We start from the raw sequence: 144,179 nt of genomic DNA on the forward strand, positions 1-144,179 counted from the left end.
TCCCCGCCGCTGTCCCAGGTGCGACCGCAAACAGCGCCGCCCCCTTTCTCTCGTCCTACCTGCCCAAAGAGCGCCGCTGGTTTATAACTTCATATGTTGGGCTTCCGTGTAGTTTTATTTTCTGGAATTTCTAGTTATCCTTTGTTTTGAAGTAGTTGTATTCCTCTCTAGTTGTAGAGGGAGACCTAGCGCGTCCGTCTAAGCCTCCATCTTGGCCGGAAGTCCTCTTAAGTTTCTATAATAGAGGATTTATGTGATTTAAACCTTTCCTGATATAATTATGCATAATGAAAGCAATGTGTGTTAAGGATAAGAAATCATTTCATATTTAAGTTCCCACACACTGTTTCACTAATGGTCTTCAACATAGAGGCTATACATTAGCCTAAGCCTCAGACTAAGAAAAGTGAGTCTGAACCTTTTTTAGATTCGGTCCCTTCACTGTGATGACAGGGTCATGTATATGCCCCACCAGGAACTAGGAGGTTAAGTTTTACTCATTTATTATTCTCTCAGGGAAACAAGTACAAAGGTTGAGGCATCTGTGTCTGTCATAAAACTCTGCCCTTGTGAACTTCTTATGAGACCAAGTCCTAACAACACCACACTCACCTGTGACCCTCTTTCAATGATAAAAAAAAATAAAAATGTAAAAAAATCATTACCTTGAAGTAGCAGTGAACAATCACAATCTCTTTTCTTCCCAGACTCTGAAATGCAAAGCATGGTTCAGTAATCTTTATGAAATTTACAAAGGAATACACCCAAGACCCCCCAGAAGTGGTATAGGTTAGAATTAGTGACCGACATGGCAGAACTACAAAATGGCCCATTGCTCCACTGGCTGCACTTTCTGGCTGTAGAAGACACGAGAGAAAGGATTGTGAGTGGCGAGGGGGGAGCAGATATATTAGAAGAGAAATAACCATTATCTTCATTTCCATCTTTATGTTACTGCATCCTTTCTGTCTGATCTAAATAAATTCCTTTTGTTTTTGAAGAAAGATTCAGGGCTTCACTTTGATTTTCGGTAACCGTAGGAGAAATCATCCAAACACACCACAGAGAAAGATAAACTAAAACACAGAGCCTGTGTTTAATTATCGGAGTTTAATTCAAATTGCTTAAGCATCCTGCTGACTTTTCGTAGGTGCTCCACAGGCTTTGATGAATGCACACAACTTATTTTTACTAGAGTTGATGCTTCATACATTTCTAGCAATATTTGGTAAATGGGTTACGGAGCTGAATAAATCAAGCTCTGTGGTATAGTGTGGATACAGCCTACTGTAAAGTCAGGAGCATCGCAGGTCTGGGATAAAGATAAACCGTCATTCAAAAACTGGAGTCAAAAGAGGCAATGGAACATTCTACTGAAATTTTGAGTAAAACAGATCACAATGGGTAAAGGCATGTTAGATCTCTACATTTTGGCCTTGCTCCTTCTATTTCTGAAGATGATATCTTTCTTAATCTATGCCACAGCCTAGGTAATTTCTTCTAATCTATCGTCTAGTTTACCAAGTCTCTCTTATTCAGTGTCAGAGGTAGTACATAATCTTCCCCTGACATTTTATCTTCAGAGATTACATTATTCATTTCTATATGTACCACGCAGATCTTTTGCAAGTAGAGCTCCATCATTGCTAACCTCTGTTGTTCATGCTTTATTTTGTCTTTGATTTACCAAGCATTTTTTACATGCCTTCTATTTTTATGTTTTTGATAGTTACAATGTTTGGAATTTTGGGGGATGTCTGTGAACCATCTTGTATTTCATGAAGTTTAATTGTTCATTCATGTTCAGTTGAAAATCTGGGAGCTAGTGGAACAACCAGCCTCAGATGATGGTAGCACCTTTGTGGGCTGTGGGCTCATGCGGGTGTCCTGCTGTCTTCCACAGTCTCAGCACTGGGCTGACAGCTGAGCATAGCACAGCTTCTACGTCCCTGTTTGTTTACATTTGCCTCCGTGGTGTTCTGCTTTTCACCTTTTAAAAACTACTTTGCTCTTTGCAAAATGTAAGGCTTGTTGCGCTTTTCCTTACACTCCCGTGAATCAACGATGGAGTAAGAAGTATAGGCGTCTGCTGACAGGGTGACCCTCAGAATATCTAGCCTGCCATGGTGCTGATATCATCCATTCTTGGGACAATCAACCCTTTCAGAGAAGATAAGCGAGGAACTGGAACATAGTGATGAAATGTCCGACTACTGGCACTATAAATATCTCGGTTTTCTCACTGCCAGATTTAATGTCATTTTCCAGTTAGCAAATTTTAAAAGAATAAAGGAGCCTCACGCTCTTTGTAAGGAAACTAAAGTCTAATTAAGATCAGAGAGTCTGATTTTGAAATGAGTTGCAACTCCTTTCTTATCCCCTCAAACTCGATCACCATTTTTGAGGGTCTATGATAATAGAAGACATAACTGTCAAAATATCTTAAGGTTTTATTTTTTCTTCTTTCATCTCTACCACTTCACACTTCCTTGGATAAGTTACAATTAGTCTGCAAAAATCATAGTATTTATACTTACAAAAAACACAGCATGAAATATTAGTAAGATACTAAATCATAATATTCCTGCTTATAAAAATATAAACCATTAACAAAAATTTCACGAATGCAATAAAAATGTAAAGCATTAACATTTTGAGTGTGAGTATGCTGTATTTGTCAACATTGTCAGTAGTTATCTAGTTATTAATAAATGCTTTTATAATGCTGGTTCACATGACATTCAAATAACCAGATAACTAATAGCTAAAATTGAGTTGAAGTCTTATTAACAGTCATTTCATAACACAGGTGATAACTGACAAAGCAGCAGTATCCTGTGTATATTATTTTTAATCTCTGATGGCTTCTTCACTTATAAAAGGCTAAGCTAAGTGGCTGTAACATATCGGAAGTGCTTTTGGGTCAACAAAACAGGAGTACAGGACGGCTTTCATGTGAAGTCAATAGTACTACATTCTAATTCTTCAGAGCAGATGAATTATTTATCACACATATGCCACCCATGACTGACCAAATTATGCAATTCTCTAAAGCCTCATTTTCTGTATTTCCTCTGGATATCTCAAGGTGGCCTAACTTGCACTCATTGTCCTTCTCTGTTCCAGTGTGTCTGTGATCTGTCATGAGGCTGGGGCTCCTCGAAGGGCCTTCCCCTTCCCTCAGGCATCCTGAGCCGCCAAGAATTGTTCTTTACTTATCATCCCTGTTGTCCTGCTCGTAGCCTTCATTCTTATTAGCCAGGGCTAGACTCCAATCTTTACAGACCTGGTAAGATGACCGTTTTTAGGTAGTGGCTTCAATTGATTATGCAAATTGTCTCTTTGAATTTCCTTCCTAATTGTGTGTATGTGTATATATATATATATATATATATATATATATATATTACACATTTTCCTTAATGCATGTTTCCCCAAACAAATTATCTGTGTTTACCATATAACAATAAATACAGTGGTGGGCAAAATTAGGTTTACAGTTGTAAGTATGCAAAATGCAGTTAATTAAGCTATTTCATAATCATAACCTGCATGTCTTTTTCCATACAAACAACTGTAAATCTCCTTTTGCCCATCCCTGTATAATCAACCTTTTTTTCCCATAATAAAGCCTTACATTTTTACAGTTTACACAACACTGCACTTGATCATCAACAAGTCTCTGAAACAGACAGGATAGTAATTAACTCAATTTTAATCATGAAGGTATAAAGGTTCAGGGAATTAGAATGGCATCCAGGGCACAGCAGAAGTGAGCTGGACCTGGCTTCTGACTGAGATTCAATAACCACAGAATAGGAGGACTTCCTAACACTGTCACTTGGAAGGCCAAAGGCCAGGACACCCCATCAGAGAAAATTCACACTGTATATTGTGTTAACAATGAGATTACACACACACACACACACACACACACACACAGAATAAAATGAAGCAAGTATCCAAGTAGTTCAGCTAAATGTTCTCCCCTTAACACCAAAATCCTTCTAATTTAAGTCAAATTACATTTATTAAGCAAATAAAATATCGCTCCCTTCAGTTACTGTCATGTTTTCTGGTCATACTGCCTGACAGGCACATGCCAAATGACAATAATAGATGGGCATTAGCAAGGTAATATTACACAAATTTTAAGGTCACTTCAGATATACTTCTCAATGATCCACAATCACACACACATACAAATGCACAAATAAGCACATGTCCTTTTCAGTTAAACTCTGAGCTGGTCCAAGTTAGCATAACGAAAAGTGTCAAAATGTCACACACATGCAGGCTGTCTTGATTCTGCTTGAAACATTACCCCTGGAATTAAGTTTTACAATGCCTGCCTAGTCAAATGACGCCCATTTTGCTCGAGGACTTATCCCACTTCTTTGAAACAATTTCAGTTACACTCAAAATGTAAACGCCATTACTCTTTTCTTGCTCTTTTAATTACGTATTAACTCTCCTTGCCGAACTCTCACACACCATCGTATATACACACAATAAACATTATCAAAATTTAAAATAACTTACTATATATTTAAGGTCAAATGAACAGAATGTTCCTTATCTATTGTAATATACATGTCATATAACCAAAAAGAGTTAAGAGTAAGTTGAAGCCTTCTTTTACTCAATTTAAATTAGAGCAACTGTAAATAAACCTTTAAATAGTGATTTAGAAACAATTAAGGTGAAAAAGTTTGTAAGTTAATAAATGTCAGAGTAAAATTGAAAATTTGAAGATCACTTACAACTAGTGCTCAAAAACTAAAATATTTAAACTAGATGGTTTTTGCCTCTTACAATATATTTACATTAGGGAGCACCTTTAGGTTTTATATTTAAATATAATGCAAAGTCTATTTGCATGTAAGTTTCTTGGGACATGTGAGCCATAACACAAACATCACTCATACCTTGTATAACTACACCACTTACATGAGAATAATTGCTGAAGCCTACTCATCATCCAGCGCAGTAAATGTAATTGTGCATGAAGTTAAAATAGTTTAAAACATTCTCAAAGGGCAGAGTAAAAAGGCAGCTGCCATTACATAAACATTATTCTTGGCCTACCTGTCCTGTACTATCTAACCACTACTGCAGTCAGCCTCAAGCCCAGCTTCATATCGAAGAAAAAGCTTTCCGGGGTTCATCTAGGTAGTCCATCTACTCACTATCTCCACGTAGATCACCTTTTCTTGTCTCCTTCCTAGTTTTGGTCTGCCGCTGACCTTGGAGAATTTCCTTAACATACAGAATAACTTGTGAATCTAGAATGATAATTTAGGCTTGATCTTTGTAAAATTTAGTTTTCATGTTTGTTATGCTGGCTGAAAATTATGTGATAACATTTTAGAATTGGGGCTTGGACATATTTTCTTGACATGGACAATAACAGGAGGAAGGGAAATATTTCTGTAAGAAGGTAAATTGTTAAAAACTCACATTACTTTGTGCAGTTTGAGTTTCTACTGGTGGCCCCATATGGACAAATGGAAATGTGTAAATTTATTGACTTTCTGAACTATTGTCTGTAATTGAAAGCAGTAAGCCATCACTTCCTGTGTTGAACTGGATCCTCTTCCTTTCTTCTTGTAGCTCCAAGGATTTGATGCCAGGAAATTGCTACCACATGCATCTACATTTAGTAGAAGGATAGAGGAAAACCTCCTTTCATATCACCATTTGATACTCTACTCATCTGTACTGTATTTACAATCATGGGCGTTCCTTTTATAAAATAATTAAAGCAGTAGAGTGTTGGATCAGAGAAGGAAAACTCTGACTCCAAAAAACCTCCGCTGCCTTGCGGCATACCTCTTCAGGGGAAAGGCTAAGGGAGTAAACCCCGACAGAAAATCCGGAGCCGGAGTCCCTAAGGCGGTTTGACGTTGTAGTCAACACCGGCAACTCCTGCGGCGCACCTGAACCCAAGCTGTATCGACTCCATCTTTCCCTTGGACTCTTCAGCTGCGAAGAGGGGGGGGGTCTGCTGCATGGGCAACAGCAGACCCTCCATATCACCCTGCCCAGGCTCTGTAGCTTCAGCGTCATCGCAAGATGTCGATTCAACACGGGAGGAGACAGATACCGTGTCACTCCCGAGTCGGACTGCACAGCCATTCTCGGCGGTGCAGATAGACTCTTAAGAAGCTACACCATCGTCTCTCGAGACGGACGGCTGCCGACGAGAGTGTTGGAGAAAATTTAACAACTGTTTCTCCCAGAGAAAACAGATGACATTTGCTGATTTCCACATTGGTTTAAATATGCCCACCATGGCTGAAATCAGCCTACAAAATAAGTGTCACTGGAAGAGAGAGAGCTTCACTGATTCTTGGTAGTTGGTTCTAGCTGGCTCTAAGAAACCACTGAGTATTACTGACTGCATAATAGGTATCCATTTTAATATTTTTGGAGAAGATCCTGACTTGTTTTAAAATTGATTATTTTAATCCATCAATTGTTCTAGTCTCTGATTTTAAGACATAGCCCACCTCTGAACTATTATACCAGATAATCATGTATAGTGTCAGATTTCTGAAAAAAGGACATGAAAATAAGTTCACCATTATTACAATTAAGTTTAGCTAGAGTACTTCATACAAATTCCATCTATATTAGGGACATTTTTCCAGTCACCTCAAGCATTTTTTTTTTAAATAGCACTAAATCGAGTTCAATACTGTATTGAAAAAATTTTCCACACATAAAAATGGCAATTGAATATAGGCAAGAATTTCAAATCTTTATTTAAATTTGAGTCTTTTCCCAATATATTACTGGCAAATATGAAAAAAAATTAAAAACCAAGAAAATATATTCTTTAAAAGGAAAGAAAGCCTGGTGAATAATGTGATATTCTTTTTCTAAAATACATTCAAACCTCCATTAAGTGATATGTGCAACAATCAGCAGTTTTGACATCATAAGCCAACTGTACTAAACTATTTTATCTTCTTGCAGACAACAAGGGGATTATTACAAAACTGTTTTCTCAGCACCTTGCTGGTTCAATACCTACATAATTCCTACACCACACTGTGATTTTATTGAAAAGGGCAGAAGTGTACTAGGTCTTATTTTTTATTTGGAAAACTTACATACATGACTAAAAGTAATGAACAGTATCTTTTACTGTTATAAAATTGGTTTTTCATATATATATGTATATGAATACAGCAAGAAGTATATCTAGTCATGAAACAATGTCTACAAAACTTGATTCAGATGAAAGGACTGTTTGCGGAAATTCCAATTTATTGAATTATTTATTTTGATGAAGCTGAAGGCCACTTTCACACACTTCATTTCTAACGAGGGGCTGCAAGTTTACAGAATCCTACATAGTTTCTCCTAGTGCCACCAAAATATTGGTATTCTAGTTCCGGTGTCTGTCTTTCAGGAAGAAGCACCTGTAGAACATAATTGCCTATACAGTATCCACTCTACTACCAACAGGTTTGTTAGGAACTCAGCAATAATTCTTTCCAAACGGAGAAAAGAAATCCTGTTCTTACTTGGATATATGCACATTAAACTAGTACTGTTCTAGAAAAAATGATAGGTAGAAACAGTATATTAGTCATAAAATTCTGTTCTTTCAAGAAGCCCATCACAAACTTAAGCACATAGGATCCCTTGAAATTGCTCTCCTCAGTTTGGCACGTCTACACCAGTACAGACATTACACATTGCAAGGTCTATTCTTGAGGAACGTATTTGCATTGGAATTTAAAGACGGGTTTTGAAATTTATTACATTACAGCGTTTAAGGTATATAAAAACGATCAGTCCTTCACTCCATATGTTTACAGCAAAAGAGGTTGGGGTAAAAACAAATTCTCAGAAGTCTTTGGAGCACGTAGAACTTGTGACCTTGAAAAATAAATCCTGCATCCAAGGAAATCTCAATGATTTTGAACTCTCCTTTCTCAAATACGCATATCTCATTCCCACGTTTGTACATTCCAGTGGCTCAGACCAACACCTCACATGTCTTGTTAGCTTAGCTCCTCTCTGAGATTTTAGCTGCAATAAGGTTCAACTGCTCCAGTTTTCCTCCATTTCTATGCTTAGTTTCCTTCATGTATCTCGGACCGAAGAAGAAGCGTTGTGTTCTGATGAGCTTCATACTATCATAGGATACAGTAAAATGGACCTGAATTTAGTGGAGACTGGAGCTCCAAAATAAATATAACACCGTGTGTCAAGTAAGAAAGAAAAGATTTTCTCCTGTATAAATCAAAAACGATTTAAAAAAAATTATGAATAGACAGCAACTTTTAAAAATACCGACACGAGAATCTCAAAAACGATCGCACGCTTTAAGCATGACGCGCCTTTGCCTTATTTGGAACGCTTCTTATTTATTTGCTGAACAACGGCTTATGTTGCCTTAAACCAGATTTTATTGGCTTGTGTTGGAGGATTGGGGAGAACCTCTCTAAGAATTTAAATTTTGCTAAATAAAATGTATTTGCTAACCCTCAGCAATAAAATCCTGCTGGATTCTGTAATCTAGCGAGCTGAACGCATCACTGCAAATTAAAGGTGTCCCAAGTTTGGATCGGCAAGAAGCGGCAGGGCGTTTCCATGGCAGCACATGTCCTTCTCTTGGCAACACCATGAGGGTCTGGGCACGGCCCCTGCAGGCCCTGACGGCGCCGGGCACCACTTACTCATGGAGGTGGGGTCCCTTTGCAGGTATCTGAGAGTTGCTATCTATTCACAAACCACCGAGCATGTTTTTGGGGTCAAAACGCCTTCCCATGCTCGGAGCCTGGGGTCAGGGCGGTCCCTCGATCCATCTAACGCACATACACGCGTCACCAAGGCGGAAACCTGAACCGTTAGAAACGGAGAGAGGCGCACGGCCATGTCCTCTAGCAGGTGGGGTTCCCGCGTTCTGTCGCTGTTGTCGCCCACGTCGGCGTGGACTGTCCTCGGCGCGTGTCCCAGGGGCGCTGCGGGGCTATGAGTACAGGGGCCCCTGGCCGGCCCCGTACAGGTCTGCCAGGCGCTGGAAGCGCGGGCCCCAGTCGCTCAGGTAGTCGTAGTTCTGGTCCGAGTTCGAGCTGACGGACTCCAAGGAGCTGAGCGACTCGGCCACCGAGCCGTTGCCTTCGAACGCGTACGTCTGCAGGGAGTCGTAGGGGGGCGCGCAGGGGTCCACGTCCGCTTCCTTCAGTCTCTCCCAGATAAACTCCCGGAAGATGACATTGTCCGGGAGGCTTTTAAACGTCGGTCGGCTCAAGAACTGGATTTCTGGCGTCACGTCCCTGCGGGCCTTGGTGTCCCGGACCACGTGCAGGTTTCTCAGCGCGGCCATGTCGAAGGCCTCGGTGTCCTCCTCGCCGCCGCCCTCGTCGTCGTAGCGCACGATGTTCTCCCGGATGTCGCGCTCCTCGTCCAGAATGAGGGGCTCCTTCTTCCGCCTGCGCAAGGTGACGATCAGCAGGACCAGCACTGAAACAACGAGACAGCAAAGGGACAGGCTCAGTAAGCGCAGGCGCGGGCGGCCTGCGGCGTTCGGGCTGGGCCTTGACCCTGACCTTCTGCGCCTTGACCTTGACCTTCTGCCCCTGAAGGGGAAAGCCAGACTGACTTACATGGGAATCCCTACAGTTGCTAAAACGCCTTTAAAGGAGAGCACTTCCGGCCAGCGAAAGGAATCGTTTTCCACACCTGAGCAGAATTGGTGTGTCCCTCTTTACCATCACCTCCAAAGTAATATTTGATAGAACCAAGTGAAAGGCCAATCCAGGATAAAGACAATAATTTCAAAGCGAAGAAACACAAAGGGATTTTTTTTTTTGAGCCCCTTAATTGCTGGAAAGGCACCGTGACATTTACAAATGTTTTGGGTGTAATTTAGCAGCTGCAATTTCAGTACGAAATAGATTACAGCCTTTGGTCTGGTTCTCCGAAGAAATGCCTGGTCCTTGTCTCTAAAACTCAGCTGTTAAGTACAATCCAGCAAGTCAGACTATACGCAGAGATGAAAAGCTTCTCTGGGGGAAACTGAGTCTCATGGGTTGTATGAAATATGGAACTTGGTCTTTCTGCATTATACCGAGAGAGGATATAGGTTGTGAGATTGTCAGCATTAGCTAAAGACAGATTTAAGAAATCAAGCATCCCTTGGACCTCAGGAATTTGGCTTCCTGTATCAAAATGAATAATTAGATAACAAAGCATGTGGCTGCACTGGAAAGGAAGAGCAAGCCGGAGTCCTGGCCATGCACAAAAACGGCGTCTGCTTTGCTCTGGCTCTGGCTGTCTGCGTGCGGTCAGAACAGGGACATTGGATTTCATGGCACCTGGATTAGGTTAAAACGAAGGAGGAAAGGTTTTCTTCAGTTTTGGAATTTAAAAATACATTGACTAATGAATTATCATTAATCATTTGTCTGTAAATAATATGCCTTTTTAAACGATTTGTATCACATCAAGCAAAACTGGGTGGTGGAGAGAGATCTAAAGGGCCCAAAGGGTCTTTGCTCTCAGCATATGTTTTAAAAGAAGTTTGAAATGGTTGTATTTAAAATATCTTGTGAGGTGTTACTTAGGCAATTAAGAATACATTGAAAATAAACATATAAAACCACAAAGGGGATGAATGGAATTCAGAGGAACTAATTTCCGTGATTAGGGGTAAGGCATGGTCCATCCTCTTCCTTAATCTGCATTAAAACACCAAACCTCTAAGTACGTAATATTTTTAAAAACTTGATTTTTATTCTCAGTAAAAAGTATATGCTTTCTTAAGTATTTGTCTGCTATCAGCTTTTCTAAACATCAACAGGGTGTGACTGGTAAAGGCATTTTTATTGGAGCTCTTTGGATATAGTTGTGAAATCAATTGTTTATTGTGACACTATCCTTTCTTTTATTATTATTATTTGCTTTCCCCATTTCACCCTAACCTATTGCTCACACATAAGCTTTATTGACAGTCTACAATTTAGAGACTGAGATACATTCCTGACCTTTTTCTGGCTACCTTCTCATGTTGCTATGGCACAAATATGCCCAGTCTCTTTTTTTTCTCCTACTTACTACATTGGAATGTTCTCAACTGGCTTCATCAAAATGGCAGATACGTAGTTCAAAATCCTGTATCCAGTTCATTTCTGTCTGTCCCCACAAGCAGTCTGGTACTCCCCTCCCTTTCCTGATAAGTTGGTTCCCCTCACGTGCCCTTTCTTATCTTCTGAGTCCTCATTCCCACCACTCCAACACCCTTTGGTTTTCAAGGCTCACGACAGAGTGTTACAGCTCCATTTTAACATTCTGACATGGACCTGAAACTCATATAAAGCTTTGGGGTCAAGTAGGCATTGTGCAAAAGCCCAGCCTTTCCACATGTTAGATGTGTGATCTTGGGCCATGAGCCCAGCGCTACATGACAACGATAGACAACTTCAGTGTCCTCAGGGTGGATTATAGAGCTAAAGGGATTGGGAAGTCAAAGAGTAGAGCTAGCAGAATGCCAAGCTAGCAGAATGCCAAACACTTGGTGGGCAACAGAGAATTTTTCATTGTTATAACATTACTTCAAAATTCCATGAACACAGCAAGCAAAGACATAGTGTTTCTTCTATGATCAAAGAAAAACGAACAAGATTAGTTAACAAGCAAAGTAGAAGCTGTACCAAATATATACCAGCGCGTGTGAACTGAAGATTAAATGGGAGAGAAGAGGCCGCGAGGTGAGAAACGAAGGTCTACACGCTGTGCATACTGTTAGACACCTCCAGCAATTCTGTAGGGTATTTTTGTATCCAATGGTTGTCTTAGGCATTTGAAACAACCTATCTAGGGTCCACGAAATAAAAGGCAATACTTACGGGGTGAGATGTACCCCACCCTGTCTGCTCCAAAGCCTGTGCACCTCTGTAACACTCTTGAGTTCAGTGCCTCCATACAAAGGGATGGGATTACAAGCTGCAAGCTGAAGTGGCAATTGCTTGTTCAGAGAAAGACACATCAGTAAACTTTAGGACACATAAGTAAAACAATAATTTTAGGTTTAGGTATAACTTCCGTCTCTGAAACTTTTTACATAGCTCCCCAAAGATAAAAGTAACTGTAACAGAAAGAAAGAGGCCCCAAATAAGACTTCTTATTGAGAAGTCAGAATAGAGAGGCCATCAGAGAGAATCGTGACGGGTGGACAGGTGGGGGCAGGTGAAAATGAGATCTCTGCTACACTTACTGGATAGCAACACTGAGAGGGAGCCAAGGTCCACTGGAGCGCAAGAGGATGTGAGAAGTGAATGGATTGAAAGTAAATAAAGATAGGAAAAGGGTAAGAATTATGTAATAATTAGATGCTCTTTTAGTTGAATTCGAAGTCAAAGTAGAGAAAACAGTTCAAAGTTCTCAATTCCCTTTTCTTCATATAATTACAATGAATCTTGTCACACAGAAACACACACACACACGCGCGCACACACACACGCACACACACACACATTTAACCCTTGAACAATCCTGGCCCACTTATAAGTAGCTTTATTTTTTTAAATTGTTCGATTACAGGTGACATGCATTATTATATTAGTTTCAGGTGCATAACACTGTGATTAGACATTTTTATGACTTATGAAGTGATCACCCCAGTAAGTCTAGTACCCATCTGACACCATACATCGTTATGACAATATTACTGACCTTATTCCCTGTGCTGGACTTTTTATCCCTCATACTTACTATAATTGGCAATTTGTATTTCTTATTCTCTTCGATTTCTTCACTCATGCCTCCACCCCTCTCCCATCTGGTGACCATCAATTTGTTTTCTGTATCTATAATTTGCATCTGTTTAACTTGTTTATTTTGTATTTTAGATTACACATATAAATGAAATTATATGGTACTTGGGTTTCTCTGTCTCACTTATATCACTTTGCATAATACCCTCTGGTTTACCCATGTTGTTACAAATGGCAAACTTTCATTCTTTTGTATGGCTGAATAATTGTCCATTGTACATATGTACAACCTCTTCTTTATCCATTTGGCTATTGATGGACACTTAGGTTGCTTCCATATCTTGGCTGTTGTAAAAATTGCTGAAATGGATACAGGGATGCCTATGTATTTTCAAACTAGGTTTTGGATTTCTTCAATAAATACCCAGATAGGTGGGATTGCTGGTTCATTAGGTAGTTCTATTCTAAAGTTTCTGAAGAACCTGCACACTATTTTCCATAGTGACTGCACCAAATTACAATCCCACCAACAGAACAAGGGTTCCCCTTTCTCCACATCCTTGCCAGCACTTTTTTAATCTATTTATTGGTGACAGCTTTTTGACAGCTGTGAAGTGATATCTCATTGTGGTTTTAATTTGTACCTCCCTGATTATTAGTGATGTTTAGCATTTTTTCATATGTCTATTGGTCAGCTTGTCCTCTTTGGAAAAATTCTGTCAGGTTCCTCTACCCATTTTTTAATCAGATTTCTCTTATTTGGTGTAAAGTTGTCTGGGTTCTTCATATACTTAGGTTATTAATCCCTTTTCAGATATATCATTGGCCACTGCCTTCTCCCTCTCAGGAGGTTGTCTTTTCATTTTGTCAATGGTTTCCTTCACTGGGTAAAAACGTTTTAGTTGATTTTTTCTTTGTTTCCCTTTCCCAGAGAGCTATAACCAAAACATTATTGCTAAGAGCAAATGTAAACTAGGTTACTGCCTATGGTTTCTTCTAGGAGTTTTATGTTTTCAGTTCTTATATTCAAGTCTTTAGTCCGTTTTGACTTTATACTTACATATTATGTAAATAAGTAACCCAGCTTGATGTTTCCGAATCTATCAGTCCAGTTATTCCAACACTATTTATTGAAGAAACTGTCTTCACCCCATTGTATGTTTTGCCTTCTTTGTCACAGATTAAACAGAGACGGGTGTGGGTTTATGTCTGGGCTCTTGTCCTACTATTGGTCTATTTCCCTGTGTCAAGCTGTTTTGATTAATATAGCCTTGCAGTATAATTTGACATCAGACCTCCAGCTTTGTTGTTTTTTCTTAATACTGCTTTGGCTATTTGGGGTCTTTGATAGTTCCTTCTAAGTTTTAGGGTATTTTGTTTTAGTTCTGTGAAAAATGCCCTTGGTATTTTGATAGGGATCACACTGAATGTGTACATGAATTTGGCAGTATGTGCATTTTAACAATGTTAGTTTTCTGCGTCCACAAGTGCAGTATACCCTTCCACAACTCCTTTCTTTAATCTCTTAAGTCTTCTGAGTACAGGTTTTATACCTCCTTGGTTAAACTTAGTCCTCAATACTTTGTTCTTTTTGATGCAATTGTAAATGGGATTATTTTTTCAATTTCTCTGATGGTTTGTTATTGTTCTATAAAACTGCAACAGATTTCTGAATGCTAATTTTGAATCCTGCTACTTTACCACATTTCTTTATTATCTCTGATAATATTTTGGTGGATACCTTAGGACTTTCTATATACAGTATCATGTCATCTGCAAATATTGAAATTTTTAATTTTTCCTCTGCAACCTGGATGCCTTTTATTGTTGGATTGTTGTGACTACAAGTTCCAGGACTCTGTTGAATAAAAATGGTGACAATGGACATCGTTGTCTTGTTCCTGAGCATAAAGCAAAAGTTTTCAATTTTAATGTGGAGAATGATGTTAGCTGTGAGTCCGTCATGTATGGCCTCTCTAATATCCCCACTTTGCTGAGACTTTTTAATTATAAATGGATGTTGGTATTGACCCCGAAGCTGACTGAGTGTGAGGGCTGCCCATGACTGTAGTAGAAACGCTGTTGTGTGGGGACCCCGTAGAGTGGGAGTCACTTATCAGGGCTCCGGTACCAATGAAATCTGCCCTCAGGGGTGTCATTAGTGCAGCTGGTTAGGTGGTGTGCTGGTGTGGCCTGCAGCCGGCCACCGGGTGTGTTGGTTCTGGAGCCACTTGGGAGAGGCTGTTCTTCAGACTGAGGCCAGCTGTCACTAGTGTCAGGCTTGAACCCTTTGGTGAGCACCAAAATGTGACTTGAGGCCAGCCATCATTTACGCCAGGCTGTGGGCACTTAGTTGACGCTACAATCTAAGCTAACACTGGCCGCAGCCCACACTTGGCTTTCAGTCACTTGACTGGAGTTACAATGAAAACTGAGTCCCCTTGTCATGCGGGTCAGGCTTGGAGCCCCGCAGAGAGAGGCACAGACATTCTGAGGCCCGCCATTGCTTATTTGGGAAACCTCTGAAAATTTTCAGGAAAGTCGAAGCATGAGCTGAGGAAGGTCGCTTGTGTGGAAAATCCACTGGAAACAGCAACTACTGGGCACGCGAGTTGAGTGAGTGGGGTCTCAGGAAATCACTAGGGTGGGGAAAACTGTGTTAGCCAGGTTAATGGAGAGCTCAGGTGGGGCACATGCCTACTGGTTGGGAGGCAGAAGGTCTCAACAAAGAGACAATGGTGACTACTGGCACTTCCATCCCAGGAGAGACCTGCCCTGATCCCCGCCCTCCAGCCTGTGCCCTGAAGGCCATCAGTTCAGATCCTCCTGTCTGTCCCTGGCAGGTTTTATGCTGGAGCCCAGAGTGAGTGACTTTATTGGTAAGAAAGTCTGTGCAGGGCCCCTCAGGAGGAATGCCTGCAACACCAGCAGCCCCCCGCCTCACTTGGACGTGATTCCCTCTGGTTTTCATAGCCAACGCTATGGGGCATCCTCTCCCTAGATATGATGTTGTGGGCTGGGACTCCTTGTTTTTATAGTGGGGACCTGCACAGCTGACATATTCCTCCTGATTCTCAACGGCCCCATGTGGTTGTGGGGCCAGCCCGTTCTACGTATTCATCCCGACTACCAGACTTCCTATGTCCTTATCGACAGAAAATCCCTTCAGCGAGTCTTCAGGTGGTTCTCAATTCCGCGTCTGTAACTTAGTTGTGCTTGCGGGAGGAGGGAGACAAGCAGTGACCTATTCTGCCAGCCTAACTGGAAGTCATCGTGGATTCTTTTTCAATAAAAATGTTAGAAAAAATTTTGGAGATTTATGACAATTTGAAAAAACTCACCAACTATGTAGTGTAAACTATTCAAAAATAAAAAAGGATACATCATAAATGTATAAAATAGATTCTAGTCAATTTTATCATTTCTATCATAAAACATAAAAATTATATAAATTTAAAATTTACCCAAAGTTGCATGCACACACACAATTACATGGTACCATTTGCAGCTGAGGGAAATGTAAACAATCACGAAGATGCGGTATTCAAACATAACTGCATAAAATTCACTGTATGCCCACTGTAATAATTTCAGAGCTGCCTGGTGCTGCGTTTGCTGTGAGCCCCAGTGTCATGAGCATCTGCTGAAAATGTCATGTAATGCGCATCATCCCCGTGTCCGCAGTCTGTCCGTCCAGTAGACTGTGTATCACAATGACAAGTGATCTCTCGCGACTCTCACATCTCTCTCCCTGTATTATCATACTGTACACCCTGCATAACCCCATGGGACGGGCCACTAGTGACAGTGGAAGCAGTCCCAAGAAGCAGAGAAGAGTCATGATATTTCCAGAAAAAGCTCAAGTGCTTGATACGTCTCTTAGATTGTGGTCTGTCGCTCTGGTGGCCCACCATTTCAAGACATATAAATCCCGCATAATGACCTTTATTTTTTTAAAAAAATGAAATTTACGAAGTCATTGCTGCAGCTATTTCAGCAGGTAAGAAAACCTTGCGTGCTTTGAGAAATACTTTTGTATTCAAATCTCGTATTAAAAATGCAGGTGTGTGTGGGTACAGTATTTTTATAAGAAAGGAATACCTATAGACTCCGATATGATTTAAGAGAAGAAAGCAAAGTCATTTCCTGACAACTTAGAGCAAAAGGAGAGTGAAGGACTTTAAGCTCAGGAAGTTAATGCCAGCAAATGACAGTTTGATCATTTGAGAAAGAGGCTTGGCTTCAAAAACCTGTAGATGACAGCAGAGGCAGCTTCTGTCCCCTAAAAGGCAGCAGAATGGCTCTCAGGTGCCGTTGAGAAAGGGTAGCTGCCTGAACAGGTTTTTAAAAGCAGACCAAAGTGCTCCATTTTGGAAACAAATACCACATTTCTTAGGAAGGAAGAGACTCGAGCGGGAGGGGGCAGGCTAACTTGGTTTTGTGTGACTCAGTCAGGTACGATCCGGATTGCCCTTGTCTATAAAAACCCATGAGCCTTGAAGGAAAAAGAGAAACGCCAACAGCCAGTCTCTTGGTTGGAGAAGACAAACTGGGCAATGAGAACCCTCTTTCTGGACTGGCTCCCCCCATGCTTTGCTCCTGAAGTCGGGAAGTACCTGGCCAGTAAGAGGCTGCCTTTTAGGGTCTTTGGACATTGGACAGTAACCCTGCCACCCCGAACCTCATGAATTCAACGTCAAAGGTGTCGTCGTGGTGTGCATGCCCCCAAACATGATGTCTCTACTTAAACCTCTAGATACGAGGTCAAGGGCCTTAACGTCTCAGTGCACACGGTGCCCTGTGGAAAGGACTGTCGGGCTGTGCCTTTTGGAACAGTCACCCACTAGAGCAAACATCTCAGCAGTCGGGAAGGAAACTGCCGGAGAAAATGGTGTCCAGATGTTCCGCATGACCTCACAGCATTTATAACCGAGCGATGGAGGGCACCGGAACGAGACTGTGTCCATAGCAAAAGGAGGTGGGGGTGAAGGACTTCAACTTAGAGATATTGGGGAAACGGAAGAGCCAGGAGACGCCTCCGCAGGGGAGCTAATGGACGATGAGATGGGCCATTCTGAGCCAGTGTCGGACGGTGAAGAAGAAGATGGAGAAGCAGCCGAGCCGGACGAACTGACCGCCGCCCATGAAGAAGGGCCGGGAGATTGAGGCCTGCTCTGGCCGCTCTTATGACATGTACCGCCCCCCCGCCCCCTCCAAGCGGCCACTGAGACCAAACCAAGGAGGGCTGATGGCGCAGGGAAACGTTTTGAGAGAAGTGAAAAGCCAAGAAGTGAGACCGAAATGACTATGGACATGATGTCTGGGATTACACCGAGTGGGCCTGCTTCTCCGGCCCCGCCTCCCCAAGGCGCAAGGCCGGCCCTCCTCCTCCTCCTCCTCCTCCTCGGCTGGCTCAGCCCTGAAGACGACGAGGGTGAAGACCTCTGTGGTCAACCACGTCCACGGAATTCACCGCACACAGTCACCTTGCCGTGCAGGTAATTGACCTGTTGTGTGCGTGTGTCTTCGTGTGCAGATCTAATGGCGGTGGGGCAAGAGCGGCAGGAATCGTTTCTGCGCCGCCGGTACCGTCACCCGGGTGGTCCTCACATAACACGCTTGGTGCCAACCTGGAACTGGACAGGCTACGCTTATGCAGGCATAAGGTGTGTGATGTTTCATAAAAATTAATAGTGGGTTAGTGTTCTTACTGTTTTATAACTTTGCTTTTAGAAAATCACATTACTGTAACAGTATGCCCCTCCATAATTGGAAAAACAGTGTATTAACCTACCATCACAGGTGTTTTTAAAAATTGGAACACTCTTTCCAATACTGTATTATGAATATGACTGTAATAGTGTATGCCATTAAATTTTTATAGTGACTGATTAGGCTGACATGACCTAGGCTACCATAATGTAATCATACTGCTGCTTCTTAGTTATCAATGCAGGAATCATTGCACCTGTAAATAAGTGAATTATATTTCACATTACCTTTTCATTTTTGATGTCTAGGATTAGTAATACCTATAAAATCGAGTGTTTTTTACCCTGTAAGGCAGTATTGATGCAGGTAGGTACTAAAAGATGATTCATTTGCATAACTGCATAAACTTATAGTATCCATAAGTAAAGTACTGTAAGTTGATGTTCTCTTATGGTTTCATTAACTAGTTTTCCGTAGCTCCCTTTATTATAAGAATACAGTATGTAATACATATAATGTATAAAATATATGTTAACTGATGATTTATGTTATTGGTAAGGCTTCCCGTCAACAGGAGAAAATTGACACTTAAATTTTTGGAGAGTGAAAAATTATTTGTGGATTTTCAACTGCACCCAGTGGGGGCGGGACTGGTGCCCCTTACCCTTGTGTTGTTTAAGGGTCGACTGTGTGTATATTGTGTGTATGTGTGTGTATAACACACAATTATATCTTATATTCTGTTGTAAACATTTTCACACTGCTGATAAACTTGCCTTTTGATGCTCAAGGAGAGTGTTCAGTAAAGGTGAAACATAAGAGCACCCCTAAGTGTTTCAGTCCAGAGATAAAATTCACATTAAGGATATTAATATCTTATGAAGTTTATCGTATTTCACAATCTTGCCTGAACATTAAAAAATGTGAAGTGTTTAACATTTCAATAATGTAGGAGAGTCATTTTTCAAATACTTGAGTATGAATAAAAATTAATTTGTCTTTATGTAGAATAAATATTAACTGCTCTTCAGGGCCTATGGAGATAATTCCTGTGTTAAAAAAATATGTTCTGCCTAAGTAAGGAAAAGATTACATAGTTTAAGTGGTTTTTTCTCATGCGTTTTCTATCATATGGACTTTAGTTCTGAGTGGGGACAAAAAGCAGCTCTAGTTGTAGTCTAGACACATGGCATCTGTATACTGTGCTGGCTGTTCATAATTCTGTACATCCATTTTACAAATATGTGTTAGCCGTTTAGTATGGCTCATGTAAGATGATATATGGTTGCATACAGAATCAGGCATAATACATTTTCTCATGGATTTACAATTAAATGGGGGCAGACTTATATTGATTAAATAATAAGACAACTAAATGTATTTTCCAAAAGACGGAAACATAATCTTTAAAGATATGTTTCGAGAAAACGGGGCTAAAGAATATTTAACTAAAGGCTGAGACAGGGATGCAGAAGGGATTAGGAAAATTATTCTTGGCCCAACCAATCAGCCAAGGTCTGAAGCCACCACGGCTGGAGAACAGAGCAAGAAGGAGAAGATAAAGCGGGAGACGTAGGCACCCGAGAGACCCTGCAGGTGCAAGAACTAACAGGTTTCAAGGGGTACACGATTCGATCAGATTTGGTTTTTGGGAAAAAAAGAAAAGAAAAGCCCACCTGTTTGGACTGAGGATAGGAGGAAGGGAAGGGAATGCTATCACAGCAGTAAATGCATACTGTCCTCAATTTTTGGTTTTAGAATTCAGTTTCATAACATTCAAGTCAACATTTTATGAGAATCCAAATATATAGGAAAGAGTGCTGGGTGCTGGCAAAATCGTAATGAGAGGACTCCTGCAGCCCAGACTTTGTAGATGACATGTACACATGTACACATCCAAATGCACTGCATGTATGAAGGGGTGAAGAAACATGCAGGCCAGAACAGCCCTGTTCTCCCATAGCTGACAGAAGAAAAAGAAAGAAAAGATGGAGAAAAATATAAAGCACATAATGTATTATAAGTTGGTGAGCCCCTTTATTCTCAACTTCCGTCTGGCCTGCACCAGATATATATTCAGATACATAACGTGGACCATGAATTTTTGCTTGGCCGTCTTCAGAGTACTTCAGCCCTGCTTTCCAACCAGCTTCCCATAGGCTCGCCACAAGCATCATTGGCCCTACAGGTAGGAAGCCCTTCTCTCCGCTAAACATCTATAGCCCAGTGTCTTAATGATGGCAGATACTTGAGTAAAAGTCATCCAGATTCGCTCTAATATAACTTATAGCATAGTCCTCAGCTCAACACCTCATTGTCACCCTGAATTTTCTGTGCTTGCAAATGTCAGAAGTCTCAACATCCAATTTTGGCGCCCCAAATTAGACAGAATTGGGTGGACGTGGTACAAAATGGCACCGCTGCTAGATAAAGCTACTTAAAAGGAGAAACAATTTCCCTTCATGTATTCAATTATAGTTTTACATATTTCAAATGTTGAGTCTGGGGTTCATTTAAAACAGCTCAGTCATGCGCACTTTTATTAAAGCCACTTCTGTTCTTTCCTAACCTCTGTGAAAGTTTTTTGTTTTAAATCATATTGCAAGACATATATAGTTTAATTAAATACATATATCTGTATCTGTTAAATATCACTTCCTTAAGTTTAACTCATTGTTTAGAGACTGCCATCAACTTTTGTTTAAGTTAATATCTTCTACTGAACACTGATTTTCTGAAAGTATAAGCCCTATAAGGGCAGTGATTTTGCTCTGCACAGGTGTGTCTTAAGCACAAAGAACAATCCTTGATAGTAAGTGCATTAAATAAATATTGTAATTAAGAAGTTCAATATTTTGTATAAGGAAAAAATCAATTAACTGTTATATAAAGCAGTAATTCATACAGGAATATAACATATGCCAGGAAAATATGTGTGGGAAGCATGCTCTGTCCAGGACGCTCAGAGAAATTCTCACAGAAGAGATGGCACTGAGGTCAAACGTGAGAGATGAGCCAGCTTCACCAAGAAACACTATGTTCTTAAGGTCTACAAGAACTCTTGGAATGTTTTATTAGTCATAAAGATTTGTCTACGTTTTCCTTATCCAGCGTGGTAGCCACATGTGAGGACCGAGAGATTGTTCTGAACTGAGACTGTGCTCTAAGTGTGGGCACAGAGGTGATGGTGAAGACTTAATTTTTATAAAGTAAAAACACATAACTATTCTTTATTGAGTACATATTGAAATGATAATAGTTTGCTTATATTTCCTTAAACAAAATATACCACTAGCGTTTATTTCACTTGTTTCTTTTTATCTTTGCTAATGAGGAGCCTTGAAACTTTAAAAATTACATCTGTAGTTCACACTTGTGAATCACCATATATTTCTTTTGGACAGCTGATCTAAACAAAAGGTTCAGAAACACTGGGAAAAATTTAACTGCATATGGTCTTAAGGAATGCTACCATAAAACCCTACTGCCAAATGACATCTTGAAGAGTGAAACAGCAATTATACTACAATTACTGCTTCTCTAAGGTGTAACAGAATATGACCTTTTCTAAATGAAAAATCTGCTGGCACAATCTGTATACAATTTCAGCAATTTATTATAAATAATTACCCACATCAATGTGCAAGTAGAACTTAGCCTTTTGATAACTTTCTATTTTTATACTCTTGGCTGTTCTTTGATCCTGTTGATTTGCATAACTACTACTAAAACCCTGTTACTTAGGTGAGGCCTTTTCTCTGCACCTGCCTGAGTTCCCTCCTCTCCAAAAGAGATAAGAAATAAAACTTACCTCAAAGGAGCTATACCATAGTAACTTAGTGAAGGTTAAGTGGCTTCAGAGGTTTGCAATGTGCTTAAATGCTGCTGTACCTAGTAAGCAGTATCTAATTTTGTTAAATAATGTCATATATTGTGAACTTCTATAATAAACTCAGAAAATTCAGTTCCGATTCCTGAGTCTTTCTAAAATTAGCCACGTAGCTGGCGCAGAGAAACAAACTTTACTATGCACTTCATGTGATTTGGATAACTGCCTGCTGATTTATTTAATACCTATCCTGTTTCTTGGGTGATAAAGTAATGAAAAATAGAGATACTGGGCCTATTCTTGAGGTGCTTAAAATATATATGACCAATGTAGCAGAATAAACAGTAGAGTGTGATAAATACTTTTTCCAGATTCATCCCAAAATATTTTTCCCTCTAGGTGTTCTATACTAGGCTCTCAGAATATATTGTGGTTTGTTTTTGTTTGTTTGTTTGATTTTTGTAAATTAGGATCACTATTCTCAAGGTGCTTTTCTATTTGTGTAAAGCAAACAGACATATTTACAAATTGTGGTACATGCCCAAAGGAAATACAAAGGCTTCATGATAACGAATCATGGCATGAGGGGTCTGGAATGTAATCAGTGGGTGAGGATGTTCTGGACCTTCCCTCTGAGAGGGCACCATGGAGGCAGAGACATGAGCGATAGTATAAACTCAACAGGTGAAGGGGTACAAGGAGAACGTTTCAGGAACAGGGTGGCATGTTTGAAACTCATGGAAAGAAAGACACTTTGGTTCCTCCAACTGGATGAGTAAGTAAAGGCTCAGACAGCCTGATACCTCTGAGAGGTGAGCAGGTGGCAGAACACGCCAAGTCTGTGGGCTCTGAGAACCATGTGGATTTTATGTAAGTTCATTTAACGCATATGAAATGTTTCAAGCAAATAATAAAATAAATCAGTTTTGAAAAATGAAATGGTAGGAAAAATAGAGGGGTACTTTAGTCTCACTGCGATCGCTCTGGAAGTGGCATCTAAGCTTAGCTCTAAAGGGAGAAAGAAGCCCAATTGTCATTGCATCTGGATCTGTGCGCTACACAGTGAGAGAGATATGCAGGTCCCCAGTAACCAGGGGCCAAAATTTGAATTTGTACTCATGAACCCACTGTATTTCTATAGTCACAAATGTAAGTCAATATTTGTAATCGATAAAATGCAAGTATGTGATGAAGATAAATTAGATATCGCTATAGCATTTTAAACTAAAATTTTAACTGCACTGTACACAAAGTGTCCTTGAAATCTCTACTGCAGTATTTTTTCTATATTTAGATAGTCTAAAATTGTACATTCTCATTTTTTTCTGGAGCTTTTACATGGCTACAGAGCTATGAATTTAAAAAAATTAACCTGTGCTATATATATTTTATAGTGAAATTAAACAGGCTAGATCACAGAAAAATTTCCTAACATTGTATAATCTTAGCAAAAGGAAAAAAAAAATCAGTTCAATAGAGATCCAGCTTATGGATACAGACCATTCAATAGCAATCCAACTTATGGATAGACACACAAAACCAAATGTTCTTTCCCACTAGTGACTACATTCGAATTGCTCATGGGCCCCTTCAGCATGCAGGTACAGCACGCATGCCTTCTACGCATCAGGTCCACATTTCAGGAAGCGCTGTGCATATAATGCTCAGAGGACTGGGTCAAGAAGGCGGAGTATGTAGATACTGAGCTCACCTCCTCACCACAATTACAACCAAATACAGAGCAACAGTCTCTGAGAACCACCTGCAGACTAGCTGAACAGGAATGTCCTGTAACCGCAAAGAAGAAGCCATGTCCAATACGAGGGTCCAGCCAGGGGACAGGCTCCCCTGTCTGAGGGACGGATGTGGGTAGAAGAGTCCCCGTAACACCTGACTTTGAAAACCAGTAGGCATTGTGTCAGAGAGTCAGGCTCTTAAAGGGCCTGCACACAAGCTCACTTGCTCAGAGCTCCTGCATGGAGGCAGCAGTTTGAGAATCTCTGGAGTCATACGAAGAGAGATTAAATGGACTAACCTTAAGGTGAAGGCTGCTAGGGCAGGGATTGGTGTTAATTTTGTCTGGAGACAGAAGCACTGTCGGACGTGAGTTTCCTTCTTCTGTGCTCTCCTTCCACCTGGCTAGCCCGGCGCAGGGCGGTGCCCAATCTGTCCCACTCCACTAAACTGGCTAACACTGTTTTCTCCGCCGCACATTCTCCTGAAATCCCCTCTCACAACCCACGCCCTAACCAGAGACGCCCCCAAGAGGTGCCAGAGCTGCTGCACATGGTGACTGGCCTGAGCTTGCACAGTAACCATCCCCAAGCAGCCCCAAGCCCAGTACAAGTGGTGACCAGCCTCGACTTGCATCGCAGCTATTACCAAGTGGGATAGAGGGAACTTATCTCAGCATAATGAGGGCCACGTATGCATGACAAACTCCTGGCTGAGTTACACAGCGGTGAAAAGCTAAAAGCCTTACCCCTACGATCGGGAATAAGACAAGGTTGCCAACTCTCAGCACTTTCATTCAACCTGGTAATGGAAGTTCTAGCAACAAGGACAGAAGAAATAAAAGGCATCCTAATTGAAAGGAGATAAAATTGTCATGATTCACAGATGATACATTATATACAGAAAACCCTAAAGACTCCACCAAAAAGGCTGTTATGACAAATTCAGTAAAGTTGCAGGATACAAAATTAACATAAAGAAATCAGTAGCATTTCTATACACTATGAAATATCAGAAAGAGAAATTAAGAAACCATCCCATTTAAAATCACATAAAAAAGTAAAATACCTAGAAACAAATTTCAGGTGGCCACAGATCTATATTCTGAAAACTGTAAAACAGTGATGAAACATACTGAAGTTAACACAAATAAATGGAAAGATATACTATCCTCATGAAGTAGAATAATTAATATTGCTAAAATGTTTATACTAACCAAAGCAAGCTCCAGATTCAATGCAATTTCTATCAAAGTACCAAGGGCATCTTTTATGCAACTACAACAAATAATCCTAAAACTTATATGGAACCATGAAACACTTGGAATAGCCAAAATGGTCTTGAGAAAGAAGTACAAAACCGGAAGTATCATTGTCCCTGATTTCGAACTCCACTATAAAACTACAGTAATCAAAACAGTATAGTACTGGCACATAGATCAATGGAACAGAGGAAAAAGCCCAGAAATTAGCCAACAATTGTATGGTACTAAATTAATCTATAGCCAAGAAGAGGTTAATATCCAAAATACATAAAGAACTCATAGTACTCAATATTTAAAAATCCAATTAAAAAAAGGGGCAGAGGACCTGAGCAAACATTCTCCAAAGAAGACTTATAAACGGCCAGCAGACAGGTGAAATGATGCTCAACATCACTCACAAACAGGAAACGGCAAATCAAAACCACAACTATGTATCACATCACAACTGCTGGACTGGCTATTATCAGTAAGTCAGCAAATAACTGGGAGTGAGGTTGTGGAGAAAAGGGAACCCTCACGCACCGTGGGAAAGAATGTAAACTGGTGTAGTCATTACAGAACCACCGTATGATCCAACATTTCCATCTCTGCGTATTTATCTAAAGAATACAAAAACACTGATTGGAAAAGTTATATGCACCACTATGTTCATTCCAGCATTACTTATAATACTTAGGTATTAAAGCAACCTAGGCATTCACCGATAGATGAGCAGACAAAGAAAATGTTGTCGGTATACACACACAATGGAATATTATTCACCCATAAAACTTGCCAATTGCGACAACATGGATGGAACTAGGGAGTTTTATGCTAAGTGAAATGAGACAGAGAGAGGCACATGTAATACAATTTCACTTATATGTGGAATCTAACAACAAAAAATCAAATAAAATAGAAACAGACTCAGATACAGAGAACAAACTGATAGTTGCTGGACAGGAGGTAACAGTAAGATGGATAAAAATTGTGCAGGGGAATACGAGGTACAACTTTCAGTAATAAAAAAATAAGTCACGGGGATATAATGTACAGCAGAGGAAAATAGTCGATACTGTAGTCGTGACTTGTATGGTGACAGACGGTGGTTAGGGTTACTGTGATCATCTTATAAAGAATACAAAATTAATTTCTATTGGCACACCTGAAACCAAGATAATATTGCATGTAAATTATGTTTTGCAGCGCTATTTACAATAGCTAAGATCTGGACATCAGTGGATGAGCAGGTAAAAAGGCTGTGGTACATCTACACAATGGAATACTACTCAGCCATAAAAAAGAAGGAAATCTTACCTTTTATGACAGCATGGATGGACCTGGAGAACATTATGCTGAATGAAATAAGCCAGTCAGAGAGAGAAAAATATATGATTTCGCTTATATGTGAAATCAAATGAGCAGAATAAACTAATAAGCAAAATAGAAACAGACTGACAGTTGTCAGAAAGGACTGGGGTAGCGGGCTGTGTGAAGGGGTTAAGCAAACAAACAAACAAGAGAAATAAACCTCATAGACACACAACAGTATGGTGAGGACCGGAGGGAAACGGGGAGAGGGAAGCAGTAGAGGGTCAAGGGGGATGAATGGTGATGGAAGGAGACCTGACGTGGGTGGTGGACACACAATACAATACACAAATGATGTCTAATAGGATTGCACACCTGAAACCTATATGATTATATTAACCAATGTAATCCCAATAAATTCAATAACATATGGTTAAGATGATGTTAAAAAGCAAGTAAAGTTGAGTATCTTTTTAAAAATAATAATAATGCCCACGCCCTGCCTCTGAGCGCAGGACTCCACTGTGGGAGACAGGAAAAGAGACTAATGCCACAGACAAAAAGCCCTGACACCCTGTAACTGGCTCTGACACCCTGTACCTCTGTCCACACTCCCTCTCATTTACTGTTTTCTCACATAAAAAGCGCGCATGATAAGAATACTAATATTTGTCTAGGAAATATGTTATTCGAATTAGATGATATTTATAAAGCATTGAGTACAGCTCATTAAGTGTAATTCATTTTTCACTATGCTCAAAACATGGATACATCTGCTACCATCAAGTAGCCACGGTGGCCTGTCCTTTGTGATCGCTAGGACAGAAATGACAGAGGTACTATCGCTGGGCATTAAGATGGGGTGCACCTTTTACGGCATTATTGTTTTTTCTCAGCAATCTAATCTATATTTTATTAAGTTATTATGCACTATCACTGACGTAGCCAGGATTTTCTTCTCCTGAACAACATCGTGAGGGTCACAGTGACGGGAAAGAAAATGTGGGTCAGCACTGGTAGACCGGGGAACGAAAGTGAACAGGCACATGGTGACTGCATGTCAAGCGGGCTATCCTGAAAGCAGCGGAATCCGTCAGTGAACAGTGGGTCCCAAGAATGCTCTATTCAGCCTGGAGCTGGGCCAGTCTGACTGACCCCAACTGTGTCTGGAGAGCCCGGAGCTGGGGAGGGTGTTGTCGGGCTTCAGTTACTTAGACAGAAAGGTCCAAGTGAAACAAAAACAAATTCAGTGAGTTGCAGTGAGCAGCCCAAAGCTCTTTGTGGAAACTAACAAAGGATCTAGCTGTAATAGTCTCTGAATAAATGTGCAATATTTAATATGGAATTCATATTTTCAAACTGAAATTCTTTTTCTCTGATTATTTCTTAAAACTCACTGGAGTAATAATTTAATGTATCAGTTGGTATTCATATGATTTTTTTTAAGTCCTTTTAGTCTGGTTGAAAAATAAGTGTATATATCAACAATATTATACAATAACAAAAATGCATTATGAAATTGGTGTTGGAGTTAGGGAAAAATACATATTCAAGTATCAGAATGCATATTAGAATATCTTGCCAAATACTGGAAAATTATAATACATGAACAAATAACTTAGGCATCTGATTGATGACTTTATATGAACTTGAATATGATAATAATTCCTCCCATTCATGTTGTACTTTGTACAAACAAAGGGAGCCTTGTCTTCTAATTTTTGATCATCTCTTTCATTTAATAATTCATGTGCAATAAATTAGAGAAACATGAGGGAGAAATCAGAAAAGAGTTCATCCACAAAGACAGAAGTATACAGATGTAGGTGAAGACTCAAATCCAGCTTCAGACACTATGAATTCCAAATCATGAGAAAGAAAGGACCGCGTCTGAACCACCACTCTTGTATTTTCAGGGTGTATTCCCTTTGTACTTAAATCCAACAGCAGTGACTGAGCAAAAGGAGACTTAGGATTGTGCCTTAAAGTCAATAACTTGTTACATGAACTCCTGCAAATTCTTGAACTAACTGTACCTCATCCTCCCCCAATGCAGAGACCTGGGTTAGAACTGATTTCTGTGCTGCCTTCCAGCATTAACATTCTGGAAATGCCAGTGCATCCTTCTTTCATGTCATAAGCAGCTTTAGTCGGTCAGGTCCCTGGAACACAAACTGGGCATAAGCCAGACGCTTCTCTACTTTCACCCTTAAATTAACCTGATTCTCAAGTTCTTCTCCCGGAGTCCCACCTCTTTTCTTTGCTTCTCTCTAGCAATATTTGTTCAAAAGCCTGCAAACGTGTGAGTTACAAATCCTGATACCTAGTGTCTAGAAGTAAACTCCCCGCCGCTTGTTGACATGGTTATAAAAAATGAGTCCTGTGTGCCCTAGCAGTCACGTTCTGTATCAGGCTGTGCACCCACCCACGCCCCCTTTGAGCACTGCCTCATTCACTTCGACACCTATCGTGACAACCCGGAGTCTACAATAGAGAGGACAGACCCAAAGAGGACAAAAAGTCCTGGCTATCTGCTTCTAAGGGCTTAGGAAATAAGGCACAAAGAGTCCCAGTTCTGCACTGAAATGCTAACACTTAAACAGACTCATCAGCGGGCAGAGCCCTTAAGGAAAATAGAAGCTGTAGGCAGAAGCCCCTCATTTCACACAGTAGTCGGTACAACACTGTTTTGATTTATGTTTTTGTAAACTTGCAGAAACTTAAAAAAATGAATAAAATATAGGACATAATCTCCTGATCCTTAGAAGTGGAAGCAGCATTCCTGTTCTGGTGTTTATTTAAGCAAAATGTTAATGCTTAACAGAAATAGTCATAATGAACTAAATTTTGACCAAAACCCCCAAATCTATAATCTTACACTAATATATGTATACACATGTCACATGCAAGATTGAAATCTAACAAAACTCACTCTCTTTCAGGAACCTCTAGGTAATGGTTCTTAACTAATGAGAATCATCAAGCACCTACATTGCAAAGACTCCCTAAGTCACAGGTGAAAACATTTTCTAAAAAAATGAAGCAAGCTTCATTAGACAGACAGCCTTAAAAATCAAAAGTTAATTAACTGTTGGATATGATTAAATTCTGGGGATTACAATGTTATCTTATTCCTTTTCTGTGATGAATTGGTCAAGTTCAAAGAGAGCCATTAACACACCATCTACCCCTCCTCTTCTGACACTTTCTGAGCTCAAGACATAACCGTTTTAAATAGTAAGGCACATCTTTACTTTCTTATCTGGGTTATTCAACTACAAGAGAATAAAAATGTACCTTACATCTTACCATTACTTGTTGGAACCTGGTAGAACAATCAAAAGTGATTTTCAATTGCTCCATGTTTTATAAAATATATTCTAATTCCTCACATTCTAATCAGGCTTTAACTGGGAATTGCTTGCCACTTCTAATGAATTTCTGCTACCCGTACGAAGCTACATGAAGAAGTATTTTATTCCCCTTTAGATTTATTTGGTTAGCTGAAGTTATTGAAGATAATGACTTCCTTTTTATGAGAGTACTTACAGTGTATTAGTAAGTAAGGCTTAGGTTGCTTAATCGGTTGAGAACTTGCTTCATTGATAATACTTAAAATTTATGAAATGTTCACTCTCTGGCAGGCACATGAATTATCTCACTTAATTTTCACAACAACCTTACAAGTCTAGGTCTATTATTTGTCCCTTTTAGATTAAGAAGCCAGCCTTAGAAGACTCAGCATTCCCGTGGTGAAGAAATAGGGTCTGGTGGAGGCAGGAACAAAAGCTAGGTATACCTACCTCCATAAATCTTGTTTTTAAGCATTCCACAATGATGACCCCCATTGCTAAATGCTGCTTCTACAAAACTGCATTGTAAACGAATTCACAAATGATATTAACCCTCAAGAAAACACGGTACATTCTCAGATGCAAAATGAAAGGCTGGTTATCCTTGCTGTACGAAGTCACGCTGTGAGGGAGAACGGCGCCTCGGAATAAGACCAGTGCGCACGTGGGATGCCTCCCAATTTTTAAAAGGATGTCGCATAATCTTTTATAAAAAACAGCAATTCTAATATGAATTATAAATCTAATCTCACCACATAGTAATCACGGAAGAGCACCATTAGATATGTTAGTCCTTCTTGAGGAGTTATAACTTTTTCACTGCTGGAATTGCCACCTTTTTAAATCTGCACATAATTATAAAAAATAAAAAAAAAAACACCTTAAATCTCTTTTGAGAAGAGCTAGGATATAAAGCCTAACTCCTAAAATAAGCATGTTATCCAAACCATATAGCAAGGATTCTAATAGATCGCCTCTGCAGAAGAACATTCTGGAACAAACAGCCAAGATATAGTAAATTACAAAAAATAAAATAAAAATAAATAAATAAATAAAAACCAAAAACAAAAGCCAAACCTTGAAAGAAATTTAACTTTAAATATAAGCCACTCACCTTTCCTGTTGTTTTAAAGAGCCATATATATATATATGTATATGTATTTTTTTTTTTTTTTCCCCTGACATAGTTTTTCAAATACCCCACCGGACAGTGTAGCTGGGGAGCCCGGGCAGCCCGGGGAGCAGGACACCGACCGTCCCGCAGGACAGGGGCGCGCGCTCGGGAAGGCGCGGGCCGGCACCTACCCAGCAGCGTCAGGATGCAGGCGAGGATGGCCACCAGGGCGCCCGTGCTGAGCCCGGCCGGCAGCACGTAGGCCTCGGCGTTGCAGGTCTGCGCCACCCCGGCCGCGTCGCAGTCGCACACGCGGATGGTGAGCGTGTTGGTGCTGCTGAGCGCCGGCGCGCCGCTGTCCACGATGAAGACGGGCAGGTAGAAGACCGCCTGCTCCTGCCTCCGGAAGCCGGTCCTGCGGGTGAGGACCGAGGCCGTGTTGTCTGCGGGAAGCAAGCAGAGCCGTTGAGCCGCGGTGGCCGGGGGTCGGCCCCGCCGGAGCATCTTACCGGGGCGCCCTGCGCCGATCCTTCGGGCAGAGCTCCGTGGCTACCATCGGCTCACGTCCACCCACTGCAGTGGGTCTGTCCCGCCACCCAGCTGAGGCCGAAGGCAGTTGGAAAGTCGCACATATAATACACTATTTTAATTACCTTAAGTTTCAGACCGCACACTTATAGAGAGGTTGAAAAGAATGAACAGGTTAACTATTTTAGGATCAATCATCAGAGAGCATCAGTGAAATTTCAGATGCATTCTTTGACAAATTCCAAACCCAATCCAGAACAAGTGGAATAAGCCGCTGTACTTTCGTTTAAATGGAGCTATTCAAGAAAGGAATAATTTTACAGTTTTTTAAATCCGTATTGATATATATAGTTACCAAAGCCCCATGTATATAAACACTTTTGTCTGTGATAAAACGGGCCATTTGTATTTAACTGATACTCAAAATTTCATTTCATCTAAACAATTAAGAGTAATTATAAAACTTTTGCCAGTGACCAATAACTCTATCACAAAACTGTGGTAGAGTTTGAAGCAGACTTTTATCTGCTAGCAATTTATCCAGCTAACTTGTCTTAAGTAATGAGGAATGGAATTCATGTGATTCTTTAAACGTACAGAATTAATAAAGGAAAACAATGAAGACCAGGGCCATAGGTTCGTCCAGTGTGCTTTCCAAGCTGTGAACATGATGCTCCTCCAATGTTACCACTAAAAAATGAACAATCGTCTCGTGAGTACCAGTCAGCAAGCCCACACGAGACTGCAGAAATGTATAACCTGGAATTATAGAGGTGGCAAAAATAAAACTTTAATTTTCAGCTTGCATCTGGTAGCGTTGATGTGCACAGATCTTTTAAAATGTATGAGTTTGGAGGCATTCATTAAAAACTTACATGTGGAGATGTAGAAGAATGTTGTCTTCAGTTTGTTTCTATATATGAAGGGGGACCCAAAACATCATAATTATTTCCTGGAGGGCGGGCCCTTGTAGTACAGGCTTCCCCCACTAGGTGAGTGCTCTAGGAACCCATCTGTATCAGTGTGCCAGCTGGTGTTGTTGTGAGAGGCTGCATTTGGCATTAGTGAATTTTTCTGAAGACTCTTGCAAGGAGTTTGCCCATTTCAGGATGGATGATTCATGAGTGCACCTGCCCACCATGCTGAGTGTTCAGCAGTTTTTGATCAAAAAAGGGCATGACCCTCGTGTCCCACCCTCCCTATTCACCCGATCTCGCCCCAAGTGACTTTTTTGTGTTTCCCTGAATGAAAAAAGTCCTCAAATGAAATGTTTCCCCAATGTGTTAGAGGTGAAAAAGAAAAAAAGCAAAAGCACTGAAAGGCATCAAACAGTTCAAAAACTGTTATGAGCTGTGAGAAAGTCTCAAGTGGAGAGCACTTTGAAGGTGACTGGATTTCAAACATGTAAGAATAAACACAGTTTTTAATAAGTAAATTCCATATATGGGTCCCTCCCTCATACTTAACAATAACACATACCTGTGCACACAGACATCTATGTCTGTGCTTCCCAGTCAGATGCTATATGCATGTATGATATGATACACAGGTTGTTAATTGGTAGGCTATCATGTCTGACATTAAATAACATAGTCAAACACACAGTGAATGAGTCACACATACTGAAATGACCTATATGTAAGAAAAGAATTCTATGTTCTGGAAAGAGATCACAAAACTCAACAGGTTTTGCATGTGTTACCTAAGATGGAAGCCAACATAAGAACTGTCATTCTATTTATCCTTACGTGTTTCCCTTCCAGGTGTAGGGTAGGGAGCTCTGGACTTGACTTAAGGGAAATTTTTAATTGTGTCTTGAAAGTCCAGATGTATCAGTGCCCATGTTGCCCAGGAATCCTGGTGGTATTGGACGAAACTGCATGGGGAAAATATTCACACTCTTCTTGGGAAGATCGCCAGTTCTGTGCCTTGTGCTGGAGGAATACAAGTGCTGAGCACTGTCCCCGCCAACCACGATTAAGTCAGAGAGTCTGGGATTACTCACATGAAGAATGTTCTGCCTTTTCTCTTCCTCAGGGGATATGATAGTGTTCTCATAGAGCAGAGAAGGGACTCATAAAAAAATAATATTATTTTAGATTGAATGGTTGAGGCCAAAGTTGGGTTCTGTGCACTGAGGAAGGTGGCGGCTTCAGCTAAAAGCACTTAAAATGTCCATCTTCTGATGGACTTTTTAGATGCACCAGTATTTGATGAGCAAATCTATTTCTGCATTTCTTTTCCTGTAACCTGGTTCATCCATTCAATCTGAAAGAATTGCATTTTTTATATTGTTGGGGAATACCTTTCTTTACATAGATATTGCAAATGCTCTTCTGCTGCTGAAATAAATACCTTGAATAAAAACCACGTGAATATATTAATTTGAATTTACACAATTGATAGCAGGTTCTCATGTTTACCTTAAAGTTCTTATAATTATCCACATATGGTCTACATGTCTAAAATTACATGTGCATAATTATATACATATAATGAAGCAAAACCCAAATTTACTTACAGGAGTTTGTAAAACTGTTTCTATCATCACACTTAGGACATTGATTAGAGTTATTACATTTGAAACACAAGATTGAGATTTGGGATGACAGGGAATTCTCTTGTTCGTATTAATTTTATATTTATTTTCCCCAAGAATATATTTTTATTATTTGCATGGGTCGCTTTTATTTTTAGGTTAAAATAAAAGAATAACTAATGTTAATATTGAAAATACCATGTCAAAGTTGATTTCTGTTGAACTAGGTCGAGTAATTAGTATTTTCCTGATGCCACAGTTACACCTGTAGGTTAATCCTGATTGAGGCATTTAGGCAACCCTCAACTGATAAGAAAATTTAAAGAGCTTGGTAAACAAATAAGGAAGCAAATGTCTAGAAGAAATGACAGAAAGAGATGGATCTGGCTTCCGCCCTATTTGGGTAGAGGGCTAAAATTATTTAAGTAGCAGCTTCTTCATGACAGCAAATCCATAGATAAAAATTACCTTAGAGGCTTATTGCTCTTTAATTAATGTCCTTGCTGATGTGTTATTTAAAAGGCCCGTAATCAGCACTGCTGCGTGGGCAGAAGCACTGGCGTGGAGTGTGTCCCTGCCTGCCGCGACCACCCCGACAGTAGCAGCGCTTACCTTTGTTATCTTGCAGCGAGAAGTTGTGGTTGTTCGCCGCATCGCTGGTGAGGCTGAAATAAAACTGGTGCCCGTTGGACGGCTCGTCTTTGTCCACGGCGCTGATTTTCTGGATTACCTAGGGGGTGGGGGACGGAAGGCATGAGGGCACAGCGGTAGACAGAGATTTGCACCCTAGAGCAAGTGCCAATTTCCTGAAGGCACCGGGGGTGAGGAGCAGAGGTGCCAAGGGGAACCCCATCTAAAAAGGGCCCTGAAAAAAAAATCACACCCTTTTCAAAATGCATGTTAGAATTGACCTTCGTGAACCTCAGCAATAAGCCGTCCCAATTGATGATAGCATCGTGGTATAAAGCTCACAAGGCTCTGAGCAAGATGGGCGCTCAGAACAATCCACACCGAGATTAAACTACACGGAATTCTCAGAACTTCAAGGCACGGCGCCCTGCTGTGTAACGTGGGAGACAGGCCAATCCAGCTTAAGGCGCGTTATCTCTCCTTCAGGGGCAGGAAGCCCTTCACCACCCCGCTGTGGCTTCTACAATGTTTACCTTTCTTCCTGCGGGATTTTCATCATCCCAATTAAGCCACGATTTGAGAGTGCCTTTAATATTAGTTTATGCTGCACATCAAAGTGTTGGTTTTGCCGAAACATGCTGATTATGTGTTATCTGGAAGCTGGCAGCCTTTCAAAGGCAGCCATCATGGGGGCTTTTGAAAGAAGTGAGGAGCCAGGAGCATGGTGCGGGGAAGCGTCTCACCTGGCCCGGCTGGGCGTCCTCACAGACGGTCGTTTCGTAGTCCATGGCGAACTCCGGAGCGTTGTCATTGATGTCCAGGATGGTGATGGCCACAAAGCCTCTCCCTACTTGGGACGGGTTCTCTAATCAGGAGGAAGAGGGTTTGTCGTGTACTGTCAGAGTACAGCTGTTATCCCACTGCCGCTCACTCAGTGAAAGTACTTGTACTCTGGGTTTACTTTTATTCAGGAAACTCATATTCAAAACAGTAAAAGTCAACCCAAACCATTTGCCTATCCAAAGTACAATTCTAGCAACAAAATGATCAGGCCTCAAATGAAATCTAGAGTCATAACATTCTAGACTTTAAACAGAGCTACAGAAAGTCTGATCCAAATCTCATATAACAAACTGTATCTATACACACACACAGATAGTACACCTATGTATTGTTTAGTCCCTGATAAGTAAATTGTTGAAAGAATGATCTATAAACCATGCATTTCAATAGTTTTTGATGCTAGAGCTAATATTTGTATGAAGATCCATGGATATTCTATATGTACATAAAACAATGCGTCAAACTATGTGTTGTTTTATATTTTTCTTATCAGGGGCTAAAAAATGCGTTCAGTATCAGAAAGTGCAAATCTGCGCAGCTGAAGTAGAAAGACTGACTTACTGATATTTGTGAATTATCTGACCAACTCTACATCAGCATAAAGGCAACGTATGAAATATGACCACAAGGTAACAAGAAACTCTCTGAAGGTGGTTCAGGCCCACTATTTTATAGTCATCTCTTTCATTAACTTTGTAAGTATCAGCATATAAAACTAATGAATATACATATCCTTCACAGCTTAAAATTTGGGATTTTCAAGCTTTTGTTCAATTGAAATAAGCACCCAATATAACTGGAGTTTAGGTTATAGCATCATGACATCCCTTTCTCTACACTCCAAGCCCTTCATCCTAGTTTAATTTTAAACCTTTCGACTTACGGCTCTCCATTGCGAGGACTGTAATATTATGGACAGCATTTGTCTCCCGATCCAAAGATTTGGCCGTTGTAATTACTCCACTGTTGGCATCGATGTTGAAGTACCTCTCCAAGTCTGTGTTTCTGTCAATTGAATACCTAATTGAACAATTAAAAAAAACTCAACATTTATATTTGATTATAATTTGCTAAATTTATTTCATTAAGTCAATAGCCAATCACCAAGTCCTGCTGACTCCACGATCTGTCACATTAATAACAATAAAAGCGTGCTTAGTTCAAAACTTCATCGACGTTATACTTGGTTCTTCACCTGCTTGTCAATAATCTCTTTGCTTATCTGCCAGACAGTGCAAAATAAATACCATTGCACAGTTATCTTCACAGAGGCTGTGAATATGCCATTATAAACTTCAAATAATTCTCTATTATTCTTATTATTATTCTAAAAACCATTTAGAATAGATTTAGCAGCCCTGGTCATGGTCATAGGTCCCTCTAAAATGCAACATACATAGACATCTTGCCCATTTCCATATACTTTGTAACATTATTGTGTTGATTACACCAGCCTGATCTTAACCCATTTTTGAATGTGAATCTCTCATGCAGGGGTCTTGACCAGGGTTCCATAGGCATATTTCAAAGTAGAACCCCTAAAATTACATGAATATGTTGTTGTATAACAAGTTTTCAAAAAAAAAAATCTACTATCCAAGCATTAGTGAAAAATCATTCTTTTTTTTTAAATTAACTAATTTGTTTATTTATTTATTTATTTATTTATTTATTTATTTATTTTTAGAAAGAGGGAAAAGGAGGAAGAGAGGCAGAGAAACATCACTGTGTGGTTGCCTCTCAGTTGCGCCCCCAACTGGGGACCTGACGTGCAACCTAGTCATGTGCCCTGACTGGGAATCGAACCAGTGACACTTGGCTCGCAGGCCGATGCTCAATCCACTGAGCCACAGCAGCCAGGGCTGAAAAATCATTCTTATTGAATCTAATTTTTTGTTCCATATACAAAATTCAGTCTGTGCACATAATGACTACACTCAGATTCCACTCAGTCTTCCTAGTTGTGCAAATTATGGGGTCTCATGTAAAAACAAATAGTTAAATGAACAAAAAATTATATAAACAAACATATACACAATTCATGCCAAGCAAGAATGTTACACTTTATATAGTACAGTGATCCCTCACTCATCGCAAGTATTACATTCTAGACCCCCCACAATAGGTGAAAATCCACGAAGTAGGAACCTTACATTTATTTTAGTATTTACTGTTCAGTACCTCAAAATCCCGCGATATAGCAAAAAATCTGCGATAAATAATTAAATAGAATATTTTTTAAAATCCCACGATACAGTGAGGCCGTGATAAGTGAACCACGATATAGTAAGGGACTACTGTAGTTCTCAAGTATCATTAAGTAGAATCATCTACTTCAAGTCTGCTGTATTACAAAATGCAAGAGACATAAAAACGAAAGAGGAGGCATCAGAAAACATTAGGAAAAAATTAACCATAAACCAACAAATATTATCGTCTTTGCACTGTAATAGGTATCTTGGTATTGAGAATTGGAGGAAGTTATTTTTTGATGCCTTCTGTGTTTCTCGACGGCATACAAGGAAAGGTTACCAGCTGGGTGAGCTGGGAGGAGAAGGTGGTTTAAGGGTGAGGGAGAAGCAAGAATGGATACACACACATACACAAAAGTCTATTGAAATAGCTAAGCATTGCAGATTGAACCTTGGGGGTCTGTTGCCATGGATGTGAAACATTTCATCCTGTGTATCTGTCTTGCTCCACCTCATGCATGGATTTGAAAGCGCATTAAAAGCAGAGGGTTGGATTTACTGAGTCGTGGGCAACGGAAAAAGAAAGGCATTAAGGAGGGTAGGGGGCATATGCACAGGAGTGACAATAATGAAGGCCCATGCTGTATAACTTGGTAAGAGAGAACAGAAGAAATAAAAGGCAGATGTTGAGAAGATGTTAGTGGCATCAATAAATTATAGGTCTTTATCAGAATGCAGAATTGCTGGGGAGGGAGGCGGTGGGCAGAGAGAGAGATACGTGAGGTAGCTTTGCAACAGCAGTATATGTATGCGTGAGAGTTGACCAGCCACAAGCATGTGCACTAAAACCTATGACTGCACTGGGGCAGAGGAATAGGTGACGGAGTCAAGAAGACTGAGAACACGTGAGAACCACAAGTTTGATGGGTAGCTGAATCAGTTACGAATCAGCATGCCAGGACCGATGGTAGGAAGGAACAAAATGATGTTGGTACTGAAATCCTCAAAGAATTGGCATGCTTATATTTAGGGATTGATAGCAACATGGAAGATTTTGAGTAAAATCTGATAAAGTATTCTGCCAAATAGTTAAGACTTTTGAAGGAAAATTACATAGTTGAAAATGTCAATGGACTCACTCTCACCTATAAAATCTGTGCTTCAGGGAATATGAGAGAAAAAATAACTCTTCCTTGAGATTTCCCATTATTTTGCCTTACTGTCTTTCATCATAGCTAAGTGACTTGATCAAATCAAAATCAAACTCTCCATGTAAGCTGCCAAGCCCACCTGTTCTGGCCTCTTGAGAATGTTTTCCTTGGAATTAAGATATGTTTCCTCTTAGGCAGCTTTATTTGAATCTAAAGGAAATTGTTCTCTATTTAAAAAAACAAATTTCCTCCAATTGTGTCCAGTTCACCTTCGGCCTTGTCTTGTCAATCCATTGTTCACGTGCCTGTTCTGTTCTCCCCCTCTCTCTCTCATCGGAGGTACTACAGTTGACTACTTGCTCCTCCTCAAAACATGTTCTCCTTCTGCCTCAGCAAATAAAACCATATCATTCCTGTTTTGCTCCCACTTTACTGTCTGGCCCTTTTCAGTCACCCTGGCTGGCTGAACCTCCTCTTTGTGATCTCTAATTGCTTAAACTCTTCCAAACATGTTCCATAGCACCTCTTCTCTTGTTTAAATAAATGCATTTCCTCAGCAACTTACACATCCCCAGGGCTGAAACACCTTCTACATTTTCTGTCGCTCCCAAATTTATATAAAATACCCTTGGCCCTTGATGTATTGAATTACCTACTTAATATCATCACATGGACAGACAACATGAAATGAATGAAACTTGCCCAAATTGGTGGTGTAATTCCTCCAGTCTCCCAAACCACTTCCTCCCTCATTGTTTCTCATCTCAGTACATGACACCACCAGTCACTTGATTGATCAAATGAAAAATCTAGAATGGGTAATCGGTTTGGTTTTCTCTTACTCCTGCATATGATGTCTCAACAACTGCGCTCACCACCATCGGTCCAGGTTACCTCCCCTGTAGCCCAGTTTTGCATGATTTTACCCCTTATTGACATATTTCCAATTTTACTGTCCACAATCCACTTTCCACACAACGGTCATACCAACAAGAGAGAATTTATTTAATGTTATAAATAGACTTTAATTTTAGATTAAATAGTATAGTTAGATGTTCTCCTTTGAAACATTGCTTTAGACCATTATATGCCAATATTTCATATTGTTAACATACCGCTTATAACTATATATGCATGCATTTGTGTGCATGTGTGTATATATAACACATATATACACATATGATAACCAATATATGTATGTATACATTTATATATATTTTATCCATAGATTAATAGAATAATTGATATTGTTTGACAAGAGGATTATAACTTAGTACCCATGGACACATGCATCCATTAAGCCAAACGAAAAGCCTCATTTTTTCCTATGCTAATGTTTACATACTCAGGAACAAATGGACTTCAATATTCCAGCAAAGCAAAATGGCCTTGAACTTGACAACATCTGCACAAAGTTGTTCACTTAATTCCCCACAGAGCTAAAGTCAATGACTAAAATATTTGCCACTATTATCAACGATCTCAAAGTTTCTAAGATTAGAATAAAGAACATTTAAACTTGAACATTCATTAAATATGTTAAATGTCTTCAATTTCTATTCACCTCATAGAAAAACCCCTAATCTTTTAGAGAACCAGTTCTCACCTAGGCCTCTATATGTTTTGAAGAAGATAAACACCAAATCTTCTATCATTCAAATCATAATCATTTCTATGGGTAGGCCAAAGGGCTCATATGTTTTTTTCCATAAAATAGAACACACATTTTTCATTTTTACCAATAACTTTATTGAGTTGGATATTTTGAGTATGTCAGCTGTCTCCCATGTGATAGAACATTGATTGTTCTCAATTCATGTCTTGATTAGATTGCTATCAATTTCGACTTGTCTACCCGACCATGGAGCATCATCCAGCAAGAAATCACCAGCATGGAACTTCAGAAACCACTTCTGACATGTTCCGTCAGTCATAGCCCCTTTTCTGTACTCTGCACACATCTTTTTTTGGGTTTCAGTTGTGGTTTTACCTTTCTTAAAATAATAAGAGCAAATAATAAAATGCTCACTGATATGACAACTGTCACAATACAGTCTAACAAAATTGTTTTGAATAAGATAAAGACAACTAAGCGCTACTAGAGCCATCCCACAGAAACAAAACAAAACAAAACAAAACAAATGAACATTTTGGCCAACCCAATGTATCATAAACTATGTCGCATCCACTGATAAGTGTCTATATTTTTAATAGCTCTAACTCTCACACGGGCCTCTCTAAATCACACAGCCTCATATATACATATTTGGTAATTTGTGAATTATTCTGACATTCCTATCTCACGTCACCCTTTCGTTATTCATGCAATTTTCAGTTAGTCTTAAGCACCTGCATGTCACCCTCTATTTCAGGAAATACAGTATATAAGTAAAATATTTAAAAAAATAGCAACCTATAATAAATATTTAGGAGGAAACCAACACATTTCCATCCTAGGGTCTGATGAAAGAAGTCAGGGCAAGGGTGGGGAGAGAATGAAGTGCTGGCTTGAGAAGAAATGGAAGGAAGACCTCCGCAGGAACAAGGAGTAGACAAGCTGCCCAGAACAGCTGTGGTGGTTATTACGGCTTTTAATCCCAAGGGCTTGTGACCCCTCAGTATCAAAGGGGCTCCTCTTTTCTAAAAACCTCTCTGAACATGCAAATGTTAGCATTTATGAAGCATTGGCTGATACATAAAGTTACTTAAAAAAGGCAATCCCTTAACCAAGAAAATATGGGAACTTTGAGAAAGGTGAGAAATGCCTGTGAATTCGAATCAAGAAGAGGGGGTGACTGAACCAAGAGAGGAAAGGCCCAGTAGGAGTTTGGGGGTGGACCCTCTGTGCACTTCTGGCTCCACTGGCCCAGGGACAGATACATGCACTCGCCTGAGTCAATCAGAGGCTGAACAGGAAAGGAAATCGTTGGAGTCTCTCTAATCGTGAGCCAAATTTACCTTCACTAGTTTCTGCAGATTACAGCCTAAAACACGTGGCCCCTCTCACCCCATGTTAGAGCGACAGCCACTTCCACTGTTTTTGCAGCAGCAACACTTAAAGCCTTGGCGCTGCCTGTTTCTTATGCAGAAAGAGTGAGATCTCAGTGTCCGGCCTCAGTCCTTTTCCTGAGATTTGGTAAATTACTCCAGAGACCTGCAATGTCTTCTGCTCCAGTTCAACCAATATGTACAAGCAGATTCAGCAACCCTTCCCCAGACTATCCCTTCTTCTAAACTTCTCATTTTTCAGAATGTGTTGAGTATTTAACTTGGCTTTTTGTTCTGAAAAATTTTTAATTTTTTTCAATGTCTTGTTCTATTCCAGTTGTCACAGTTTTCTCCCGTTGCTCTCTCTTGCCCGACCCCACCTGCTGCCACAGTCAGTCCCCACCCTGTTGTGCATGTCCACGGGTCATTTATACTAGTGCCTTGACTGGACCCTTCCCCTTCTTTCCCCTCGTATCCCCTCCCCCCTGGTCACTGTCAGTCTGTTCCCTGTTTCCATGCCTCTGGTTCTATTTTGCTCATTTGTTTGGTTTGTTAATTAGGTTCCTGTTATAGGTGAGATTGCTCTGATTTTTCAAGCAACCGTGTTAGGTCTTGTATGACAGAGACATACATCTAAGCCTAACATCCATTCTCCCTTAATTCTTATTATTATAATAGAACCTTGCTTGTGTGGAGGCAGCCATGTGTCTGTCTGAAAAACAACATTTGCTAGTCTCCCCTGTAGAAGTGACATCCTTGTATCTCTGTTTTAACAAATGAGACACACAAGGAACTTGTTGGGTTGAGCGCCATTGAAAACTTCCTTCAGAGAGGAGCCAGTGGCTACTTCGGCTGGCATGTGATGTTTGCCCCTTCTCTGCTCTGTCACCTGGAACACAAGTACAAAGGGAACACATCCAAAAGCCATCTGGTAAATAGGAGGTGATGAGTGCGGAGTGTAGGAAGCCAAGGCCCTTGATGACATTATACGGCCAAACGATCAGTCCTTGGGTGCACAGCTCCAGACTTCTCATTAGTAAGTCATTAGTGCTAAGCTCTGTTGCTACTCGCCAAGCACAATTTCTGACGAAGGCAAGCAGGCATCATTACTGCTGTATTTCAGTCCTGGACTCCAACGTCTCATCACAGTTGGTTGCTGGTGGAGCCAAGATGCAGAACCAAGTTTGCCTGCGCCATCTTTCCAGAATGCACTGCGTTACCTATAAATGCACTGTTAGTCTCTGTCACCTACAATTCAAAAATCCAGCTGCTTCCTTTTTATTTTTTCACTTTTGCCCCCTGCTCTCCTATCTAAAACCCTAGGCCAGTCAAACTGATGTGCCATTTGATGGCTAACAATATCCCATAAATCTTCATTTCTGTGTCTTGCCTCACATAGCTACTCCTTTCCGATTATTTCCGTCCTATAATTCCTGGAGGACAATCCCCAAGCGTCAAAGCAGTGACCCTTCCCAATTCCATCGCAGGTCATGCCTCTTTTTTTTCTTTTTGTACTCAGGGCCTCTCCCAGACCCCGCACATGGCATGAGCTGTCAGGGGTTGCCTTGGCCTTTTCTGTAACTGAACCCCCAAGTTCTGTTGCTCTTGGAGCCCTCACACCTGACACTGAAATGCCACCTCAGCAGGCTGCACTCCTGCCCAAAGTTGGCGACCCTTGGGCCACAGGCTTTGGAGCTCTGCCTGTGGCGATAAATGTGGCTGATTAATTTGTGATGAAAACAAAGGCTCAGGGAACATGATCCTGCCGTACATCATTGTGATGGAAATGGAAAATGGTTTTAGGAAGAAAGTCCAAGAATATCAGAAGCAGAAAGAGTCAATCCTAAAAGCTAACACCTTTTAATTTTTGCCAATTCAGTGTCCCTTACTTTTCAGAGGTTTTGTTCCCCCCAACCCACCCCCTTTCCCAAAGTATCAAGTTTCTGTTAAATCACGCCGGTAATAATTTCTAAAAATATCATCACAAATAATGCGGAGTTGTGGGATGTGAATATGAAACCACAGGATTAGAAGTCAAGAGACCCAGGGATATCGGTGCTAGGTGGACCAGATTCCCTGTGGGAACTCCCCAGGCTCGAATTTCTTAATACGTAAAGTGAGGAAGCTGAGAGAGATCGCCACAATTTTTGTAAGCGTCCAGCCTTAGCAACTGTCCTACATTAGCAGCTAGTCACTGAATATTTTTGTAATTTCCCCAGGATCAAACAAAAAATTAGGGCAGTCTGTATAGGGAAATCAGGATGGACCTGAGGAACACTGGCAGCAACAACAAAAATGATATAGAGACAAATTCTTAGTCAAATCAAAATCTTTACATTTTAGTTCATTAAGCCGGTCACTTAAAAACAACAACAAATAAATATAACTCAACATGGGCCCTTCTTCGGTATCTATATTTCTATATCTATTGCAAAAAAGAAAAAAAAAGAAAGAAAAAATACCAGCCCTTCTTGGTTTGTATAAAGAATGCAGTCTGACACTAAAATTCTTCAATGCCTGCAGCACTAACAGTAGGAAGATCCACATTTAAATCTCCCTGTTCCTTAGATTCTGCACCGTTCACCTCTAAAATAAGTTATTTTATTTAATTTAGTTTTTTAAATGTGTAACTAAAAGCCATTCTCAAACGATGCCTTATTAAGAAAGCCCACTGAATGTAGAGTCTGGGGGTTTCCCTACACATTCTTGTGCTGAACCACCGTGGTCCCAGACGCTGGGAATTAAAGGATTATATTATAGCCAGGACCCTGCCGATAACTTACCATCACCATCTGTATTCTGTTTCCTAACCTGCAAAATGAGAGAGCTTTGCAAGATGAGTTCTCATCTCCAGTGTTAAGCCAGAATTTGAAATAAGTTTTTGTGTAAGATGTCTTGTCCAGCTAGATAACAAGAGGGCTGGTACCACCTCTTGCCATCTGCATAGCCTCGGTGTTATGCACCTGTGCTATAACACCCTAAAAATTCCCTAAAAAGTGCCTGTTATTTCACTGCTGCTGTTAGACACACGATGGAGATCAATTAAAGTGCTTTTTCTCTGCACATTCACATGGAGCATTCTTGTTGCCCAGCTACTGACACACATTTCAAGGTTCTCAAATGGGATGTGTAGGTGAGTGGGAGAGAGGGACACAAATGTGTCCTGGCTGCTCTCAAAATGGCAAACGCTGATGGAATAAGTAAATACGGACAAATCTGAACAACAGATATAGATCAGTCATTTAGGTTGAAACCTTAATCGCTTAAGAAATCTGTGCCTGTGTGCCTGTGTGCATATATATGTGTGTGTGCCTGTGTGCATATATGTGTGTGCATGTGTGCACATGTGTGTGCCTGTGTGCATGTGTGTGTGCCTGTGTGCATATGTGTGTGTGCACGCGTGTGCGTGTGTGCATATATGTGTGTGCCTGTGTACACATATGTGTGTGCATGTGTGCATGTATGTGTGTGCCTGTGTGCATATATGTGTGTGTGCATGTATGTGTGTGTGCATATATGTGTGTGTGTGCCTGTGTGCCTGTGTGTGTGTTGCTATAAGAAGGGCATGGGTTTTGATATAGACCTTGCTAAAATCCTGGAACCACATTTTCTAACTGTGTGACTAGGAGCATGTTTATTTCTAACAAAGGAACAATACTGCTTGCCTAATAGGAAAGGAATGAGAAATAAATTCCTCCACCAGAGAAGAAAAAAGTTGGCACTGGCCAATGTCCCGCCACCCCCTGCAGAGACTGTCTGCTCATCCTTACCACACAGATTTATAGACAGAGCTTACTCTTCTCTATTAGGAAGACTAGTTATTCAACTTTTCTTTTAACTCTGTGAGCTATCCCCAATTATTTTAATACATTCCTTCCTTTTTTTCAGTTAGCTATGGCTAATTTCTGTTGATCACAATTGAAGAATGCTGACAGTCCCGTAAAAGATAAACAAACGTCATCTCCCTACTCTTTCGGCCTCACATTGAAAGACTGACACCACAAAAGATTATGTATTTCATAATCTCCTATTTCTAAGACTTTTCAAGGAGCATTTTCAATGTGGAAAATACTGCAACGGTCAAATCAAGAGACATGTAATCGTCAAGGAATTCATTTTACCTGGAGTCTTCCTTAAACTTAACTTGGAAGGTCTGTGCTCTGAGTAGGGTTCTAATTCTATAGGCAATGAAAAATGATCATAAATATTAGGAATCTGCTACTTAACTAGTTTTGAAAATTATCTCTGGACATTAAATGCACTATTCTAACAAAAATTTTTTTTTTAATTTTCACCATACCTGAACATATACTTTACAAAAAAATTTTTAGTGATAATTATATTAAATTCAGCAGCATTTTCAAATAGATTGCAGCTTGTATTTTCCTCATGGACTTGATTTTTGCTACTTTTAGAATGAACCACAATTTTTTCTGTTTGTTTCTGAATCACTGTTTCTCAGAATAATCACAGATATTCACAAATAATTTAGATCAAAGTAATATGTTCAAACATATGCATGCATACAAGATACTTATACGATCTCACACTGAATTATTAAAACACTCCAAATGTGTTCATACTAGTCATGCTACATAATGTAATATCCAATACTATTTTATCACCTTTTACCTGAGAACATACTATACCAGGAATGCAAAAAGAGCTCATAAGTAAATATTATTATCCCCAAATCCTGAAACAGAAATACAAATAAAGTTCTGGATTTAAATTGTTAGAAATGCTGAAAATGACCCCCATTACGTTTTATTTCCCCTCCCCCTTCATATCTGATCTTGCTTGTAATAATATACTGTGATTTGTTGGCTATGTTGGGCACAGGGACTTTGGGCTTGCTCTGCTGTCCACAGAAATAAATCCACTGATTTAATAGTATAGCATTTGACTCTGAGGATATAACTAAATAAAACATAAACAGACTTCGCATCACGTTTTCTTGGCTGGTCCAAACCCTGCCATCCCTCACACTCTGTTTATACCACGATTCCTTCAAATAAGGTCTCAAGGCCGGGAAATTCAGAGCAGTGATTCTTTTGTCTCACAAAGTTCCAGCTCTGGCACTTTCCCCCTTGTATTGCCCAACTTTTATGGAATCAATTCTTTTTCACACCAGATGTAAGTTACTTGAGGTCACAGGGAATGTTTTATTCATCTTTGTTTGTCCTGCCAATTTTTCCCCAATGTCATGCACAAAGCAGGTTCTTGACGCACGTATGTGGATTCGTTGACCCGTCTACCAATGGTGGCCTAAGAACAAAACTAACTGTCCCTTAGACTCTAAGCTGCGCTTACAGTTTTCATCAGCTTATTGATGGAAAACATAGAAGGGAAGTTTCCACCATTCAGAAAGGTGATCAGAATGAAAACACAATCTATCCTTGCAAGTTTAATAGATAAAACCTGATATCTGGTATTCAAGGCCAAGGTTTAGAGGAAATGGTAAGCAAACTAGTACCTAAAAGTAAGTAAAAGAAAACTGCCAGAAATATCCTGACCTTCAATTACCCACATTGTTTTCGAAATGCCCCCCTTCTTTTCTGGCTAAGAAACCTCAAATATCACATAATTTTCAGCTTTGGCATCTAGTTTCCATATGGGAAAAAAGGCAATCAGAGTGTACATGACATGCTGGGCTCAGCACCCCATCTGGCTGGTGGGCACGTGATGACAAGGGCGTAACATTGCACAGTGGGCATTCTGTTCTAGCCAATCGCTGGGCTCTGGGTTCAGTTAATCTTCCCCCCTATTGCCACTGTACTTCAAAGCCATCCAAACGGTGTAGTGGCTAAGGAGCCCTGTCTTTTTTAAGCAAAGGGCAAATGCACAGAGAAGACTTAGGAATAGTTTTTGACTGGTGCCCAAAGTAGATAAACTTTTTAAAATTCTGGTCAAGGAAGGGATCATGTGGGAAGAGGATCTCAATTTTACCTTGCTGGAAGCAACTCGGTGTATTTCTTTCTAAAATTTTAATCTCTTACTCCACATATCAAAAAATATTATAAATATAAATGGAATATGCTAGGTTTCAGTATTCCACTACAAAGAAGGTGAGTGAATTCAAACACTAATTATCCAACTTCCCATCCTGCTTTACAATTGAAATATTATTGGCTTAACTTTAAACAATTACAATGAAACAAATACTGCTCCTCTATTTCTCTAAGGACTACAATATTTCTGAAGGTGTAGAAGCACAAAGCTCACAATTTTTAAGTATCTCCAGGTTCCATCTCAACCTGGAGAATGCTTTTCCTAGGACCTCAGAAGGCTGTGTTATCTACCCATGTGTATGCTGAAGGGGAGCTTACCTTGGATTGTTACTCAAGTGCCTAAATGCAAACACATGCTCATGGCCATTAAACAACTATGTAATAGTTTCTATGTACTGGAACATATGTGACTGCAAAACGACTCTCAATATAGTCATTTGTAATGTGTCCTTTTCCTGACGTTACTGACTTTGAAATAAAAATGGCATGAAAACACAGTAAGCTATAACAGCAAGATATAATTATACTACGTCCTAATACTTAAGTCACGATTCAGTTTAAAAGCATCAGTTACTGGTTACTTTGTCTTCCTTACTTAACCTTCAAACCACCTGGGATAAAGCAGGTTGAGGGTTGCTCTTCCTTCTTGCGGGGGTTATGGCACTTAGCAAGCTGAGGCACATTCCCTAGGTCTCCCCACAAACGGCGGCACTGGGAAGAGAGCCAGTCCTACAGAGGATGCACAGGAGTGCACCCCTACTCACCAAACTACAAAGTGAGACTGGCTTAAAGGATGTCATAAATGGACAGGGAAGCACACATACACGAGAAACACAGCCAGAAAAACAGAAGCTATGAATGACTCTGCTGTGCTTATACAAATAAATAGATGTGTCAAGAGTTCAAGTGTTAAATGTAAGTCAATAGGTTAATTTTACAAACACAAAAGAAAGAGTCACAAAAATAAAATTTTAGTTCACTCTGAACGAAGTCCGTCTCTCCCAGTTTGTGAGACAGATTTAGGGATTGGAAGACACAAGATAGTACTACCCTGAACTTTTCAGTGCCCTTTTCTTTTCAGTTTTAAGACAATTAAAATGGGATAAAATTCTGGCAGAGACCAGCTTCTCTTTCGTTAAGGCCACAGAGATCTTCACAGCCCAAATCGCCAGAGTTCCGTCTCTGCCCCGTCTACCTCTGCGCTTCCTACGCGCTCACTTCACCCCTGACCCCACCCGCTACCCACGTGGGCCCCCGGGTCCTTCTTCTTCCCCGAATTAGTATGTAATACCATCTTTTTTACTAACAAAATATTGTCAAAAGTGGAATACCCTAAAAAGCTTTAACAGCATAACAAACAAGATAAAAATATCTATTCAATAAATCAAACTTCCCTTAAATTTTGTCTTTTTCCTTATCCCCAGCCCCTCCTCCTCTCCATGAAATGAAATAATTTAAGCAGAAGTCAGACTTTTCCGAGTACATGACGTATGGCTACAATTGTGCTGTGGTTGTCATTCGTGAGAGAAAGAAACTCAAGTGTGTCACTATAAGATGTGAGGCTGAACCAAAATTCAAGGCTGTGTGAGCCAAGAAGGCTTGGTGGATGGGGCTGAGCAGAGGTCAGGAAGCAGCCTTGGCAATGAAGGCAGGGCTGTCACAGGGAAGGGTGGAAGGCTTATTCTGTCTGGTATATTTACGACTCACCATCATTCTAAGGCGCCGAAGGTTATATTCTTATAAATGGGTTCTGATCATTGCATTGAAAATAATATATCCATCTCAGTAGTCTGAATTTCTTATACAGACAGAGGAACAATGATGAGGAGTTCAGTTTTAGAATAACAATTATTTTATACCAACTGTTTACTAGGCTAAATATTAATGTCAGACAAAAGAGAAGAGAACACTACACACACACACACGCACACACACACATTTATAGATTAAGGGAGAAAAAATGGTGAGCTTTTCTTAAGAATCAATGCCTGAATGACAGGTATCTTCCAGTGCACTTTGTAGCCCCTGCCCAGACTTAGCTCAGGATTTAGCTAAAAGCCACTTAGAATTTTTAAGTATGGGTTAAATCTAAAAGGCTGTGCTTATAAGCTGAACCTCGCCAAATATAAAACACTCATTGATTTTTGTTCTTCATAAACTTGTAATCAAATCCAAACTGTCATACTGAAATGTCTTACTGAAGATCCCAAATTAAGACATGTAATACAACATAACTTAAAGTATACTGTATACTGTGCACTTAAAAAGACGGAATTTATCACATGTGCACACACACAAATTCATGCATATACAAAAACATACATGTAGACTTCAGATTGTAAACTATTGGCAAAAAATGTGAAATAAAATATTGTGACATACTGAACTGTTTTTAGGAATAACACCTGTTAGTACAAAATGCAGAGATTAGTTGGTTATAACAACGTGTCTAGTCTCTGTCCAGGATGACTGCATATTTAAAACTAGTCTTTATACATTTATTTTTTATAAGTGAAAATAACTAAATAATATATATTATCCAAATAGACCAATATAAAAACTGGTTTGTTTAATAATATGCCCCTAATTTCAATTATCTGTGAAATTCGTTTTCTGATACATGCATGTGTCCTGTGACTGGAACATGCATCACTTCACCTCTGAACACAGTTTGCTTTGGAAGAGCTGAGAATAATTGGCTGAGTAGGGTCATCAGCTTTCACTTGTGGATAATAATGGAGGCCTCAAAATACTGCCACATGATAAAAGCTTTGGAAGATCAGGTGACCCTTTTCGAGTGAGGAAAGTGTTGAGGGGCTCTGATCCTGTTTCACATCTGCCGTTACGGCCCAGTCCAGAGAAAAAACTGGTTTTTGTTTGCTATGAACCATGAGCATCCGGATTTAGGCACGTGGGTTGTGCAAGAAGCAGAGAGACAGAGAGCAAGGAGCTGTTACCTCACGGGGCTGTTGGAAGAGTCTGGGTCGTGGGCCGCCACCGTGCCGATGATATTCCCGACTTGGGTCGCTTCCGACACCTCCATGGGGTACAAGGGGGAGGAGAACACGGGGGGCTCGTCCACGTCTTCCACGATTATCTTCACGGTTGTGGTATCGCTGAATGGCCCCAAGCTCAGAAAGCGAGGGTCGGCGTCTTTGTTTGCAGCCTCTATCCGGAGCGTGTAGCTTGTTTTGGCTTCAAAATCCAGGTCCTGCGACACAGTTATGAGGAAAAGGAAATGACCAATTAGCCAGCAAAGCAGAGCCTTCTCATGTACGGATGTCAGTAAGCACGGAAAGGACTCAGCCACAAAAATGCACCGTCAGCATCCGAAAGCAATAACTAATGCCACTGAAAATCCTTGCTGCTCTTCGGGTTCATAGCCAAGGGCAGGTGCTTCTGTACCGACTTAATCCACTCTGCTGCCGGGCATCACGTGGTCAAACACAAGCCCTTCGGATATTACTCAAAAGGCAACAGATGCGATTTAAAAATCTTTTCCAATAGGGACATCAATGCAACCCCTCTCTATATCGCGGCCTCACTGCATCGCAGGATGTTTAAAAATATATTTAATTATTTACCGCGGATTTTTCGCTATATCATGGGATTTTGCGGTACCGTACAGTTAATACTAAAATAAATGTAAGGTTCCTACTTTGTGGATTTTCACCTGTCGCGGGGGGTCTAGAACATAATACCCGCGATGAGTGAGGGATCGCTGTATTCTTCAACCACGCAATTTAACTGCACCGTCCACTGGGGCACAGTAACAGAGAAATGTAACTTTCAACTGAATTTTTCATTAAAAGAACATATTTATTGATTTGGGGGGGGTTCATTATAATCTTGAGGGAGGGCTCAGGTGTTCCACATGCAGTCCCAGCAGCAGAGGGGCGTGGCGAGCCGGAGCAGTCTGTCAATGCAGCGATTCTCCGAGAAACACCCAGATGCCCCTCAGCCACCTCCATCAGCTCTCTCTCTCTCTGTCTCTCTGTCTCTCTGTCTCTCTGTCTCTATATATATACACACATATATGTGTGTGTGCATGTGTGCGTGCATATATATATGTGTGTGCATGTGTGTGTGCATATCTGTGTGTGCATGTGTGTGTGCATATATATATGTGTGTGTGCATGTGTGTGTGTGTGTGTGTGTGTCTGGTTGTCAGTTTTATTCCAGGACATCTATTCTGTAACTTTTCAAGAGGATTAACATGCTAACACTATCCTCCAAAACAGTAACCCGAGTCAAATCATACGGTAGTTTCAAAGGTTGTAAAGGGAAGACACAGGTATATTGTGTCTCTTGACCACAGATGTCATAGAATTACTATGAAGAGATGCTTAATTCCTACCTGAGTTTTTATGCAAAACTGGTAGACAGTGCCCTAAGCAGTACCTTAGTAACAGATTCAGTGATATGTTCACTGAACATATCTGTTTGTCTGAAAGTATTTCAAGCCCCATAGTTCTCTACCAAAGGGGAGGATCGGGACCAGCCCGGGGAACTTTCTAGCATGTGCCTGGCCCCTTCCAAGGCCCTCATTCGGCAGATCCAGGGTGAGGCACAAACATATGTATTTTTAAAGAGCACCACATAATTTGATACAAATCCTCCTGTAGGAAACCTGACCCTGTTGTTCAAACTTTTGGGGGTCTATGCATGGAACCCAATATTTAATTTGCGTACTTCTAGGAATAAAACAAAGCCTTCTTATTTACTTAGACTACATTTACTTAGAAATTTGAAACACACAAATATCTTGGGTATTAGCCAATTCAGTTTGTTCTTATATTACTTATAAAACTGACAAATTATATCAGAGAAATCTTTCATACATTGTGTCTGTGAATGATAAAATGTGTGTTTTTTTAAATCCTGTCCACCATATTCTTTTAAAATAATTGAAAACCACCACACCTTTGAAGATAGTCATTCAGGTTTACCAAAAGGGATACCAAGTATTTCCGTATTCAAGGTAGAGTCTGACTGACTTGCGACAGAATAATTTAAAGTTTACTGCACAAACAAATGCAATTATTTTGAAGCAACTTGTTTTTTTTAATGTGTCTAAAAAACAACAAGATGAAGTACAGACATCTGGATGTCACTGACTCATAAAGAAGCACAGTATCCTGCATGATGATTGGCTGCCTAAAAGCTATTATGAAAATAGAGCAATAAAAGAATTCACATGAAGGGCGATGAATCAAAACTCCAGACAAAAGGAATTGCTGCACCAAATGATTTTCAGAGCAAATCAGAGTCAGCCAGACATGTGGTTTCCAAACTGGGGCGTGGTGTGATGGATAGGATTGTTAGACTAATTGAAGAAAAGGCTGATGCAATAAAAAATTTAATTCCTGTTTCTCTTTCTTATTGATTTTCATATAAGCAATACATTTCATAACTCTTGGATTTAATATGCAGTGTGATACCTGGGGGGAAATGTTAAATTGGCAATTGAGGAAAGACAGAGAGGAAAGGGAAGGAAGATGTGGGTCAAGTTTAAACAGGTCCTAACCAGTATTTGAAACTACATGTCCCTGGAGACTACGCGTAACTGGAAATTTAACCGAAACATTGTTCGCAGTATTACCCACAACAGTAAGCACATTGTGGGGTGAATAAGAACCTGGAACTGGATGGGAGTCACGTAGACCCAAACTAGGGATGCACAGCGCCACCCTGAGATGGCTAGGAGGTGCTCTCCCCGCTGTCAGGGGACATCCGTGCCGGAGACACTGGGAGAGGGAAGCAGCATGTTTAGTATCGTCTTTCCCAAACAACAAAATTGGGTTTGTTATTTATTTATTTATTTAGCCATCAAAGCATGATGCACTTCAGGATTTAAAAAGCTAAACATTGTAACTAAGGCAGGGGTTTGTGACCTTTTCCTGGAAGGACCAGACAGTAAATTCCGCCACATGCAAATGAACTCACGTGGCCCTGTGTCAAGCACACTGTACTTACAGGTGCTGGAACTGGAATTCTATGTAACTATCCTGTCACTCAACAGTCTTCTTTAGGTTGTTTTCCAGTCATTTAAAATGTAAGACCATCCTCAGCTCTTCAGCTGTTACAAAAACAGGCAAAGAGCTCCTGACTGATCTCTGGTCTAAGGAGCACAAAGGAGTCGGCTTATCTTTCTCGACTGCACACTCACCCTCTTCCTCCCAGCCCTTCACTACAGTTAAGTGAACTGTTCACTATGAAGAGCACGCTCTCTTTCTGCCCGTTCAGATCACCTGATGCTCCTTCTTCCTCATACAAGAGTTTCTGCCATTTCTTATGAAAACCTTTGAGTGTTCCGGTAATCCCTTACTTAATAATAAAACTCCTTTTACTGTGAGCTAACTACGGACAGGGGGTTTTACACACACCTTTAACATCCATTTAAACATATGCAAGGTTGGTAGTATTGATTATTCAATAGCAGAGAGTTCCAGTGAAAGTCCAAAATTGTGTGTGTACTTGGGGGCGGACAAACTGTGTGAACTCAAGTTCATGGCCATCCACTGCGCATTCCCTTTCTGCCAAAACGAGTTCTTTAGTCTCTGAGAGCAATTAGGGCTTCATGTTACTGTATGCATTATTACTGCTGAGTGCCTGTCTACCTCACCAAACTCAGTGTTGCAATAAGGTTTTTATAAACGCAAAGCACCCGAAACAGTGACTTGCACAGAGTAAATTGCCGCACAAATACTCACTGTTATTATTAGACTATAGTTAGTGCCGTTATTTCTGCTACAGTAATGCGCATATCAAAAAAACGGTCTTTTTTCTTCTAGTTTCCCCATGTCTTTGGCAAAGTCAGTTTATAATAATATCTATCTTTTGGATTACAAAATAAATAATTGCCACAAATAGTAGGATCTCAATAGTTCTTACTGCCATTTTTAGCTTTTTCAATCGTGCAACCTCAGATAAAATATAATTTGAATTCATGTATTAATATCACTGCACTGCATTGTCCCCTCCATGTAGCCTGACATTTGGTCTGTAGCCAAATATGCTGTCACTGAGCTCAATGGCTTGCTTTTAGATCTTGTACACTTTGGGTCAATACTGTCGTTGACTTTTAATTTATTCAAATTAAATCCTGCAAATTCTTCCCTCTGCCCTTCTAGCCATGGCATGCTATCATCAGTGCTTGTGTGTGCATGCACATACATGTACATGTGGGTATATGCATGTGTGCATGCACATGCACATGAGAATGTCCAATTATTCAGTGTCGTATGTTAAGTGTTGATTTCGTATGAAAAAGCTGAGGCTGCTTGTCATCTGTAATAATATCTCTTTCTCTGGAGGCCCCACCTGTCTTCTGGATCAAAGCACATTCTGTTGCTCCCAACATCCTCCCAACTGAAGGAATCTTTGAGCAAATGAAATTGTGAGGGAGAGGTGAGGTCTAGACATGGAAATTCCTACACACCCCAGGCCCTCGATGCTTCAAATCCTTCCGTCTGGGTTATGCCCTGTCTTTGCTGTCTAACAGAGATTCCAGGATCCATCCACTCCCTCCATAATTATTAACATAGGCAGATTCTCTTACTGTGTTTATTTACTTACTTTACTGATCAGTTATTTTTAAACTCTGTTAAAATACCTTCATCGTGGGAGAATAAAACAATCTGCCATTTCTGAATCTTCCTCTGCCCTAACGTACATTTTTCTCTGTGGCCAAGGAATGTCTAACACATTCTCCCCCCATTTTATAGACACGCTGTAGGTGTGTTCTCAAGTGTCCCTTTACTTTTAATGGCCATGCACATATGTATGACTTCTGAACCTAGGTTTGTCCTCTTGACCTCTCAGAGCTACGAAAGTTCATTCATGATGTCCTAGCCATGCCTACCTGACATCACAGGTACCTCGTAAGGAACATATTGCAAACTGCATCATCATCTCCACACGCCCATCCCGAGGGAATGACATGATTATTCATCTAGTTACTCACACTGGAAGCTTCCATTTTGCCCTTCCATTCTCTCCAATGTTCCTTACACAGTCCCTAAATTCTCTTTCATTATTTCTTAAATGTATCTTTCTAGGAATCCTTCCTAGTGAATTTAGATAACAACACACCATAGAGAAAGACAGATGTAACGAAGATTATGCATTATCTGTGACTTGTAGTAAGCAAAAAACAAAATGAAATTTATGATGGATTCATTGGAGAATGTCTTTGACACAACCACATTGTGACTCCATCGCTTTGATAAACTGCCGAAATCAAAGAAAACTAATATTCCTAAGCGAGCAGGGTTGGGCTCTTTGGTAAAATCTATCATGTATTGACATGTACATTACTATCAACTTACTTCAAAGAGCTGTTTATTACTTTTCTTTTAAGACCCTAAATCCCTATCTAATCTTTACTATTCAAACACAAGTTCTAAACATTCATATCTAGATGACAGTGTATACACATGCACATATGTGCATCATGATTAAACTGATATTAGGATCTCCTTTTATGTTACAAAGGAACACTAGGTTGAATAAACTGGAAAATATAATCTGAAACTCAGGAGTTCACCAAATGAGAGTTACTTTACTAATCTTACAGCATCCAGCCTCTAAACTAAAATAACACAAAACGTATGCCCCTTTGGTCAAGTAAGAGCCATGTCTCTGATCCATTTTGAGAAATGTGCATCCACAGCCACAGGATTCATTGATTAAAAACTATGAATGAAAGATGTCGTGAGAAGAACAGTTGGAAATTCTGGCGTCACACCCATCCACCACACAGCGGCAGCGTTTTATGAAATACTGTGCTATAGCAGTCCCCCTCTATATCGCGGCTCACTTATCACGGGCTCACTGCATCGCGGGATTTTTAAAAATATTATATTTAATTATTTATCACGGATTTTTCACTATATCTGGGATTTTGTGGTACTGTATACATATGTTGTTAAAGTTACGTAGGTTTAAGAGTGTAGAATATGTTTAAGAACATACGTAGTGTTTATCAAAGTGTGGAAAAGGTTAATAAGGGAGTGGAAAGGTTCATACGGGACTGGGAGTGGTTTATAAGCATGTGGGAAAGGTTTATAAAGCCTTAAAATATATATATAAATACTAACATAAATGTAAGGTTCCTACTTGGCGGATTTTCACCTGTTGCGTTGGGGTGGGGGGGTGCTAGAACGTAATACCCACGATAAGTGAGGGAATACTGTACATACTTGACTCTGGGAATTAGCCCCTCAGTACTGCAAATAGTAGGGAAGGACCCATTTTAATAACCAGATAGGAAACCCCAGAGCTCAGAAACATGCGCAGCTGAGTTGAAGGTGGACACCACACTGCATATTCTAACTCCTCCTGCCGGACCGTGAGGAAGGCTGGCCACCTGACCAACATCTCCACAGCAACGCTCTGCCATCTGATGGTCCGGACGTCATTCAACCTCTGTTAGGCTAGGGGCAGGGGAACTTAGGAAGACAGAACAGCACAACTGGCCTGAAAAAGCTTTAAGAAAACACGTGGAACCAAAAAGTCACCCATCCACCCAGGCTGGAGATGTACTGAAGCTTTAAAGGAAATGCCTTTTGCAAATGCTCATTTTTTATTTTACCATGCTGTAACTATGGTAATGTATTTCATAGGAAAAAATCCACATTCCATATCTCATCCCAACTGAGGTCTTATATTGAAAAGTGGGGTACATTAGAGGAAGGACTGCTGCATCTCAAAGGAAAAACAAATCAAGTTCCTGAATGGAAAATTGATACAGAAAGGTAAAAAGAGAGAATTCTAGGTGAGCAGGAAGATGGAGTTCATGCACATGGGATTATATTTATGTTTACATGGTGGATGTTGAAGTCCTGTGTAGCTCTCACCAAATCATTCATAAATGGCTGCAGAAATAGCCTGCACATTGTTTTAACATTCTTAAACTGTGGTTCTGTCATCACTTTAAACTATACAATGTTTATTCTTCATATGTGGAAAACATAATTAAATTATTAAAAAATAGCTCTACCGGAACACCTAAAGTTATTTTTACCTTGTGGATTCTGCACAGTTAGTCATAAGAATAAATATCTTCTATATAAGATATTGGAGCAATAACATAACCAAAGGTAATATTACACAATTCTGTACTTGTTTTTCTTTTTCTAACATATTTTTTTTAAAGACGGACAACAGTGTGCTGATTGGGGAGGGAAGGGATTGGGTGGAAGTAGAAGAGGGTATAAAAAGAATGGTAATAGAAAAGTGCAATAAAAAATAAACTATTAAAAATAAAAATAAATGAAAAGATTGTTTTTATGTTCTTATCTCCCTGCTCCTAAGTTTGCCCTTTGCCGAGAATGGCATATATAAATGTTTCAAAATATGATGATAGTTGTCTCAAACTGGAATAAATCTCATTATAGCCATGATGGTGCACTGTTTGTGAAAAAGCAGTGGACTCAGGGTTTCTTACACTGTAGAATAGAGAAAAATAAGTGTAGATGATTATCAAGCAAGATTCACAGGTACAAAATAACCCAATTTCAACAGAAATGACTTTATCTATCTGGACATTAGGACTCTATTACCCAAATGTGAAGTGCTATTTAGAGACATTCAGAATCATCAGAACAAGAACTTTTATCAACAAAATCCTGTCCACATCCCAGCCGAATGTGGTTGTAAATGTTGCCCTATAATTAGGAGCGACTGGATGACCCATCAACAAATATTTCATTTTTGCAGACTGCCCAGAGAAGCTTATTGTTTATATCAGTGAAAATTTTAAATATTCCAGGAAAAATGGAAAGAGGCCTCATTTATATTACATCTTGGTTTTGGTCAGAATGCCCTGGTGATTCAGATTCAGAATACAGCCGAAAGGGCCCTGAGTTTATGAAATTCATACTTTTTTTTTTTTGCAAACTCCACTTGTTGTAGGGAGTCTCTGAAAATGCTTTTCCTGAGATGGAATGTCTTATGTGAGATGGAATTTTACCTCAATTTCCCTGAAATCTTGAGAAATAGAACTCAATTAAAATCAAAATCCCATCCTCGAGGGCCACAAGCAGTTGTAATTCTGACAGAATCAAAAAATCTTAGGGACAGGCATCCTTCATTCTGACAAAACTATGCTCAGGAGGCTTCAAGTTAACAAATATCAGCAAAGACATTTGTGAAACAGAGCCTAGAGATCCTGCAGGCATCATGAGGAGGAAGCACTTGACTTGGGGGTAAAGGATGCTTTTTTTGAGGCCAACAGATTACATGGCTTTTAGGTGGATTTCGGGAATGAGGATCAGAGGGATGGAAATTCCATCCACAACTCCCAGTGGGTTGAAGCTCTGTGGCTGGACCGAAGGCCAGCTGTTCTCATGAGCTATCATTAAGGCAGCCATTTTTAACTACTTCTGTAACTCTCCCTATCGAAAGCACTCATTAATTCTAGTAATTCTTCAATGGATACTTCTAGAACATCTACGTTAGATAACCCCATTAGTGATTATTTAATTGTTAATCTCATGTCTCTCTTTTATTTCATGGTATAAGGCAGATTCTTTTCAATCTGGTTAAAATGATAATGCTAAAATGGCATGGCATTTTGAACAGCATTTTTTTAAGTATGGATTTAAGAATTGAGAAGCTAGAAGCAGGTCACGTGCTCAGGAGCCATTAAAATAATAGTTTTCAAGTGAAGCAATGATACCCAACCTTAGGATAATGCCAAAGGGAACAAGAAAATGTACAACCAAGAGCAATCATGGATCCAGAGGGGGCAAGGCAAGAAACTAGAAATGACTCCAAAGCTTTAAGTGTAATAACAAAAGGTAGGCTATTTGACAACATGTTAAATAAATATGGATAGTTATTATAATACAGTTCTTTGAAAAGAACTGAAATACCTGATATGAATTAGAATTGTCAGAGAGAGTTCCAATAATAAGAGATCAAGAGCAATTAGAAAGTGTAATTTTCTATTCTGCAGTATATTTTATTATAGCAGAACCGAAGACACCCTTTAATAATCATTTAGGATCCATTTGTATTTGCAAATCATTGTACCTATACGTTCCTGTTTACTAACCACGGCCTCATGAAGGAGGCATAAAGGCATGAAGGGGCCCCTCCACTTAAATGACGTCATCTGATGCCAACATGCCCTTCCAGATTACACTCCTCACTCTCTAAACTTAACTTGTTATCTCAAATGGTGACTGCACAGGCGGACCTGTGACAACATCTCCCTTTCCTTGTCTACATGGGGAGTAGCGTGATCCATCCACTATTCAATCCCTTCCTCGGACCATGTTCAAATCTTTGGCAGGTTAGGTGGGACTGACCAGTTTACTGACAGACGGGGTCCGAGCTCTCCTGGACACTCATACGGTGCCTGAACATTTACCCCCATCCTGTGGCCACAGCGAAGTCTATGAAGAAGCCCTGGGGCCTGGACCTGAGGCCAAGTCATTGCATTTATAGGAAACGTGACTTAGTGTCTAAGCAAATATGAATGAAACTGAAGAATAATTGGATATGAACCTGGCAAATACCATTTTAAATAGTTCTACTGATCCAACAGTTCTTTGATGTCCATGTGAGAAGTTGAAATATAAGCTTTACTTAAGGTTTTTAAAGAGAACAAACACTAGATTAATGCAAGATCTGAGAACACTGTGAGGCCTAGTAGCTGCACATAAAATATGAATAACATTTTTAACAAATTGATAAAGTAATTCTTGAAAATGAGAAAATGATGGATCAACAGTTTCCAAGTTAAAAACTAGATTAATCTATAATTCCATAAACAACTTTTTCCAGTAAAAACACTCAGTAATCACTAAGCTTGAATTGCAAAGAAAAGTAAATACTATATCATTTCCACAATTTCTAATCAACTCTTACAGGAACCTCTTATTTATGTTTGTTTATTTCAATATCACTAAGAATTCTGTATTTATTGGTTAGGTACTGGAATATATTAGCAGACCACACAAAATTCTTATTTTTTAAAATGAGTCTGGAGGTTGCTTTTTAGACATAAAAAGTAGGCTGATAGATACCAGGCAATTACCCTGATATCTATTAATTACTCAGAATTGTATTGAAAAGGAGAAGAAAGTGGGAAGTAGCATTGGCTAACACCAAATATTTTACGTTCTCATATAATGATTAATTGATAACTCTTTACCAATTGATAAGTATTTATTAGATGCAAAACGTCACTCAAGCGGCTGTGCATGGGTAGAAATCTCTGATATGAAAAAGTAAAAACCCATTAATCTGAATGTCTAAAGGATTTCGAATGGTTTTTAATCTTAATTCATTAGACAGAGGATAATTGGTATTTAAATACCTCCTGAAAGAGCTTCTTTAACAATACACTGAACTTGAACCCACTGACTGACACCTAGGTGACTTATTTTTGCATTTAGTTAAGAGTTTCTGTCCACAATGATACTCAAAGTAAATCGTAAAAGCTGTCAGTGAGATATATTTTGGTTTGCCTTTTAATAATAGTTTATGAATCTAATAACATTGCAGTTGTAAGAATAACTAATGCATATTATATATTAAAAATAATAAAGATCCAGAAACAATTATTGTTAACATTTTCACATATTTCATGCAAAGAAAAATTCTATATAAATGTACTTTATATAAATTTTATTTTATATAAATATGCAATTTTCATAAAATTTAGGAATTATAACACTTGGGATACCACTCTTTTACATAATATTGTTATAATATTTTTCAATATTACTTAATATGCTAAGAAAAGGTCATCACATCATTTTGATGATGTACAAGAATCTATAATATGGCATAGCATAAATTATTAATCATTTCCTTTTTTGTTGAGCTTCTCATAATGTTTACCTGTTTTTGCTACACTAATAATACATTTGTGAGATTGTGATAAAGTCCTTCTATTACTCAAAATAAAGCCTAACAGATATTAATTGCTACTTATAACATCAATCATTATTATTTTCTATCCTTATTTTATGGTAAGTTACAATTAATTTTCCCCTTGTTGTTTTTGCATGAGTTTTATACTTGGAGATTAAATGCATTCTTACCCAGTTTTTTTATAGTTCTCTTTTTTAATAATTCTCAAAAACATCAAGACATAAAATGAAGGAATCGAGGATAATTTTCCTAATACTGAATTTAATAGCTCATATTCAATGTATATTTATTTGTCTAATTATTTATTCTATGTCATTACAATATATGAAATATATCTATGTGCTCAAAGCAATAATATCACATATATTGAAACATTTTTAAATCTGAGCAGATTGATTTCAGATGAATCTTTGAAATCTTCAAGCAGTAGTGCACCTTACTGAATTCCTCTTATTTTAGACAATAAAACAAAATAGTTTGCCAACAGTTGGCCAATCCTAGTTATTATAACTTTTTTATACAGATTGTCACCAGCTGAACTAAAACAACAGCTGTCCACTGGAAATAATTGTAGAAATGTTTTGCCCATTGGACTGAAATCAAACATATGTTTTCCTATCACAGCTAAAATATAACTTTCTTTTTTTGATATGTGTTAATTATTGATGAGAGTTAATTACAGAGTAATACACCTGAACTGTCAAGACTGGATAAAATCCCAACCTCTTCAGAGTAAGATTTTCATACATATTTCAATTTTTAGTCTTTCAAATATTTGAGCTATTAAATGTGTATTCTTTAATAATTTCTTTGACACTTTTTGAAATAATAATGTTTGTTAAAGATCACGTCTATACAGAGCAGGAGTAAACAGCTCATTTTCCCCATATCTAATCAGTGCTGGGGACTAATTTAAAAACACCATGGTACATAGTCTTTAGCGGGGATGATAATGATTTTCTTTGCATTTACATGGAAGGCATTATGATAGGCTTCACAACTTACCTTCTCTGTTTGTATAAATTCTTCAAGCACTTCAATTACTATAAATTTTTAAAAAATGAAAACTGGCAATGTAGCAACTTTCAGCATTTTGGTTTCTACGTCCACGTCTATTGACACCTTATTTTCTTGTATGTGGGGTGCTTGCCTAGTCTGCTTGCAAAGGCATTTGGTTAATTTTAGGGTTTCATTACTGAAACAATCAATGAAGAAGCACAGTCATGTCTCCAAACAGATCACTAGAAATGCTTAAAAGATCGGCCAGTGTGCCTCATTGCTGCAGAGCTTTAGATAAGGGCTGGGTTTACCCAGAGAAAAGAATTGATGGGGTGTGATTACACATCATTCAAGATTCCTCAAGATTATGAAACCTCAAAATAAATGCACAGCTTTCTTTCTAAAACTAAAATTATGACGGTTTCACATGGCCTGCCAGTTCATCTGAAACATTTGTCCATCAAAGCAGACCTGGCTTCTCAGTAATCTCTGTAAATTTACCGTACAGAAAATAAAAATAAATAAAATGTTACCTTCTGTATAGTGATGATTCCTTCCTGCGTATCTTTGTCGACAGCAACCTTGAAGACCCCCAGTCCGTCCCCATCCACAATTCTGTATTCCATTTCAGCATTAGCTCCTATGTCTGCATCAGCAGCTTTGATCCTGGCCACGACAGAGGCCACAGGCAATGATTCAGGGACATTGTATTGGTACGATCCTTTAAAAGTCAAAACAAAACTGAGCAACACTTCCATCAAGCTAAAGAAGAAAAAATATAACTATCTGGCTCTTTTGCATCATCTTTGATTAATCTGTTTTTATTTTTTTGATTAAGGCAATATGAGACAAGAAATTTGTGGGGGTGATTAGATAATATGTGTCAGCAGAAACATATGGCCTGAGAAAAGGAAAGAGAAGAATCTCCATTTCTACAATGTAGAAGTACGCTTCTTTATATACAAAAATAAATGTCAAATAATCATACATATAACTAATATACCAGTGAATGTAAACAGTTAAATTATAATTAATATAAATATTACAAAATAAAAAGTTATAGCCAAGGCTTCAAATGAACAAATACATGTCTCAATTGTTCTGATGACTTAATGTTGGATTTATATAAAATTTTCTTTTACTAACAAAGTTTCAGAAAAACGGACAAAGAAGTTTAGGAAAAATAATTTTAGTCTTATTTTGGCTCATAAATTTACCAAGGATGAGAATTAATCGTGTTGGTTGTTTGTGGGCCTGCTGGGTACGATGGTGCCAGAGCAGAGGCGCTGTCATTTGAACAGGAGAAAAGAGAAGCAAAAAAAAATAAAAGAAAAATGAATGAATTTTCTTTCAATCTTTTTCTTCTTGGAAGCATTCCTCTTCAATATCCCTCAACTCAAAAAAAGTTTTGAAGTTTGGGGAGAAGAGAAAGTACATGGACCACCCTTGGGCACGGTGCTCCTTCGCCATTTTTCTCTAATCATCTCTGTACTCTGTGGCTTCTCCCCGCTCCTCCGTGTCCGTCAGGTTGTCCAATGTGGGGTGTGCACACGTTCTGATAGAGAAGGAGGCTTTCTCTCTGAGAGGGATACAGGAAGGGACTCGAGTCTATACGGAATGATCACAATTGGGGCTGAGAACTGCTGCCGTTTGCGAGTTTCTAAATTGTGTGAATAGTTACTGATTTTTAAAGAAATGATTACAACGTATGCTTATCATTTTTGTGTGACCCTTCTTACGTATCCAGGATTGTTCTTAGTAAAATCCAAAATTCTCAATCTTAGAAGAGTAACCAAATGGTAGAGAAAATCCCAGCAAAAAAAAAAAGAAAAGAAAAACCTAAGGATCGTCCTTGGCTTGCTTCCCTTTAATAAGTAGGAGAAGATCTAATTAATAACCTAGAAAAGCTGCGTTCTGTCTTTTCAAATCATCACAACTGAAACCACAAACATTCCAAGTACCGTTTGCTACCACTGCAGGCTCAAAGGAAAGAGAAACAGTTAAATTTATTAGGAGCCCAATTTAATTACATTGTTGCTTATATTTTCCATTCTACAATCCTCACCTTACCCTTTACAAGCCATCGAGAGCACAATTAAGGACAGGGTCATTTTTTAAATAAAAACCTTAATCTTGTGAGGTGTTCTTTTCTCCTAAGGGAATACTAAAATGACTGTTGTATAATAATACAAATATTAAAATACGTCAAATGAAGAAAGAAACATATAAAGAAGCAGTATTTGAGAGAAAAGTGACATTCGTATCTGCAGAGAAACCTTCCTTGTTGCCCGTTGTTCCCCTCTAAGGTCTGTTTGTGAGGAAGCTTAGTTCTCCATTTCTGTCAAAGGAGCATTCTGACAGACAATGTAGTCTGTACAATGTCCTTACATTCTCTAACTTTAAAAAAGGGGGGGGGAGGCAACTAAAAGAAAGTGAGATAAAATATTTTTTACAATCAGGACATCTCTAGAACTTTTTTTTTTCTATTACTCTTGGCCAAGCCAAAAGCCACTTTGGTCAAAGAAACTAAATTGCAGGCATGTGGCTTTCTGGTTCTTTAGATTGATTATTTTTTTTGAAACACTGAGTGTTTGCAGAAGAAAGATGTGGCAGAACTATAAAGGAATGTTCAGTGTGCATGACTTGGGGAAAAAAGGTGGAATAAGAAATGAAAAAGTTCAGTACTCTCCTATTTTGATTTTTAAAAATAAAACATTATTTTATACTACTCATTGCAACAACCATGTAAGTTACAAAATGTTTAAAAATAAGTCTTAAAATAAAAAGTTGATCTATACACAAACATAATAATTGTCTAGTATTCAAAAATATAAATAAGAAAAAGAAAAACCATATATTCAAGAGAGAAATAACATAAGTATATGAGTGCTTCTATTTATTTTCAATATCCTTCGTGTTCAATAATGCTGATTTAAAATCATGCCCCCGAACAACAAAATTTTAGGAGACTGCAATAAGAAAATTTATTGTTTCAGAAGAACTTTTTTTTAATTCCCTTTTAAAGACATTTTTATGGGATCACAAGAAAAGGTAGTACACCTGCAACATTTAACCAAATGGCTTACGTACTTCGAGGAAAGCGAGGTGGGTTGTCATTGACATCAGTGAGGGTCACGGTGACCGACGTGGTTCCCGAGAGTCCTCCGTTTTGACCAACCATATCCTTTGCCTGAATAACAAGCAAATACTGGTCTTTAGCCTCTCTATCCATGTTTGGAAGGGCGGTCTTGATGACTCCTGTAAAATTTCAAATCCCAGTAAAATGCATCGTGATTCACTGAACGCATACCGGCCAAGAACACTGACATAGGTAGCAAGTCCCTCTTGAGATGTGGCCTTTCGGTGTTTCGTTTGTTTGTTTTCAATCATTTTAATGCATGTTGACGACCAAAAGGATATGATAATCACATACAATATTACAAAACACAGAAAATGCTGTAATGTGGAAGAGAAGGGCTTCTCAATTTTAGAGAAGATTATCTTTAAGTTTTACGGAAATACAGTTCAGGAAATGCCAAGTTATAAATAAAGAAAACTAACATCTTATCTAGGATAATGGGCAGCTTATGCGTACAAGTACATGACAATAAACATCTCCTTTTCCTCTCTTTCATCTTCTCCAACAGCTTAATTCTCAGTGACGTGAATCCCCTTCTGCTATAGTTCCTACTGTTTCTTTTTCAGCAAAATACTAGGAATGCTATACCAGAAAAACAAAAGAGAGAGAGAGACAGAGACAGAGACAGAGACAGAGAGTTGTTTATGTTTAATAAGCAAAACACCACTGCAAACTGTGGCTGTGATGCTGTGCCATCTTATGCTCTACCCTCAGCTGAGAAGGACAGGAATGCCTGTGCTAACAGAAATCAGCCACACTAAAAATATTGGCATGTTCGGTTGCTGTTTGTGTCTGATCAATTGCATTTAATATTGATAGCCCTTAATACTTTAGGTGTATGACACTGATTTCAGAATTTTATGTGCTTAATAGAGATACTTGACTCAACAATCACTGTTGCGAGAATTAGTTATTTTATATTAATAGCTACATCATTTATTATGTAAGTACATTAGGCAATATCTAATTGTGGGATGGAACTTAGTTTTAACTATGTTATATGTAAATGTACAAAATGACATATACACCTAATATAATATACTTACTATATGTACATCTAGAAAATATAAATGAAACTTATTTCTTTAATAATGGCCTATAGACCCTGAAACTAGCAATATGAGGTCATCTTTACTAATTAAATATAAGGAATCCAGACTCCTACTTAATCATTTCTTGCAGCAAAGACAGCGCCCAAACTATGCACCTAGGATTCTTTTGTTTATTGACTTAGCTTGAAATATGTCCAATCTCTCTTATTAAACAGGTTTTAACTTTTAGGAGGAAGTTAGAATTTAAATCCTCCTGACTCAGACCTGAGGTAGAGCAAGGCTGGTATCATGGACTTTGCAAGAGAGAAACTGGGTTTTGTGATAGAGGATGGTTCTTTGGGAAGAAAATAATTACATACAAATTTGGATAAAGATGATCAGCATAAAAACAACTTCATGTTCGCCAAAATTTTTTAAATTGAATTTTAAATTGTGTAGAGGCTGATTCTTCAACGAATACATATAATAATAGTCTGTGTGTCTTATATTTCAGTTCTAAGTCTAAGTTATAAGCCTAAGTTACACTACACTAGGCTTGCCCTATGCTTCACAATATTCTATAGTTTGGTAACTACTCTAGAGGTGGGAAACAGATGAGAAAAGCTTTTCAATATTTCAGAAAAATTTAAGCAATGAATTATTGGTTCTTAAGATTCCAAGTTAGTAACGCTAGTCTTAAATAACCACATTTTTATTCAGATGTAAGCACTAGCTAACAAAGACAAACACAGAAACACATATATTTACACACACACACACACCAACAATAACATCAATATTTTAAGTATTTAAGTTATACATTGAATAGGCTGGGATTTTTTATTGCTGTTTTAACAATTACTGATTCTAATATACTAATCATGTTGGACATTGTCACTACCATCATAGTGATAGAGGGAATCATAGTGATAGAGGGATGCTTTAAATAATGCCTTCACTGAATTCTTTTGCCTATTTACATGCTGATGATTCTACAAATAGGTCATATTTGTTCCTCAATACTTCTGTTAACTCTAATGTACGACTCAATCAGCACTGACCAAAGTAACACTCCCTGTGACCAAGTTTAAACACTCTTGGGCTAAGAGTTCTGTAATTTACATCTTTCTCGCCTTCTTCTTTTTTTAAATTTATTTTAATCATCCCTTTATATTAGTAATGCTTTTTTAAAGAAATTGAGCATTGGATATCAAAATTGTGACTGAGAAGTATGTTTCATCCAAATCACAAAATATTGAGTTTTTAAAATTTTTTCCTACATTTATTTTCAAGTTTTAATCACTATTCCCTGTCCATTTTTCTCCCAGTAGCAGTATCTGTGAGTTATCATCCCTGCACATTTATTGTGATGGAGAAAGGCACAGAGCATCTCAGCCAGTCAGCCAAGAAGACACGGCGGTCTTGTCCTCTCGGGGACTGGTTCAGTGGCATTGTGACTGCAGGAAATACAGAATATTTAGCTGAGAATTCCACTTGCCAGTCATTCCCTTATTTTTCACACCTGAAACTGTCTCTTTACAAGTGATCCTATAAATAACTTTTCCAAAGCAAAACTATGACAAGGTTTGCAAAGCAATGCAGATGACAAAGGTAATTTCTAAATACCTCACATATGAAACATATTTTTGACAAGAATGAAGTAATGGGGAGAGAATTGAATTTAAATAGGGATTTGCAAAAATGATAGATTTATAGTTCTGACTTTTGCTAGCTTTTAGCTTTTAAGCCTAAACCATCGACCTTGGGGCAAGAAGTCTCCTATGCTGGATAAGGTTCGCATTCTGCTGTGTATCACACAGACACACAGGCACACAGCCAAGTCGTACACATGATGGCTCTGAAGTAGAGAAGGACGGGCATGCTAGTGGGATCCCTGCAGTTTGGTCAGAGCGTATGGAAGACAATACTTAATTTCAATAATCAATAAACTTAGCTACCCTAATGAGAAGAATACATCCTGTAGCTCCTCAGAAGAGACTCGGTGAGATTTCAGGCCTTCTGAATAATTTTCCACCTGACCCAGTAACCCAGAACTTTTCATTTATTTATAATCCATATTCACAAAAACCGTTATGCATACAAATTTATCACGGTCATTGTTTAACAGCAGCCTGGTTTTTAGACAGAAATAAATTTTTAGATGATTCTCTAATGTCCTGCCGGTCACTAGTGATTTTTTTTTTACATATATTGTTACCATGCAATCTTCTTAAGAAGTTATGTGTGTGCCACACCAGAGTAAGGACCCAAACAATCACCGGAGCCTTCATTCCACTCCCCTAAGCTTTAGATTAGCCTCTCTCCAGAGTCCAGGCCATCACGTGACCCAGGTAACATGACACTGGGGGTATCCGTGCTGTGTGTGGGCCACATCCATTATATATGCAAGGTGAATCTCTCTAATAATCTGTATTTATTTCTAAATATTCTGTCTAATCCTCATATCATTGGGCTTGTCTACCTTTAAGTGAAGCATAAAATAGAACCATAAAAAGATGGAGAAGAGTCAGCGGTAGTAAAGATGAAAGCTTCTAGAACATCAAAGGATTCCAGAGCTAGCATCAGGTAATCTGAGGAAGGGACTCTCGGAAGCTGGGAAGGGAGGTCACGAGTGAGGGACTGCCACACCGTGGGCCATGCCACAGAGGGGCACGGGAGGGAAGGGCGTGTTTGGAAGGAGGGTTTGGAACATTCTGGGTGGGGTAAAAGTAGGTTTCCAGTTGTGAGTACACCAAACACAGAGTTTATTCTAGTATAAATATTTATTATTATATTATTTTAGATATGGCCAAGTGTACTTTTGCCCACCGCCACCCCCCTCCACCAGTATATTGTAGGCATCACGTATTTGCAGCTCTTTTTACAAAAGAGCTCCTACGTGGCAAGGGATATTTAACACACGATCCATTTCCCAGGGTCGGTTTCACAGCCTTGGGACCTGTGTAGTCACACCGGTCCCCAGGCTTCATTGCTCGCTCTGCTGAAGACATCCTGAAATCCTACTATTTTTAGAACGAGAAGCCTTCATTTTCATTTTGAACTGCAAATTAGGTAGCTAATCTGCCACATGTGAAATAGACCAAAAAAAATGGGACCTCTCTGCCTGCAGGTTTAGAGAATATAGGAACACATGCATCGTACTAATCGTCCGTCTGTCAGTAAGTTGGGGGGCACTGTGAGGCCAGGTGACAGGAATCTCCGCAGTCCTTTTAACACTGCATCATCTTGTTTCTAGGGACATTCTATCTGCTCATTGCAGCAAATTGTCAACATCGGTTTTTGAAGCTACTCACATTCTTGTTTAATGGATGGAGAAATTAAGGTAGAAAATACAGCTCCCTCTCGTCACAGGGCCTGTAGGCAGTGCTATGATGGGCCATGAGCTTGGCTGGAGATTTTAGAAGGCCTAGGTTAATGATAGGTAATTAATACATAGTAATAGTGATTATTCATATGATACTTATTAATAATAAAGTTAATATTATTCTTTTAAAAAATTAGAAGTTAAAAAACTTAGAGAGCTGTACCTAATAGTGATTTCCTGGTCCATTTTAAAACATAATCTTGAGTTAGCATATTTACAGTACTTTTTTTGTCAAAAATTTCACTTTCTTCTCAAAAACTCTTAGATTTGGAGATGAAGAAAATAATGTTATTTCTCATTTAGATTAGAATAATACTGACACCAAGAAAGGAAGTCTAACTCACATTTAATTTACAGCCCTTCGTGAACTTAACAACTGAAATTTTTCAATTTTTGTCATAAAAATACATTTTGGGGAGTAAAAAGTACATTCTCCATATTATGAATTAACAAAAATTCCCAGAACATATCTGTACTAGTGATTGTAGCCAGAGAAGTTCCAATGATTACAACACTAAGAATCCTAAACAAAAGAAAATTAAACTTTCTTCATGTCTGGTCATACACAGTCCTTTAGAATCTGAAATCAAAATTAAGTTTGAAGTGCCTAATAATGTGATTTTATGCAATAGACTACTGCCCAGTTAGTCAACCAGTGAGGCATTACCTACCCGGGGCTTATGAAACACCTATTAGCTTACAACAAAGCTATCGTAGCAAGCCCGCCATCAATAAGAGCAAAATATTTAACCCTTGGAATTAGTACCATGCATGCTATTTTTAGACAGCTTATATAATTTGTGAGCAAACTGTCAGGGATTTGTCAATGTCTCTCTCTGCTGCAGAGAACAGGTATGTAAGGGAATGGGTGGGTGTTTGAATGTAAGTTCTCAGGTCTATCATTTTATCAGTTACTAGCACGCCTTCTACATTCCCAGGATTCACGTCACAGATAGAATACGTTCACTTGTTTCTCCTTCAATACTTGCTTAATCAGAACTATTTCTTCTCTACTAGACTTTCTCAGTGGCTTCAAAACTCTACCACGGCATTGGTGGAAAACCTATAATGCAGTCTCTGAAAATTCAAATGAATGATGAGCTAGAATTAAATTCACTTCTCTGTTCATGCATGAATAAAACTGCCATTCTCAAGACATTTAAATTTTTATCCCCTGCAGTGATTTGAGAATGAATGAATATTGCCATTTTTTAAAAAACATGAAAAACAGGTTAACTGGCATTAAAATATTCATTTAAGGATCATAGGTACTATCAAATATTTATAATCATAAACTTGGCTATTTGAAGAATTCTTCTCCATGATAAAGACAAAAGTGTTAAAACATAAGGCAGTTTTGGATTTTCGCAGTGATGAAGAGAATTCACGGTGCATGCCCACCCATCCTCACAGCCTCCCCCTCTTCCGGCCACACAGAGCCAGAAAGCAGAACTGGTAAAGTGTGACCTGATCACCGAGACACTGCTCCAAATTATATGCTGACTTAAAAGTACTTCAGCTTAAAAGCAAAACACAACGCCTGGCCAAACAGCCACGTACTCTATCTAGGCAGTCTTGCAACTCAATTTTTTTTCTCTTAAAATTAAAAATTAGTCATTTAAGTGAGCCTTTGATTTATCAGATTATTATCCTGTCTGTTATGTTTATACTAATTTGCTTGAGAAATCTAGCCTCTGGGAGGATAAGCCAAACCTCTGCCATGAGACAGGGAGATTTCTGTTTGAGAACTAAATCTCACCATGTATAACTCCTCTGTGAATTAATTAAAGAATAGAAACCAAAAATAAAACTTAAAGGTGAATAATCAAGAATTTCATATACAATCAGGAGATGGCAGTGGAAAGAGTTTTTAATATAAAATATTTATAGGTAGGAGTACTGATAAATACTCTTTAAATATTCTTAAAAGGTGCTATTTTTTTAAATAAATAATACGCTACTTATTACCACAGTACACATATGGAGAGAAACACCATAAAAATGTTAAATGTTATCAGTGCCAACTCTATTGAGTAAAAATAACTAGTATTACTTCAATGCCAAGATAGAAGTGGTGACTTTCTAAGGAGTGTGGCGTTTCCATTTTTACCTGTCTTGGGTTCCACCGAGAAGTACGGCTGTCCTTGCAGAATGCTGTACACCACCCGGGCGCTGTTGCCGTACGTAGGATCGTCAGCATCTGTTGCTGTCACTTGCACCACTGAGGTCCCTACATGCCAACCCGAAAACCAATGAATTAAAACCCTCCTAATGCCACCAAACATAGGAACTCATAAAAGGCTGGTAACTGCACAACAGATTTGTTTTGAATTTTGTGTTTTTCTTGTTTCGAGGCACACAAAAATTTGACAGCAATATGATAAATGCTAATTAAGCCCTTGGAAATACTTAAGGGGCATGAAAATAGATTGGCAAAAATATGAGATTGATGATGCCCATTAGACTTGGAAATACTCCGAATTGGATGGGACTAAAATTGCTGGCATCTCATCCATCAGGGCGAGGTAACAAGTTTTTATCAAGAGCAATCTCTCAAAGTCTCAATCACTGTCCAGAAGACAGCATGACAAAGAAGAGCATCTTGACATTCAAATCATTGAGGGGATGTCACGGCCGCAGCTAAGCAAAGCCAGACAGGAACTGAAACTTCATTAATTGAATAAAGAATGTTAGATTAATTAGTTGGCTACACTATCTCTTCAGTAATAGTTGTATTTATTTTTCATTTGCTTCTCCTAATTGACTTAAAGCAAAAGCATGAAATGGAAATTTCAGCCAAACCCCCCAAAGGAGGAAAAACATGACAATTTTAATAACTGCATTATTAGTTGTTTTTCTACATTTCAGATGCTAGAATGTCATACTGCTTCTGCATGTTACCACACTATCAGTTATGCCCCATAGGAAGCATTCAGTGTGCTCTGTTCTCTTTATTTCTACTTGGAAGGCAATACTAAAAATATTGAGGATGATTGGTTAGTTTATATATTTAAGCACCTCTTATTTTATTAATTATTTCCTATCTGATGGAAATGTGACAAGTCCTCCTTTTACTGATTCTTCTAAGGTTTAAGTCTGGCTCTAATAATTTCTTGAAAATATGGCACTTTTCATCTAACATTTCTTTTAGATACATTAATACATAGATCTTTCTAAATGCCTTAAGTAGTCATTAATGTCCATTTTGTAATAAATCTATTCTCTTCTCTGTACTATGATTTCCTTTACTACTTCCAATTTCTTTACAATTAGGTGGAAATTATTAAGTGATATATATGGCACCATCTTTTAAAATTCATTAAATTGTTTTTGTTGTTTTGTTTCATTTTCTTGTTTTCCCTCACTCCTTTTCTCCCTCCATCTCTCTTTCTTTCTCTCAACAGATGTCTGGTAGGACCAAATAGCAAATAAGGTATATTTAAAAATCATTTTAAGAATTAAATTTTTATTTATTTAAACATGTTAGCATCAATGAGGTTACTGCTTTCTAATAGTCTCTGTAATGCACCATCTTACACTTTTATTCATTCTAGTGATATGATTAGTATTGATTTCCTATTTCATTAGAAAGGAAGAAAAACTTTCAATAAACAAAATGATGGAAAAACATACTCCAGGAAATATGGTTGTAAATCATATTTATTTTTCTGAAGTGTTCGTTATTTAACTGTATATCCAGAGACCTATCCTCAAATAACTTTAAACGTCCCATGTTTCTCTGTGCTCTTCTGGTGATGAGTACACAATCCTAAGGGCTTATGTGGGTTTTGCATCTTACAATTAGTAAAGACATGGTGGAAATAACAGCCTTGCATATTAAAACACTGAAAGCTTGTGCTCTATATACCATACTAGTTAGTGATTAGCAGAACTACTTGGTTAGAAAAAAAATGACTCACTAAAAATCCATGCAACCTATTTTATGTGGAACTTCATTCTCCTTAGTTCATATGTTGAAATGAACCCAGTGATCTCAATCAGTGCCAATTAAATCCGGAAGAAATTTGGAAATCACTTTCTAAAACATCTGAACATGTTGGAATCGAACAAAAATCTAAAATAGCTTAAAGTGTGTGTATACTAATCATGCTGTGTGGCCTCCCAGTGACACTGGTGACACTGAAGTGATAGGCCATCCTTTAGTCTCTGAAACAACGTTCCCATCAATGCCATGTGCATGTCCCAGTCCACGTAGGGAAGAAGAAGAAAACCTCCGCAAGCCGACGGAGAGCCCCCACGGTGCCCATGAACGGGAGGGAGCTGAGCTGGATTGCTCTAACGCTCCTCGCAACTTCCCGTTTTGCTAAACATGAGCGTTCTGGGGAGAACACTGCCCACTTTCTCTTTCTTCTAAGCCCTCCCAAATCTTGTTGCGGCTGCAGTCACTGTCGCTTCTGTGATGGTGGTGACGCGACAGCAGCAAGAAGTGCTCCGAAGAGGTGGGCTCCGCAGAGAAAGTGTGAACAAGGCTTGTTTGGTCAGAGAAACGCTTACAGAGAAGCCACGAGGGTGAAAACACTCCCAGTGTGGGTCAGCTTTTTCTGACCACGGCATCAACTCTGCTGCTCATTTTCACCTTGGGTTTCTTTGGCAGCAAGAGCCATGGCGCCCCAGATAATTTTCCCTCTCCCACCTGATAGGAACAGAAATGGTGGGTCACTGAATTCTGATTTCCCCCAAGGGGCACACACAATACACATCTTTGCAATTCCACTTCCCGGCATAGGGATGCATTGATTGAATCTTGGAATGAATGAAATTACCTTTATTGAAAGTAAAACAAATCACCCTGGGTAAAACTGTCACGTGTCAAAATACAAGTTGAATTATTATTTTAAATGAGCATCCTCCTTCAATAATAAAAACAACAGGAAATAAACATATAAAGCGACTGGTCTCTATCTATTCCAGCCTCATAATGTTTTCTTGTTCTGAGTGACCATTCATATTTAAACTACATACTGGCTGAAACTATTCCAAAGGTACTAAACATGGAATTTAAAACAGAATTTAATATTATTTGATATAAAGTATATACTAGAAGTACTTTACTTTCTATTTTCCCAGTAATTGGGCAATTTTAAAAGGCCTTGGAGCCAAACAACCTCCATCGTTCCTTAATGTATCTCAGACTGAGGATCACTTTCCCATTATTATAAATTCAATAAAAATTGTCATGCATTTAGGTTGCTGGAGAAACTAGAAAAAGATCAGCGGTACCATGAGGGAAGATATGGGAGGTTCGAGACTACTCTACAGCAAAGACACCAGCAGAATCAAAGGACAGTCAGGTTAGCCACTGACAACCTGCCTAACGCCTTGGCCACAGAGAGGTGCTCAGAATAGTTAATCATTACCCTCCTATCAGATGAGAGGAAAATAAAAGATCATCACAGGGCTGTGTCTGCAACGATGTTCTTTTGTAACTTGTTAGGCATTGTTTTAATTATTTTTACATTTTGTTTTTATTTTTTATTTATTGCTTTTAGAGAAACTGAGGGAGGGAGAAGGAAAAGAGGGAGACGGGGGGAGGGAGAGCCATTTGTTCTTTTCCTCGTTTTTGCATTTATTGGCTGACTCTTGCATGCGCCCTGACTGGGGATCGAACCTGCAACTTTGGCATATTAGGACAGCATTTTTAAATTTTAAATTAAAAAGAGAATGTGAAAACTAAGTTGTTTCTTAAAAACGTTGAAACAGCTGTGTAAAAGGAAGAACCGCCTAATTTTCCATAAAATAAAATAACCTGCTGAATAGGATTTGGGTCCTGGCTCACTGACGCGTCTCCAGCAATCCCCTCACCCTCACCCACCACTGTTACACAAATACTGATGTGATTTTTGTTTCAGGACATTGGATGATTTCATTTTAAATACAAACCCCCTAAAATCAGACTCTGCAAAAGCAGCGTGTTCTCTACTTACCCACAGGAGACATTTCGGGAATCCCGGCAGTGTAGGGGCCGTCCAAGAATTTGGGTTCATTGTCGTTGATGTCCTGAATCTTGATGACGAACTCCGACTCGGGCTCCACGGGCTTGTTGGTGAGCCTGTCCAGCGCCTGGGCTCGGAGCGTGTAGTAGGCCTGCTCCTCGCGGTCCAGCCTCTTGGTGGCATGGATGTCCCCAGTGTTCTCATCAATAATGAAAATGGAACTCGCCCCTTCGCCTGACAAGATGTATTTGATGGAACCATCTCCTTTATCAACATCAGAGTGAAGCTGGTGAAAAATTCATGTGAGATGAGATTAACTTACAAGACAGCCAGCGATATGGAGATATGTAAAAATAAGTCTTACGTCGGGCAGCAGCACATAAAACTGTATTGTTCTTGGAAGGACAGGCTCGTCCTTACTGTGCACAGCGGACAGGCTATCAGAAGGTGTCATCTTGCACTGGTGAGCAAGACGATTTCCTTTCTGCCTGTAAACATTCTCACGTGCAACAATATTTTCTATCGCTCCCAAAGTTAGGAACTTGTGTTATATTTGACTGGGCTCTGTCCTCGCCAGTTAGACATTTTCCTTGAATCAAGCAGACGTTCAGTAAACATGCATAATGGGTTGATTTAGTCTTATTCCAAGCAAAGGGGACTGGCTATCGAACACTTGTGAATGTAGACATATCTACTCTGGTGTTTAATAGGCTTAGAAATCACTGCATGCTTTAAGGCTGCCCGGCCCTCCCACCCCACTCTCCTTTTCCTGATTAACAATTATGGATATATGTCCGTCGCTAAATTGGTCTCCAGATCCTGTTCTGAAAAAAATGACACTGCTCTCTGAAGTCGGAATTTTAAATCAATATGGGCCTGAGACTTCAACTCAAACCTTTCTGGAAATACCAAGAACTGCATTCGATTTGCATGATTAACCCCGGCGTCGGCAGCCGGGGCAGCGCGCCTGATTTGCATTTCCTATCTAGAACTGTCCCTTCTGGGTGTCAGAACATTATGTTGAACAGAGAAACATTAGGAAACTCAGACCTAATTACACATTTTCCTGAACTCCATAACCTGAGAAATCCGGGACTCAATCTGTCATTCTAACCACCTCTCGGTCCCCAGACCCACCGCCATTCTGGACAGCGAGTCATAGGAACGCCAAAGCCCGACGTACCAAATAACAAGGATTTTTTTTTTTTTTTCATTGTCCTGCAGACCTCCGCTCCATTCTTTAAAAGACAACGTGCTCAAATTAGGAAGTATGGGACATGACAGTGGGAGGCGCGTGGTGGCGAGTTTTCCCCTGGAAGGCTGCTGAGGAGAGCGCTGTTTTGCGCCACAGATTTCTGTTAAGCTCTCCTTCCCCTCCCTGCACAACTGCTGTGTTTTCACTCTGCTTCGGGATATTTAGATACCCGACTGATCCCTTTTTCTGTAGTTTTTTTTTTTTTTTAAGTCAGGACACACAATCAAAACCCAGTATTTGTGTTCTAGTTGGGGCAGAGAAGAACTCACAAGTTATGCCTGTTTCACTTGCAAATACCCTTGTAACCATCTTGTGATTCATCTAAACAACAACAAAATCTTGGTTCATTAATTGCTAGACAAAATTCACCTGTGCTGCCTGGGTTCCTAATCCTTTTCCAAATATCTGTGACACCACCGTCAATATTTACATAATTATTCATTATTATTACAAGTGAGCACAAACAGTGAGAAGTGCAGACTCCTTATCTGAGTCCAACTCACAGGGGAAGGAAAGGGCAGGGGAGGCAACACAATCATTATGTGAATCCTATACGTCACCCTGTCAGCACCGTGTGTATAACAAAGAAATATCAAATTGTGCTGGACTCTTCCTAGTCTACACAGGCCACGAATACAAAGCACACTTCACAGGCACCCTAAAACATAATGTTTCACAATTCATTACGGCTCCTGCTTGATTGGAGACCCACTCATTATCTGTTATATCAACCCTTTCTTTTACTTTTCTCTGAATAATAATCCTAATTTGGAATCTTAAAATCTTTCACTTGGCCTGTTATAAAACTGTCCCATTGTTCTCCTTCAATAACTCACACCTTTGGGCTATCATGCTTGTCTGAAGATATCTCCCTAAAATATACATTAAATTATATCACACCCACATCAAACACATTTAATTGCTTCCCATGATCAATGGCTTTAACACCAATTTTAAGCACGGGGATCCATGTGGCTGTACACTATTGCCCTGACCTCTCGTTTCTAGCTCCAAAGTCAATGTGGGTTCACCCACTCCTGAACATAGCTAGCCCTCTACCCTTTTCAAAATTTATCTCCTATCCTTCACCTGCCTGCCTACCAGTGATGGCCAAGTTCCCTTGTCCTGAGGCCTTGACAGTCCCCCCACTTCCTTGCAAGGCATGTTGTTTGTATTTCTACAACAGAATGCATCTAATTCTGCTTTATATTGAAAATCTGCCTTCACTGTTTCCATATCGAATCCCTTCTTTAACTTATAAACTCCTTGAAAGCTGGATTCTTTTTATCATCATAGTCCACTTTCTCAATAAGCAATTTGTTGTATTAAACTTAGCAAATGTATAATCCCACTGTGTAAAAGTAGCCACGCTTGTTTTATTTCGATTTCTATTCTTTTAAGTTTTAACAGCATTAGGCAAAAAGAAAACAAACTAAACAAGCAAACAAACAAAAAAGCACACCCTGTGTCTCTGGCTTCTTCTCCCTACTCCTCAGAATTGCCCATATGGAGGACAGACACGTGTTCTGTCTGCCTGAGGTAACACTTAGCATGTTGTATGTACATGCCTGTGTTCCCGGAGACAGAGCCCTGTGAGGGTAGAAATGATCTCTCTCTCTCTCTCTCTCTCTCTCTCTCTCTCTCTCTCTCACACACACACACACACACACACACTCCAGCAGGGTTTATAGACCCTTGGATGCTCCTAGATGACAGAATCAACATGTTCTTGATTAATTTTTATCCACCACTTACTTATTTTTTATTTATATTATAAAGACCAAAATTACAAACAGATCAATGCACTGCAGTTCTGACAATTCTCTTCCAGGTATTTAATCAGCAAGGGCCTAATACTAACTAATGAGCTGCCTGGTCTAGTACTTGCATCTGCTTAAAGAAAAGTCTGAAAATGGTGACTACTTTTCAATTTACAAAAGACGAAGGCAAACAAATCAATTAAACATATTGATCAAGTTTTCTTCCTTCTAGGAACATCTTAAACTCTGCTTGTTACCATCTTACTGATGACCTGGTCTTTACGCTCTGACTCTTAGTCACCTCGTCTGTAAAACGGAGATAAAAATATCTCCACCTGCACCTAAAATTCTGTGGTAACTACAGGATACGATGCAGTAGACTGTGACTAAGAAGGGTAAATGACCACAACATCAGAATTGGACGTTTTAATGATTTTATCTTTGAACACACTACTTTTCATGTCATAAAAAAGAACAAATCTAGACATGAGATGAAACTCTTGGAAAAAAAATCATGTTAATCATGGAAACTTGGATACCAAAAAGTAAAACTAAACAAACACAAACAAATGAACAAAAAAAGCTCTCTGATAATCCTCACTAACCTACACATGATGAGGATAGAAAGTTATAGTCTTACATTCAATTTATCATTGTAATAAACATTTGAATAAGGAAAATGAAAAATTCATTATTATATAAATAAAAGTCTACACTGTTACTACATTCGTATTCAAAAATAATGATAGCTGAGTAAAACATACGCATATTCTCCTTTGAAGAGGATGGTAATACATCGGTGAATGATTTTTACTGAATATTAGCAAAAGATTTCTAAGAGGAATTTCCTGTCATGGGTTTACTTACCATAGAATCCTAATTTTTTTTTTTTAAGTTTAAAACTATATTGAAGATTGTTAGAACTCATGCAATTTACTTTTACTAAACTTTTCCAAAGTTAAAATAATAAGCACAGAGGGTTAGTTTAAACAATAATTGGCAGAAGTAAAATCACTTGAATATACACGTTACTTGCAAGTTTTCTTTTCTCATTATGCTTCTTAATAGACATGTTTTACATGCTACTACACACCACATAATTACCAAGCTGTTGAAAAAAAATTCCACATGTAAACACGGACAGGAGCCATTTTTTTCGTTTGAAGTGTTCCTAGTTCATAATTATTATTGTAATCCAGGGTAATGGGACACAGTTTACTTGTAAGTCTCCTTGATGAAGATGCGTGGGTTAAGAAGTACAGCTATTAATTATCACACAGAGAGTAATACAGGAAAAAAAATCCAATTCAGGAAGTGCTTAGGTGCTTTTTAACCAACAGCTACTCAGATTGTGTTTATTCCCAAAGTTCACACTCACTCCGTGGCGATAAACCTCCCTCCGGGGGTCTTAGTTCACACAGTAGTGCCCGAGTGCTACCGCGGTTAGGTCAACGCAAAGGCACGAGCGGTATGACCACTGAGTCTCCACTCTGCTTCTTACTGAGCTGCGCTTTTCGCTCTTAAATCCCACTCAATCCGCCTGTGACAGATCAGCATCTGCAAATACACACTTGACCTCGATGGTGACATGAGGATAAAAGGAAGTCATGCATTTGGAAGGCTTTTGTAAAATGTAATTTTCTACCCATATGTATAAGTTGCGTGTAGTGATGCAACAGAATTAGCTGCACTCCTTACGGGGGAATAATCTGGCTTTGGTTTGGAAAGGTCCTACATTTGTGCCTGGGGCGTGGTTATTCCCATTCAGAGGCATGTCTTTTTCACCAGTGAACCGGTGATAACCACTCAGAAAAGCAGCCCCAGCTCCACACAAGGCTCATCCCATCCCCATCCCAGCAGCTGTCCCCACGTCACATTCAAAACGTTCAAGCAACCTAATAATCAGGCCTGGGTCAGATTTTCACCCAACGGAACTCCTCCTAGACTCATGTCACCATGAGCAAGTCACATCTCCTCCAAGGATCCTGTGTAGCACCTGACCCACTTAGTTCTCATGTCCAAGTGGGGAGCCAGAGGCCGTCAGAAGGGAACCCCCTGGAGCCTGTGAGCTTTTTTCTCGGGAGCATAACTTCCGATCTCGCCTTTTAAGTGGAGGTTGAGCATAAACGCGTGTCACAGGAGGGCAGAGTAGTGCTACTCAAGGTGTGGTCCAAGGTTGGGGTCCAGCCCTAGGGATCCAGTGAGTCTTAACATTGAGAGAAGGGGGTCAGTGACGTTCATGATCCTCATAGGGAATAACTGAATGTTGGCTGAACCCAAAATAATGATAATAAACAGGAATTGGATGTTTTATCTAAGTAATTCACTTGAAATGTACTTACAAAGTTACTAGGAAGTCACAACAGAGTATGTCCTGTGTTTTAAACCTAAATAAGCTTGCTCTTAGCCCCAATTAGCTAAGTGCCGGGTGGGCAGATAAAACCCAGCATGACCACCCCTGCGAATGCTTCCTGGCAGGCCCCAGTCTGAGCCTGTTCCTCTCTCCTACGTCAGGTCAATGGAGGAGGCTCGCAGGCGCAGAGGCACTAGCGGACGGCACAGGACACCCTTGGGGCTTAGAAAGGTGTTTTGTCCACGGCACTTTAGAAAAGGAACTCAGGTCAATGTTGCCGAGGGCAGTAGCATCATGGGTCTTCAAACTATACCTTGAAGGCCTCTGCACTGCACGGCCTTGCCTTATGCATTCAAACACAGAAACCTTAATAGTTAAAAAGATCATCACCAAACCCTTACTCTATGAAAAGTTAAAGGGACTTATTTGGGAAAAAGAAGATCAAAACTATGAACCTTAAAACGACAACAAATTCACAACTATCAACAACTGAATCTAAAAAACAAAAACAAGCTAAGCAAACAAGCAGAACAAGAACAGAATCATAGATACGGAGATCATTTGGGAAGTTATCAGTGGAGAGGGGGAAGGGGGAAGGAAAGGGGCGGGGTGCCAGGATCAAGAAGCATAATTGGTAGGAACAAAACAGACAGGGGGACGTTAAGAACAGTACAGGAAAGGGTGAAGCCGAAGAACTTACATGCACAACCCATGGACGTGAACTAAAGGGGAAGGGATTGCTGGTGGGAAAGGGGGTACCTGGAGAAGGGGAGCAAAGGGAAACATTTGGGACAGATGTAACAGCATCATCCACAAAACATACTTTAAAAATTCTGGAGTCTACATTTGGGTGAGAAACTTCAACACTTGGCAAATTGTAACATTGACAAAGAGAGCCATTTTCCCAAAGGTCATACTTTTTTCTGGGCCATCCCACCTCCAGTGACTAGCTGATGGGAGGCTTTTAAGCTCCCTCCTCCTCCCCTAATTCAGGACCACTCTGAAGAGCTTTCCTAGCTCCATAGCTCCCCAAAGGTAGGTCAAGGTCAAGGTTCCCACTGCATTGCAGCTCCACTCCTCCCCTGGGCCAACCTCACTTCCCTCTGTCCCTCCGTCCCTCCCTGTCCATTGTTGACTCCAAGAGCACACCCCAGTAAGTCCCCTGCAGTGATCACCTGTCTCAGCCTGTCTCTTGTGCATGTGACCTGCAACACGCGCAGGCAACTCACTCAGTAAGGAATGAGTAGCAGAGTGTGGCCCTCTCGTACAGCTCAGGACAATGAAGGGCACATTTATATCACTGGGCGAGAGATATGACCTTGTACAGGTAAAGCAGCAGCAGCTGAGGAAGAAGAGTCAGGTGGCAAACTGGATAATAGACATAACCCTGGACAGCAGGCCGCTGGTGTCCTTCCGTCTGCACCTGATAAACGCTGTGTTTTCCATGCTCACAAACACTCTGTCTGGAAACCACCCTGGGACTGAGCCAGCCACAAGAGTGAAGAGGAATCACTGCGATATTGTTCATTGTGGAAGAGAGTGAAGCAAAACGGCCTTCACTCAGCCCAGCAGCCAAGTCTGTGTGCGTTTCTCCCCACACGAACCCCCTGGCCCCACCTTCCCAGAGTGAGTCTCTCCCCTTCACTCACATGGTGAGGCCCAGATCTACTGCCGAACATGTCAAACAAAGTCTGCGACCCTGAGCCCAGGCTTTTTTTTATTTTGAAAAGCTCTCCCAGTCATACTGTCACCCACCTGGTGTGAGAACCGCTGGCCCAGAGGCAGAAGGAAGACGAGAGGAGCCCAGGGAAAGGCCCGCCCCTTTGCCGGGTAACCTCATTTGGAAGGACAGAGAAGAAAAAGGTTTAATAACTTGGTGGAAAGAGAAAAGAGGCAGGCCTGCAGAGCTCCGGCAGAAATTTGCTGAAAAGTTACACATTTTAAAAGCATCCCTCAAAAACATGCCTGGCCTAAAATCAGTAACACAGAAGTTTCCTAAATGGAGGTGTTGCCGCAGTTCCCAAGACAGAACTGTCCAGGGAAAATGGGAGTGTCTCATCTATGGAGCAGATGGAAGAAAGGAGATCATGCTCAGCCTCAGGTCACCTGGGAAGAAGCTAGGACTTGTTTTCTTCTTTAAAGCAAAAAATCCCCCTTGGAAACCAATGAGGACAAGCCAGGCCCCATGGAGTCTTCCGGGCACCCACAGCACCCACAAGTGACTCCAACATTCGGCCTCGCTACCTACCCCTGTCGATCTTGATTGCAGTATCTCATGTCCTAAGGAGAAGAGTTTCCATAAACAAAGGAAATAAAATTAGTAAAGCTACAGAAGGAAAAAGAGAGGACATGAGTGAAGGGGAAGGGACCGGCACCCATGGAGCAAAGTCAACCGCCTGTCACAGAAGGGGAGCCCTCCTCCAGGACCTCTCCTCACACCCCTGGGCCAGACAGCGCTGGGGTTGCTGGGAGAGACTGGCCTGGGTTGTGCCTGCGTTTACAGGCTGGTCTGCGACCCTCAGGAGGAACCCCCGGCATCCTCTCGGGAGAGGTGGCTGCCTCGCAGCCCTAAGGAACAGGCAAGGACGAGTGACACCCTGGCTTAAGGCCGATGTTCTTGCAAAATCTGGTTTGGCTTTTAAGTGAATGAAATCCTGTCCAATTTTTAAAATGCAGTAAGTTCTCTGAGTATGTTCTGAACAGCCACGTTTACTTCATGGTGTGACTTTGCGCCTTCTTCTCAAATGAGGATGGAATACTCACCCTCTGCTCTCCATCCGTCCCCAAACTGACACTCAAGGCAAATAAAACGAGCTTTCTGGCAGCACAATCAGAATCGCTAACGGGAGTCGGGGTGATACTGACACCCGTTCACAGCTGTACAAAGCGTCACGACAAAGGACAAGAATCAGGGTACACGAGGCTGGTACTGCAGGGGCTGCTCTAGTGTTGAACCACCCGAGGCCATTGCCACCTTCTCAGGACACTAGTTTGTTCATCTACAAAACGGATCGAACGAGGGAGTCATCCTGACAACTTGCTATGTGTATCCTCTAAATAAACATGGGTGAACTGACAGCAGCCATCCACGGTCCTCATGTACCCTGGCCATTCCGGGCGCTGCACAAGAAACGGGAGCTGAGTGTCAGGTGGACGACAGGTAAAGGATAATGCAGGAGATGAAACAGCTTTATAGAAGCACCTGCTGGCGCTGTGTAGTGAGGTCACCTTGCTGAAGTCAGGGCTGTTGCAGAATATGTTCAGGTGATGGTGTCCTCAGAAAATCCTATAGATTGATTTTATAACATTCTTTTCTATAATTTCAAAATGTCTGTTTTGTAATGGTTTATGGGGAAAAAACCTAAGACATTGTTTCAGGGCCCTCGCAAGTGGGTATCTGTCTTCCCTATGTATAGCTGTAGTGCTTTCGGTTAAATGATTCAACAGAAGTAGTTAGCTTTGATTCAGAAATGTATGTCAAGAATACACACAAAGTACCTTTCAAGGGCCCATCAAGATAATGTGCTACCTAAACACAATGTCAGTGCAAGTGCACTTATTTAAAAGGAGATATTATTCATAGGACTGACTTATAATGTATATTTTTCACAAATTCAATTAGTACCATTCACAAATACACACACCAAGAAGGCGCATCTGCTTTCTCTTTCCCTGAGATTTTCAATGTTATATGTTTTCTCTGTATTTCATCCCGACACATTATAGATACCTGGCTAAGATGTATTAGTCTATTGCAATTATTCTATTACCCCAAACTCCTTGCAGCAATAGTGGGATGATGATAATTTCCAGGCCCAAGCCTGCTCCCCGGGGATATTAATGCACAGAAACATTCCTGGAGGGCATCCCTTTGAGTAGATGCTTTCTACGCTGCTTCTGTTGACTAAAACTTCCCTGACTGTGAACCAATAAAAATACAAAATAAGTAGAATGCCAACTAAATCTCCCTTATTTTACATCACTTGCAGTTTCAATTAAAAAAAAAACAAAAAAACCCATAACAAAATAGCAGTGTGTTGTCACATGTCAAATATCAAACAGTCGGTAGTCACTGTGACTTAGCCATCCTGCACCGCAACACTGTGTGAAATGAGCCACTTCCATCAGAATGAAGCAATGACAAAATGTTCCTGTAGGCCTGATCCGAGCTAACTCAGATCCCACCACTCCTGCTAAAAAAACATAGCTTCTCTATTCCTTTCTGTAACCAAATACTCCTTGGCTGTACATCTGCAACCCCAATTTTATCTGCCCCCCCAATTTTATCTGCCCCGCTTTACCTATAGATTTATAGCTCTCATAGTCAAATAGCTAATCATGCGACCTAATATTTATTTGGTGTAAGTATGTGCCAGACACTGTGGTAAAAGAGAGTAATTCTCCTAACAGAATTCTGTGGTAGACCTGCTGGCCCAATTTTATACACTACGCAATAATGCTTTAAGGGGATTACATACCTTGAACAACCTTACACAATAATATCACAGACTTGGACCATGCTTTCACCCACAACGAAGCCTGTATTTCATCCATTCTTATCCATACCATGCCACCCCCAGCCATGCCTTCACATAACAGAGGCATGGCCCTAGAAGACCTTCAGATCCTTGCATTCCCCCATATAAAAAGAAAATCCAGCCTTAGGGAGAACATGAGTTTATGGCCACTGATATTTTTCAGTTTTTGCCTTCCCTTGACCCTCATCGCCAACATTCATCCGTTACCACTGCTCCACCTCGATAGCCTGACAAAATTTTGTCTCCACGTCACCCGTTATGGCCCTGAAGCTGGCTTTCATTATTTCTCACATAGGTTAGCAGCATAGCAATCACACCTGACAAATCATGCGGACTCTTAACTGGTTTCCCTTCCTTCAGCATCACGGATCCATAGTATTATGTGAGGGTCATATGATCTTATCAAAACACAATAATTTTCCCTGGCTGGGTGACTCAGTTGCTTGGAGCATCTTCCTGTAGAGCAAACGGTTGCGGGTTCACTCTGTGGTCAGGGCGTGTTCGGGAGGCAACCAATCAATGTTTCTTTCTCCCTTCCTCTCACTCTAAAATCAGCATATCCTCCAGGGAGGCTAAACACATACACACACACACGCACACACATGCACACATGCACGCACAATGATTTTATTGCTCTCCAGCTCATGACCACGGAAGTGGTAAGGTGGCTCTCTACCACTTTCCATGTTAAAAAGCAATGTATCCTTCAATGTCTTCAATCGTATGAGCTCATGTGCCCCATAATTAGTCACTACCATGAAAAAAAAAGAAACCCAACCCAGGTATTATAATTTGAAGATGTCTTTCATTGTACCAGGTATCCTAATTTATGAGGGTAAAAAAAAATTTTTTTTCAAATGCTTCTTATAATGGACAGGAAGTGCTGTTTTTGTGGTATCTCTAATTTCCTTCTAATTCTCCCATATTCTTGTTCTACCTCCCTTCTCTGCCATGGAAGGCAACCGACTTTGCAAAGCAAGAAGGCATTGCCTAAGGCTTTTTACAATCAAATCCATCAGATTTCACCACCAAAATTATCCCTATTTGGCATTTGTCAAACATGAAAATCAAGAAAGCCAACTAAAAGTGAAAAGAGCACACGAAACATTGATTATTATATGTCGCTCAAAGAACCTTGAGAACACGTCCGATAAATGACAGCCTTTCGTTTAATATTGCTACATCATGGGGTTTCTCGTTCTTATTTCCTTTGAAAAACCTAGCCTCCGCGGCCATCGCTCTGAGTGACAGAATGCTTTGGCGATAAGTGCAGTGGGATGAGATGCTGGAGGCAGTTTACAGCACCACCATTAACAAAACAGCCAATTCTGGGAGCTCCACTCTCCAGACCGGGCCGCAGTAATACTGTTATCTGGGCTTGTGGTGCAGTGGAAAGTGTGTTTGTTTTGTAACGGGAAGTAAAGAGGTATGTTCCCTGAAATCTCTCGTATGTCACCCACGGAGAAGATACGTCTCGTAGGCTGTGAGGAGCGTGGAGTCATGCACCCCTTCCTCACCAGCACTAAGTTATAAAAGGTGATCACGGAATCCCCAGCACAGACAAACCAGAGAGAGGAGCCAGAAGCTGGATGTCCTACGGAGGAAGCAGAAAGGCGTGTCTCAGAGACAGGGTAGCCAGGGCCCGAGCATGGGTGCGGATTTGTGCCGGGGAGTGCTGGGCAGCCCTCCCCAAGGCCTTACTGAAGGCTCAGGATGATTTTTGTTAAATGCTGCGGCATGTTCGGCGTAACTGGATTTTTTAATGGAAATTAGTAAAGAGCTGAGTTTTGAGGCAGACCTGGCAGAATAACTGTGTGTGGGTGAGGGCTGCTGGGACCTGCGTAATGATGGACATAGGAAGAGTGTTTGTCGGTGGTCTGCTTGCTGCTCTAAAAGACACAGAGCTATGAGGCTTGTAGTGCAACTCTGTAACCTTGGGAGAAAATCACAAAGCTGAGAAGCAGACTATTCTAGAACGCAGTACTATTTAGATGCGTCTTACCTTAGGAAGAAGGTACACATGTTGTCCATGCACATTATCTTTTTAAAGACAAGGTGAGAAAATGAAAACATAACATAACACACAGGCCTAGGGTGGTAACTGGCTGCCTTTTCACCTATAAGCTTCTCTGAGGGCATGATGATGAATTTTTTCCGAGGTTTAGGGCTTTTGATTTACATGGACACTCGACAAACATTGACCTACTTCTGAGCCCTAGAGGACACATGAGTTCACTCCTCTGGAATACAGACACCAGGAAACCCTCTCTTGCTCCTCTCTTCTTTTACTCTTGCAAATTATCAAAGGTGCCCTCCATAAGTTTTGCCTCTAGAGCAAAGACTGTCCACAGGGTTCTCTGGCACCCTGGAGTGGGGCTGGGACCTCTAAGAGCCTGATTTTTAATTCATAGAATGTCAGCCTCAGGCCCTCTTAAGAAAAACATCTAACACGCCACCATAAGATGAACAGTTAATGGCATTTTCAAAACCCAATATCCAAGTGCATATAAACAGATCAGCCTACTAAACAGAGAAAGGTTATTTAGTCAAATGTCATTTAATTAAAAGCTAGAGATATCAGTTGAAAATAAAGGTCAAAGAGGAACAGATGAAGGATTAGGAGCATTGGAGAATACTGTACATACACCAATTAGGGCAGATGGAATCCAAACTAGTCGAGTTGTATTTGTTTCCCCAATAAATCTGTCATGTTCTAAACTAATTATAAGCGTTGGGACAGAATTTGTTGGAGAGAATCCCAGAGTGAACATCCAATTTTTATATATTATGTCATTTAACACGGCCTCTAACAATACTATTAGAGTGTCTGGCATCAGTCTAAACAGACAGTGACTAACAGTGGAAAGGGCCAATGGTCTGTGATGGGAGCCTGGGGGCCAAGGCTTGGCTCTGTTGCTTATTAGCTACATATACCACTTCTCTGAGCTTTAATGTCCCCAGGCATAGAAAGTAACCAGCGATAATCATGGTTCTCCCAACCTCAAAGTGTTCTTGTAAGACTCAACTGCGCTCATGTAGAAAACATGGCTTACAGAGTACGAAATAAAGAGCAGTTTTAATTATGTTAGTGCAGAAAGGACAGTGCCTCAGAGCAAAATATTTTAGTACTTTGCATGGGTGTGCAAAAAGCTGACTGATTAGATGCATAACACTTTACTACACAAAAATACACATACCAATATACACATATGTATGTGTGTATATAATACATGCACACACATATACACTCATCGATATTTCATATCTCAAATAGAAATGATAAGCATAGAGACTTAAAGATAGAAGTGTCCCTAAGTTTTAGACTAGATCCTTCTGTAACATTTCACAAATGTGTAAGATAGCTGCCTCATAAGCAAGAACATTAATGAAATCTTTAAACATTCTTTCATTGTTTCTGAAAACCCCTTTGTAAATAAATAGATCTCTCTCTGGTCAAAGTGTCTACATTATGTACATATACAGTGACTCATAGTATGTACTTGAGGATTTAGCGGGTGTATTTTGAACTAATCAATTACCTTCCATAACTAGTCCCTAACAATGGCTTTTCCACAAAGATCACTAAGATTATTTAATGCAATGTTTTCAAGGTATTTCCAACTATCTGGGCAAACATAAGAAGAGAATAAAGAGGGACAAACTATAAAAATCAGTATACTGTACAGTCCCTGTCTTTGCCTTTCCCTCTCCCTCCCCACAGAACAAACCTAGGAGTCAACTCTTCTTCACTGAATCATCCAATCCTGCATACTTCACCATCACCCAGGTTCAAAAAGTTCTTTTTCTCCCCTACCTCCTATTTCTAGGGATCTTGGTGTTTCGCTAACAGACGTTTTTACGTGGACATCCCTCCGGCAACTTCCAATTCCACATTACCAAATCACAGCTTAATCTAATATCGCCTGTCTTGAGCCAGAGACACCCAATTCATCATCGATGTGCAACACTCATTGTATTGATGCTCAGTTGTGTACCTCACTTCTTCTGCTGATGCTCAATGTACACCAGTAAGACACGCAGCCCCTCTTCTCTTCTCCGGGGTACATGCCCAACATTCCCAATGTGACATCTCACTGTTAAAAATCTCATAACTAGTTCACTATCCAAATAACTTACCCCGTTCTTTTTATTCTCATTGCCACCACCACCCCGCAGTCCTTAGCCCCCGTCACCTGAAATACTGAACCATCCCTGAATTGACCTCCTGCCTCCAGCCTGGCTGCATCCAATTTCAAACCCTTTAACACTAGCAAGGTTGACCTTTCTTAAGTGCAAACAGCTCAAAACCATACCCCAAATGTACAAAAACGTGAACCACACAACAAAACGATTCATGAGCAAGTGTACCGAACTTTCAGAATGTGGCTGCTCTGTCATGGCCAGCTGTGCCTTCCTCCTCCCGTTCTCCAGACACCTCAGTCAGGCAGGGACCCTAAATAAAGTGCGTCTCCCCACATCGCCATGCCCTTCCCTTGCATTAACCACTCCCGTGGGCCAAGGGTATGTATCTCTCTCCTTTGTCCCATTTATTCAGGGGCTGCTTTCTCATGCTTCCAGGCTCAGCTGAAATATTACCTCCACTTCAAAGACTCACCTCTTCTCCAGTCTCATTTTTGGACTCCTTACTAATCTTCCGCTGCATGTTTGAAAAACCCACCATCAGACAACACTGAGATTGCTTGCATGTTTCCTCATTATATTGCGACCTACACAAAGAACAAGACTCGTCGTTGTCGTCGTCGTCGGCAGCCGTCCGTCTCGAGAGATGATGGTGTAGCTTCTTAAGAGTCTATCTGCACCGCCGAGAATGGCTGTGCAGTCCGACTCGGGAGTGACACGGTATCTGTCTCCTCCCGTGTTGAATCGACATCTTGCGATGACGCTGGAGTGTCCTCTCCAGTGAAGCTGAAGCTACAGAGCTTGGGCAGGGTGATATGGAGGGTCTGCTGTTGCCCATGCAGCAGACCCCCCCTCTCTTCGCAGCTGAAGGGTCCAAGGGAAAGACGGAGTCAATACAGCTTGGCTTCAGGTGCGCCGCAGGAGTTGCCGGTGTTGACTACAACGTCAAACCGCCTTAGGGACTCCGGCTCCGGATTTTCTGTCGGGGTTTACTCCCCTAGCCTTTCCCCCGAGGAGGTATGCCGCAAGGCAGCAGAGGTTTGGAGTCAGAGTTTCCCTTCTCCTTAGCCTTTCCCCTGAAGAGGTATGCCACAAGGCAGCGGAGGTTTTTTGGAGTCAGAGTTTTCCTTCTCTGATGTGCCCTGACTGGAAGATCGAACCAGCGACACTTAGCTCGCAGGCCGACGCTCAATCCACTGAGCCAAACCAGCCAGGGTCAAAGAAAAAGACTATTTCTTTGCATATTTGCATCCCCCCAAACATAGTCACGGGTGTACAGTCCTTATACTTCATAAATATTGAACCGAACAGTAAATTCATGGATGTCGTGAAGAACAGTCATAATAACGTGACTTCTTACAGGACCATGATCGACAACAAAGTCCTTGCTTTTTGTACTTCCGTAGCCCATTTGGTTTTCAACCAGGTAAACTGTCTCAGCGACAGGTAAAATCGAAACCTGGAAAAAATGAAACCGTCCAGAGTAGATTCTTATTGAAGGCAATGACAGTCACTCACTGGCTAACAATCTGGGGACACCCATCTCAGCGACAGCAGGTATAACCCTGCTTCTCTCTCTTCCCACCAAGGACAAGGAATAACATGCTGTATGCCACGCTCCAGACTGCACGGATGTCCAGCACGTGGCACCATGAGAGAGGCATCTGTAGTCAGTGAGGTAGGGATTTCAAGAAACTGTGAGCTCCCGGGAACTCGAGTATCTGTACTAGTTGAGCAGACGGCCTCTGTGAGGTCCAAACAAGCGATTTTCTGGGGATGTGCCTGCTCATACCACCCAGTGTAGCTTACAGCCACCAAATGAACTTTAAACATAAAGTGACAGGCAGCGTTCCATCTTTCTTACCACCTCTCTGCCTTTTATTCTCTTCCCTCTCCTTCCCTCTCCTCTCCCTTTCTTCTTTTAATTTCAGGTTTTGCATGTATTATGTAGAATGGGCAGATTAGATGAAGCCCTCACAGCCAGCTCTTTTCCGGTTCCTGACCCCAAGTGGTTTCCTGATATTAACTTTGTTTGGTCTTTAAACCTCTGATGACTTGAGCCAGCAATGTAGAATTCACTACATGGCCTAGTAGAAATAGTAGAAATAACTCTAAGTGAAAACTCCCATTGGGTTCAAAGATCTTAAAGGGGGCTTTACTGTGCTTAATAAATGTTTATTCAATTAACTGCCAGTGAGGACCTTCTGCACCCAGCCAGCCAGAGCCCAGGCAGTTTCATACATTGTTCACTTGAGCCGGATCACGTCCTGATTCTACAAGCTTGTTTTCAGAATTTCCAAGTGAAGGATGCAGTGCAGTAAAAACACATATTATAAAAACAAAAATGCTTATATCTAATATCTGCCTTTCTTCTTGCTTACTATTTTAAGGCACGATTCAGGGCTTTTACTTTACTAAGCTCTGCCCTGCTGCAAAGTAAATCTCACTCCCTCTCCCCCATTCTTCACACCGCTGCCTGCTGCTCCCGCCCTGAATTTCACCAGCTTATTTGGGAAATATATTGCCCATACATCTACTGGGTGCAGAGTCCTATTAGTCTCCGTCTACTTAGAAACTGCGGTTTCTTAGCTATATTCATCTGTGTAATACAGTTTAAAAATACTTCCATCAGACCATCTGTTGTTTCGTGTGGAGGACGCAACATGAAAGGCACAGCCCCCCCCCCCGGCCCCCGCCTTCAAGGAGCTCACCCACGAGGAGGAGCCTGGCAAGCCTGTGATCACAGCTCTCCCTGAAAACCTCCTGAAATCTAGACTAAGAATTCCTTCAAATGTTATTTGTGTCTGATAATGACTCTGCGCTCCCCAGCCCGTAAGAAAGCGCCTGCTGAGCCTCGCAGGATGGACGGCGAGGATTCTGCAAACTGCTGCTCAGCTGCGCTGAGGACTGAGGGTACCAGCGCCGCCTCCACCAAGACAGGCCGCAGCAGCAGCAGAACCGCCACCGCAGACGCAGATGAGCGGACGGCCACGGCCCCCACAGCGAAGCCTCAGTGACCCCGCCGTCACCGACGAGCCCCGAAATGCATGCTGCATAATCTGATGCATGTAAAACATGCATCACATGGCATGTTTTACAAGAAAAGCTCCTTCTTTCTCCGTGTTCCTATACACATGGATAGATGTATGTACCACTCGAAATATCACATTTCAACTGAATTTTAAAATGCATAATTTGGGATAGACCTTTTCCAAGTATTTCATGCGTAACTTGCAACTTACAAGTATCAATAAATGTTGCTTATGATAATGATCCTTACATTCTGGTTAAAGACATACAAAAACATGACAGCCTTGTGTCAGAAACTGAATTTTTATTGGTGGGCGTGAAAACAAGGGAAAGTCTGGCCCAGAGAGTCCTCAACCCTGAGTGCAGTTCTTGCACGAGTCATTCTGAAAAAGAAACCAACCCTTCACAGCCATAATATATTCATATTTCAATATTTTCCACTAAGAGCGATGGTTGGCAGCGCAGAGGTGGTTTCCACGGAAGCTGCTGCAGCGGCCGATTCATTCGGGACCCTGCCCAGGGACAGGTGGGTTCTCGGACCCAGGTCCTGTAGGGCAGGCGTGGGCCCTGCAGTGTATCACCACTTCCTGAAAGGTCCACAGTAATGTTTCTGGTTTTCCTGAGGAAGCTTTACACTCTACGCAACTCCGATCTTGCCCTGGTTATCACTCTTCTCCCCTGCGGTAGGAATGCTCCTGGTATGTCATGAGTTGTATCAAAATGTTCAGCTGGAAATGTAGTTCCTCATCAGTCTCGATTATATAATCCGATACATTCACCATAGAAACACAAGCCTGAATATGTGTTAAATGCTACAGGGGAAAATGTCATCATTACCAGTTCGTGTTATAACCATATTAACGGGCAGCTTTAACTCAGATTAACAACTTCTTTTTCCTTTATGCCAGGGAGCATCTCTGGGCCTAGGAAACCAAAGACTGCATGCTGATGTGGAAAAACACAGAGTAGCAGTAAACATCACAATTATTTATAACACATTACATTGTGAATGTTCAGCATCTTACTCTAATATGCTGTTTCATATATTCTGTTGCTCTACTTATGATTAAAATGTTTATTTTTTATTGATTTTTAGAGAGAAAGAGAGAGAAGAGGGGAGGGAAGAAGGGAGGAAAAGAGAGATATTGATTGATCGATCAATTTGTTGATTCTTGTATGTGCCCTGACAGGGGATCGAACCTGCAGCCTTGATGTATTGGGATGACAAGCTAATCAGCTGAGCTACCTGCCAGGGTCACAAATTTTATTTCTTATACTATTTAAATTTTTTATTTTGTTGTAATTCTTGTTTTATTTCCTCATGTAGGACACAAGTCTCCTTCTAAATCATATTTTTTTCTTTTTTTTTTTTTCTTATTTGGACAATATCAGAATCAGGATAAAATAAATAAATGCCCCTTCCATGATGTAGACAAATAACTTTAAATCTATAGACACTGGAAAATTATATATATTAAATTTCCTAAACACTCTTAGATACTTTTTAATTGTCTTATCATTTTGTTTCTTCCCTAGGATTTTAGATTTTCTTCTATATATACATATTTTCTGTACGGGGCAAAGCTGTCTTGGAATAAGAATTTATTATTAATGTGCTCCTCTTTCCTACAAATAAGTGTTCTGAGTTAGAGAACAGGGTTCTTAAATGAGCAGCATTTGCCTCAATAATGACACAATGAATTTCATGCTATCACTTTAACCAGACAGTTTCACTAAGTTGCACTGAACACAGTATATAATCTTCTCTACCATATTGTCAGCATATTTTAAGAAAATGATCCAGTTTTCATGCTTTCTCTATAGATAGCTAGATGTTATATTTGTCCCTTTGGTCTGAGAATTACCATATATATATATTTAAATAGCATAATATATTACACTTCTGCTTGTTTTGTACACACCATGGTTCTCTAATAATTAGCTCATTAAAATAATGTTAGATGCAGTATACTTGATTCAGTCAAATCAAAGTTTAAACGTATTACTTTGCAAATGGAACACTGTAATAAATTAACCAAATTCTAGTTAATTGAAGATCAACTCAGAAGCCATTAATTAAACTATAGTTGCTAGAAATATCATAAAGGAATACGAAGTCAACTTCCTCATTCTCTGTTTTTCTCAACATATCTACTGACTGCCCTGTTCCAGAAGTGACTTGCGATGGCTTCTGCAGATACTGTACACAAGGCAGCAGACACGAGGAGCAAGGACAATGTTCAGACAGAAAATGGGGCATCACAAAAAGAATTTAGTTGTAAGAGGGAGTCAGAAGATGCGACCAACAGTTTTTGACATTTGTTATGATTGGATGACAAATTAAGGACAAAGTATTCTGGCAGGTTGTGGGCAATAGCTCCACAGGGTACATGGAGATGTGTCACCTGGGACTTAGTTTCGTATAGGAGCTTTGAACAGCAGTCCACTGTCATTGCATCAAAGAACACGTCACTAACTGGATTTCTTGTACCTTTTTCATATTGCTTTTCTCGCTTTATGATTAATTATCTTACTGTGGACTTATCTTCACTATCAAATTATTTTATTTATTTAGGGGAATTAGGTGCCTAACAACTGATGTTAAAATGCTCCAGCACTGTGTTCCAAAATATGACTCACGTGTACCATCCTTGCGAAAGCAGATACAGTTGCCCTTCGCGATTCCTGGACTCTGTAGTATGAGTGATCTCGCCTACTGGCTAACATTCATTTGTTGGTGGTAACTTCTGGCCGAGCAGAGTTGCAAAGAGTGTGAGTCTCTGGTTTTCCTGTTTCCACCTAAGGTTGAACAGGGCAAGCTCTGGCTTCTCGTTGTGGCTCAGACTGTAATCAAGTGCTCGTTTTGCAGTCGATGGTGTGATACATTTTTTGTATTTTTGTGCTTTTGGTTGGTGCTGTGGCTGTTTCAATGGTTCCCAAATGTAGTGCTGAAGGGCTGCCTAGGGAACACCCCAGAACAAGATGATTGCGATGCGCCTCAGGAGCGAAAAAAGGAAGTTGAGCCTCATTAGGTGTGAGTTCTGGTGCCAGGGGCCGCAAGTTCACTGTAACGATGGGCAGTATAGATAAACAAAGCAAGGTGTCTCATAAACAGAAACACTCATGAAACAAGGGCGTATGTTGATCAGTCGACAGAAACGTTGTGACTGGAGGTTTCCAAGAAACTAACCCTGTATTTCCTGTGGGAGCAGGTGTTCCGTATTTGCTGATTCAGTGCTCATCAGTGACTATACAGAACATAATTATCATAAATATGAGAATCAACTTGATATCCATAACCACCCGTCCAACAGAAACTTTGCTCCCCTTTGACACTTCAGCTCTCCTTTAATTCCATTTCAACCCACAGGTAAACATCTACCAATAGGGTACTTGGAGTTCAGGGTCCTTTGCCCCGTTTAAGGTAGTAGCTCCCCTCCTAAGCATCAAGCAGACACTAAAATGTGGCAGAAGGATAGGAAAAGGGGGACAGAGGAGAGAGAAAGGGATATTGGAACGGCAAAAACACAAAAGGTTTGAATTACATATGTTATTTTTCTTTTATATTCCCTTCTTCCTGATAAAATTGCCTTTTCAAATGTCTGCATGGTTGACTTGTAAACACAAATTATTTTTCTCTAGTGAAACAGCTCTAAATTTGTACCAAGAATCCACACTCAAGTATATGCATTGCCTACAGTAAAAATAGTTATCATATGTACATTTACATGTATTTGCATAACATTTAAATGCATGGTCAGATTATATTCATTCCATTTTAACAGAAAACTTAAATGGCATTTACCTGATTTCTTATTTAAATCAACGTTTCTCTTTTCAAGTATTTGTTGTCATCTACTAGTGCGGGTGACATAAAATTCAATAGGTCTGAAATTGATAACAAAACAGAAGCCTGAGCGGCAACAGTCTGGGTAAAGGGCTCTATGCACCACCATCGAATCTTTCTGAGAATTCAGTCTGTTCTCTGATAAAATGGCAAAGACACAGCTCTGAGGCAGAATTCAATTCAAGGGTGGCGGATGGTCCTTCTAAAATACTGGAAGAGACTATCAATCCCTCCCGTTGTATCACCAGCTTGGCCGTTACATAATTGTACTTTATATCTTCCCTGACTTCCCAAATCATTGGTGAGGATTGGGTGTGACTATGTAGAGACTGTAACTAGTGCCACTATATTAGTGTCAGAGATTTGGGGAGGAAAATCTTCTCACTGGCTTTTCCGCCAAAGGCCATGCCTAGAAGCAAGGCTATTGTGGGTGTCACAGTTAAGAATGAACTCATTCTCCGATTTAGGCACTGCCAACCCAGTCCTGGGATTTCCCTTAGAGCGAGAGCCTCCCTGAGGGCAAGGAACCAAGGGCAAAAGACTTAGGAGGTGTTCGCTCTCATTTGTGCATGTTCTGAAGAAAAGACTAAGACGGAGTGCCCTGAGAATAAAAAGAAAAGTTTGCTCTGTGCAGATTTTCCTGTTTTGGTTTTGTCCCTTAGCCCATTCTGTTCACACAGTCACGTTCAGGTAATGTGCTTTTCTTATCCTCATCTGAGGACATGCTTTTTGATGTTAGAGAGAGGGGAAGCGAGGGAGAGGAAAAGGGAGAAAAACCTCAATGCAAGAGAGGAACATCAATGGGCTGCCTCTCATATATACCCAGACTGGGGACAAACCCACGACCCTTGGGTGTACGGATGATGCTCCAACCAATGGAGCCACACTGGCCAGAGTCAGGCAATGTGCTTTTCAACCAGCATGGCATAAGTTTTTTGGGAAAAGAAAGGATAATAGGTACTTAGGCATACTTAGCACTTTGTTGTAGCTCAGGATAAAGTAAGTACTAAAGGATATTTGACACCCTGATTAAAATCACCAAAGGGCTGAAGACACCTTTCAATGAGATATGAACAAGGCTGAAACAAATATGAGGAAAGAATTTAGTTTCTCTAAGCGGATATTGTTACAAAACCAACAACCTCTTGTCAGATTCTTATGCACACTTGTTATTTAATAGAATAGCTGCGCTTATGTGCCATACTTTAATACACATATTTTTATCCTGGGAGCAGGAAATGAATTTGTATTAGAGTTCTCACTTCATATATGGCAGGGAATGAAGGAGAGAGATTATCCCAAGTTAGGGTGTCAATCTGTAGTGAAGCATTTCTGAAGCCAGGATATGTATTCTCTCCACTCAACTAGATGCTTCTATTATATTTGGAGGACTAATAAAACATAAATGTATCCATTTCAATAAACAACTTTGTTCCAGGCTGAAGAGTTTTTCTATTCACCTACAGGCTAACATGACTGCAGAGACCCTATTTTAAGCCTCCTGTGAGGTTTTAGGTGAGTTTAGCACTCATTTTCATCCAGAAACCTTGCAGATTTTCACAGTCAAGGGTACCGGCTTTGCTCTAAAATTCACATTGCTTTCATTTGGATATAGCCAACTGACGTGATTATTTTTGTACATGAATAATTTTCTTAGCCAGAGATGCATTTCTTCAGCTTTGGTTGTAGAACTGCATTTCAGGAAGCCCCTCTCTCTTTGTATCACATAGTCTTTGGAGGGTTTATTCCAGCATCCTGTCTTGCATTTTATTTAATTTATAAAATGGGGTGGTGGTGGGGCAGATAACCTCCGCCCTTCCTTCTTTCCCTCTGGTTTCTCTTTAAGTACACTCGGCATCACCTGCCTACCTGAATGGATTCCTTTGCAATGGCAATTCCTAGAAGCCTGACAATATTCCCTAATATGAACTCTGTGCCCCTCCTTCTGTGTGGAAATATGGCTATCAGAATTGCAGAATGTTTCGTTTCTCCTTATTTATCTGTCCAATCACAGAAAACAAAAATAATGTTTATAAAAGTCCTCTAATTATATCAAGATGTTCTGTACCTTTCTTCCCTCAGATGCTAGGGAAGCGGTATTAATTTTCAACACAAAACTTGGAAGTGTTTGAATGCCACCATTTTTGGAACTAAAATGAATTAATCAAATTCAGTTCTAAATTTAGACCTTAATTGAGCACAAGATGGGTAAAACCTTGCAACAGGTTCGAGCCAAACTTCAGACTAAATGAAGTTCTGACCTAAGGCACAGTCTTAAAAAAGAAAGAAAGAAAACCAGCTGAGAGATTAACCAGGAATCCCATTTATCTAGTTCCATTAAAGAATCACTTTTCTTCAGTGGAATCCTAATGGCACTAGAGTCTCTTGCCTCCTGGGAAGCTCTCAAAGAAGTCATTAGCTTTCTAGATTTAGAAAGTATTTGAGAATAAACCAATTGTGTGTGCGTGTGTGCGTGTGTCCTGCCCTTTCTATTCAAATATGTGGTTTGAAAAGCTGTCCTATGTAATTTCAAATCTAATTTGATTCTGAATATATAAAATTTAAAACAGCAGCCAAATGCTCAAAGCATTGTGCTGTATATATCAAAATATCACTCATCAAAAAATATCAGAGGGGACTAAGTATTACTCATCAATAACTGCCCCTCCCCCCAAAAAACGAGGGTGTGTGCTGTAAACTCTGTTCCTACACTAATATTTAAAAAATATAACTAGTAGGTGATCTTGGCATCAAAAATAACTCTTATTGAAGGTTGAATACTTTCTACATTTCAAAGCACATTAATAGATGTTATCTGTTGGAGGGCCTGACTCCCACTTGGCAAGGCGTAAGGATACCTGGCATGGAGTCCCCTTTGCGATGAGGGAGAGATCGCGGAACGGTAATCAGAGGACTTAGCTAGGGTCACAAAGTGCTGATGGGATGGATCTCACTTGAGTTTATCCTTGTTTTCTCCTTAGACCATATGTTGTTTTAAAAATATGCTTCAAAAACAGAACACCTGACTCAGACCAGTTATGAAAAGTCACTCCTGAACGCAGAGTGGTAACATGTATCAATATTATTAACGAGGACAGCTAGCCTTTAATGAATGCTGGGTCTCAAACATGCAGCGCTTTACATCCAGTGTCCTATTAAGTTTACAAATATCATCACAGCAACTCCGTTACATAAGACCTATTTTAAACCCAGCTTACAGAGAATAAGCTGATAGAAGATGAATAATTTCCAAGGCGGTTCTGAGATTCACTCAGATCTCCCTGGTTTATGAATGTGAATTACAGGATTTAACAGCTAGCTCAACTTTTTCTCCATGTACTGGAATAATCTACCAATTCATTGCCACCTGTATAGGTACCATGCAAAGATGATCACATCATACGCAAATCGCCACATGATTTGCAATGTCCTATGAGAAAAACAAAACAAATAGAAAGCTTCTCTCTCTCTTCTCGGAAGTCCTTACTTGTGGGGTCTAATTCCCATTTCCTTTTATCTGCTACGAGTTTCTTATCAGAAAACCAACTGAAATCTTCCTGCTGTCCTTGACATTGAACATTCCAGACAGCAGCAAGATAACCTAACCCTCCCCTCGCTTCTTTTCTCTTTATTTCCTTCTGCTGGGTTCTTGGTAGATTTCACAACAGGGGAAGGACCATCATAGGGATTCCAGAGAGAGTCAAGGCTGAGGTCCTGGTCATCACGTCTTGAGTCAACCCATCTTTCCAGTAGGCTGGACTGTAAACAGGACATGTCTGAGAAGTGGTGGGAGCTTTAGACACACCCAAGGCCCGCCCAGAGGAAACCCTGCAGCAGCTTCTGTCACCCGCGGAAAACGCAGCGTCCCAGCCCCACAGCTGCGCGCTGCGGCAGCAACGGAGTGCGCTGTCTCCCTGCCTGGAGCAGAGCCCAGATACACTGGGCTGGCCAAAAGGTCCGTTGAGATTTTTCCATAAAACAAAAGACACGTTTTTCATTTTCACCAATAACTTAATCGATGTAGATATTTTGAGTATGTTGGCTCTCTCCTGCGTGGTGGAACGGTGATGTTCTCAATTAATGTCTTGATTTGATTGCGATCAACTTCAACTGATTCACCCAACCACAGAGCATCGTCCAGCGAGAAATCTCTAGCACAAAACTTCGCAAACCACTTTTAACATGTCCCATCAGCCACAGCATCATCTTCATCCACCGTACCCATCTTTTTATGCATTTCAGGTGTGTATTAAATAATACAGCATAATATGCTGAATATGTCATTTATTTTCTTCCATCTTCAATATTAAAATGGCTACACAAAAATTCACCGATTTTGATTTTTTTTTTTTATGCACACTGATATGACAGCTGTCAATACAATCTTCCGAAATTGTTTCAAATGAAGTTACAGACAACTAAGGGCTTCTGGAGCCATCTTACAGAAAAAAAAACAAAACAATTTTTTTTGCCAGCTCAGTGTTTTAAAAAGGCTGTTTTAACTTGTAAAACCACAGGAGAATGTTGAGAGTCTTGGGGGGAGGGGGGGACAGAGAGAGCGAACATTGGCAGCCTGCATAAGATGTTTTCAGTTTGATATGGAAGAAGAGAGACTAGGCTCATCATTTAATGTTTTACACAGGAAGACAGTACGTAGAAATAAATGTTGACTTCCCTGGTTAATACTCAATTTCATTATAGCTTTCTTTTAGTGAATTCACTAATTATTTTACGATTATATATATTTAGTCTCAAACCCTAATTTTTTGCTTACACTGTTTTCCTCAAGAGTGGATAATAATGCTGACAATAATAGCTAATGCAACCGTGGCATGTGTTCATGACAGAATTCATATCAGGGGGAATAAGAATCTTGATTCTTCTTTTTTGTAACTGACGGTTTCTTTATAAATTGTTCAAGTTTAATCCTGATCGTCATGTTTTGTGACATTAACAAAACAACCAGATCACCCTAGCCAATGTGGCTCAGTTTGTTGGAACATTGTCCTGTAAACCAAAAGGTCATGGGTTCAATTCCCATTCAAGGCACGAGCCTAGGCTGCAGGTTCAGTCCCCAGTCATGTAGGAGAAGCATCCAGTCAATGTTTCTCTCCTCTCTCTCTCCTTCCCTATCACCACCCCCTCTAAAAATCAGTAAGCATATCCTTGGGTGAGGATTCAAAAAAACAAAAAAAAACAAAAAACAGAGGTATGTATGAGGGCACTAGTGGAAAAGACAACCAGAAGGCTTGAGATGAGAGAAGAGTTACTTAATCTTTTCAAGCATTCACTTTAAATGGAGGGAGTACAGAAAAACCTGCCTTTGAATGTTGTATCAGCAAAATGTAATTCCAGTTCCTAAAAACAAGACCAGCCCCAACACTCACTATCTCCTCGCAGCAGCGCTCACGGGACCCCCAAACCCATGAGCACCCCCTGTGGTCACTAAACAGCCTTAGGTCAAGTCCAGGCACTGATTCCTTCCCACAGAAAGCGTCCTCCTCTTTGGGAACTGTCACTCCGTCAGGCTGTGTATGCTTCCGACAGCCATGCGACATCGCTGCTGTTGTTGCTATTGCGTGAGAGAATGAAATAAGAGAGTCGGTTATTTGCTCGAAGTCACAGCTTTGGGGAGGGGTGGAGGCGGTACCCCAGCTGGGTTTCCCCCAGACGTCCGTCCTCCCCGAACAAACAGACCTCAGGCTGCCCGACCGCTGCCCATCACTGGAGCTGTGCGACCACCTCGGGAATTCAGGAAAAGACTCGAGGAAACGCGCTTTAAAGCCCCAGAAATTTAAAAAAAACATTATTTTTATTTCTATGTTTGATGAAAATATTTGATACTAATATAAATATTTAGATTTCAATAGTAAGGATGCATGGAATTTGAAAAAAACAAAGCATTATATGGGATGATGTCTATAACACAACCCAAACGACATCCAATACTTTATTTTTTGCACAATTCCAAGAGGGGTCATTGGTTGGAGAAATAATAGAGTGATGGCAGGGCTGCTGAAGCCTGTGACGTGGCTTCCTTTCTCCCACCGGTCCCTGCGCTCCGGGTAGGAGGTTAAAAATGGAGCGCCGGGAAAAAGCAGGCTTTATCAGTGCGCCCAGAGTGTGCAGAAACCAAGCTTCCACATTAATCAGGAGCTGCAGGCGGTGTGACGGGAGCCGCGCCGAGAAAACAATATACACGACAAGATATGAATCATGCGGATATTGGTTCCCTGTGTTTTTCATCATAAATCCCACTGTGAAATCTTAATTGGATCTGAAATGGAGCGCACTTCCTCCTCTGCCCTTCACCCTGCACCCTCATTCATTTGTGTATGTTTCCCATCCCCCCCTGTACTCACGTCTCCAACAAGTGATCTAATCAATGGGAAAAACAGGCTTGTTTCAGACCATTACCCGCCACCACTGCGCTCCGAAGCTCCCTGAGCACAGCTGCTGTGCTACAGGTAAAGTCGACTTGCAGGTGTTCTGACGATCACCCCCAAAGATAACTTATCCTTTGTAATACAGCTTAAATGTTTCATTTCCACATCAAGCTTTAGACTATCCCACCATTTTACACTGATCTTTATACAAAGCACTCTTCCAAGCCATGTATCTGCTCTACAGTTTCAGTGATTTCTTATTTTAGACACGACTCTGTATTTCTTTGTACACGCCATGCATGATTTTAACATTGCAAATAAGCTCTCCCTCTGCGCTATAGCCATGTGATGATTCTCATCTAACTTGTTAGCAATCATTTTTAACTGTTGGTGGCTTCTGTTTTCTTAGACATAATTACATTGAATCCCAATGACTAGGGCTTACCAACACCTATTTATCCTGAGCAAGCAAAATCGGTTTGCCACTAAAGTTTCATTCTGTTGTGATTCTGTTGGGAAAATTATATAAACAGTGTCAGGGATAGAATGGATGTGAGATACAGAATCGAGGTTCTCAGATATGTTATTTCTCTTCATTTCAAAGAACCAAGTGCAGAATGTGTAATTTTCTACTCTCCACAGATATTCTGCTTCTCTGTGGACCCTTAAATGACTCATGACTCAGAAAAATCTAATTTAGGCATGGTTTGACTAATTTCACTAGTGATCATCCCAAATCTTTCAAACTCACATCTGTTGAGCATTATGTATGTGTCGTCTAAATTTTGATTGTGTGTTTTCAGTTAAAAACCTTAAAACATGTCAGCATTTTAACCAAGAAGATAAGTCAACATTCTCAGGGAAGCATTCTTATCAGATAATTGTGCACTGTTTACACACAGAACTTGCTGGGATGATGTTAATCATGTTGGTTCTTGTAATTACCATTCCTGTAACACAGCCCCATTTTGAGGAATTGCTCTTCTGCATCTATCTTACAGACAACAGGGATTCTAGCTTAACTAGGAATACAGATGGCCTAACCACACTGCCTTGTTTTCCTGAATCTTTCGGGCTCTCTCTTGTTTGTGTGCTGACAGGACAGAAGAGAATTCCCAGGTTCTTGACCTGAGAAGACCTGAGGCTGGCTGAGTTCAATGTGACTAGTTTCCCGCCCATTTCCTTTTCTCTAGCTGTTATTTACTAGAATGTGTTCAGACCTTCCTTCTCTCACACTGAAGTGTAAAGCCAGGAGGTGCAAACGGAGGCTAAGCCAACTTTGGAGTCTTTCTGGATCTAGGCCAACCTCCATGTGGCATATCGGTTCTCTGGAAAGTGGCATCACAGTTAGGGTCAGCTAGTTACAAAAGGTCCTTAAGTTAAAAAACAAAAACCCCTCTGGGGTGAGCTAATGATCTTTCCAATTCCTTGAAAGTGCACATGTATAGGTTAAAACTCCTAAAATGCATTGTATAAACCGGAATCGGTAAAGGATGAGATTTTTTTTTTTACCCTCCCCAAATGGGACTTTTTTTTTGCTTTGAGAGACAGAGGCAGAGACAGAGACAGAGACAGAGACAGAGACAGAGACAGAGACATTGATGTGAGAGAGAAACATCAACTGTATTGGTTGCTTTCTCATACGTGCCTGACCCCAAAACCTGGCTACATGTCATGACCAGGGATCAAAGCTGTGACCTTTCAATCTATGGGATGACACTCCAACCAACTGAGCCATACCAACCAGGGCAAGAATGAGATTTTTAAAGAACTAAATAAAAGTCTGAAGTATTTCCTATTTCCGGACCCTCAATAGTATGTTCTTTTTACACGCCTTGTCCTGAAAATTTATGTTCTATAATATATTTCTAATATCTTTATGCCCAGGCTAAATAACATTTTAATTTTTCCAATATTACTATTGCTCATTATTCTAACTATATTCAGTTACAAGATTTGTTAAATTTCAGGAATTTAATATGTACTGATTTAAGAACCATGTATGTATATCTCTTCTTCCTTGAATACATGCCTTCTTTAAAGGTAAAGATTTCAAAAGAATGTTAAAAGGCCTTGATAGTAATGGATACTTTGCAGATAAACAAAATATTTTCATAATCATAAAACATCTTAACATTTTTTTCAGAAACTTACTTTCCAGAATTGATATAATCATCCAGATTTGCTTTTAAATTCTTCTAAATTATAGCTCCAATGACTGTTCCCTGACTCTACTTATTTTACTTCTAAATGTATCTATTACCTCATCTCTAATATAAGAACACCTCTTTTTTTTTAACTCACAAAGCTTTTCAAAAATTTAATCAGTATTAATTATGAAACAGAAATGTGATAGGCTCTAAATAAATAATTAGGAGTAACTGTCATTACTAAATCTTTTCAAACATTAAATACAATTCTATTCATTGTTTAGATTCCAACTCTCTTATTAATTTATTAAAATGTGACACCTTAGACTGCATTCTCTAGAGACACTTCTTTTATCTTAGCTGGCTGCATCTATCATTTTCCAAAACCATGTTTTATTTTAATTATAAAAGTTAAATTTTTGAGAAACAAGATCAATTACTACATAAAATTATGAATGCTACATGACAATGTTGTAGATTTAAATGTGACCTACATTTCAGATGAACCCACTCATCCTAAAAATGGACAATAGACCTCAATAAATCATGCAATGTATCCCCCTGAACCAGAGCTAGCAACAATTCCAACCCATAATTTAGATTTCAAAACTTTCACATATCCTTTTTCAACGGAGGACCCTGGCAGACACCCCTTGACCCCTGACCCAGGTGGTCAAAGTCAACATCACTACAAATGAGTCATATCGATGTCCTGTACTTCTTGACAAGATGCAGTGGGATGGGTACAATGTCACTTCTGTAGTATTCTTGCCGAAGCTACATCACCTGACCCGGCTTGTGAAATGCACTACTACCATTTCACAGTCTGGTCAAAGATGACAATATGAAAGACTGAGGAACTACCCAGCTGAAAAGACTAAGGAGACACGACATAATTATAAACTGGCTGCTACCAGCAAAATCACTTTACTGTAACAAATGGAAACCCTGAATATGATGTCTGATGGGTGATCAGTATTATACCAACTTTCATTTCCTGGTTTAAATAACAGATGTAGCCACATAAGATTAGCATTTGGAGAAGCTGGATCTGGTTGTGAAAAATAAATAAATAAAAGAGTACTTGGCAACTTATTTGTCAGTCTGAAATTACTTCAAACAGAAACATTTTAAAATTTTACCTATACATCTCCATTTTACCAATGAGAGGATAAACATTTATGTTTTAAAGCATTGTTCAAAATACCGAGAAACTTGCAAGTATAATGTAGGCTTTCTACTTACTGATCTTCCTGGTGAATAAAGCTTCCCCCAACGTAGTTTGAGACTACGCTGTCCTACTTTCAAAGAAGATCATTTATTTATTTATTTATTTTGCTTTGATGCGAAGATTGCATAAAGGGATTATAAAATCACAGAGGTATGCCATGTATCCTCACACAAGCCTTTGTTCACAGATCTATGAATACATTCCTCCATCTTCCCTCCCTCCCCAGAGGCAGATCAGCTGCAGAATTTACCGCTTTCCCTTGTCATCCAGTTACCTGAATAGCCTGTCAACCAGACTGTGACTTTTATGAGGAAGAAGAGTCTGTTTTCTCTAAACTCTCCCATCTAGCACAACACCTATCACAGAGGAGGTACTTGGTAAGTACTGAAAGGAGAAAGGAGACAAGGGGTGGACGTGAACATGAAGAAAGAGAACTGGCAGGACACAGTGTCACGTATTGCTGTACAGACCACTGTTTCTCTCCCATGATCACAATCACGCTGACAGATAATCCATGTAAATCATACAAGAATCATGAGGATCAGGATGAAATCTCTCGCAATATCGTAGTTATCTATCCACGCCTGAGCCAGCAAAGGCTCAGTGACTGTCCTGCTGTTTGTCTCACTCTGTCATTTATCTTGGCGAGTTCCAGAGACAGCTGGGGATTCTGGGGCTCCGTATCAATGATCACGGCACATGCATCTTGTCAAGCGATTACAGTCTCCTTCCCCTAGAAACGTAGTAAAAGTACACCTTGTGTAGATTTATTTTCATCTTGCTTTCTCATTCCCAAATGGGTGACAGGTACACATAAACACAAATAGGAGTTAAAGAAGATAGCATTTTTAAATGATTTTAATCAACACAGATAATCAGAAAATTTAGAGCCAATGTAGATGATCTAGTTTGAATGTAATTAGTTTTATAAACATAAGCACCTCTCCATCAACTTTCAGTTATGCAGGCCCTCTTGATAAAGCCTTCGGTAATGGCAACCTTCATTTCTAACCTAGGACACCTCTGAAGAGAAAACGAATTAATGGTAGGTTTCTGCCACTCAGTGGCAAAATCCGATGTATTTTATTTTTGTTATGATTGAAAAGAAACAAAACGAAAACCAAATTGTTGACCTTCTGTGCAGAAAATGCATTTAATACTTGACAGCTACGTAGAGTATTATAAAAGCTAAGAATAACAGCCAAGTATTTCTAAGCATCTGAACTCACTCACTTCCCACAGTGCTGATGCATTCCCCGAATTCCCTCAAAAGCCACTACGAGTTTCACGTTTCTGTCACAAAGGAACAAGATGAGACTAGGGTCTCCACAATTCACTCTGGTTATAAGGATATTATGAAAACGGGTTTTCTACACATCCATAGGAAAAACTGTTTCTGCTTTTTTCTATGATGGGAGCCAACTTCAGGTAATCTATAGATTGAGAGGACACTCCTGTTGGTTTTTCCCTCCAAAATCCATAAAATGCAAGTTTCACCAAGACGCATATGCTCTTCCTGAACTAATAAATGTTTGGGATTCCTTCTTTTCTTTTTGGGCATCGACTATAAATCTGCCCGATTATGGAATCTAATTCCTACCTCCATGTTTTCATACGAGACCACCGTTTCCTTTCTGGAACCCCAAGCCTCGCGGGAGGCATCAGCAGACAGACTGTCTTGGTGGGAGCGCGTGCGAAGGTGCACTCCAACGCACCAGAAAGGCTCCCCCGCACTCGGTGCGCCCTGAAAGCCGAGTGAACCCCACACTGAATTTCCCCACGTTCGAGTTTGGCTGGGGTAATGGAATACATTCTCCCTGAATGAGGAAGGAAGACAGGGGAGTAGCAGGAAGGACAAGAGTGATGTTAATAGCGGAAGGCGCAGGCTGTGGAAGAGGGACGGAGCACGCATTTCGGGGACAGTAATGGCCGGCAGCGCAGCGATCACCTGGCAGCCCATTATGGTTAGGAGCGACGGAAAACGCTTACTACCTGCAGCAGAGGCTGGGTGGTTTTGTAGACAGATTTTTCTGTCAGACGGCTGGGGGACGTTACGTGAGAAATGCCAAGGTGAAGAAAAGACAGTGTGATTCCATGAGCTGGCTGTGATTACCAGCAGCGCCTGGGTACCAACGGGCTGATGCAGCCACAGGCAGACATTCTCCCTGTGAAAGGACAGGGACGTAGGCATGATGGTAGGTAAGAGACACTCTTAGGGAAAAGGCACTTATATTCCTTAATTAAAACAGAACGTCATGCAGCACGCGTATAGGTAATAATACCGTGCTGTGTATTTGAAAGTTGCTAAGAGAGTAGATCTTAAACGTGTTCATCACAAGAAAAAAGAAAAAAAATCTGTAACTATGTATGGTGATAGATGCTAACTCGATTTGTTGTGGTGATCATTTTGCAATATATACAAATACTCAATCATTATGTTGTACACCTAAAACTAATATAATGTTAGACATCAATAAAACCTCAATTAAAAAAAAAACAAAACACTCCATCGGAATAATAACAATTATTCCCTTAATCAATACCTTTGGAGTCAGCAGTTTATCAACTTGTATCACAAGAAAATAGTGGGATGCTAATGATAAAGGTCAGATTCTAACCCAGCCCACAAGTCTATGCCTTGGGGATCCCCTGGAAAATGTTCTAGAAGCACTCTTGGCCCCTCCAATAAACTGCTCTACTTTAGGGCTTATGTTAAATAAACCCAGCAAGTTGGCTAAAATAATAAGGTCACAAGTCATCTTGGGACTTTATTATACTCAATGTCTTAATAACCAAATTTTAATTATTTATTTAATTGGCTACCAGCCATTACCATGGTCTCCAAATTCATTTCCCATTTGAAATCCCTGTGTTTAAGCATTGAATCATTCACCCACTAACTATATTTGGCCAGAGTCTAATAATACACTACTATAAAGACATGATGTATTTCTAAGCATATACAACATAGACCATTCCTCTAATTCACTGAAGTACATTTAAATACTACTTAGTTCATAAAATAATGCCTACTTTTGTCTGAAGGATCACAGATGTAACATTTGAGACATAATGCAATAAATTATCCATAATTCAGTTAATTTATTAGTATGCAGTGAAAGAGATAAATAGAATGTCAAAATTATTGAATGCATGTTCTATATATTTTTATCTCACTTTCAGTATGAGACTCAAATTCTAGACATCATTATTTCCATTTTAGAGATGAGGATGCACTTGTTCAAAGTTATACAACTGGTAGCAAGTGGCAGATGCAGCAATAAAACTGAAGACAATTTGACACACACTGTACTTAACTGCTACATGATCGAATTAAGCTATCAAGGTTATCCAGGTCATCATTTATATTTTCCAAACTACTTAAGTAGCCATATTTTGTCAGAAAGACTCAACATGGCCATCTAACCAGAATAGGTTAAATATATGTCTATGAAAAGTAAGAGGTGGCTTCCTTCTTTCCTTCCCATGATGACCTGCTTATCTATTCATCCACATTTCCATCTCTAATTTTCAGTTCTGTTTGTCCTATAAAAACTTCTGGTCATAGGCATTACCTCTCTCAACTTAGAAAGGAGAAAATATATCTATTCTACATACACAAGGGAATGTATCCGAGTCAAAGTTGTTCTCATACCTCTGCTTATTCAAACTACCCGCCTAAAAAGTATCATTTTGTCATCATCTGCATACGGTCCAAAGCACTCAAGTTCTCTGCCACCTGTCCCCAAACAAATATATATTGTCCCTTTCATCTGTCTCTCTTGTCTATAAATTCTCTCTCCATCTCAAATTATTTTATGGCCTTTGAAAAAATACTTTGATCATTTAAGAGTTTTTATTTAACCACTTGCATCCTAAACATTTTATTGTGAGCATCAGTATGGGACCCCCAACATGCACCCCACAGGGCGTAAACATAAACTTGTTTCCCATCCCATCCCATCTGCCAAGCAACTGTCTCCAATGAATTGAGAGGGAAGCACAGAGTATTTCTTGTGCTAATCAAGGAACCCCACAATTTCTTAGAAAAACAATAACAACATTGCCCAGTAGGTTCATACGCATTTGAAATATAAGTAACCTTAGGTATATGCCTGTTCATAATTTTAAATTCATTTATAGGAATTATTTAGGTAGAAACTTCTAAATTATCATGTGAAGACTGTGAAATTTAAAAGAGGAGTATTTTCAAAATTTTTAATTATGTTTACTTCAAAATGTCAACCTCACTCAGGCAACCCCATTCAAAGCCAAATGAATGAGAACAGTTTAGTTGTCCTTAAAAAATTTTACATTCTCACAAAAGTATGATTTCACCGAATAGCTACTAATTATTTCTGAATCAGCTGAATATTATAAACCTGCCCATTGAAAAAAGTTTGACGAACTGTTAAATGTTCATTAAATATGAATGAAATTAAGAGCTAGAGTCTTAGTCAATAACAATGCATAATGGTGATTACTCTCATTTTGTTTACAAGAAAACAAATAAGAGAAATTGAGAAATGGAGCACATGTACACTATATAAGATGGTACTCTTAAAAAAGTAGAATGGCCCTGGCTGCTGTGGCTCAGTGGACTGAGCATCGGCCTGAGAACCAAGTGTCACTGGTTTGATTCCCAGTCAGGGCACGTGCCTAGGTTGCACGTCAGGTCCCCAGTTGGGGGTGCGTGAGAGACAACCACACATTGATGTTTCTTTCCCTCTCTCTCTCCTTTCCCCTCTCTCTAAAAACAAATAAGTAAAAAATAAAAATAAATATATATATATTAAATAAATAAAAAATGAAAAACTTTTTTTAAAAAAATAGAATGGCTATGAAAAGTATATATGTACACAAAACACGTGTGTGTTCATATATCTTTAGTCAGTGCAGAAACATGCTATGTTTGGCCAAAAAATAAAAATAAAAATCCTAATCCACATGCGAAGAAATCTTGAAGTTACTCAAATTATTTTCTTTACAATTAATGTCTGTCATCATTACTTGTAAAATATAGAGGCATTCAATGAAGACAGTAAATATAATACAGATTACCTTGACTTATGCAGAGCCTCATCAATTAAAAATAGGTTTTTCACCCCTAAGCTGTTTTCGAATGAAAACATAACCCATGAAGTAAATAAACAGCAAAGAGTCTTCCTTGATCACTCCGAATTGAAAACTGACTCATCGGTAACTTCATCAGCTCTTTCAGGAATAAACACATAAAACTGACAATGTGAAAACTAAAAACGCAGAGGTATAGATTTCTTGTCAAGTGCAGTTCATTTAGAAAACATTCACCAGTGCTCATCACCCAAATCAGAAATGTTAAGAAATCTCTGCAAATATGAAAACATCAAACCTGCAACACAGTAGGGACTCAAACCATCAAAGGGCCGTGTTAGGGGAAAGGTCACGCTCTCCTAGGTGCCCTTCAGTTCAGAAGGTTCTCACATGGAAACCCTGCCCAAGGAGACAGACAGAAGATAACTGCAAAAAAGAAAGCTCGGTTTGGCTACCACTTGGCCACCAAACAAATGCACCACAAACAGCCCACCACTGGCCTAATATTCCTTCTACCTGACTTCCGTTCCCATTTATTTGTAACCAAAAGACCATTTTAAAAAGCGAAAATTTAAAAATCCATCAAAACCAGACCACTGCTAGGAAAAGTCGGTTGAACTCACAATTTCAAGACAATAGACTTGGTAACCTCACTTGGCGGCCTTTAAACTGCACGTATCAGGAAAGGCTACAGAAGGGTCAAGTTAGTACGGGCATCATCGACACATTATCACCCAAAAAGAGGCTAAAAAAGTCAACTGGCTACAAAAACCCACGACTCTTGCTTTAATTAGTGAAGATTCTTGCTCTGATTTTAGAAATACTGGGTGTGCCACGATCGAGGACCACGAGGCCTCTGGAGAAGCCCCGCCTGTTTCCAGGACTGGGGCGTGGCTCCCTAGGGTATGGCCTCACTGTTTGAATGACACTTGTCCTCCAAGTTCAGCGTGGCCAGCCGAGGCCGAGGCCTTCAGACACTAGATCACAGGGGTGAGAGCCGCGCGCTTTCCAGCCCCAAAGCCAGAAGGAGCGCGTGCGCAGCCAAGCACAGGCGCTCCCAGCGACCGTTGGTGACTTCGGAAGGCCGCGCGCCCTACCTTTCCCACGTAGAGGGGGTCTGACCCCATGTACTCCTCCAGCACAAAGAACTGGTTCCACACCCAGCTACGTTTGGTCCGGGGCCTCCCGGCCTGGAAATAGGGCTTCGATCCGGACCTCGACAGTTCCGCTTGACTCATCCCAGAGAAGCACAGGAAGAGGGCGATGAGCTGCAGAAAGTGGCAGAACTCCACTTTGCCCAACTTCATCTTTTTTTTTTCTTTCTTTTTCCTGTGTAAGAAGAAAACCTTGGCAACAGGAAAGGCACAGTTCCAGTTGGCCTGGCAGCTCTTGCCTCCGGCAGGGTGTCAGCTGGGAGTCCACAGATAACAATTTGTCGAGTGTCAGACTGGAGGAGGTCACCGCTGCTGAACAGCCTTCGCCAAGGAATGGTGGACGAGGTTCCTAGTGGGACAAAGAGAAGCACTGGGGTCAGAGACTGCGGCGCGCAACTTTGAACTTTCATTTACTAACTCCACGCTGTATTCCCAAGATGTCGTTATTGGTATAAGCACTAAAATCAAAATTATACACAGAGACGGAAACTTGCAGTCACTCTTGCCCTGTCTGTAAGTCGTGGAAATTCTGCTGATGCAAAATTATTCTCATTCCATAAAGCAACCTGAAAAGGTTGCTTCTTCTAGGGCATTCTATCTGAGCATATGGTTTACTGAGCACAAATGGAGCAACACCAGTTAAAAAAATCATCTTAATGCTAGCCTTCACTTATGTAATTTTTTATCTCGCAGGCAGTCTCATGCGTTGGTATTAGAATATGAAAGCAAAGCAGCTCAAGGCCGGGATTTAAGCGAATGGGAAGGACACGTGCTGGTTTAAATCTCTCCCGTGAAACTGGAGAGAGAGAGAAAGAAGTCTGAGGTGATTCAGTGCCGGCTGATGGAGTCTGAGTCACAGAACACCAGCTGTTTTGATGTGTTCTGATTTGACTGTGATTAGCTGAAAAGCTCAGTCATGTCCACTGCCCACTCCTTCCAATGTATCATCATGGGGGCTGTGTAGCAGGGTAGGGGATGCTATTTCAGTGCAGTGATTCGCGACTCCACAGATACTTACTGGACATCTCCCAGTATGGCTCATTCTTAAGAAGCCCTTCCCCCCAGACCCATTAATGGGACTGAATTATATGGCCCCTCAGAGGGGTGAGGAGACTCATCTATATCCATGAGCCCCACTCATTGCTGGCAGGTACCCACGAGGTGCTGTAGCAACAGCATAGAAAAAAACAAAGCTTTTATCCCATCCCATTCTAAGGTCTACTTATTTTAGTTACAGAATTCTGATTATGCAAGAGAGATAAAATCTGTTACAAAACCAACTTCCAAACGTACCCCAAAACACGGAGGAATGAGAATGTATGAAAAACTGCGCATTTAAATCACTACGCTGCACTTTGGTTTATAAATTCATTTGACTAACTATAAATAAATCAACAATTGGATGGTTGAGGTGAAGGATTAACATTTTGCTTATGTTTTTTTGAGAGAGGAGAAAAATACTGTTTTAAGAACAGCTTAAAGCAACAGCTCCTTATCAAGGCAGAAAACGCACTACCGTTATAAGCATTTCCATCTGCCTGCCTGTCTTTCCCGTAACAGGAGTGTCTGTTAACGAGACAATCTCTGACAGTCAAACTGCTTATAGAAAGTGCCGCGTTAAGTAGAAGGAAGGTGAAAGTTATTAAATATGTTGGAATAGCGAGTAGCCCACACAAATGGAAGAAATAGGTTGCACTAATTTTGAACTCGACTCAAGCAAGTATATTTGTGTTAAAATATCTCTATAAAGTTCTGAAATCCCAGAGGACATTGCGAAATAACCCAGCCACCTGCAAAATGGTCAGCTACTGTATGCCGAGAAACACCAGAACAAGTAAACCATGACGGGGGCACTGAGCACATCTCCCCAAGTCCCTATCTCCCATCTAAGGAGCAACAAGGAAATTGGTCTATTTGGAGATCACTGTGGAAGGTCTAGTTACCCTTGACTAAGAATCATAAACAAGAAGTGCCTTGAGGTCAGGTATTGATATCCCAATGCAGGCCCCTCAGTGAGGTTGAAAGTTCATTGTGGGAAAGTCTGAGCTAACTAACCCCCCTGAGACGGGCTACCTGTAGGTAAAGAAGGTACATAGGTGCTGGAACGAGGCAATGGCGCACTAGGGCATGGGATGGTCTATGATGAGCCAGGAATCAGTCAGGAGCTCAGGGTGAATGGCCTTCAATAGCAACAGTTCTCAGCATGGTGAGCACTGCAGTTGTGTGGCCTTCCTTGTGCTAGTGGCCACCAAGGTTCCTGGGGATAAAGAGGGTTGGGTTCACCTCCTGGTGACAGGCCTGAGACTAGCATGGGAAACCTGAGGCCTTAGAACATTTCCAGTTTCAGCCATCTCCTTCCTCAAGAGAGAATGAATTTTTTTTCATAAAAACAAAGACATAAATATGTTGATCCCTGAGACAAAAAATTTTTTAATGTGATATAGCTAAATTATACTATTTGGACTACTTTATGGATTAAGTGAACTTGATAACATTGTTTCAGTATGAAAATGTACCCAACTTCTAAAACACTAAGTAGCGAATGAACTTCAGATATTCAAAATTCAGGGAGTTATTATGACTAGACACTCATCATGACTGGGAAATACATCAGATAAAGACAAAGTCTGAGTCTTCATGTCTTAGCTATATAATCTTGGACAGGTCATTTACATTCTAAGAAGGTAAGTGGCAGAGATGGACCCTCGAGTTTCCCGCTTATAAAAGAACAGTAGAAATGGCACCTACTTCATAGTGGGATTAAATAAGCTGATCATGAAAAGTTCAGGAGATGTCTGGCATGTCGGGAAGCACTAAGAATATAGCTGTTGGGATTATTATGATCACAGCGGTATCTTTTAATTTGATGCTAGTTCTATTAACATTAGTTTGTGAAGTGATGTTTGTCTTCATTCTAACGCTACCTCCGGTGAAATGTTTTACGCGACTCTTGCACCGCATGCAAACTGTCTTAAGAATTCTGGTCAGTGCCAGAGGACTATGTGAATCATGAACCCAAAAAATCTAGGCAGATACAAACAATGCCACCAAAATCCTTGTTCCTAAAAGAATATAATGGGAAAGCAATTTCCTAAAAGAATGTTCTCTGTACGCTTTATAAGTCCAAGACTGGTATCAGAATTGGAGAAATTTGTCTCAGTTCACTCTGGATGTTCACTGATAAGGAAGGACACTAACATAATCTGGACCAGAGAGAGGAACACTGGGGTCTTTGTCCTTCAGCCTCCACTTTCTGTGGGACCTTGGATTCCTCCGAGAGTTCACTTTCAACATTGCAAAGGAGGGAGCTGAACTCAATTATCTTTGAAGTCTGTTTTTTACAGGTCTTACTTTTACGCTTTTGACAATTATATAGAATTGATTTTGTTGGCTATTTTAAGCTATAAGAAAGTGTGCCTTGTTACTAATTAAAGATAAAGGGTGGAGAGATTTAAGTAAGTCACAGCAATGTGAAAGAAGCATTTACCTCCATTTACCTGTGGCCCTCAAACATAAGGAACCACAACTTGAACTTGAGATTTCCTATTACAGAACCCTCCAAACAGACTCCCAATCTTCCCACAGATGTGAACACATATAAAGGTACCACAATAATATGTTTTACAAATAAATGAACACACAATCAATGCCAATTGTTGCATTTTTTACAGTGGGTTAAATATCACCTCACGAATCTGAGCCCCCAAGCAAACACCTACACCTTTCATCTTTGACTTGGTATCATTCATCTTCTCCCTTTCTTCTGCCTCCTCCCCTATCCTATGTGGTCACCAACAAGGGGCAAGTCACAGAAACGAGTCAAGTCCTCTGCACCCAAGCTGTCTTGCGTGTCCTCTGGTCTTCAGTGGGAAAGCTTAGGAAAGTGACCCTCCGCTGTCCAGGTCTGGAGAGCTGACCTGGTCACTATTGCTAGCTCAGGAAAAAAAGACAGTGCAGGGAAATGACTCATGGCACACAGTTCAGGTAACTTCTACAGATCTGTGACTGCTTCTGGGCAGTTACAGTCGGGGAGCATTACAACTCTGAGGAGGAAATCAGGAACAAGTTGTATCTGAGGAGAGAAGAGCAGGATAGCAACCAACCACAGGTGTTTGAAAGAGCGCTGGCCATGGCTACAGGTCTAACAAGTAATCTAAAATAAAAATCATCTGAGTATAATTTAGAATGCATTGTTTTCGCCCTGATGTGTTCAAGCTAAAGCTTGTATTTTTTCACTTATAACACTTAATGTTTTCCAAACCAAAATAATACATGAAACTCATAAGTAATACTGTGATCAGCACAAGACACCTTAATCTAGAGAATACAAAATGAAATCTCAAAATAGAAAATATTAAATGATTGAAGTAAAAAGGAAAAAAAAATATGGTAAGAATCAGTCAAGCAGTATTTACTAAATTAAAATCAGTTATTTGACCTGAAATCATTATATCATGCTCCTCTTGTTTCAATTATTTTTGTTCAACTAAGTGGTAACAATTATTTCCAAGAAGACAGTTTATTATCATGTAACCCTAATAGCAAATATTATTTCACTAAAATGAATTCATTATTACAAAATTTTCTTAGATTCTCTGCTCAACTTAACTCTGTGCAACCACTTTTAAAATCAAACCAAATCACTATCATTCACTTAATCAAAGGTTTTGTTCATGCCTAAAACCAATGACTAAAAATTCCTTAATAACAAAAAATTTATTTAAGAATCAGCATACCCATTGTTAGTTAGTAAAACCACAAATCTTCCAGACCTGTTCCATCTCAATTAAAGGCAACAGGCTAAAAACATGACAAGCAGCATAAAATATATCACATTTAGCCACTCAAGTTCATATGTAACCAGAAGGGTGGCATGTGTAAACACATGCCTAATTGCCAGCTAATTTAGATATACCGAACTGCTTTTTCTAAGGGTACCCAGTGCTCTATGCCTTCTAGAAATAAGTTAGCCATAAAATATGACGATCAGTTGTATTAAAATAAAATGTATTCCTATTTCATCTCTCGTGGCACTTAAACCCGACTCTGTTGTCGTAGTCCAGTATAAATAACCAATGAGTTATCTCAGTTAGAGCTTTTATACCATCACAGTTTCTCTAAATTATGGCCAAGGAACAGCTGCTAGTGCTTCTGTGTCTGAAGTCAGCATCAGAAGTGGGTCTTGTGAAACTGTTTTTGAAATATACTTGGTGTGTATTTCAGCACTAACACAGTTTATTATCTTTTGCTGGTACTGACTTAGGGAAGCTGTAGCTCTCTTTTAAAAATGAGTAAAATTCGCAATTAGATGGATCATGATAGCCCTCAAATAAATTCAATAATTCAGATTTTCTAGGAAAAACAATGATGAAAATCATATTTGAGGACCATCAGTGTGCCTGACAGAACATAATCCATGAGAATAAAATATATCCATAATGGACGACTGTCAAACATCTCCAAATCTAACTGATTATTTGCTGGCTGATCAATAAAACATAATAGTACAAGACATCACAGTTGTAACAAAAACAAAACGGGGGGAAATCTTGCTGTTGGCCTGCTGGGAGGAAACTGTCATTTCCAAGACTGCTTTAAAGGAGGACTACGTTTTGGCAAGCAACATGTTTTTAGTGAATCCTTATGAAGGGTGAACAATATGCATGCTTAAAAGTAGGCATGACACCACTTCCCAGCAGCGGTTAGAGGGCACCACAGAGATACACCGTTGCTTTCAGGACAACTTCCATTTGCTAGTTCTTGTGTGTAGTCAGGGAAATGAAGCCCCTTCTTTTTTGGACATTCCTTAGGTATTAAATGCTATTATTTAACGTCGATGACAAGACTGTCTTCCTGATTCAACCCACGTCCCCTTTAAAGACCCCCCACGTGCCATTGCTTTCCCCAGGACAGTTGCCACCTGTCACCACTGACGTCCTGACTGTGATTTATCTCTGTCCGTGAAGCTAGAGCACTGTCTTGTAACAAGGATAGTTAATATCTGTTCATTGTTGCTTTTACTTATGGTTCACGTAGCTCCCCTGAATATGCGTCTGTTTGGGGGAATGCAAAGAGGGGGAAAGATCTGTTGTCAGGTCCTCCCATGGGGGAGTGAGCAGACAGCCACGACCACACAGAGGGAAAGTAGCCCAGGACAGGGGGTGTTGTGAGATCTGTGGCCATGCTATTTCCAGCCACCATCCATGGGCCGAGTTACCAAGGGCAGTTCCCGTGGGATAAAGATGTCACTTCAGAACTGTCTCTTGGTTCTCCTGAGGTTTCATGTCAGAGAAAAACCACAAAGAAGTCCCCAAATGCAAAGCTCCCCATGACTGAAGACCCCTCAAGTGGGAGCACCTCAGAAGAATAACACAGATGAACCAGAACAGACGTTAAAAACACCCAAGTTCTTTACTAAGGACAAACCAAATCTACAGCATCCTAGTGAGGTGCCAAAGGTCACACAGCCAGTCACTGATGGGACCAAGCATGACTGGATACAACGGATGCTTTACAGTGTCTGTTAAATATTTCTCATTCTGAAAACGAAGTGTTTTTTAATTTATTATCTTTGGAATTTATCATCTTCTCCAAAAGCCAAAAAAAGCAGAGTTGAGCTCACTGAAATTGTTCTATGACCGTGAGTTTGAATTTTCAAAGTCAGAAATCATCAGGATTTCGATCCAGGAGGGTCAGGAAGGCAGGATAAGAAGAGGGTGAAAGGGTCTATTGTTTAGGGTTGTATGTCTGCATCTGACAATGAGGACAGGAAAAAAAGGGGGCAAGTAGTGCCCCACTTTACAACGCCCCCCCAAAGAGTGATCAAAAGAGGACTTTCTACTACACTGTGACACTATAGTAATAAATGATTTCCACTGAAATCTGAACAATGGCCCATGGAATGTTTTAGAAGGAGGGTACCGACCTGAGAAAATATCTTAGAATATAAGAGTGTATATGTACAATTATTTGGTTATTGCTGAAAATCTTATACTTTCAGATACTATCTTCCCCTATCCATTATAATCATTCTATATGATTATACATCTAGCTACATCTGCAGCTTCTATTATAGATATGTACTACCATTTAAATTGTTTCATCTGTATCCCATTAAAAGTTTAGCATTAACTTCAGTAATTTCAATAGTATGAAGCAGCTCTCTTCTTTTGTGCGTAAAAGATGTGTGCATGTGTGTGTGTGTGTGTGTGTGTATTTATATTTTAATTAGTGAAGCTGGGGCTCTCCGTGATATGTTACTTCTCACATAAAGAAACTGTGATCCAATCCATTAGCTCTCTGGATCAGATAACATTACAGCCACAGACCACAACCTCCTACCATGAACTGGCCTAAACGTTCAGGCAGGGGCCCTGGCGATGAATCACACAGCCTGGCGTGTGCCTGGCATTATCGGCCATGGTATGAAAACTTCTGTAAGTGGATCAGAGAGTCAGTTTCCACTAGGCACACATAACCTGTGTGGCAGGTGAAAGGAGTGAAAAAGAAAGAGGAAAAGTAGTTTACAGTTATCTACTGATCGAAGCAGCCTAGGGAATTAAAAGGAAACCAAAGTGACAAAGCATAGCCCTTCTGAGCTATTTACATAATAATAACAAAGTGGCAAAATCATATTTCAGGGGTTTTCCCTTATACTTTTACAACATATCTTAGCTGTATCAACTTTAATTTTTAATTTACCCTTGCACTTACATTGAGGCAGGTATGATTTATGTGACTTCAATAAAAGGCACCATGCTTCAGTAAACACTCTGTCAAACAGCCAAAAAGAAATTCTACCAGAATGAAAGCCTATAGTATATAAGCCGAAATGAATGCACAGACAGATGTCCGCAGACTCATTTGCACTGATCACTTGCCAGTGAGGATTCCCGCAGAGGACCAGGGGCACTTCCGTAGGCCGGGGTATCTTTCTGCAGAACCAACACATTCCCAGAGGAGGCACTCGAGTACTGCTGGTTACAGCCAGATCCGCTCGGCTGATCAGAGGCTCAGCCGGTCACACGCGGGACTCTGATCACATGTCTTCCTCCCTTGTCCTCAGCCCCCCGGTAGCACCCATTTAAAAGCAACCAACTCCCTCGCTTTGCCAAGGAGTCACTTTGCCATCAACTAACGTGTATGGGTTATTTCAGAAGTTTCTGCAACTCCTGATTTAAACGAAAGCTTTTCCAAGCAAAAACCATTTTTGAATGTGAGAGAGAACGATGATGTGGTACAAACTACTAATGCAATAAGTACAAAGCCTTACAAAACCCAGCAAGGCTAAAATCAATCAGGCACGCAAATTCACAACACTAAATAATTTATGTGTTAAGTACTTTAGTAAATATTTCTTTAAAAAATATGACAAAGAAAGGATTTGACGGGACACAGAGATGCATTCATGTCCTCACATCACTCTGCATTCTGAGAAGTTTCCATCAGCTCTGCCCTCCAAACAAACAAACAGACAAATACCTAAAGTGCTGAATGATACGGGGGCCAGCAAAGAGATCCCACGTGAGGAGACACACCGAAGGCTGAGCAGTGGCCAGCTCTGGACGCTTCCCCACTCTCCCTTCTGCCTTGGCCACGGAAAACTAGTCAGTTCAAGGGTAAACTGCAGTCATGTAAACGCTCTACGATTACACTTTTAAAACAAAGGGAAAAGCTCTGTGCTGCTAAATCGATAAAAGTAGACTTAAGAAGAGTGGTGAGGCTGTCAGCTGATTGTTAACACAACCCTAATGGCCCACCGCAGCCCTTAATTACAACAATATCTCACGCTGTAAGTGCCCAGTGCCCTTTCAGTAAAGCTGCAGACCTCAGTAGCTTTGAGCAGGACACAGTTCTGCACTACTGATAAGTGCTCCCTTTATTTTTCTCTTCACAGACAGACTTTCAGCTAGCTTGACCAGATAAGATTATTATCGTCGAAGACTGCCTAATTGATTCTTAATGAACACTCAGCCTTAAGTAAGATTTCCACAGAGTTGCCAGTGTTACTACCTGCCTCAATCCTTTTGAATTTTAATTTACACTGTTCCAAGTAGCCCTACAAAAGAAGCAAAGGACCCTTAATGTATTTCCCGTCTATACATGTAACAAGAAAAGAGCTTGGCTATGTGTAAAGTCTAACTAGCTCTTCGGGAAAGAAGTAATTTTTGGTGAGGGACTGAAAGCTCGCAATGTAATTACTTTCTTCTTTAGCTCCCCTGCCCCCTAAAGTACAGCAAGGAAAACTTTCCTTCAAAAAGAGGGGTGGGGCTGCTACTGCCCCTACACCCTTAAAATGCACCGTTATTTTTTGTGATGTTAATCTGATCTTTAAAATGCCTGCTTGTCCCTTAGCAAGAGCCATATATTCTCACCTTACTTACATTTTTCTATTTTCCCCCAAAAGTTCTGTTTATGTACTTATGCTTTAAATATTATTGGAACACCTGTCTGGTCGCAGGGGCTGTGAAGGGCGCATCCAGTGTAAAGACCTCTCACTTAGTACCCGATGTAAAGAAGAGAGGATCTTTCTTGCAAAATAAAAGACGTTTTCAGTATATCCAAGCTCCAGTCTGCAGGACTCCAAGGCTTTGAGACATCCAATCCTTGATGCTTTCTTTACAGGTTCCCATTTGCCCACAGCTGGGTGAACACACTGCCAGTCTTTACTCACCTGGGCAATATCTACGGCACCCTTAAGGCGAACGATCTAAAACGTGCGGCCGATGCAGACAAAAGGCCCTCTCTCATTCACCCACGCTGGGAGGCCGAAAACCAGCAACCAGCCGCGTGTCCCAGGTGCACCCACGAGGAAGTCCACCTTGCATTCCGAGCAGCAGGGCGCCCTTTCCCCAGCGCACCCCCAAGGAAAGGCGGGGCAGAGGGGAAGCTGGACATCCTGCTGGCGGACAGTAGCCGCAGAATACTAATTACAGGGAAAGCAAAGCCCCCTTAGCTGAGTTGCACCTTCACAGATGGTGGAAGGAGTCCGGCGAGGATGGCAGAAGGACCCCTGCACACGCAGACACACACCCGCTTCCAGTCTGAGACCGCTGCTGCGGAGCCTGGCGGCCCAGCCAGCGCACACTTTTGCTCCCACCCAACCCAGGTCAAGGGGGACCCAATGGCGTTCCTCTTGGAAGAGAGCGGTCCAGACCGTGTTTACTGCTTCATCTGGAGCGCGCTGGGGTCTGCGCTCACCCTGAACTCCTGAACTCGAGTCGCACCTGGTGTCGGCCAGCTTCCAGCCGAGCACCCTCAGCTCGGTTCGCAAGCCCTTCCTGTGTGGCTGAGCAAGTCCCACGACCACACAGCAGTAACTTGGGGACGCCAGGGAAACTCCACGCAATCCTCCCGCCCGCTTTCGGCCCAATGCTGAGTCCAGCTTCCAAATGCGCACAGCGCGCTTGTACCCAGCAGCGCCGTCCCAGCCCCCAGCAACCAGGCACACTCACCTGGGGCCTCGCTGCCCTCCCCGTGTCGTCCGGTGCCTGCCACCCAGTCCTTGGCATCCGAAAGAGCGCGCGCTCAGCGGCCGGGCGCCCGCGGGCGCTCCGGAATCCAGTGCGCGCAGGTCGGCGCGCCAGACGGACTGGCAGCGCCCGTTCTGCACCCGCTGCGCCCGGCCGGACACAGGCGTCTGCTCCAATCAGAGTCCTCTCCGTGGGGCAAGGGGCGAGGGGCGCGGGGCCCCTGCCCCGGCCGCCAGCTCCCCGGGCTGGCCGCCTCCGCCTGCTACGAGAGATCACGCCGGCTCCCCCCGGTGGCTAGGACACCGGGTCTGGAGCGACGGGAACGCGCGTCCGGAGCCCAGGAAGAAACACCTCGAGGTGGGAGGGAGCCGAGCAGGGGAAGGTGGTCGGAGGCAGCCTCCTGCAGTCAGCACAGTCAGCACCGTGCACGACCGGCCCGGGGAGCCACTGAGACCTGGGCACCTACCGGAGACCCAGTGAGGGCAGTAGGGAAGGTATCCGCTCCGCCCGCTACGCGCGCACACACAGGAGCGCGCGCACACGCGCGCACCCCCTCCAGCGCCCTCCAGACAAATCCGTACAGATGGAATCCTTCGCAGGAAATTCCCGAGGAGCTGGAGAAAGTAGGAGGGGCCGCAGCCCGTACATTTCCCAGCGAGGTATTTGCATCGGAAAGCGCGGAGCTACAGGAGAGTTTTGAGAATTTTTGCAGGCGCTTTCCCCTCCTCCCCTCCGACGGAAGCCGTGATCAATTGAGCTCCTGAGGCATGAAGGCAAAGTCATAAAACTAATCAGAACTTAGTTTTCTTGCGTGATAGTTTTGCCCTTTCAGTCTCCTCAGACTGCCCTAGTTCCACATTCTTGCAGAAAATTTCCTCCTCTGCTGGGCTTTCTAATGCAAAACTTCGGAGGTGTGCGATTTAAGCTCCAGTGGGATGGAGACCCCTCGCCAGGTGGGGCAGGGGGTCTGGCCATTTATTTAGATCACTGCCGCCAGTGGGGTCGAGCCCGCCTTTTTCCCCTCTGCCCTGGTCCTTGATTTCACCTGATGGCCAGGTGTTGTGTCGTTCTGTCGTTCTGTCGTTCTGTCGTAGGGGTTAGGGAGATGAGTAGATCATTGCCAAGTAAGTTCTTTGTTTCTCATTCCGCCAATGGAACTCTCCTTGCTTCTCGTCCATCCTTAACTATGAGTCTTCCAATACCTGTTGTGTGGGCACCGACTGGTTCTGGTTTGAGTCAACCCCTCTGCATCCTCGGTCCCTCCATCTCTCTCCGTCCGGTACATTGAGCTCACATTTTCCTCTCATCTAGTTAATATTTAAAAATGAATGATATGCTCATAATTCTGACAGCAAATATTTTTGAGCTTCTGTTCAACGTTGCAGATACCATGCTTCTGTGTGTATTTAACAAGGCTTCATTTTTAAAGTTATATCACCCCAAAACCTCCCCAGCTCCAGCATGGTTATTTCCACTCAACTATCAGTCATCACCCCAACTCGAAATGTTTGGAAGAGACCTGCCCATCTCTTCTCAGACACCCCCACTATGTGCTCCTTCATCTGCGGCACCATCATTATGCCAGTATCCAGATGTTAGACCTTGGCTTCCTCATTGAGACCTTTCACATGATTTTTTTTCTGTGTTAAAATCCTCCTTTTGTCTAATATCTTACAATCTACAACTGTACCTTTGTCTTTGTCTAATAACATTGCTCCTGGGATGGGACCTTTTGTCACAATCGTTCTGAACTAGAAGCTTCAGGAAGGCAAAGATGGATAGTCAGTGTGATCAAGGCACAGCACGTGTTCGGCCCACAGTATTTACACACTATTTGTGGAAGATGTGAATGTTGCACCCCAGTCAGCAGTCACAAAGCTCTGAACATGGCCACCCACTTGTAACCTGCTCATTGACCACCTGCTCCTTTCTTCTAGAACAGATGGACTGTGATCAGGAATCACGATCCCACCAGGTACTAGGGCCATTCATTAACTAGCTTATTTTAATCAAAGGACATAACATCAGAGAGAGAGAAAAAAAATCGGTGGCCAAGTATTTAAAAGTTTTGTTGGTTATACTGTTCCTCAAATTTTCTGCAACATTTCTTCTTCTTATCTTGTGTTTCTGCATAAACGTTGATCACCACTTTGGGCTTTTGTCTTAAACCAGGTATTTCCATACTAACTTCTTTCCTTTAAAAAAATATATATATTCTTAAGCCATAGATTCATGTCACCTCTTCTAGAATCTGGTTAACCAGAGTGCTGGGTCTGGCTCTGACAGGAGCTAGAACCTAAAGGAAGGTCTAGGTTGCTCTCTCTCCACCTGGAGGGCAAGGGGAAGAAGGGAGGTGATTCAAACCATAAGTGAAGGACACACCTCTATCTGGGGAGGTCACTGGTGGTCTCTCTGAGGAGAAGACACTTACGCTGAGATACGATGATGATAATGGGTTGGATTTGTGAAGATCTAAAGGGAACATAACCGGGGCAGAATAAACAAGGGCAGGTGTCTGCAGAAGGAAAGTGTTGGGTCTATTTGAGAAAAAGTACTCAGGTCAGGATGCATTGTGCTGGACTGATGGGCAAGGCCTTCTAGGTCTGGAAGGTGTTTGTGGTTTGGTCCTAGGAGGAAGCCAAACACAAGAAACAACAAACTACAAACAGCTCCACAGGTTTCTGCTGCGGGCAAGTCTAGGGATGATGTATATTTGGTTAGATCCTTTCTCCTCTCCCCTCCTTTCCCTGCATCTTTTGGTTGATTCGAAAACCTAGTTTTTTTGAGAAACAAATACAAAATTATGGTGCTACAGAAATCCTTAGGTGCTACCAAGCGTTTAAGGTTCCATAAACTATCAATGTAAGTCATGACAGCATATGCCTACTTATGAAATGCCATAATGTTTCCATTTAACTTTTAAGTTTGTCTTGATATTTCTAGTCTTATATATAAAACAATCTCATTTGATGTCCCTCCACTGCAGGTTAAATTTCATCAGTGGCATATAATGTTGTGTGCAGATTTGATAAATGCCTCCTTTTCGTCCCTACTTCAAAAACAAAAAACAAAACAAAAAACCTCCTTTCCACTTATTTTACTCTCAATTAAATCAGTAAAAGCAACTAGGGAAGCACCACATTTTGAAGACCAAGGACTCTGAAACGACAGGATTCTGTTAGTGTTTCTGTCAGTGTGGAAAGTTATTTCCTTACCTGTTTTATCTACCAACGCAGAGTTGGTGCAAGGAAGAAGTTTCCGATGAAATTGCTGGTTAGATTGTTCTCAGACACCTGTCCATCCTGATCTTACTCTAAAACCAAAGATGGGGCTTGGGTGTTTGGCACCTAAGGTGCAAGAGAACTGACCATTGAGAACTAAGTAGTTCTAGGTATTCTTAGGACCCTCAGGTGGGATCACATAGATGGGGCAGAAGGTAGGAAGCACTTACATAAGGCAGCCTCTCAAAAAGATGGACCATTACCCTGACCAGTGTGACTCAGTTGGTTGGAGAGTTGTCCTATATACCAAAAGGTTGCAGGTTCAATTCCTGGTCAGGGCGCATGTGGGAGGCAACCTACAGGTGTCTCTCTCATATTGATGTTTCTCTCTCTCTTCCTTCCTCTCTCTAAAATCAATAAAGATTTTTTTTTTTTTAAGTTAGATCATTTATAGTTTCTTGGGACTGCCTCTCACAATATAAAATTGCAATAATAACAAAAGTAGATCTTTCATTACGTTATGCTTAGCATTTTCCTCAGGGTGTCTATATTCTTCAATATATATTTACCTAATTAGAAGAAAGGACTTAGATTTCTAACTGGACCTGTTGTCTGATCCTCAGACTAGGAGGTGGGAACACGAGGATGAATAACACATAAGTCTGGTCTTCAGGAAACTTCTAATTTGTTGGGGAAATATGGAAGTGGATCCATCTCCATACACCATAAGCGCTGTGATGAGGTATGAGCAAAATACCAAGTGCGGGGGCACATAAGAGGCCACGTGAGGAAACTCTTGAATGGGAAGAGAAAATGCTGGGGATGCACTGCGAAGACAGTGGGGAACCATGAGGAGAGTTTTGAAGCGGCACTGCGATCCTAACTTCAGCTGAGAAAGGGACACCCCAGCAGCCTTTTTTCTAAACCTTGGACTTGAGGGGAGGACACGTTTAGGACATCATTGCACAAATCCAGGGGAGAAAACTAGTGGCCTGGACTCTAGCTGTGGCTCTGATGTATGAAAGTCCCTTGGATGTCATCAGGAAATATGAGTAGATTTAACGATGTCTAGACTACATGTCTCAATAAGGGATCATAACTGAACAGTAAACGAAGATAGACATGTACCTATGATTAACATCAGGGACTCACTCCCAACCACATCTCATTGGTGACTGTGGCCATCATGGAAAACTAGATGGGAAGAATCCAAAGTCTGAGATAACACAACCATTTTGCTGCCTAGGATGTTCTCAGAGGTTCCCGTTTCATTATGTGAGAGGTCAGTCTATCCAAAAATAAGTACTTATTCGGAGATTATACTTTTCAATGGAAGGGCCCTGAAGTTATTCACAGAACAAGGGAACTGTGGAGACACCAGCAGATTGTTCAGAACATGCGAGGATATCTGACAGGGTCTCAGGGGTTCTCTCCAGGTGAGGAAGAAGGCAACGGGCCTTCCAGGAGCCTCGGCCCTGAAGAACAAGGACAGCTGGCACTCCCCAGTCTGGGAGGAAGGACGTGGAAAACCCCAGGGGGAGAGGTTTCAGAGACTTTCAGTTCATGCTGCCCAAGACCCCACTTCTGCTTTGAGATGGCAAATGGCTTACCGCTCACCTGGAAAAAACAAAGCCCCACAGAAGGAAATGGGACTCAATGACGGATAATGGGGTTGGGAAGCAAAGGTGAAGGACTCGTTTTTCCTCATCTGAGCACAGGAAGTCATTCTGAGTATCGGTCCCATTCTGCCCCCATATCTAGGCCTTCTACTCGGGGCTCAAGGGTATCTGAGGCTTTGTAGCTCACTGGAATGTCACTTTTAAGAAGAAATGCAATTTTCTGCCTCTACACATCAAATTTCTCAATGTTTTTTTCTGAAGAAAAAATTCAAACAGATAAACATCTCAGTTGGATTTGCTATAAAATGCCAAAGCCAGGGAACATTTACTTATTTAAATAGCAGATAATACTGCTCATGTGCAATTGTATCTCTGGATTCAGAATAGTTGGAACACAAATTACTTGTAAAAAAAGGAGCTCAAATCAAAATTGTTGGAAATAATATAGTATAGCAAGAACTGTGCTCTCTCCTGAACTATAGTTATTCCACAAAAGCCTTCTAAACCCTTCAGTGAGAAAAACAATAATGTAAATTTCTGCAACATACCACTCGATCATGCTGCCATAATCATAGACTCTTTTGAAACAGTCGATTTTCATGATGAACTAATTTCAAAAGTATTTGTTGAGCGTGTGCTGTGTGCCAGCCTGAACGGCACACATTGCAGGAGCTACAAAGCAGAGTAAGGCTGAGGACCCAGAGAGTATTCCAGGCACCCACCGAACCATAGAAATGGAAGAGATGAGGCTAAATCATAAGAGAACCATGAGCAGCGTGGACGGGCATCTGAGGGAGGAAGATATCACTTGCTTTTGGAGAGTCCCAAACCATAAACCAATATGACAGTTCCCTTGGGGATTGGACATGCAGAATATACAGATGGGAAGAGTCAGGATCCAATCAGGGGACTGTTCCAAGAGCTCTAAACCTTCTCTGATGAGTAAAGTGATTTAATAGGGGATTTTTTTTTCCAGATAAAATTAGATTCTTATGCATTATCCTTTGCTCCCCTAGACAGAAGGCAGGTTCCCTGAGCATGCCTTCTCTTGTGGCCCTTGTGTGTGGGCCACTGTTTCTCTGTCTGTCCCCACTGGCTCCTCTCAAGAACACTATCCTGATTGCTCCCTGCGTGTTGAGTCAGAGAGTTGGCTGGCCCTGGGTTCTGCAGGTTTCATAGATGGGGCCGCTCAGTTCTGCTGAGCGCTCTTCTCACGCACACAATGTGCACGTGGAAATGGCCCTATTCCAGCTGCTGTGTGGAGCCGACTGAGAGTCCAGCTCTCCAGAGTACATGACTTCTAGGCCCAGCTCATATCTAGAAGGCATATCCAGGAGGGAGGAGGAGGAGAGGCAGCTGTATACCTTACGAGGAAAAACTGGATGGAATGAGGTGGTTTTACCAAAGGGGAGTTATTAGGAAGGTAAGCGTGTGTCATGAAGTATTGAAGAACGGACAACCTAAAAGATACATACGGTAACGAAGAGCAGTGGTCTTTTTATGAACTTGAATGACTTCATGCACAGAGGAGAAATCTGAAGTAGTCATTATCCTTTGAACTGTAAGCCATTCCACTTTGCACTTTTAGGTCTGAATGATTAAAAAGGAATATAACGTGCATCTGCCCTTCACTTCCTTCCCCATGCAGTGAAATGTTTAAACCCCAGATTAAGAGAGGGCTCCTCACAACAAAAGACAAAATAAAAAGCTAACTCAAATCAGATGACAAAATATATTAGCACCAATATAAACAAACAGACCTTATGAACAAATTAAGGCACGATATTTCTTCATGTATTTGTGGTTTAAAAATAAGAAAACTTGATCATCATTAATGAGTGTCATAGGAGGCATGAATACAACATTGTACTTTTATATTTTTAATTGCATGTATATAAATAAGATTGGGAGTACAATAATGCAGTTAAACTAAAAAGAATATTTTTAAAGCCTTTGGAGCATTAACATTTTAATTTTGGAATAAAATGCATTATACCATTATAACCAGTAATTTTAAAGGACATTTAAAACAATTATAAAATATATAATGTGACTATATTATGTTGGTACAAGAATTTGAGTATCAAAGGACTTATTACATTTTTAAAGAAACATGTATAAATTCAGATATTTTCAGAAATATTGTCTTTATTATAAATAGAACAATGATAATAATTATAATCTATACAAATCAATTATTCTCTTAATAGGCATAAATCTATATCTTTAATTGTTTTCTATATATTATTTCAAGATTATGAGGATTGCAAAAACATGAATTAGGTCAATAACAGTATAGATGTTGGAATTCATTATTGTTTGTTTTGGTTTAAGAAACACAAGTCTGCAGGAAATATACACATATCAGCTGCATCATATCTCATTTATGGAAAAATTGTCATAAAGTGACAAAATGCTTGTGAAAAACATCTTGCAAAAATAAAGGAAGAAAGAAAAGAAAATATATACCCTGGTAACTGTTCCTACATAACTTATCTAAATTTAATGTTTATTGCAACCCAACATTAGGTAATCGAATAAGATGAACAGATCACATTCAAGGGAATAAAAATAATCGGTGTGAAATATTCGTTTTCACACACACACAAAATTCAGAGCCTAGCAATCGCTCTGTAAACTGTCTGGACTTAGTATACACGTTACCAAGGAAAACCCAAAATAACAGACGTGAACGGAAGCAACGCCTACATTCCTTCACTCTCCTGATGAACCGAGTTTAAGACTGAGGGCACTGAGAATTAAAGCAAGGAGGGGGGGATACGTGGCCTTTCCACAGTTCTTTAAGTCCATTAAGCACTCATTGGGGAAGGTATTTTTTTCCAGCAGTTTCATGGAGAAGAAAGAGGAAAAAGAACACTTTCTTCATCCCCCTTCTGACAGAAGGCACAAAAGACTGCTCTGTGTGTGCGCAAACATGTCCACACTCCTTTCTGCTGAGGGCTTTTATTTCACCCCTGTCAACAGGAACTCAGTCTCCTTTTGAAACTTATTGTCCTCAGCTAAGACCCTTGTGAAAGGCAACAGATGTTCCTAAGATTACACCAGCCCGTCTGCTATCCTGTTTCATTTTTAAAGGAAGAACAAAGGAGCCCGAGAGGGGAAAAGAGACCAAAACTTGCGTTGAATCATTGCCCCATTCTGCACTCAAGCGAATCTGTTTGCACATGCTCTGCAGGCCGGGCAGCGAGGGCCGGGCCTCCGGCATTCAGCGGGAGGCCAGTCAGTAACAGGGGGCTCAGTGGTCCTCGCCCCGTTCGCCGGAAGCAGCTGCCTCTGATTGCCAGGACAAATTGAGGCGATTCAAGCCACCAGCAGGGCGTTTGTAGAACTTCCATTCATTGGGAAGGGAGGAAAAGCTCAGCACAGACCAACCAAGGCTGCCCACAATAAACCATAGGATTAGATTTGATACACTGGATATTAAGACATGGTCATATTGAAAAGTAGGCCATAATGACTAAGAAACTACAAGGTAGTTATAGGAATGACAGTAAGGGAAAACAGTACTTGGGTGTTTATTAAGTTACACCTAATTACCAAATGCCCTGTATTTCTGTATCTTCCCGACACCTGAGGAATTCTCAATGTCATGTAGGTAGATAGAGACCTGCTTAGGTGCACACAACACATACAGAAGGCTGAAGGCTTTTATAAAGAAAAACACCCATTAAGCAGAGAATGATTTTAAGCAAAGTGATGGCTAGGCAAAGTCTCGTAGACCGTGTTCTGACTTAAGCGCAGAATTTTATGAGCGGTTTAAAACTTATGGGATAGATTTATTCCAAAAACAAAGAAGTAAAGGAAAAGTAAAGAGTTCAAATGATAACAGAAATGAATTTCATAAAAAGCAGCATGAATTGACTTAAATAATATTATCGATTTTAATCAGGCCTTAGGAGATGGTTAAACAAAGACATTTTAAAAGATCTCCTATTTGTTTTTAATATCAAATGCCCCTAATTGCATTGGCTGAGATAGAAACACTGGGTGAACATGATCTAAGGATAGATAAGGTTCTTTTTCTTCTTTGATGGGATTATATATTTTTAAATTAGGAGAATCAATTCCACCTTTTTCAGTTCCCAAGATTCATTATGGTGCTAAAGTTCAGAATAATTTTTCCTGCACCTCATTCAATCCCAGATCTCCCATTTATAGGTAATGGTGAGCTTTTTCTGTTAGAACTTTTGCCTCAGACTATCTTTCTCCTCATGCCCACCAGAACTAGTGTTACTGAAGGGAGGTAATTCCCCGGTTCATATCCAAGAATTTAGTAGAGAAATCCGCATAGTCTACGCACTCCGCCAGTAAATGAGTTATGTTTAAATATTAATTTAAACTACTTTGCTATGTAATAACATCACAAGAAATAAGCAAATGAAAATATATGAAAGATCACACATTTTTCCAACCGTCATTAAGCATATGTAGCGCATTTCGACCAAGGTAGTTACCTCCTAAATTCTGAGGGGCAACTTATTTTGTCAGTGATAATTCACTGGCCTTTGCTTTACGGAAGCCAACACTGAACTTTGAAGAGAATTCCATGGTCATTTAAATAGGGATTGACTCTGCTCTTTAATAAAAGATGGTGTAAATTCTGAGTAGTGTTTAATATTGACGTCTTTCATCATGTGGTATCTATAGTTTGTTCCGATGTGTAGTAGCCCTTTTGGTGACTGGCTATTTATATATTCTTCAACTTGCTCCTTTCTTAGTATATCTTAAAACTATCTCAGGCCAAGAAATTATATGCTTAAAGTTTAGAGTTCACATGGACTTTGGGATTTAGTCACAGTTCTATTGATGTGGGTAAAATGTAAGTCGAAATATTTCTTCAAGAAATGCATGCTATTAATAAAGAAGATGGGAAATAATGTCTCTGTTTGGGAAGTTAATTACCTGGCTGATCCTGGTGCTAATAGCTGCATATCAAATATAAATTCAGTGTATTGATCTGTTAAAGTTGTGTCCAGAAGCTGTCTGGTAACACAATAAAATTTACAGTGAAATTAGCAGCAAGGAAGTACGTTCATGACTATAAATTGTCATGGAAAATAAACAAAGATATTTGGCATGGGGGAAATGGAGCGAATGATGTATTTTGGAAAAAAATTAGTCTACCCGATGCATCTCTCAAACCACTGGGGGCAATATAAAATATACATAGAACAGATCTTCGAAAAAGCAGGTGACCTGTAGCTAGTAAAACAAGACAATGTATTAAACATTCATAAGAGTTGTTTTAGAATGACATTCAAGGATTAATAACATTTTTAACCTGTGTAACTCTAGGCAACAGGATATGAGTGAGAGAAAATGATCTGAAAGATAATCAGACATGCGCATCTGCTGTCACGGTAGACTAGTGAGCCTAGAATTACAGCAGCTCTCAGTCTTCAGGCTTCAGGGCGGAAGCTCCTCACCAGATGGGTCAGGAGGACGTCCCCCCCCCCCCCAATGGAACAGTATGATGAAATTAAATGTATTATGAGAGGTTTATTCCTCTTAGTGAAACATCTGGCATGGCCCACCAGACAAGATACACCCTCTGTCTGTTCAGGATGGAAACTCCTATTTTTTGTCTCACAAAAAGTTCGCTTGTGCCAACTGAAGTCATATGGTCTTTACTTTTAGGTCATGATCCACTCTTCAACTGTTAAAGAATTTTGAGCTTTTATTGAACAGCCAAAGGCATGCATGGGGAATTGTTTGGAAATAGATATCGATAATTACTAGGTTTTGTTTTGTCTTTATTGAATAGATAATAATATAGGTAAAGAATGGGTAAATAAGCACAGTGCCAGGTCCATAAATAGTTGTCTCTCTCTTATTTTGTGAGCATCTGAATAGAGCACATTTTTCAACCTGCCTGGACCTGCCCAGGGGCGGGAAGCCAAGCTCAGTGGAACATGAGTAGGACTGATGTGTGCAACACCCACCTCACTTGCTAAGAGGGGATCACTGCTTGTACCCTCTTGCCCTGCCCTTCCCACTGTGTGAAAAGACCATGTCCAGAGGAGCCTTGGAAACTGCATGGTCACTATGGTAAACGTTATCAGCTTGGGTCGCAGGATGTATGCTCAGAATCGGCTTATCTTCCCTAAAACATTATCTGAAAGACAAAAAGCCTTCTATCTTTTTGGTCTTTTGCCTGTTGGGTTCTTCCCATTATCACAGTTTTCCTACCTTAATGCATCAACAATTTTCATATTCACAGGTTCTGCTTCTCTCTCCTAGGAATTCAGAATCTCTAGATAACTGTAAGCATGGGATAAGCATACTTACTTACTTTTTAAATTTAATATTGAAAAATGTTAAGTATATATTCATGTAACCTGTGAAATGTAAGTACATCCTAACAATTTGTTTTATTACCTCCTTGTCAAAGCCCCCCTTCTCCAGAATCTACTACCACGAGGCTGAGGTGTCCTTAACCTCATTACTGCACTGATCAGAATCAGGCAGACGTGGAACATCAATAACATTAGAAGGCCATGTATTTCAGAGAAACTGTAGTATCTGTATCAGAAGTTAAGCTGACATGCATGCAACTTATTTCTTGCCTGTGATCTCCATGAGTTACACTGTTGGAGAGGGGCAGACCGGAGCTTTTCTCTTTGCATGAGACCTTAGCAATATATTTTATACCATCCTTGCCATCATAACCAAAAGCAGCCTTACACATGGAGCTGATTATAAACAACAGGAATTGGCGGTGGAGTTGAAAACTGTTTTTCTATATTTATTCACTCACGTGCGTATGTTTTAATTTTAATTAATTCCACTTTAAAAAATGTAATAGGCCCTATTTAATTCCGCATGCTTTCTAGCAGCTGTCTGCGTCTGTAACGTGTACTCCAAGGAATCTTTTTCAGCAAATGAAGTCTGCACCCAGACATTTCACTCTGCATACCATGGGGACATCAGCATGGCTGTTCTCAGTGAGAAACCCCAACTAACGATAATCGGGAGAGAAAGGGAAATCCAGTGTAGAAATAACAGAGCAATAAGTCACAAATCTGATCATATATGTATATATAAGCACACACACACATACAGATATACATCTCATGTATTATTATATATAGTGTTATTTATTGCGCACTGTATTTTGTTATGCATATAAGACATACAACATTATTTTATGAAATAGAGTTCCTCTCTACTAGAGCCTGTCTAAGGCCCTACGATACTCAACTAGCCTAATATTTCTGCTCTGCTCTGCAGCTGATGGGCCTCCAATAGGGGTCATCATCGCACAATTGCACAAGTCTGTGAGAATTTTGGGAAGGGCAAAGTGACTTTTTTAAAAAGACTAATTAAAAATCAAACAAATTCAAGAAAATCCAACTAGGACAGAAAACTATAAATAAAAAGTAACTGTTTCTCCTCCCTTTTGCTCCCCACCCCCTGGCCCCATGAAGTCCGCAACTACCAGTGTGACTTGACTGTTCTGTGAGGACCTGAACTGCACTTCCTCTCCTCAGGCAGAGGCTTCCTCAGCTCAGGCACAGCAAATTCTGAGTAACCCAGGCAGCTGTGAGGTCACCAGGCCTGGAGGTCACCCTGCAGAGAAAAGCAGGCTGATGCCATAGCAGGGCAAGTGCAGAAAACCCACCCAAGCTGGCCCAGGAAGTTCTGAGGGGCATCTGTGCCTAAATGACAGATACAAAGCTGTGTCTTTTGATACTGGTTCATTTTAGATTCATGAAGGAATCACAATGCAAATCTCAAGTTCGATCTCAAGGTTGGTCTTGAGACCCGAGTTATAAGTAGGGCAACCATATACCTTGGTTTTCCTAGGACAGTCCCCTTTTACAACCGTGTCCCTGTCCTGTTCTCCCATTGGGCGAGTGTTCTGTTTCTCTCTCAAATGTGATCTGATGTTGAACTCTGAATGATATGCTCGCCCCAGCTATGGAACTGTACTGGGTCCTACATACTGCCATGTAGGTTATTCCTGACCTTCACCCTGCCAATAGTGACAGTTCTTGAATTTAATTCTGAAAAGTTGGAATCAATGAGATGTTTGGAGTCTTAAAAGAAGACATTTCTATCTGTCTCCCAAGAAACTTCATGGGAGGCAGCCTTAAATTCATCCTGGTTCCAGGGTTGGCTCTAAGACCAAGGAGCTTCGGAAGCTGATTTATCAACATACCAGGGGCAGGGGTGGTCTCATGTTATCCAAGTTCAGAAAGAAGGATACACACCAGTTGATCAATTTATAATGAACAGTCTAATTGGAGAGGCAACCAGACACTCAGCCTGCAGGCATGCCACATGGGAAGCCACATTATAATCAGGCTGTTACCTGGCACGCATGAAGTCACAATCAGGATTGTTATGTGATTTAACAGTATAAAGGCATCTAAAACAGACTCATGCGTGTTTACTCAAATCACTTCTTATTTAATATTGTGCTTCCATTTCTGACTAACCTCTTGTTCTTGTTAACACTTTACTTTTCTGGATGTGTTAATAAGGCTTGTTTTGTTTTGTTTTGTTTTCCTGAGCCCGGTCTTATCTGGGAGCTATTGTCTTCTCCTTAAAATGTCCTCACTGATATCACTGAACCCATCAAGTGCCAGAGAGGGAGGGTGTCTGTCTAGTTCTGAAGTCCCTCATTCTCCAGCATCCCCACCAGAGCAGCGCTGGGACCCTGGGCAGGAACATTGCCCAGGGTTTTGAGATGAAGAGATGGAGGGTCGTGTCTTGAATAAAAGCACAATAATTATAGTCACTTATTTTTAAAGCATATTAGAATTAGTCCATCAGATATCTACATGAAAATTTTGAAAACATTTATTTGCAAAGATATATGTACCTTATGGTCACTGAAAAATTCGGAAACAGTTATTCGCAGATACATGCACCCTTACGGTCACTGCAGCATTCTGCACGGTGGCCAAGATGGGGAAATAACCGGAGTCCTCTGACGGAGGACTGGGTGAGGAAGATGCGGTACACGTACACCATGGAACGCTGCTCACCTGTGAGAAGAGATGGAATACTGCCACTTGTGACAACATGGATGGACCCTGAGAATCCCATGCTAAGCCGAATAGGTCAGACAGAAAAAGTCAAGAACCATATGATTTCACTCACGTGGGATATGAAACTGAAAGCAGCAGGTGAACAAACCAACAAACTAAACCACAGACAACAGTACGGTGATCCCCAGAGGGAAGGGGGACGGGGTTAGGTAAGGATAAAGGGGGTCAAAGATGGGTGACAGGATGTTTGACCTTGGGTAGTGGGCACACAAGGCAATATGCTGATCATGAACCATAGAAATGTACAATGAAAGCTATGTAATCTTATTAGCCAAGGCCCCCCAATAAATTTAATTTAAAAATATTAGGTTGTCACACAGAAACAAGCCTATGTGTATGACGGAGCCTGAAATGCTTTTGAAAACCAATAGCAAAAATAAAAAGGAAATATTAAGAGTGATGGACCTTATCAGATTGTTGTCATTGTGTAAGAATAAGTGGCTTCTTAAGACTGATTTGGGGGATGTGCACATATATGTCTGCTCTGGCTCATGAACTTCATGTTAGCCCTGTGCATGTGATCACGTGCCGTGCCCTGTCACATGTGAAGTAGTGGAACCAGTTGTGCTTTATTATCAGACAATGTATACACAATACATTTTTAATAGCATTTGTCCAAGAACGCCTATTATATGCTTCTATGATTCAATTACCTCTTTAAAAAAATCACTATAGAATCTGATTTGTATTTTAAGTGGCTTTTTGAACCAGTCAGAACTGGACCAGGGAGACGACTGATAGTGACATGTCAGGATTGATTTGGGGATGGTGGGTATTTGCTTCTAATGTTGATGTTACCTTTGTTGAGAGCAGAGCTTATTTGGGGGATACTCAGCAGGCTCCAAACCAAGTTCACTGTCCCCTCTAAACATCTAGTCTTGCAGAGTGACATGCTCTCCCCAGTTACTGGTACCAGCCACGTGGAGGGAGTTCAGAGTGGCCATCTACTCCTTGATTTCCCGCACCCTTGAGCCCACTGAGTGAACACCACCTTTTCTCCTTCCTGCCTTCTTCCTTCCCACTGGGATATCAGCGCCCGGTTCTAGTCCTGCGTGGCGCCCCACTGCTGGATTACAGAAGACCCTCCTCCTCAGTCCCCTTGCCCCTCTTCTCTCTGTGTTCCCTTTTAGTCCCTCACACTGAAAGGAAGCACAGGGTAGGGTCCACAAAACATGTAGGATCTCTTCATGGTCATGGAACAGGTCAAAATTCCTAAGTGTGGCCTTCAAGACCTTCCGAGCTCTGGCCACAGCCCGCCTGCCGGCTCCATCTGGACACACGCTCTGGGACGCACGTTGTCTACTTGTGATTTCCTGAGCACGGCCATATTTTCACACCAATTAATTTTGTTCAGGCTGTGTGCTCGCCTGGTACATCAAAACCCCACTCAACCTTGAAGGCTCTGTTTATATGTTATTTCTTCCATAAAATCTTCTCGGAACACCTTTGGAAGAACTGTCTTTCCTGCAATTCCAGGCATGCTCTTTGTTTCCCGACACAAGGCCCGTGCCTTTACCTTGATGTTCACATGTCTCTTCCTCCCCTGCTGACCGTGAGGATGACCTTCTTGACCTAGAGGCCATGGGTACCCTGTGAACCCTTAGCTCTCCACAATGTATGTTTTCACTCAATCTCCACAGCAGATTATTGTAGGGAATGAAGAGGCAACAAAACTGATTTAGGACTTTTTTTCCCTGTGTGCTTCCAATCTGTGTGTGAGTAATTTAAAACTCTGAGGACCTTGTGAATGTGGGAAAGCAGGGACCTGGTTGATCAGGGCTGTCAAAGGGACCCTGGAGCTTAGGGAGGTTTTGCTCATCCCACTTGGAAAGGAGACTCCTGGCCAATAACAGGGGTTAGTTTACACCAGTGAGCCCGATTCCTACAGGCCCAATGATTCCTTTCGTGATAAATGCGTCAAAATGGCCGTTCATTGTCCCGAAATGCCACTCATAGATAATAACTTCCCTGCACAGTTACAGTAACTAAAATACACCAATATAATGTTTCAACAGAAAAATAAATGAGAAATAAAAAGAAAGCAATTTGTATTAAAATAATGTGTATTTCAACATGTAAATTGCTGAGGGGGTGCAAAACTGTCCATACTGATGTCCAAAATGCCTATAGTGAGAATCGCTGGGTTACATGCATTTTGGAAGGGCAGGGGATTTGTCCTTTGGAGGGATGCAGGAAACATAGCCTTCTCTTTGGAATGCATTCAGAAGAAACGAAGTGACTAACAGTTGAGTCAGTCTCAAAAGCAGACTGTCCTTACATAGTCTCCCCCTTATTCGAGACCCCCACTGGATGCCTGAAACTGCAAATAGTACTGAATGAACCTTGTATATACACACTATGTTTTTTTCCATGGATACATACTTTGGTAAAGTTTAATTTATAAATCAGACAGCGTAAGAGATTAACAATGACAATAAAATAAAATAATTCTGACAATATACTGTCATAAGAATTATGTGGGTGTGGTCTTCCTCTCCATTTCAAAGTCCCTTCCAGTACTGTACTCACCTTTCACCTGCAGGGATCCTTTGGCTTCTGTTTGTCATATCAGAATTACAGCATCCCTCCTCTTGCCCTTGGGGGCCATTAGTCACCCAATGAGGGTGACCTGAACACAGACACTGCAATACTGTGACAGTCGATCAGATCACCAAGCCTGCTGCTCAGGGCCTAAAGGGCAGGCAGTGCCTATGGTGCAGATACCCAAAGACGTGATTCACAGTCATGGTGTGACTGAGCGGGGACCTTGCATCATTTCACCATGCTATTCAGAATGGTGCACAGCATAAAACAATTGAAAATGGTCTGTTTCTAGAATTTTCCATTTAATATTGTCAGACCTTGGTGGACCACAGGGAACTGAAATTTGAAACCGTGGAAAGAGAAATCAATGAGAATGAACCGGTAGATAAGAGCTGGGGAACTCCTGTATGTATCTAGGAGCACAGAGGGAGCTGGCCCACATTTGAATGGGCAGCGGGGGGGGGGGTCTGTGAATTCAGGAAAACCAGAGAAGTTGGGAGGTTCAGATCACGTTGGAAAACATGCCTTAAAGGGCGTGCCCTACCCGCCCATCTCTTCAAATCTGCAGTCTAGTGAGAGTGGCCCCGAACTAGTCGTCTAACTGGGGGTTATGAAAGCAAGGGGAGTCTTCTGCGTCCAAATTGCTTTTGATCTTTACATTTCTTCTGAAGCTTCCTGTTTTCACCTGAATTAATGACTAAGAAGACAAGTAGGGACAAAGTTCAGGCGAACAGTATTACTGCATTTTTTTAAGCCATAAAATGGATAACATTTATTGAGCGCCTACCTTGTACCAGACTATTCCTGCCAGTTTTGAAGAGAAGGTTAGGTACCGGGGCCGTGATAGCAGGGAGGTGACCCTCTGGGACCTTCTCCCTCTGGAGATTGGGTTGTTCCCTCATCAGCGACAGGTTCCAAATAAGGATTGAAGTACAATTAAACTCTAAGGTGATAGATAATGTCTCAGATTAAGTCCATTACAATATATAATTCAATCGTTTCATCTTACCAATGGGGAAAATAACTCCTCAAGCATTAAGTGACCCGCAAGACCTTTGAGCTACCTCGGGCCCAGAGCTCTCTTCCCCAGTCAGGCACTCTCTGCCCCCCTTATCCGCGGGTGGGCCGCGCTTCCAGGGGACTCTGGGGCACTTCTCACACGGGGTTTCTCCTCACGGTTCCGCTCCAGACACACTTCTTCCACTAACCCGGACAGCCTCCGGATGCCCATCTTTCTCCTCCTTATATGTGCATATTCTTTCCTTTCCATCCGTCTCCAAGCCAGCTGCTTTAACTTGAGAGAAAAGGCGTGAGTCTCGTTTTTGACCTCGGGCTCCGCACTTTATTAGTCTGTAATTATTGTTATTATAAGTATCTGCTTCTTCATCTGTACAAGGGTGATACTATCTGTACTGCCCAGGGTTTCTGAAAGAGCGCCATGGTCCAAGGAAAGCCCTCTGTGAACTATGGGGCACGGAGCAGGTATAAAATATCTGTTTCCCCACGTTCAATTTCACAGTCATAATCAACGCACTCTGGCACCTTCCTCAGTCCCGCAATTTCTGGGTAATACTGAGCGAACTGCATTTGCTCGCTGGGCTGCTGCCCCACCTGCTGAAAAAATAAACCTGCCTCACGGAATTATGGGGATTAGATTTAAGGAATATGGGATTTTCAGTATAAGACCCGGCATGTAGTTCCATCAGTGGGGTTTGGATTAGTATGATTTCCCTAAAGCCTCACTTATTTTCTGGGTTTCCCTATCCATGTCTTAGTACCACGGGCCTGTCCGTGATATAATTGGATGGGCCATTTTGTTTCTAGGTTAGAATTCCATCATCTTGAGGCGCAAAGTTGTTACTAAATCATCCTGTGAGATTACTCAGTGGCCATAGCTGAGCAAGAGGAGGAATCATGCTCAGATGTCGCTGCGCCCATTCAGTGGCAATAGAACACGGGACTCTAACGACAGCGTTTCTGCTGTGGAATGGAATTGTCACCCAATTTCCAACACGTTTTATAACACACTCAAGCCAAATGAGATGTAGAAGGAAAAGCCGAGTATCTTGTTTGCTTCCTATGTGCATTCTTGATAAACCTCTATATAATAAAAAAATGTTTTTAAAGAAAATAGAGGAGTTTCATCTGACATACTTCATCTTAAAACTGACATTCTAGACAACAAACAAATGAGGAGGAAAATTGAAATGGAAAATAAAAGTGCCATTCAACACAGATTTCTTTTTTCCAAACTGGATACTCTGATATCCCTGCACCCCTTCTCCACTCATTTAAGGAGAGTGGCAAGTCTTGCCTCTCTGACAAAAAACACCCACAAAATTAAAAATCTAGTAACATCCATAAATGTTCTCATTTCAATTTGATGCTGCTGTATTTGTGGTGTTACAATTTTCAGTTTTATTTCCATATGGAACAAACACATGGAAAAAGGAGCCTTCTCTTATATGTGAAACTATATTTAAGGCAATTTTTTCACACTGCCTATAGATCACAAAAGCTGCAGAGACAAAGCTTTTCATTGTACTGAATTTTCAGGCATTGAATCCTTTCAATGGACTGCTGTATATTACTATCCTGCACCTGAATACAACATGTGTGTAATGTATTCCCTTTAGTTCTTCATAGACACAAGCATTTCCCTCAATCTAAAGAAGATCAGACTGGGCATAAATCTTGCCAGAAATCTGGAGTTAGAATTCGGCTCATCTGTTTTTAAACACTAAAGCTCACTCTCTCCCTCCTTAGACACTCCAGCTAAGGGATAGATAATCCCTTGCTCATTCTCTTTAAGTGATTATAGATACTAAATGACCACAATTATGTCACTGCCTATGAATGTGGTGTTCAATGAATATGACTACAACAATCACAAGGCAACAGAAGTAAGGAGAAAATTGCAGTAAACTATCATTTCTGAAATTGCTACACCGAAGCAAAATTATAACATACACATTCAGAGAGACAAAAAATGCCCAGCAAATAAGATCCCATAGAGAGGAAATTTTACTATAAATCACAATAATAACTTGGTATTCTCCTTTGTAGGATACAAATTAATGATTGGGTTTAGTCCTTAGACTATGCACATGTGTGACGCATATTCTCTTGAACATGTAAAAAGATACATGCAATTAACAAAAACATTATAGAGGAGGTATACTGGATAATGAAAATTCAGGTCTGAACTTAGACTGTGACTTTGAGCCTTCTAATTTACTTCAAAATGAACTTGGGGAATACTTCTAATTTATCTCTATTATACTTTTTGATTAAGTCAATGTCTTCTTGCAAAGTGTGCACTTTTGCCCCCCCCCCCCAGTGGCCACCTCATTAATATGCAGTGTTCCCAAGAGGAAGAGAACTCCTTCTCCACGTAGGTTTGGTTCAAGAGACCTAAGGGTGGAAGCTGTCCCTGTGGCTGACATTGGTACATGGGGTTATCTCTTCCATCAGTGGTTCTGCCATCTGTGCTGAACTGTGGGGCAAAGTCACGGAATGCCAGCGGCTCTGGGGCCCTCACCCGCTGCTGCATCATGCCAGGAGATCTGATCTCCAGAGCCCCTCCACACCCATCCAAACAGTCATAGGAAAGAGGAGACCCAGGTCCAGGGCAGAAACACTGGATGAATGACAAGGAGAGGAAAGAAACACAATGAAGTGACAAAGACTGTTCAGTCCATGCTAACTATGTAAACTCGGACAAAGCGCATAACCCATTTCCCTAGCTTTAAAACATGGATGAGTTTAATTCCTTTGCTGATCCAGGGAGAGACATGACAAAATTTAACTATACTAGATTATCAAGGAAAAGGTAAAACTTTCTATAAAATTACAAGACAAGATTTTATATCTATATCCTGCAGGCTATATATTATTTTTCTCTGCGTGTCTCCTGTATGCACGCACACACAAATTCAGAGGTCTAATTTTACAAACAACAAAACTCCAGAGGAAAATAAAATAATAAATAAAATACACTGATCGAATCATCCTGCCAG

At 40.6% G+C, this 144,179-nt stretch overlaps 1 protein-coding gene across 1 annotated transcript; it reads right to left on the reverse strand.

The window, feature by feature from the left end:
• Positions 1-8,051: 8,051 nt before the first annotated feature.
• On the reverse strand, positions 8,052-113,472 carry CDH7 (cadherin 7). The gene is made up of 11 exons (XM_090285072.1): positions 113,171-113,472; positions 76,302-76,596; positions 72,467-72,586; positions 65,892-66,059; positions 63,335-63,522; positions 50,870-51,123; positions 36,454-36,590; positions 35,471-35,592; positions 34,710-34,827; positions 31,222-31,473; positions 8,052-9,483 (listed from the first exon to the last, which is right to left on the reverse strand). The coding sequence occupies exons 1-11, from the start codon at positions 113,378-113,380 to the stop codon at positions 8,990-8,992; spliced, it is 2,358 nt and encodes a 785-aa protein (XP_090141198.1). The 5' UTR covers positions 113,381-113,472; the 3' UTR covers positions 8,052-8,989.
• Between the last annotated feature and the right edge of the window lie 30,707 nt (positions 113,473-144,179).

This window comes from Furipterus horrens, unplaced genomic scaffold (genome assembly GCF_987537825.1).
Source record: "Furipterus horrens unplaced genomic scaffold, mFurHor1.1.pri manual_scaffold_8, whole genome shotgun sequence".
NCBI classification, from domain to species: domain Eukaryota; kingdom Metazoa; phylum Chordata; class Mammalia; order Chiroptera; family Furipteridae; genus Furipterus; species Furipterus horrens.

What these genes read in the sequence shown, in the direction of transcription:
- CDH7 (XM_090285072.1), bottom strand. Translation starts at nt 113,380, where the DNA reads ATGAAGTTGGGCAAAGTGGAGTTCTGCCACTTTCTGCAGCTCATCGCC. An exon ending in CCCACCTCGCTTTCCTCGAA is followed by an intron (nt 63,523 to 65,891) that starts GTACGTAAGCCA and finishes TGACTTTTAAAG; the next exon opens with GATCGTACCAATACAATGTC. An exon ending in TCTTCCAACAGCCCCGTGAG is followed by an intron (nt 36,591 to 50,869) that starts GTAACAGCTCCT and finishes TTGTTCAATTAG; the next exon opens with GTATTCAATTGACAGAAACA.